This window comes from Zonotrichia leucophrys, chromosome 4, assembly GCF_028769735.1.
Source record: "Zonotrichia leucophrys gambelii isolate GWCS_2022_RI chromosome 4, RI_Zleu_2.0, whole genome shotgun sequence".
Classification (NCBI taxonomy): domain Eukaryota; kingdom Metazoa; phylum Chordata; class Aves; order Passeriformes; family Passerellidae; genus Zonotrichia; species Zonotrichia leucophrys.
Window position 1 is genome coordinate 50404222 of NC_088173.1, and position 121614 is coordinate 50525835.

At 41.6% G+C, this 121614-nt stretch overlaps 2 protein-coding genes across 6 annotated transcripts; both read left to right on the top strand.

The window, feature by feature from the left end:
• The first annotated feature begins 43822 nt into the window (after positions 1-43822).
• QRFPR (pyroglutamylated RFamide peptide receptor) lies at positions 43823-57249 on the top strand. 2 transcript variants are annotated; one of them, XM_064711628.1, is made up of 6 exons: positions 43823-44318; positions 51947-52105; positions 52674-52735; positions 53472-53707; positions 54046-54143; positions 55076-57249. In XM_064711628.1, exons 1-6 carry the CDS (start codon positions 43979-43981, stop codon positions 55477-55479), a joined length of 1299 nt encoding a protein of 432 aa, XP_064567698.1. In that variant the 5' UTR covers positions 43823-43978; the 3' UTR covers positions 55480-57249. The 2 variants fall into 2 exon arrangements, with proteins under 2 accessions (XP_064567698.1, XP_064567699.1); XM_064711629.1 differs by having other exon boundaries at positions 54099-54143; positions 55076-55216.
• A 5545-nt stretch (positions 57250-62794) lies between these two features.
• TNIP3 (TNFAIP3 interacting protein 3) lies at positions 62795-112836 on the top strand. 4 transcript variants are annotated; one of them, XM_064712382.1, is made up of 16 exons: positions 62795-62868; positions 63340-63552; positions 64865-65006; positions 73358-73425; positions 80018-80103; positions 86789-86921; positions 92662-92748; positions 94204-94293; positions 94851-94916; positions 95797-95928; positions 98014-98142; positions 100371-100487; positions 102874-102999; positions 104403-104561; positions 107072-107132; positions 112005-112836. In XM_064712382.1, the coding sequence occupies exons 4-16, from the start codon at positions 73396-73398 to the stop codon at positions 112034-112036; spliced, it is 1248 nt and encodes a 415-aa protein (XP_064568452.1). In that variant the 5' UTR covers positions 62795-62868; positions 63340-63552; positions 64865-65006; positions 73358-73395; the 3' UTR covers positions 112037-112836. The 4 variants fall into 4 exon arrangements, with proteins under 4 accessions (XP_064568452.1, XP_064568454.1, XP_064568453.1 ...); XM_064712384.1 differs by lacking the exon at positions 73358-73425; XM_064712383.1 differs by lacking the exons at positions 62795-62868; positions 63340-63552 and adding an exon at positions 63904-64035.
• Positions 112837-121614: the final 8778 nt, after the last annotated feature.

A 121614-nucleotide genomic window follows, 5' to 3' on the forward strand; every position in this document is an offset into this window, starting at 1 on the left:
TATGAGCCACAGAAGGAAGGGGTAGATCTGGCTGGTTCATAATAGTGGCTTGGGCATCTCATTGTGCTGAAGGCAGTGTAGAGGGTGAAACTCTGTGCTGTGGAGCCTGCACCAAGCTTTTCAGGCTCGCATAGGGTGGCTCCCGTGGCTTTGACTGTCATTCAATTTCAATGTGCATTTCACAGTGCAGCTCCTCTTTGCCATCTCTGGCTGTAAAGCCTGAGAGAGGAGGAGCCGAGGGGGGAAACGTGTTCACAGACTGTTGGCTCTCCCTGGCTGCTGTAACAGCACTTGCTGTTACAAATAACAGTCCATGTGATTTGGCACATGGACCTAATGTAAAGTGGGCTGCAATCTTTTAGTAATTGCCTAAAATGAATTAAAAGAAACAAGCCCAAAATAACTAAAATGTTCCTGTGGAAGCCATAGAAAGCCCTTCTTTAGTGTTGCTGTTAGATTTTGATAATGGATTGACCAGGGCTGTTTGTCTGGAGAGTTTGCCCAGCCCCCCAAAGGATGCACCAGGAGCCTTATTTGCAAATGAGGAGATGAGGTGCTTTCTGCATGGATTTCCCTCCAGGCTGGAGGCTGACCTGGAGCTCTGCCACAGAGCTTTGCTGTAAGAGAGAATCTCTGGCTGAGGGTGAGTTTGGCTGAGCCCCAGCACTTTTCCTGTCCCCTCAGGTAGGTGACTGAGAGTTTTCTGAAAGTAGGATGGACTGCATTTGCCTTGGTCAGTGCTAGTGAGACTGGCAAAAAGCAGACCCTTAAGGCCTTGAAGGTTATGGACAGCTGCTAAAGCCAAGCCCGGGATGGGAGAGGGAAGTGGGACACCTCTGCGTGAAGTTCAGACTGCAGAGCAATCTCCTGTGTAGGTGAAGCCTGAATATGAAATGCAAAATACTTGTGACACCCATTCATCTCTGCAGGCTTAGCCCTCCTCCACTGATGTGCCCAATACAACATGGGAAAGAGACGGGCTTCCTGATGAGCATTTCCCTAAGAACTGTCTGTTTCACAGGATTTTATTTGGTACAGTGAGTTTGGAAATGGCTGCATCTTCCTAAAAAAGCCAACTGGTTCTAGTGTTGTGCATTAGGCTGCGTACGAAACCAAAATGTGACAGGGCTGCTTCTGACTTGGGATCTTGTTATGGGTCATTAGCAATTCTTCCTGCGAGTGCTTGTAGGGGAAGCAAGAGCTTGCTGAGAATAGGGAGAGAATTTCAAGTAGGGAAAATGTAAGCATCAAGTTTTTGATTGAGAATGGTGTGCTCTGGAAAGAAGTGAGGTGGGGGGAGTTTTAGGAGTGCAGGTGGTTGAAATATTTATATAAATAATGCATCATTCATGTGAAAAAACCCAAGTGGATGTTTTCTTTCAGTAGCTAAAATCCCTCAATGACCTCTCAAGTTGTGTTCCATGCTGCCTGTTGAGGCAGGGGGGCTGTTTAAGTGGCAGAGGAGGCAGTTTGAGGTGAAAATACAAGCAGTTGCAGAACAGCCTGGTTTTACAGTAAGACAAGAATAGATCTATTTTCCCTGTGAGATCTGGGTCCCTTTGCAAAGCTTTGGAACAAGGGGCAGGGGAGGAAAGTGAGCCTCCATAGGTGTTCTGTGAGTAAAGGTAGGAAGCTAATGAGCATTCATGAAGGGAGGCATGGGGTTAGATTTACCCTGTTTTTGAAACTGCTGTTTAGGTTTTGTTCTCTTTCATGTAAACTTGTGGGTTGCTGTGATTAATCGCAGGCATTTTGCTCTGCTCAGTGCCCTAATAAACATGTAAATTAGCTCATTCCCTAAATGCTCCTTCATTAGCAATGAGCTCAGTTAAATAAAAAGTAGCAAATACATGTTCACTTGAAGCCTCTATTACTCACTCTAGGACTGCTCAACTTTCATCGTGGGAACTGCTCACCATCTGCCTGATGTGACTGATACACAGCAGGATCTGCTCCAGAGCTGCAATTTATCAATTTCTTACTTTTTTGAACCATTGGAGACATGGATGTGCCCCATCTCTTAGAGGAGCAAGAGTTAAGCTTTCCAGGTGGCAGAAGCAGGGTTGGTGAGGGCACAGCCTGAGTGCCCTGCTGGGAGCTGGGGAACCGTGCAGCCCGAATGCTGTGCCTCCCAGAGCTGAAATGACAAAAAACCAGTCTCATGTTGTGTACTTTGCAACTCCCTTCCTCATTGCCCAGTTAGTCATCCCTCTGTACTTCATGTACTGACTGACGCTTGTGCAGCGTGGCTGTAAACTATCGCAGCTCTTTATGCTCTGTAGTCATACAGTTGAAAATAATTACACAGGGTACAGACAAGTGGAGAGCTGGGATGAAATGTGTGCCATTCCTCCCACTGTGCTGGTGCTGCCAGGTTAGGTAGATAAACCTGAAGTAAAAGGTTCTTTTGAAGGTGAATGTGGGAACAAGACCTTTCAACTCTCTGATTGTGACTTTGATGCTTGTAGTCTTCCTCTGAATTTAATTGCTATACTTCTGCCTCATGTTTCATTAGTTTTGTCCTGCATTTACAGTGAAACATGATGGGAAAAGAAATCAGTGGAGCAGACTCTATGCCAACTCTTTCTGTTGTAAAAACAGGCAAAATATTTTTTGAAATCTGTCAGTTGTAGAAGTAGTTTAATACCTGGCTCCATCTAAATTAGGTTAAAATAGCCTTGTTCTGCTTTGTTTCATTCTATGTTATCTTAAATAGTTCTCAATGACTTTGTATCCACTGCTATACACCAATGTTTCTCATTAGTAACATAAAATCCACTTACAGTTCTGAATTGGAATGATAGTTCTGTACTTCTGAAAAAAGATTGAGTCATTTCTTTTGAGGTGGAGATTTCTGTTGGACTGCTGTCTTTGACATTTTCGTTCAGAACAGAAAAAAAAATCACTATTGGCATTTCCCATATGTAGAAGGTCCATCTTTTGAAACAGCTGAAGTACTTATTTAGCCTTTTAATTGAGACTCTCAGAATATTGTAGTTATCAATTGTAAAGCTTAGTGCTGGCGGTCTATGTTTTTAAAATGGGTAATGTGGGTCTTGCCAATTACATTTGAGTTGAAGTTAATCTGGAAACACCTACACAAAGGGCATGGTGAGATACCCTTCCCAAGGCTGCCATTTGCTCACAGCCAAACACAGGTTAGCAGGTGCTTTGGCAGGGAGCAGCAGTGAAAGCCACTGTTAGGTGAATAATGTTGAGGATGGCAGAACAGGGCTTGCTCTTCCATGTCCCTATATTTCTTGCTGTTAGCAATCTTGATTATTTTTTTTTACAGAGCTTTTTTTTTCTCCCATTATTCTATTCTGAGTAGAATATCTTATTCCAAGTAGAACATTGTATTTGGAAAAGCCATAGCCAAACAGGAGGGCTGTGGACTCTGACCGATGACGACTTCATCATTTTGAATTGTGCAATTATTGATATTTTCAAAAAGAGGCAGTAGAATGATGCCTAATACATATGTAGTGGGCTGCATAATTTTGGCATAAATAAGTGATGTGCAAGGAATATAAAAATCCAGCTTCTGTTTACCACCTAAATGCTTTCCTGTATGTGGTGCTTTCTCTTCATAGCATGTTAAACCTTTGTCTTCAGAACCACGCAAGTATTTAATTTTAAAAAGCACAATTTAACAGGGATGGGCTAGAATGCCTTTTATAACCAGAGCTCTAATATTAATTATCAATTAATGAATGATTAATTATTATGAAATACTTTATTAAAAGCTACTTGTTAGTATTTAACTGGATGTATAATGGCTGAGGTCAATATGACTGTTCTCAGTACTAATTTTTCTAGTGATCTGTAAGATGAGTCCCTGAGTGTGTGACCTGTTAGTCCATGTTCCTCTGCCTGCTCTTCATAACTGCACCTCAGAACCAGCTGCTTGGAAATGCTGCTGGTCCCACTCAGGAATTGGCATGACAGTTTTTCGTTTGCTATTTACATTTTGTCAGCCCCCAGGTCTCACCTTGTCCTCTCTGGCATAATTCTGTCACTAACATGTTCAGGAATCTGATTTTAATGTCTTTATTTCCTTGGTATGCCCCGTGGGCAGCTGGTTTAGTCTCAATCTACATTTTGCATAATTAACTCTGAGAGCACTGAGCAGTTCACTGATGTGGCAGGTGCCACTTTTCCGAAGATGTGCGCTTGGCTGGCACAGAGCTCATGTTTTGCTTACCTGGGAGTTCAGCAGCCCCAGTCCCAGCACTGCCAGAAGTTAGGATTTGTGTTGAGATGTGTAAATGTTGGTGTGTGATGAGGAGGCTGTTGCTGGTAGGGCAGAGGGATCAGTGGCTGGTGCCTGACCAGACAGAAGCCAGGCAGCCCACAAGGCACAGGGGCACAGTTTGGTGCTAGAGGAGCTACAGGATTTGGGAGCTACCAGGATCCCAGCTGCGTGTTTCAAGGCTTGCTGAATTCTGGAAAGCAAAGCAAGCCCAGTACAAGTGTGCTGCAGGGTTATGCGTAAATGTAGAGATACATGTGGGAGTGCTGTTGGAGGCTGTGGAACAGAGGCTATATAGTCCCAAGATTTTATTCTGTATTGTTATCTGTCTCCTGGCAGTTCAAATAAAAGTGATGCCTGTCCTTAAAAATAATTTCCTGTTTGGGATCAAGGAATACATGAAAATACAGAAATGAATTTGGAGGCTTCAGAGTGCTTTACAAGTGCAATTATTTGTATGTTGTTTGCAATTGTTTGGGCTAAAATCTATTCCTAGGGACTTAAACTATGTCTACTCTGCTGTGAGCATTCAAAAGATTTTTTTTTTGTCCAGCTTTAAGTAAGAAAGCTCATGTATAAATCTGGTTAGAAACTATTCTAGGTTGCTGTTATTAATTTAGTAACCTGTGGTAAGTGTGAGCATCTCCAGCTACTGTTTACTGACAGCCTTGTATTTATTAGCTCATGGCAACTGTGAAAATAACAGGCTTTGTCTTTTCATTTCTGAGTTGGTAAGGAATAAAAGATTTACCTTTCCAAAGAACTAAGGAGTGGATGCTGAAACATGCTTTATGTCATTTCCTCTGATCTCTCAGGATGAAGTGATGCATCTGTTGAATTAGCAAGGTCTGGTCACCATGTTCTTGCTTTCTAAAAGTTAATGTTGAAGGATGGAAGCATTATGTAAGGAGTGAATGCAAACAAGGCTTTCAGGATCACGAAAAGCCAGCGTTGCTCCTTAGAGAGAGAGTGAAGAGCAAGGCAAAATGACAGCATGGAGACATAAAGTGAGATGAACTACAAATTTCAGTGCAATCAAATCTTGTTCTCCAGACATATTTGAACATTTGCAAGAAGATAAGACAAAATCTCAATTTTGAGTTATGCAAGAGATTCAGAAGCAGTAGTTCAGATGCAGCACATTTCAAGGACCTGATTTCCAGCCAGACAATTTGTTACGGTAAAACATAGACACAGGATAGATTTCTGTGACTTCTTGCATTGATTTTGTATAGCTTTGGTTTGGGTTTTTTTAATAGTAAACCAAAGGCACTTCTATGAGATTGAAGTGTTGTGCTGTGCAGAGTCTGAAGGGAACATCCAGCAACTGATTTTGTCAAAGCTCAAAAAAGCCTTGAATTCTATAGGAGTTCAGATAGTCCAGTAACTTGTTGAAAGACGAGATGAGAATTAAACTAGCCTTGTGACAGGAGCATGGTGTTACTGTCTCTGTGATCCCATAGATGTGCCTAAGTAGTTGCCATGGATATGCTGTGGCTCAGCTTGTGCCTGGGGAAGGGACTGGACCTAAACAGGGGCTGTCACTCTGAGGAGTGTAAATACATAAAACTGCAGGTTTTGTCTGCACTTTGAAAGTTGCTTTCAGTACTCCTTAAGTGCAGTTGGCCTTGTCTCACTTCAACTTTCGGTTGAAAAATCTGTTACATATGGAATATGGTAATATTTTTTCAAGCAAAGAGAATTAAATTAGGAAATAGAGCATTAAGAGTTGCTTTTTGTCCAGGAAGGCTAATAAATATGCCTACTGTCTTCTGTGCATAGCTGGTAGAAATTCCATGCATTTGAATCTTACCAGTGACATCATCTTGTTCTGTGACACTGGGAATTTGGCATTCTACTCCCAGATGTTCACTGTGGGAGCAGTGGCTCTGGCTGCTGTCAGGGCTGGCATCTCCAATTCCAGTCAAGGGGAGCTGTTCTTGTCCCTCACTATGACAGTGTGGCTTTGTTGTTTCCTGTCTGACACTTAATGCTATTTATTGCTAAAACACAGCAAAGCAGAAGAGGCAGAGGAACTCATGAAAAGTGAATTAAGACTGTCACATAGATATCAATGGGAATAAATTGCTTGTTATTCTGATGCAGCTAATTGGTGTTTCTGTGAGGTATTTCTGCACTGACTGAAATGTTGAAAGTGAAACATTAGAACTGAGATAACTCTGCCTTTATTTGCCCAATCACTCATGGCTTTGCAGCCTGCTACAGGAATGCTGTTCTCCCATGCCTGGAGTTTGCATTGTAGTAGTACCTGTCTATGTAGTTTAATTTGTGTCTTACCTGAACAGGAGGGAAAAACATTTCTTCCTTCTCTTATGTCTGTGTTCAAGGTCATGGGATTAAAAATATCTCCTGCATGACCAAGGCCCATGCCTTGCTGTCATAGCCCCCATATCCTACAATGTTCTTTGTAAATCTATTTATTCCATCTTTATAAATGGCTTACTTGTCTTCACTTCCTTTTGTCCTGACTGTCCCAGGACATCATTGTTCTACTGATCCTCCTAATTTTCAGTTTAAAATCAGCCATTGTATTCCACTTCTTGGGCATTGTCTTTCATCTTGAGCAGCACTTACTCCTCACAGGATTTCATGTGTTTGTGGAAAGCAGTCATGTCCTGCCTTGCAGTCCCTAATTTACCAGGCTGATTGCACAAGGGCAATCTTTGACTCTCCTCTTGGTGAGGACAGTTAAAGCAGCTGCTCTGCTTTCCACCCCGTTCCCCATTTTAGCTTGGATTCCTTTTTATTTTTTTGGTATGGATGACCAGAATTGGAGAGTGCCAGCACTGTTCTAAAGAAGATTGCAATTCAAATTGCCTTTCATTTCTAAAATTTTTGGAATGCGCTGTGTCTTCCAAAGCTCTTACTAATATTGCCAGAGATTTGTAAGCTGCTGAAGAGAAATATGTATGTCGTGGGAACTAGGTGCATGGCTTGTTGTGAAGATGGGAGATAGTATTTCCTTTATGCATTAAGGGGGGAACAGAAAATGCTGTCCTGGGTAAATGTGAAATATATCTGTATCATCAGCAAGCTTTCAAATTACAATTTTAACCACTGAAGCAGATAAGTTTTACTTAAGATGGAATTGAATGCATGGTTTTATCTCTTGCTCACCAGATCAAGTTGAGTACCTGATTCCCTGGAATTCCTGTTTTCAGAAATATTATCTGGCTTCTCAGCTGTGCTCTTTGCAAGAAGAGAGGTGTTGGAGGAAAGGCTGATCTGGTTGTGCCATGATGCTCAAGGGGCCGCTGGAGCTCACTCATCAGCCAAATCATATTACAGAAACACTTTCCCCCCCTCTCTTCATACACTTCAGTTTCTTGTGCTTCTGAGATTCAAGATAAGCTTATCTTATTTCTGCAGCAGTGTTTTCTTCTACACTTTGACTTACAAATTAAAAAAAAACTAAAACACTTAGCCCTGCTAGGCCTTGGAAAAAAGGTTTGGTTTTTTAAAGAGAAGTCTCTGCTTTTTCAACAGTACTGCAGTTCTTCTCAGAGCCCAGGCTAGGCCCAGGTTACAGGAAGAAATTATTTGTGAATAAGCAAGTACTGAAGCTGTCTCTGAAAGCAATCTCAACAGTACAAAAACCTCCACCAAATCCCCAATATGGCCCACTCAGCAAAGAAAACCAAAAAAATTTCCCCCCAAATTTCCCCCTTGATAGGATGAATGCACAACTAGACAAATGACAACTAGGACATTTCCCCAAGTAGATAATTTAGCTGCATTTCATAAAGAAAGTTTTCAGTAACTTCATGCATTTTGCCTGACTTCGTACCTGGCTTACTGCAAAAACATTACTGAAATGAAGAGGGACTGTGACTGAGCAAATACTCTCTCTTCAGGCTGTGTAGCTTCACTCTGCCCTGTGATTTTCTATATAGCAACATCAGGATGAGTCACAAGAAGTAAAACAGATAAACCTGAATTGAACCCCGTCACAAAGACAAATTCGACTCCTTTTATAGCAATAGAAAAGAATCCCTCTGTGATAGAAAGGATTAATATAGCTTAAATACAGCCCTAGTACTTTTTCTTTAGCAATTACTTTCTGTAATTCCCTAACATTTGAAATGTATGATGAAAAAAAATAGATGAAATTGTGATAAGTGGTGATTATCTGCACTCCAGTTATCTCTGAGCAAAAATGTCTCAAATGGTTATTAAAAAGTACAAAGATTTATCAGCTGACAATCCCAAGCTGGTAAAGTACTAAAATAATTGTTCTGACAACAATGTTCAGAAATAAGGCATATGTTTTGTGGTGGATCATGTTAGGGGGTTTTGTAATTTTTTTTTCTTGTTTTAGTTTTTACTTTTTAAAAAATTGAACCTTTAAGATTGAATTCTTAAAATCCTCATTTAGTTCTTTGCTTTTTTTAGTGGTTTTGGGCTGATTTTCCATGATTTTAATGTGGGCTGAAATAGCCTGGAATAATGGGATGGAGTGAACTGTTTGTTCTTTGAAAACTGCTTTTGGTGGCTGCATTTCTGTGAGCAGCCATTCTCTTCACAGGGTTCATTTTGATGTTGCCCCAGACAGTTAAATGCAGCATTAGTAGTTGTACTTTTTCTCACAAACTTACAGAATCTGATCATCCTTGTGCCAATTTTTGGATAAATTTCAGTGAAATTAATTCTAATTGATACATTGCTCTGTCATCTACTTGATGCTTTTCTCAAATGGCATTGAGGAATTTAAGGCATTTGTTATCTGAGCTGGGTAATCTCTGCATTGTGATTGATTTCTTCTTAATTATTTTTATCACATCAGCTCAGCTACAGAGCATGCATTAATGTCATAAACTTTTAAAAAATGTTTTTTGAGCTTCTTCATTAACTAGTGATATAAATCATTTATGCATTTTCTGATGTTCTTGGAATGATTTGTACAAGTAGTAATTGTATGTTCCTGAGAACAGAGGAGGCAGTCTCCAGTAGGATTAAGCTCTGTTCTGGGTGGGATTTGGAAATATAGCTAAGGAACCATCTTTCAGAAGTTACTTTTAATTTGTATTTTGTTTGAACTTCATACTCTCAAGAGCCCTGCTTCTGGCAACTGGTAAGCTTTCAAAAAGATCATTTTCAGAATGTTTTTCAACAGAATAATTTTCATTAATTGTTTACAATAAATCTGCTGACTCAATGTCAGTTTTTAAGTGTGGGGGCCCCAGCTTTACAAGCAGACTTGTGGGAGCTGTGGAACAGCAGCTGTAGATGGTTCCCACTGATAAAAACCCAGGAACAGAGGTCTGGCACATGGGAACACTTAGTCACCCTTAGTTACTCTTGAAATTTTTCCTTGCTTTTCTTTTTACTAGAAAATGTAATATGAATTCCCATCAGTGCAAGGGCTTCCACATGTCTTGCACAAAGATGAAGGCCAGTTTCATTCTTGCTCTAGAATGAATTTTGGTTAACTTGAGGAGCAATATGTAAAAGGCAGGTAAGATTTATCCTGTTTTCTAATTCACTTTCTATATTTTACAGTGGATTAGTTTTCTTTAGTTATTGGATGGATGGAAAGTTACTTATATCTGTAAAATTTAGGTCCATGTGCATAATAAAGCAGGAAAAAAAAACTGCTCAGAGAAACAGAAAAATTGAGCAAGATAAATGCTGATAAATCACTGAAAAACTATTTTTTCATGTAATTATGTGCAAAAAACCACTTGAAAATTAATATATAGCCAGTCTACTACTGTTCTGCTATAGTGGTTTCAATTACAAGAATTTCTCATTCACAACATTTTACAATTAAAAACGTCCCAAAATCACAGAATTTGCTTCCTGTAGTGAGGAATATGATACAAAGCTGCATGGCCATTACCCTTAACTGTGAGTTTCTGTGCCTCTTACAACGTGAAATTTGGGAGAGTAATGTGTTTTTAGGCAGAGAGACCATTATGGGAGCCTATTTTATCAATACAGTGAAATGCTGTTGTGAGCCCCATGAAAGGCAAAGTCAGCTAAATCCACAGAGAATTTTGTTCCTGAAATGTTGGAGAGTGTGCAATAAAATGGGCATCTCTATCAAGAAAAATATCTGAGGAAGTAAAATCAATGAAAGATAGTGCTGAGGCTTTCCAATACTGGAAGGTACTTAATGTTGTAAGGCCCAAAACTTTTCTTTCAGATGGATTTGATAATGAACTAGATCTTGGTTTGCTATGGTCAGAAAAACAATGATGGCTGAAGCAGCAGCCAAATTAGAGTAAGAGCTGCAGTGATGCGAATACTTGTATCTCCCTTTCCTGGGGTTAGTTTAGTTGGTACAGCCTTAATGTTTCCTGTGGTGCCATGTGGACCTGGCCATGGAATGCAGCTGTTTCCCATTGATTCCTTTATTTCTGCCCCAGGAGATTGTACCCCTCAGCACAGCCAGCAGGCACAGATTGTTCCTTGTACATCCCATGGTCACGTTTAGCATCTCAGTGCTCAGTTTCAATCACCTTTGTTGGAATCCATAAAGTCAGAGGGTTTTTAGGAAATGGTTAAAAAAGAGTATGTAGGCCTCAGGCCCGAAGTTCTGTTACAGCAGAAAAGTTTCCCAAGCAAGCAGAAAAATTTCCCAAGCAGTGGACGTGACAAATAACAATATGACTTTGTAGATTTGGCTTTAGGATGGCAACAAGTTTATTTAATGTATATCTTTAGACGGCTAGCATGAATAAAACTCTGTTCTTTGTTTCTTATGAAATAGTCTTTGTTTTAACTACCATTACGTATGTTTTATAAGGTTGGATGGAAAGCTTGTCAATATGTTTTGTTTTTGTGTGATTGGCTGAAATCTAAACTGAGATCATTTTATGTCATTCCGTTTTACCCCACCTTCTGTGGCACTTCCCGGTAGGCCAGCGAGCTGTAAACATCTAATTCCATTGTAACAATGTTCTGAGACTGATGTGCTAATAATAAAAAAAAGGCTGGTCTGGATTTGCCCAGTGTTGTCCATATTTGGACTTTTTGCCTCGGCAAGTGGGTTCCTCTCTTAAGATGTGGGTTCCTGACACCAGTGGATCTATAGCTACCCTGTTGCCCGATAACCTTGACAACTGAACATGCTGCAACTCAGGGCACTGCTGGATGTCACACTGTACCTGCCTGCCCAGCACTTGCTGGAGCTGAAATGGGTCAGGGCAACAAGGGAAGTAAAGCTGATAAGCTTTGCCGTTGTCCTGAAGGGATGTGCAGTTCAGGCAACTGTTTGGTAGGGGATGCTGATGTGGTGAATGCCTGGTGCAGTTCAGATTCCCCTGGAGATCCACATTCTGCACCAGCAAGAGACACATTGGATCCCAACAGATTTCTTCATTTTGTACTTGAGCTAAACAAAAATAGCTTTTTATGTGGCATAGCATTAGCAGCTTTGGTGAATGGTTGGGGTGGGAGGGAGAGGGGTAGGAGCAGCAAATAAAAGCACAGCATGAGTGTGGGCTCCCGGCTTATTTTGCAAAGCAAATTGGCATTTGTCTTTATAGATAACAGGCACGACTGTGGGAAGGTAGCATAACTAGGAGAAACAAGCAGAATTATAGAGGAAGTGACTATAGGAATGACAGAATTTTCCAAGTGAAGACAGGTAAGACTTGTATGGCTTGGAGTTATCACCCAGTATGGAATCTTAGGTTGGCAGAATAAATGGCTGAAAACCCAAAGACAAGGGGTGAAAACAGCAACAGGGCACATAGAAGTACTGAAATCCTATTCGGAGTGAGCCATGTCAATAGAGTTTGTGAAGATTTCAAACACCTGTGGTCTGAAAAGTCAGACTGGAACATTCAGGGAAACAAATTTTCAGACAAATGTAATAACTTGGGGTTTTTTCCTTTGGCAATACTGTAATCAGCCTCTCTCACCCCAAGCAGTTTTCTGCTCCTGGGAGAATGAAGGAACTCCAGATGAGCAGCATACTGAAAGGACTGCAGCTTCACCACTTAAAAGGTAAAGCACCTTGAACCGGTAAGAACAAAGTCTGTTGAGAGATGACACTGAGGACTGTGATTACATGGAGAGAAAAAAGGAAAGGAGGAAAAATAATGCTAAATAAGCTGCACCAGAGGAAACATTTCAGATGATGGATTCCTATGCTATTCTTTTGCAAGCATCAGCTGTGTTCTGTTATGATTAGTGTTAGCTGAATCAACTCCTAAACAGATGAAAACTGCAGCTATCCCAAGTTCAAGAGTGTGCTTTAGAATTTTAGAGTGCAGCCCTGCACAAGGGCATGCCTTTTGAAGTTACAATTAAAATAGATGGTCTTTCTTTCAAAATGAGCCAGAAATCCAGAAACTACTGTAGCAGCTTGCTGGCTCCTCAGCAGATGCTGAAGCCTCTTTGCATGAGCAGGCAGTGTGGCTCTGCCAGCACCTTGCTCCGTGCAGGTTAATCTGTTTGGCCAGATTATTGCAGCAGTCAATCTGCTGCTGGTTACCAGGCTGAAGGCAGCTCAGAGACCTTGATACCTGGACACAGACTGCAATATTGCTGTTGGTTTCCAAGAACTCTTTATGAACCCGTTATAGTTAGTAGAGCTGTGACATTGGCCTGGGAGCATTTTCCTCAGCTACACCATCAGCCAAATTCTGCACTTTGTTGTTTTGTAAGTCTGTGTGAAAGTTCAGAAGGAAGGAAAAAAAAAAAATCAAGTTTTTTCACTCTTTAGCTTCACGTTTATGGTGTCTTGGTGGAAAAAGTATCATGTCATGAAAACAGAGCATCTAAAGTGAAGCTGCTTGGATTAAGTTGTTTGAGAATCCAACTGCATTTGTGGTGTGAGATGTGGCATGTCACTTCAAAACTTCATTCTAATGATAAGTGGGTCAACTGATCCAAAAAGACACTGTAGGGTGTTTGACTGTGAGGAGTAATGATCTGTACTGAGCTTTGCTTTAGTTTCTTTCAAAATGTTGGAGACAGAGCAGTACAAAGGACCCTTGGGTGTTGAGACAGCAGCAGGAGGGCTCAGTGGTGGCACATGGCTGGCCACTGATTCCAGCACGTCCTTGGGTTTGGCACTGTTTCCCTAATGAAGGGAGCCTCTGCAGCTCTGGTCCCAGCCCCAGGAAAGCAAATGCCAGTTTGCTGGTGACTTGCCGAGTCTGCTGTGTCTCCAGATGGAGGAAAACCAAAATCTGTATGATAAATAAATGTGGTTATGCAAATGAGAGAGGGCTGAATGAAACTGTAAGTGACCAGTGCTCTGTGTGCCCAAAGGAGCAAGAGAAATCACCTCAATGTAATACAGCCTGGAAAATATAAAAAGCAGCTGTAAAGCTGAGCTGCAGCTTCTGGGGGTTCCTGACTTGTCAGCCATCAGAAACGTTGGCTCCTCTATTGACTCCAAGTCTTTTACATTTGCTTACCCTGGAGTTGTACAGTCCTGTTTCTCATCATGACATATGGTTTAGGGGGATAAATATGGGGCAGGACAAGTTATTAGAGAGAAGTCACAGCAGGCAAATGTGCTGACAGCTATGAAAAAATGGGTCCTGTTTTAGACCTTTGAGTTTTTATTAGCAGTCTGTCAATGACTGCACAGCTCAAATGAAAGTAAGCCAGGATTACAGAACTGGTTTTCCAAACAATTTACTTTGTTTTTGCTTGTTTTGGCTACATCCCAAGGAAGTTTTCCTGTTGCAGTGGCCGTGAAAGTTGATTTGTGGACAGCAGAGAAACAAATATATTTTAGTGTGCAGCTTTGTTAAATCAATAATAGGTATTTAGTAGCCAAAACCTATTTGTGTATTTTAATGATTTGAAACAGCTTCTGAATAGTTGGTGACTCTTACCTTGATAGGAAGTAAAGGCATTTGAATAACAGTTAACTTTATTTGTAAGATTGTATTTAGTTTGTGAAAAGGTGCCAATAAAAGGTGAGATTTTACCAAATGTTCCCTTCAAGCAGAAACTGCCTGGGAATGGCTGATCCCTGTGACTCAGCCTCTACAGCATTCACTGACATTGACTCAATTGTGCAGACCAGCAGCCAAATCATATTCAGAGGAAAAAAAAAATTATCCAAGGCATGCTGGTTTAATTTAGTTGCTTTTCTTCACCTGTGTGCGCTTCAATTTTAGGGGCAAAAGGTCTTCTGAACTGAAGTTGTTAGTCTATGAGAGAAAAGGAAGGAAAGCCAGCAGTACATAGCAAGCTGGATGTTTTAATTCCTTCCCTTCATCTTTACTGGGTTTTTCTGGGTATAAAGTTAGTTCACAAATTGTTACAGTCGGGTAGTCTTCTTCCTGATGTCCCGGTCAGCCCAAAATCTGTGCTCCACAGTCATTTCCTCCACCTGTTCTGAGCACTTTCAGGGACCTTTCTCTTTGTGTCTCACATGACTGGCACTACACTACTCTGCGAGGTTGAGTGGGATCTAGGCAAATAAGAGGCCTCTGACCTCCAGGGGTTTTTTTCCAGTCTCCATACGTTTACATATATCTATTTATCTGTCTGTCTCTTACTTTAAATGACCATATCTCTCCCCTTTGAGAAAAAATTTATCGGTGCTATGTTTAATGTTAGCTCCCTTATTGTGTTTTAAGCTGTCCATTACAATCCTCTTCATTGGGTGACAGCCCCCTTGGTAGCCTTGGCAAAGTCCACTTTGATGGAGTGTGTTGAGAGCTTTATTTAACACAGCATACAGCCTGCATTAGGGTACAGTTCTCAGGGCACCTAACAGACTTGAGACTCTAAATCTGACTCATGTTTATTTGGGCTTCACAGTTTCTCAGACATCTTGCAGTGAGATTAGAGCCTTGGTACTTTGCTTTCAGACCTTTTCTGTCCTTAACCTTATAGGTTGTTAAGGTATGTTTGGCATCTGTCACAGACATATGTTATGAAAAATCCTTCTGCTAGCATTTTTCTCCTGAGAAGCTGAGAGGCCTCAAAAACAAAATGTAAACAAAGATTATCTGCTGCTGTGGAATGCAACAGGTGCATCTTTGGTCTTGTGATTGTTTTTAATTAATGGCCAATCACAGTCCAGCTGTCTTGGACTCTCTGGTCAGTCACAAGATTTAATTATCTTTCCTTGCTAGCCTTCTGATGAGATCCTTTCTTCTATTCTTTTAGTATAGCTTTAATACAATATATATCATAAAATAATAAATCAAGCCTTTTGAAACATGGAGTCAAGACTTGTCTCTTCCCTCATCCTGAGACCCCTGTGAACACCACCACAGCATCTGTGGTAGAAATGTGATTTTTCCATGCACCCCAACTTTTCCTCTCCCAGTAGAATCACTTTAACTATAAAGACTTGCTTTGGTTTTCCTCCTGAGAAGCTTGTGCAGGGGCTCCCTTTCTGCACAGCTGACAGCTGGGCCCATGCTTCACTTGGCCCTTGGGCTGCCTGGGGCGTCTCTCCAGCAGCAGCTCGTTGGCCTGGCTTGTGATTCCCTGTTCAGCCACAAAGGGCTGGCAACAGCCTTCTGTCTGGTTGGTTGATGTGTGTGTTACAGCTGCCTTCTTGTTCCCAGTCAGATGGGAAATTGTACTGCCTGTCCACTGCTGGACAGTGCTGCCAAATGGTGCTTTAGACAGCTGCTGCTCCTCACTGCAGAAGCAGAGGGCTGAGAGATAAAATGTGGATGTATCTGACCTGATTTGGGACTTGCTGAAGGGCTTTTATCATTGCCTTGGTGATACCAATGCCCTAAAAGGTTGGAAGTGGTTCTCTGAGACCCCACCGTTCACGGGTGGGCTTCCCAGGTGGTGTGGGGCTCGCACAGCCATGTCAACCCTTTTCCCCAGTGCCACTGGCAGGAGAGCAGCCAGGCTGTCACATCCAGGAAATGCTCTCCTCTGTCTCAAGCTCCTGAGAGAAGCTTGCTATTCCTTCACTTGTTTTGCAGGATTATCAAGGCTGAATAAAACTCAGTCCTTGTGAGTGCTTAAATTATTCTGAGCCATGCCTGCCCCTGCTTCTGGCTGTGCACAGAGATTATGAGAGCTAACTAGCACTTAAAAATCACCTCAAGGAGCAAAAGGTTTCTCTACTTTGTTCCTGTTACTTTCAATTAATTTCTGAACATCTGTGATATAACCTTGAGGGAGTCTTAGAGGAATATAAAGATTCCTGACAAACAGTTCTTAGGTGAAATAAAGTTTTCTCAGAAATGAGAAGCGTTTTCATGACATGTTTTTCTTACTCTTAAACAATGGCCTTCACTGTCAGTGAGAAACTAGTTTCTCAAAATAAATGTGTTTATCTTTCAGCAATTATTACTGTAACTGCCTTGTACCAGTGATGCATTTTTTCAAGTAGGGAATTAAACAATAAGGCAGTAGCTCAGTAAATGGAATAAAAAAGAGTACAAAAGCTGAAACTAAAATGTTAGAGAAATGTTGGTGTGTTCTGGAGGAGCTAAAATCTCACTGTTGAGTAATAATGTACATGCCAAATTTCCTATCTGATTATGCATAGGGGTGTTTGAATCTTTATGTTCCCTGGTATCACACATCTGACTTTTATTCATGATGAGGACAAGGACCTGGAGATGGAATTGTTCAAATCCTTTGAGCACACTATGTGGGGTAGGTGCCACAAGCATGTGAGAGAATAAAGAACTCAGCATATGTTTGGAATAATATTTTCAAACAGGTGGAGTAGTTTCAAAAGAATAAAAACTCATCAACAAGTACAAATTCCAGCACAGTTCTTAGGAATAGCAATGGCATGGGGAGAGCTGGCTGTGGAGTGTTTGTACAGAAATGGATGGCAGTTTCCAGGGAGCACTGCAAAAAGAAAAAAGCTGTTGAGGCATGAGCATGAGATTTTTAGCCAGGGTGGGAGATGAGTGAGTTGTCCTGCTCAATTAGGGCTTGTCCTAGGGGATCAGGTACCAAATCCTGGAGCATTTGGGTATTAAAATCCAAGCAAGCTGTGCAACAATTGAGGGCTGTGTAGATGGAGGAAGAGCGTTGTTGACAGTGTGAAAACATGCCCTGTGACAAAGATGAATTGAATGGATGTTCTTCAGCTTGAAGAAGAGAGGATTTAGAGGTTCCATCCTTTGCACCTGATTACAGACTGTTGCAGTGTGGAAGGGACTGGCTTGTTCTGCCTAGCTGCTCTTGGTAAAGCAGGAACATGCTTAAATTGAGGGGAATTAGAGGGTGCTTCCTCAGACTTTTCAAAGGTAAAGATAGAGAAACATTAGCAAAGCACATCACATTTGAAAGACTGAAATCTGTCAGGGTCTGAAGGCTTTAAGAACAGGGTGCAGAAATATATGTCAGGAATAATATGTACAGCTGATCATAGCCCTGGGCACAGAAAATGAATCCTTCCCAAGCTCACAGTTTGGCCATGAACTCTGGGGATCTTACTGGCTGTGCAGCTTCCATGTGTTAGGCAGCAGTGGTGAACAGGAACATGAGCAGACTGGGTGATGCTGCATGTGTGTGGTAGAATTTATCAGCTCTTGAGAGACAATAACTCGGCTGTAGTCACTTATACACAACTTTGGCCCCCTCCCCAAAATCTCTTGCTTTGTCTACCTCCTTGCATTTGGCAGTTTTATTTCCTTACAAATGCAGAATCTACAATTGCTCAGTTGCTTGTGATGTCAGCAACCACACAACTCAAATGGCCTTTCTCCTTCATCTCACAGACAGAAAGGAGATGGAGGTAGTGAGTTATTGAAAACTTATTTGTGAAGTTAAATCTAACCAGGCTGTGCTGGAGTTTGCATCCTGCCTGCCCTGTGCTAGTGTGAGCTTGCAAGTCTGCTGCAGGCATGAAGGCTGTGTGCTCCCAGGGAGCTGAAGCTTAAATCAAGTGTAGAGGCAACTGCTGGTTTTCAATTTTTATGCTTTCCAAAAATGCTGGCTATTTCCTCAATACCTATCTACCTATTAGCCAAGCTGGATTTGCTCTTTTGTGGGATAAGCAACTTTTGAAAGGGTCTTTCAGGCACTAAGATAAACTCAACAGGAATATTTCCTGGAATAAATAAATGTTAGGCTGTTTTTTCCATTTAATGAATAAGGTGTCTAGTTCTTCAGGCTTTTAGTATTAAGAGATTTTCTTTTCTTGTCTTTTTATATTAACTGAACAATACTTGTAATTTTTCTGTGAAGACTCTGAGCTTTTTGAGGTCTCTTTAAGGTAAGATTGACTTGTCAATCAGATTTTATACTGAAAACTTATTATGAAATGGGTAGGTGCCTATGAAATGCCTAAAAGTCATTGTTGGATGAGCTGTTCACTGAAATACTTGAATGAGTTGCTAATGTTTCACTCTTTTGATCTATTTTATGTGGTAAAGAAGACAGTATTTTTCATCTTTTAATAACTGCATTCTAAATTAATAAAAGGACAAAGAAACAGGATTTTGAAAGCAGAGCCACAGCAATGTGGGCTTCAAGGCTCAGTGGGAGGGATATGGCAAATTCAGGCTGCCTTTGACTCTGCAGCTGGCCCAAAGATAAGGAGTAGTTCTGTAATTGCTAATGTGGAGTACACTACTTCACATTAACTGGTTTTTTCATGCTATGTTAGTTCGGAGCAGGAATCCTCTATAGTTAAATAAAAATGGTTTAGAGTAGGTGAGGAGGTCAGCTACACAGGGATAGGAATAAGCTGAAGATGAAAAGATTCACTTTGTCTTTCCTCTGCAGATCAGTGATAAAATTGCTCCAAGTTCTTGACTTGCCAAAACCACCCTCAATTGCCCTGAAATAAAGCCTTAATCTTTAAATACCTGATGAAATGACAGCAGAAGGTGAGTTGAATCTCCACGTGTGAGGACACCTTCCATATCCACTCTGATGCTTTGCCTTACCTTGGTTAGCTGTGTTTCCTTAGATTTTTGTGAAGTTCATTCTCCTGGCAATGCACAGAATGTCATTCTGTCCCTGTGCTCTGCAGAATGCCTTCATGTGTTCTTCCATGGTTCCACACAGAGAATGACTAACATCCCCTTTTTTGTACTCATTTAAAATCTGTTTCGTCATAGAACGATGTTGCTTTTACCAAGGAAATTGTTTCAGACTTTTTTCAGGAATTGTTCAGGAAGAGTGTGAGACTCTAGCTTGAGATACAAACTAGCTGCCTTTAAAAATTAGTCTCTCACTCCAGGCACAACTTAAAATTTTTACTCATTTTTAGAATGAAATTCAGTTGAGATTTCTTCTGAAGTTGTACAACCTGCAGAAAATTGCTTTCTCTGTCTATCCATCTGCTGTAATCAAAGCTGGACAAAGTGTATGGAGTGCAGTATTATGAAGGACTCTGTGTCCAGATACTCTTGGAACAGAAGTGAAATGCTCTGAAATCCTGAATATGAAGCTGTCAAGAAGCCTCTAGTCAAATATTATGAACTGAGGTGAGTGATTTCAAACAAGCACCTGTGCTTGTCAGCAGTCATTTTTCTGCATACTTTTTTTTTTTTTTTTTGAGATGGGACATTGAATTGGTTTCTGATTTTCCCCAGAAGATTTGGAACAAGTTTTATTATACCTTTTTAAAAAGGTTAGGGTTCAAAACATTCCAAAAATTCAAATGACCTTTACCTCTTGCCCTGGTTGGAGTTACAAATTTGTTGACTTTGCACATTTTTTCTGGAAAGCATTTTCATCTTCTCAGTGGGTTTTTACTGCCATTTATGCTTTCAGGCTGGTCACTGTATCTTCTCCAACAATTTTCCATTTGATGTTGAAACTCAGTATTATGCACGCAAATCTGAGGAAGAAAGAATTACTAGTAAGATGATTTTCTATGCTGAAACACAGTTTTCTCTCTAGTTGAACTATAGGTTTAGCCCACACATATTTTTCTAGCCACAGTACTGATATAGAAATACCTATGGCTCAATAGCAGTACAAATGTACTGACAGTACTGAACAAATTAGGATAAATATAGCAATTTTATAACTGTATTGGAATGTCCTATTTCATAATCAGCAAGAGCTAAACTAATGCATTTCTGTAGCTTCTATCATCATGGAAAACATCCTGACTCTTCTAATTGTTATTTTAATCTGTACTCTTATTCCTTACTCATTGTTTTGTTGATTCATTATTAAAAAAACAGCTAAACCAATTGCAGCCATCCCAAAAAATAGACTGGTATTTACAGGATGTACTCAGTGTCTTGTTTCTCCTTTTCTCTCTTGGTAAAATTGATCTTTTGGGTTTTTTTTTTCATTCTGAGTGTATTCAGAATCACAACTAAGTTGTGACATGGTATGGATGAAGTTCCCCATCCCACCCTGCCCTCCCATTTTTTTTTGTAAACCTTAGGTTTTGGTTGTATGAGTGTGATTGAATCAGTCAAAAACCAGAGGATGATGAGTCATCACTGGCCAAATAGTTTGAAATTTGCCTTTCTTCCCCGTTAGACTGAAAAAGTGGCTAAACCTCTTCTGGCTATTTCTTTTCATTACCTTGGAGAAGGGAGCAACAGGAGGCTCTTGGGAGGGTTATTCCTGTTCCTCTTGGCAAAGCAGTCAGCGATGGGGCTGGAAGGGGAGTATCACTGGCTGGTTTGAAATATGTAAAAGCCATTCAGGGCTCTGAAGAAGCTAAAGTTTAAGCAAAAACATCTTTAAAGTCAGCAAAAGGAACTGTTACATGTTTTTATTCTTCTCTTGTCTTCAACCTTCATATTCCCCTGAACTAGCAAAAGCTTGAAAATCTAACCAAATAACTTCCTGAACATAACTTTTTGATCATGTAATAGGATTAGCAAAGCTAGAAATGCACAGCTGTTAAGAAATGAGCTAATAATTCATTTAAGGTGTCTTTAACCTATGCAGAGGAGGTGAAGCACAGGATGAGGAACAGCGAGTGTTAACACCTTTATGGTATTTTTTTAGTGGTCACAGCTGTGCTTTGCATCACAATTTTGGAGTCAAGCTTTGTGAACTCCAGCACTTTTTTTGTTTGTTTCAAGACTACAAGGCTTTTATGCTGGTGGGGTTACTGAGAAACACTACCCCGTGTTTAAAAGGGCAATTTCTGTTGTGTGTATTTATGTATTTACTGAAAGAAAAAAGTGTGCCTTGTAGAGTAGCAAACACATTTTAAATTGCTTTTTGAAGCATTTTTGGCTTGCTTTTAATTCCTTGTCAGGAGTTTTGAATGGAATTATTTATTATTCTTGACAGTTGTATCTGTGGGACTACGTAGATGTTACTGAGAACACGGCTTGAGGAAAATGAACAAAGCTGTCCTGTTGAGATAAAACTTCACAAATCAATTAGTGTTTCCTTGTCGGCAGTGCTGGAGAGGGAAAGCCCCATCTGACCACTTGGCAGCTCTGAGAGCTGTTACCTGGAAATGGTGTGATGATGACTGCTGATTTGCACAGTCCTACTGCCTGAAGAACTATATAGCAAGGGACTGGAGGGAAGAGGGAGCTGAAGGCTGTGCCTTTTCTCCTTGAAAGCATGCATGTCACAAATTGTTATGAACAGGTCCCTGCTAGTGAGTTTTTTATTTAGTTTTAGTATTAAGCAAAACACCTGTGCACAAGCCCCTAGAGCCACTTTGGCAGTAATTAGATTTGCAATTGCTGCCTAGCAGCGCAAAGACAAATGTACCAATAAATAAATTCTGCCAGCCAGCACCAGTGAAAACACTGATTATGTAGTGATAAAGCAGATGAAAATAGGAGAATTTCACCCAAGCCTTGAGTTTCCACAGTTGCCCGGAAACAGGCATTGAGCCTTTCTGGAGGGCTCTGGCCAGAGGCTGGCATGATGTGTGTAGCTGTCACCTTTGCTGAAGCCAAGCAAGCCATGGGCATCGTGGGTTGTTATGGCCCTTATCCATCACCCAGTGGAAAGGGATGCTGCTTTCGAGGCCTGGGAGCTGATTGTTTTCTACCAACAGGATGTTCTTCTACACAGAGTGGAGGGCGACTTTCTTTATGTAGATTCCAAAGGCAAAGAAGTTTTAGAAATCGTAGCTGTGTCAGTATTTGCTTTCTTGCTATAAAGATTTTTTAGCAGGAAAGAAACATCATTTATGTTCTTAAAATTAATGGTATGAGGAAATTCATCCTAGTGAAAATGAGAAATACACACTTTCAAGTTAAAAATAATTTCATTTTATACTGTTTTTTTTTTTTTGTTCCTGTTAGTTTCTCTGAGAATTCAGTGGAATCCCTAGTTTATATGCAAGGGTTGTTCATATGAGCTGGAGTATGGATGGAGGTCTGTCCCAAGTATGGGAAGCTTAAAAATATATAAACCAGTTTTTAGAATGCAAGACATCATGGAGATATTTTCTTAGTACTAGAGATCTTGCACTCTGGATGTAAATTGAGAGAGCCGAGGGGGTGTGTTACACACTGCATTTGCTCATGGCTAAACCTGAGGTAACCAAATTAGCTCCCAGTAGAGGGAGAGGAGATAATCTGGGTGACCTTGTTGTAGCTGAAGGCTGGGAGTGAGTGTACACCAAGTCTGTGCTCATTTAGAAGCAAGAGCAAGGAAGGAAATTGGAAGAAGAGGTTGCCAGGAAATGGTGTAAGCAGCCTCCTGTACAGAGCAAGCCTGTGTGGGCCCAGGAAAAGGCAGTGGTTCTGAGTGTGACAAAGAAAATAGAAAATGATATTTTGAGGGACTTGTGTGTGCTTGTGATGCACCTGAGGAACCCTGCAGCAGTCATACGGTAGTGCTGGTTAAATTGATAAATATCACATGCTAAGTTACTATGATTTAATAGGAATTGGCATGTAACCTACACTTTTGAAACAAAGTATCATGTGATCAGGCAGTAAATAAGTATTGAGTTCCACAGCTGCTATTTTAACACGTGTACCTTTAAAGCTGCCCTTCTGTTTTGAGAACAGCAGCACCGGTTTCAATAGAGTGTCTATGCTCCTGTTTTATTTGCAAATTCCAATGGTTTCTGAGAAAATTGGAAACAACGAATTGCTAAAAAATGCAGAGGCAAACTGAAACTGGAATTCATTATTTGACTCAAGCTCTAATGTTCAGCAATGTAAAATTGCAATTACACAAGGTAATTGGAGTTGCTTCCCCTGCTTTCCCTTTAGTCACTGTGGGACTGTATTAAGACAAATCCTTGTGGTGGCTCTCCTGTCATGGCCAGGAACACTTCATTCCTCAGCTGTGAGTGGTACAGAATCTGCTTTCCTGCTTTCCTCTGGCACACTGGGGCTGAACTTAGCTGGAGATGAGGCATGAGACTCCAATGCGGCAGAGACACAAAGGATTCTTTGAGTTGTCACAAAGGATTCCTTTTCTGGTCTTTCCCTGACATTTTTGCTTCCATGTATATGCTCAGCTTTGAACATCTTGTTTGAGATGAGCTGGAAATCAATTTGCCCCACAGGGATCTGTCAGATTTCCACCTTTCTCTGAAGCCTGGGGAGCGGATCTTTAGCTGGAAGCATTAGGACTTCTGTCACTCAATCACTTCTCTGCTACTACTGCCACCTGAGGAATAATTGTCTTGTCCCTGTCAACAGGAAACAGGAGCCTCCTGATAGCTGCAGAGCTTTAGATGAAGTTCTCTGGGCTTTGTGAGTCGGAGGGAAACCAGAGGGGAGCTGATTTTCTTCCATTAGTTTTTGTGAGAGGAAACAATGAAATGGACACACCATTATTTTCCAAAGGTGATTTGTGCCCTCATTCTGAACAAAGGCAACCTATGCCATTATCTCTCTCCAGGGACACTTTTTCATAGTCTGGAGCCCACCTAGGGAGCCTCCATCCCCCTGTGGTCTCTGCAGAGGGCGGTGGTGCTGCTGAACTGCCTGGGAGCTGTCCCCACCGCAGTGTGGTGGCTGAGCACTCAAAGCTGATTGCCCTGCAATATAATCCCTGTGAAGGGAGCAATCCACACCTCAGCTGGAGCTGCCTCAGCTTTGGCGCTCTGCTCACTCAGTGGCACCCCATGAGGTGACAGAAATGCCACTGGCTAATGAGTGTGAGCCGTTAATGCAGGAAAGCAATGAAGAATCATTAAGCTTTTCTGAAGCTGCATTTGATGTTGGATCTAATTATTTCTAGCAGATGATAATTCATTTGTCTAGGTCGAAAATTCTGTACCTCTCCTTTATGGGTAATATGAATAGCTGCAGTTGAATTTTTAGAAGAAACAAGGCAGTATGTGGGCTGTATTGAGCACCCATCAGTAAAATGTAATTCCAAGCTGTGAGTAATGACCTCCAAGAGCAGATCTAACATTGCCTCTTAAAAAACTTTTAAATTAAGTTAAATTCTTATCTTTCAATTTAAGGAACAAATGATTTTTCCTCCTTTAATGGGCACTTTGATTTTTGTGTGACAGAGATGAATGACTCAGAGTAACTATGTCTTTCCCCTTTCCTTCTCTTTTGGTTCTTTTCTCCACGTCCAAAGGAGAGCTGGAGATGGTGATGACTCTGAAGAGCAGTTGAGCAAACTGCGGGTGTTCAACCTGGAGAAGAAGAGGCTTGGGGGGGACCTTATTGCTCTCCACAACTGCCTAAAAGGAACCTGTTGCCAGGTGGAGGTCAGTCCCTTCTTCCAGGTAACAAGTGACAACAGACAAGGGGAAGTGGCCTCCGGTTGTGTCAGGGGAAGTTCAGGTTGGATATTAGAAAAGATTTCTTCACCCAAAGGGCTGTCCAGGAGAGTGGTGAAGTCACCATCCCTGGAGGTGTTGAAAAGATGTGTAGATGCAGCATGTAGGGACACGTTTTAGTGCTGGCTTAGTGGTTGGACTCAATTTAAGGGTCTCTTCTGGGAATGAAAATGCCATTCATGGCCTTGAAACTAACTGAAAAGCACTATCTGAGCAGCAGGCAATGCTCCAGTATTTTTCTTTGTGATTGCTGTCAAGAGACAAAGCAGGGGCATTATGATCTGCAGCATGTGTGGAAGCAGTGTCCTTCTGTGTTTTTTGGAAACTTGTATTTGGAACTAAAAGTACTGGTTAACCCCTGCCTTACTAATGAGACAAGATGGACTCTAAGTCACATCTGTTAAACACCCTTGTGGTGCTTAATGAAAAACATCCAAGAGAAGGTAAAATTGTGGATATTGCAGATTCTCTGAGCTGGAAGGGGCGTGTTCTCCCCAGGCAGCTTTCCTATCTGTGCCTTGGTGCTGCTGTGAAGTCCCTAAACCAAGAAAGTACTCAGTTGTACCAAACAGGGTGCAGCAAAAGTGGTTTCCAAAACCTGAAGGAGTAGAATGCTTTCACAGGTTATTGCCATTCAGCTTTTCTCACTCCTTTCTGGAAGAAAATAACACCTGCCATTGCAGATGAAGTTGTTGAAGGCCAAGATAATACCCTAGTGCACCTGTTGGGAAAGGGATCATTCTTTTTATAGGTTGGTTTGAGTTGTGGCTAACAGCACTAAGTTAGCATCAAAGCTGCTCCTGCTGGAGGGTTGTTGCCCAACAGACTTTTGTAGAAGTGCTCAGTAACAAGAACATTTGCAAAAAACAAATTAGTATTTCCAGCAATTTAAAGTATTTCCTAATGCTTTATTGATTATTAACTTCAAGTATGCAGAGGTGGCTATAAATGTAAAGCAGAAGAACCTTATTACTGTTGGGTTTTTGGCGGGTTTTGGGGGTTTTTCTGGGGTTTTTTGGTTGCCTTTTTTTTTTTATTTTAAGAAAAAGAGATGCTAGGTTGTGATGGGAATATATGCTTTTAACAAACCAGAAATGGTTATGCCTTTCTGTGACTGAAATTTCAAGAAGTATCTGATGAAGAGGTTGTCAGCAGCTACAAAATCTCAGGCAGAAATAAAAGCAATGATTCTTCAACTCAGCAGTGGGGAGGATGGCACTTAGGTTAAAATGAATGGAGCCCAGTGTTAAAATAAGTGTCTTTCAGAGAAAAGGAGTCTTTGCTGAAAGCAGTGAGCTAATGAAAGGAAGTGAGTGTTACTGCAGGAGTCAGCAGCTCCCCAGTTTGTTACAGGTCTGTGACAGCAATCAGTGTTTGCTCTGCTGTCCCTCACCCCGTGTTTACTGGGCCAGAGCATTGGAATAGCAGCAGTGCCCCCTTCATGGACAGGACTGGGATCAGAAATAAATGTTGTCACAAGTGTAGATGGTCACATTTCTATCTGGGAACACTTCTCACTCCCTGATGTGTTGGAGGGCAGGTGTCTGAGCTCAGCAACCTTTCTGTACCATCACTGCCTCGGGTGACTGAGATCACTGTGATCTCACCAACAGCTTCAAGAGGACTTTGCAACCTGCCACTGCAAAGACTTTAAGGAGGAAATGAAGGGAAGAGGGAATCACTTTGTAGCCATTCAAGATGGGCCTGGCTATAAAGTCCTGTGACATTTCAGGTCTAGGAAAAACCCTGTTTGTAAATGCAAGTGTTAGTGCATTGCAAGAGCGGTGTTTCTCTGGGGGATAAGTATGAAAGATAAACTGCTTAAGTCCAGTCTAATAGTTCGGAACTTGTTTTACTCATTAAACTAGGAGAAAACTGGCAACTTTGATTACAGTTATGCAAACATAATGCTGTAAGGGTTATCCTTGCTCCTCTGTGACTGATTGTGTTGGCAAGTGAAAATGTGTGGAGTTAATGCTTTCAAAATGGATGGTAACGGTAAGCATGGTACTGTTCTCTCTCCCTTCTCTATTCTCAGACTTCATCTCTCCTGGTGGTACTAACTTCTCTCATGGTCTGAAAAACATTGAGGATATCTTATTTCTCATGTTCTTTTCTGTCTGCCTGACAATCTGTGTTTATACTAGTTTTTATGTGCAGATTTCTCAGGTGCCACTCAGGTGGCAGCATGGGAGGACACTGCTCTCGAGTTATTTAAGCAGCCCAAAACCAGCCCTTCACTGGGCTGAGAGATAAAAGATTGAGTCATGGTCAGTCATTTCCTCTTGTATCTTTTCTGTTGCCAAATATATCCAGTTTTAAGGGGAACAAGTTTAGATAAGGTACATCTGTAAAATTGTAAGGGCACTGTGGAAAAGGAATCTTCCAGTGAAGAGCAGGGTAGTAATTATTAGTGGTTCCAGCAGCCAGTTGCCCTTCAAGCCATACAAGTAAGTGATGTTTTCTGGGGAAATAATTTGAGCTGAAAACAGACCTAGGATTGCCTGCAGAAATCACTGTTATTGATTTTGTTATTGTTGTTAGCCGGTTTTGAAAATTTGAAAAGTTCGAGAAGGAAGGAAGGAATATTGCCTGAAGGAGTTGATTCTTGCTGTGGCTCTTGGGATTGGTGACATCTCCTGGGCCAGGCCTATGTGAAGCCTTTAAGGCATTGCTAAACACCTGCTTTTTTCATTAAGTTGCTGCCACTGGCAAAGTGAGAGTGATTATCTCTTGAAATTAATCCTCTGTTGATGTCTTCTCTGTAATTTATTCTGAGCTGCCATTTCTTAGAAAAAATAATAATTTAAACTTTGGAAGGAAACTAGTCATAGGAATAAAAAGATCTCATGACCAAAACCAAGTTTTCCCTATTTCCTGGCAGAAGTGGCATCTGCATGTATACAGATATGGAGGTGAGGAGCAGTTGTCAAATTCAAATTCTTGGCCTTTTTTCTCATTTCCCAGTGTGACAGAAGCATTGCTGTTTGTAATTGGAAGAGTCATGGAATTCCTCTTGAATTTATTGCTAGCCACAGGTGATCAAAAAGCCTGATCCTTCTGCTTTGTCCAAGTCCTCTTTGTTTGGACCTAGCAGTGGTCATCCATACACTGGTCACCTCCAGTTGTGTTATTGGATGTCTTCAGGAAAATGGCACCTCTTGTCCATAGGAACCAAATAGAATGGTCTGACTCCTTCAAAATTCATTCTCCAAGAATGTATTGCTGAGTCCTGTGGGATGTCCTGGCTAACTTCCAAGGCCAGTTTAAGATCTTGGTCCTAAACTTAAAAAATTTTTTCATAATTTGGTAAGGTAATGGCATCAGCCATGAAGGTATATTCCTGTAATAATTTAAATCCTAATTTAATTCTCTGTGCTTTGGTGTGCTGCCTCAGTGGTAGGGTGGAAATCCATGAATCCACAAGACAACTGTGCAGCCAGGCACAGGAGGCAAAATCAAGAGCTTGTTAGGCCAGGTTTGCTACCAAAGCAATCGATTCCTGAATTGCATCTGAAATTTGAAAGCAAAGTTGCTTTGAATTGCATGTCAACAATTGTTGCCAAATCTTTGAGATATGAAATGAAAATGCTGTGGGTTGTTTTTAAACTTGAGTGCCTTTGAAGCCTCATCTCTCCAAACCCCCAGTTAAAGGATGGTAGTTTGGAGTTTTGAGAAGCATTGGAAACTGGTGTATCCATTTGTTCCTGGTGGTTTTTGCTGGAAAAGGCCTTGAAAGAAAAGACAGTAGTTAGATGGCACTTGAAAGTAGGGTGCTTGGAGCATTCCTACTTGAGTTATAGCTTACAGTTGCACTGCTAATTCCATTCAAAACTGGATCCCAAGTGGTTTTAGGCTTTTTTCATTTAAAAAACTCACCATAAACCTCTAAGAGAAATTGGATGACATTTCCAGCTCTGGTTGGGAAGTACTGTTGAAATTAATTAGCCCTCTCACTGTGTGTTAGCTAGAGCTGTATATAAAAACCTGAAGAGAGAAGGCAATCAGTCCTGTATCAGAAATTAGTAATGAACTATAAGAGGAAGAGAGCATTTTCAGTCTTGGGAAGGTTATTTCTTGTTAGCTAGAGCTGTCAAACTATTTACTTAAAATACACCAGCCACGAGTACAGACTGTGTACACTAGGCAATGGTACCAGATCCTAATCATTATTCTGGGATAACAAACATGACTGAAATAACTTCACTAATTTAGTGAAAAACTGCTGCCACACATCCTTGAAACAAACCATATTTTTGAGCTGCAATTTTTGACACACAGAAATCCATGAAAAGAGCCAGTTAGATAATGTAGGTTGACCAAATGAAATCCCATTTTGGCCTACAGTCACATGGGCTTGCTAAAGGGAAACTAGAGAATTATTTTCCAAGGGCAGGGCAGGCATTGTGTATAAGGTTAACACACACACATAAAAAAAGCTGATTTGGTTCTCCTCTTTTTTTTTTTTTATCAGAGTAATGCATAAACTTGAGTCAAAATTAGTAAATATGCATTTGATGGGTATAATGAAAATTTTACTGCCCCAGAATTCAATTTCCTTAGTAAATGGTGGCATTTGTATTTACCACATGATAGATTTCAAAATGTAAAGATATTTACTGTAGTCCTGATGTCACAATCTAAGTATTTTAATAAGGGCTAGCAGTTGGATGGTGGGAAGGAATTTCCTTTACCTAGCTATACAGCATGGGCCTATTTTCCAAGTTATACTACCTTGTTTCACAACAGAGAGAAGAACCCAGTGGCTCTTACTGCAACTTTGAATTTAGGCTCAGACAGAAGCAGCATTCTTTGAAAATGTTTTAAATAGAATTTTTTTTAAGGCTTTAATAAATTCAGCACTTGGAAAGGGCATTTGTGGAATGGAGCTACCTAAAGAGAAAGTATAAAGTCATTCCCACATGCCACATTTTTGACACTACTACACTCAGCCTTTGACAGCATGAAGGAACCTTGGTTCAGAGGTGTTTGCCTTGTCTATCACCACAATATTATGCTTTTAATTACCTGACTGTGTTTCTCAGGAGCTCATTCACCTTTCAGGTATCCTTTCTTGTGCCACTGTGCCAGCCTTCACTTGGGGCAGCCCCTGTGGCAGAGAAGGCTCAGCCTGGCTACTGTGGGCTACCTCTGAGAGGTCTGAGGGGAAGGGAACAGCAGTAACAGCTGCTTATTTGTGCCAGATCCCAAAGGACTGTGGTTCTGGAAAATGGCCGGGGCTTTCTCATTCCCAGAGGATTGAGAGCTGCACTGTGGTCAGAAGAAAGCAAAACTTTGGGGATTTAAGTGACAGGAACAGAGGACAAAAAGGGATACCAGGCCAACCTAGCGCTTGCTGTCTGACATGCTGTTTATTTATGCTGTATACCTCAGCACAATGAGTCATGCCTTTAAATAAGAACAAAATAGAACTGACAAATGACACGTGAGGTTGCCTCGAGAGAGTTCTTTTTTCCAGTAAATAGCCAACAAAACAGTGTCTGAGGGAGAAGCTGACAGCTCTTTCCGAGCACACTAAGAACACTTGAGAGGATGAGCAGCTACTTGAAGCTGGGAAAAAACTAACATGGCTCAGGAGCAGGTGAAAGAGGGACCACCTTCTCCTGAAACATTTCTTAGGTATCTGTTTGCCTGTGTTTCAGGCTTTCAGCTTGTGTCTGTAAGAATATTTTCAGTGAAACATATTAAGATGGAAAAGAATTCCAGTCTAGGGCTCTGTGAGATCTTGAGAGATGGCAAGAAAAAATGTGTTGTAAATTTTCTGCTGTGCTCTTCTGTAGAAGCTTCAGGTGATGAGGCAGGGTAATCTCTGGAGCTAGCAGAGTTTTATAAAGCTGGGAAAATAGGGATCTGCCCTTCTCAAATGAAATCATGATATCTAGCAGATGGTTCTCTGAAGGTCTCTATTTTTATCAAATATTAAATGCCAAGTGCCTGATTGCCATGGTACTTATTTTGCCTCTGAATTTAAAAAAATCCATAAAATATCTTTGGTAAAACACATCTTTGTTTTCACATGGAAATTATAAGAAAAGAACCTCAGAGATAGTTTTCTGCAATGGCAAATAATAAGAATAATAAATAATGAGCACTGATATAAAGCAATGTGATTTAAAGCAACAGGAGGTAATCATGTTTTCATACCCAAATCTCCTTTCCTTTAGAGTTCTTACTTAACTGGTTTGGAAAGAGCAGCTGAGCTGCACTGAGTGATAACTTTTGTGGTGAGCTGATTTGCAGGGAAGCCAAGTCTACAATACCAATTCATAACAGTTCACTTGGACAGCCATCAAAAAACTCCATTTCCAATTCCTCAGGCTGTGGTTTTCCTCATCCAGTGCTTTTCATTGTTCACAATGTTGGTGCTTTATAACCAATTCTAAAAATTCTAGGTCATGTTTAAGAATGTCATTATTTCAAATTATTTTAGGTAGAAAATATATTTAGGCAAGACTCTCTAAGCTGCAAATGTCTTATTCAAAAGAAATAACTTCACAAGTCTTTTGTGCACTGCGATAGCTTGACTGTCATAAACTTGAGGATGTGGAAGACAGAGAAATTAGAAAAAAATAGTTTTTTCCCTGAACACAGGTAAAGGTCAGCTGTGTCATTTAAAATCAGTAGGAAGTAAAAATGCCATTTCCATGTCCAGTAACCACTTCCTGCTCCCTCTCTGCCATGGTTCTTCATCTGTGTCCCACCAGCACAAGGTGAAGGAGGTTCCTGCCACTTGTGAGTGCAACTCACTAACTGGCCCTTGGGCAGAGGACTCGGGTTTCCAGACAGGAAGTCAGCTGGAGCCTGCTGAGGGAAAAGATTCCTGCAGCCATCCTGCTTTTCCTTCAGTCTTCCTCAAGCCTCAGTCTATCTGGTTACTGTGTCTTCCTGATCTGTTTTCCCCAGCAGGTCAGAAGCCATTTCACAGCACTGGCCCCAGCTCAGCTGTCACCCATCACACAGCCCTGGCTCCATTTCTCATGCCAGGGCTCGGCCTGAAGCAGCAGCTGATGTCAGGTAGGCAGGGCCAGTGACACACAAGGGACACTTCACAGCTGGATTTACCTGTGTCTTAAAAATTTTTCTTTTTCACATTTAATGACTCTTGTAGGTTTGGGATGATTTTCACTTTTCTCTGGATAAAAGTCAAGGAAGGGCAATTTCCAAAGCTTGTCAAGCGTCATCAACCCAGAACCTGAAGTTAGCAATGGATGAAAACCCAAGTCATGGAGATTTGGCAGCTTGCTGGACCAAATAATGACAAGGTATGATATTTATTAATGAGCATCTCTAGTTTTTGGTCTGGGTCAAGTAATCATTTTTTTTTCTTCCATGGCATTTAGTATTTCAACATAATGGACTTAACAAGGATCTGCAAACTAAACACTATTTGGCTTCTCAGAATTGTAGGTTTAATATTTTATGCTTGTAGTCTGCTTGAGAAGAGAAAACAACCAGGGAAATTAATTTGGTTTTGGCTTTTTTTTGTTTGTTTGTATTAAGAAATAGACATGCTTGCATCACCAGCTTCTGCCACTCAGTGTTATTCTTAGACTTCTATTCCCTCTTCCCTTTAGTTGTGCATTTCCAAGCTGAAGAGTTCTGGACATGGGAGAACTTGGTCCTATTAACCATCATTCTTCACACCTTTTCCAGCTTGGCTTGATTGTCTTTACACTGAGAGAAATCAGAACTGCATTTCACATTCAACATATTGGTATTTCATAGGCTGATGCATTGGTAAGGTTTTGCAAAAAAATTTGCAAAAATGTTGACTTGTCCTGACTCTTAAACTAAAATTATTCCACGCATGTGTTTGTCCCAGATGAGTTTTCCAGCTTCCCAGGATGGGATATGGGACATGATGTTAGGAAAAGGAGCTCCTTAGATGAGAAGACTCTTCCCCCATGCCAAGGTGGACACTGTCTAGTGGCACACACTTTATCTTAGGCAGGAGCTGACAGAAGGAAGAGCAAACCTAAGCAATCAATTTCTCATGATGGGGGAGTTGTAGTCTAGTGGAAAAAGCATTGTTCTAATGCCCAAGTGCCAATCCTGGTTTTGTTGATGGAATAACCTTTAGGAACTCCTCTCTCTCTGTATTTCAGCTTCCCCCTTAAGTGCATTTACTGCTCTCCTTGTCAAGCATTTGAAGGCCAATCGATGCCAGAGTCTGTGGGCCTGCCAGGTTGCATTCCAGAGGCATCACAAGCACTTGCCAGCAACTCTTGTCATCATTCTGTCCTTTCTAACTGAAAGAAGAGTTCCTTGATAAAACCTTTGTTCACCAATGTTACACCTGGGACTGCAGCTGACAGTTTGTTCTGGATATGAAACAGGAAAGCTCACAGCTTAGGAAAGCTTTTATAGGAATTGACTGAAGGGGAGTTAAGCACATCTGTGGCCCCTCTCAAACACAAAAGCTTGTCCAAGGCTTATTTGTTCAAACAAATCTGTGTTTTGGAAAACTCCCTGCACTACTAGGAAAACATGGATGACGTTCTTAATACACAAATGTATTAAGAAATATATTAAGAAATGCATCCACTTTTGAGGATTTGGGAAACCTCTTACTTGTGTACTAGCATAAGACTTTCTGATTTACTGGATTTTTTTTGCTAAATGTCTTTGCCTATTTCAACTAAAGAATTCATTTACCCAGTAAATGACTAGAACCATTTGTGAAGCCATGGTCAAAATATTGCTTAAAAAAAGGCAGAGCTGCCATTGAATCCTTAATAGGCTGAATATTTTCTGAACTTTTTTTCCATATAAAATTATCTAGAAGTTCATGCTGAGCAGTGTACAATATAACAACAGCTATGAAATATTAAATGGCAAAGATTTGATTCATAGCTCTATTTTTCTTGTCTCTGTTACATTCCGGAGAAAATTCCTCAGATTTATTTCCTGGTGTTCACTTTGTAAACCACTCACATTGGTACAAAACAGGGACCACAGTGGCCCCGAATACATTTCTGTAATGTGAAAAGTAATTTGTGCAAAAATGCTTATTGATACTGACACCATTTAAAGATTAGATTGTTTCATTGCACAGCAGTTCATTTAAGATTCTCTGGATTTTTTACACAATTTAATCCTTAGTGCTTTTTCTTACTTCCTTGACTTTTTGTATACTTGGAACACTCTGAGCAAGTTGCTACCTTTGCAAATAACTCTTTTATGGACAGTTTAGGTACCTATAAAAGCTTCCTGTTGTTTAATACCACCCCAGTGCATAAAATTGTCCAAAATTCTGGTCCTTGGTGTTTGCATTTACCTCAGAACTTTTTGCTGTTTCAGCCTTAGACAGAAATTCTGTGATGGGCAATGGGAATCCTACATGTATTTTTGTAGTTGATTATGACATTTGCTTATTCAATACTCGAATATTTTGCATTCTTCTGTAACTAGATTCACTTCTAACCTGTAATCCAGAAGCAAGGTGTAACCCAGTGCTGCTTGAAGGAGGAGATAAACCCTTGTTTTGCCCACAGGGACTGTGGCAGTGAGATCCCATCTCTTCCCACTCTGTTCTTTCCCCTCAGTGTTCGGCTTGCCAGTGCTTTTGCCAGCCCAGTGACTACCTCATTCATCTGCTGTGACTGTGTGACAAATTGTACCTTTTCCTACTGTTAACCTTTTGTCGTGTTATGTGACAATTTGATTCATGGAGATGTGTTAACTGAAAATAAATTAGCCAGCCTGTCCCCAGAGTCATCACCATCATCTTCAGCCAAGTGGAAAATAACCCCCAAACCCTTAGAAGCCCAAAAGTCAATTGCTTCTGTATGCTGTTAATCCTGGCATTTTTAATATGCTTTCAGTTAAATGTCCTAAAACAATTTATTTATAACTACACCCTGGAATCTGCCTGTACTTTGAAATCTGTGTGTTTGCACATACATCCTCTTGTTGAAATTTTATTTTTGGGACAGCAGGTGGTAAGAGCACTACAAGCAGCAGGAATGTGCCAGCACGAGCCTCTTGCTGAGCAGCACATGATAGCACCCTGTCTAGCAAATGTTATGCAAAACATGAGAAAGGAAGAAGAATGATTTAATATTCTAATTGAAAGAAAGAAATTGCTCATTCAGAGCAAGATGACCTGATTTAGAATAATAAGGGTTATATGAAATTAATCACATCTAACTAAACCATGGTGCAATAGCATTGCAGCAAGGTCACCAGTCACAACAGTATTAAAGAATGCTTGAATGATACCCAGCTTACAGCCCAAGAGCCTCAGTAGCTCTCATGTGAGTCCCACATTGCTGGCTCTGGGATTTATCCTTGAATGCCATGTGGATTGTTTGAAATAGAGTGGTGCACAGGGTATTTCATGAACTGATTTTGTTTTAATCCTTTCTGAAATATTGTGATTATCTTTTAATTAGGAAGGTGCTGCCAATCCAACCAAACGTGTGGGTGATGGAATGTTCTTGGATGTAAGAAAATCCCCTGGAGTTTAGAGGGACAAATTCAGCTGCTGCTCAAAGCATGACAAAGCAGCCGACTCCCACATCAAAAAGGGTAGGAGTAGCCATTTGCTAAGAGCTTCCTAAATGGTGCTGCCTTTCACTGAGACTTGTACTTGTTAAGCCATCAGATGGTTTTTGAAAATCTTGTACAGAAGTGGGATTGTTTTAATTACCTTCTCAGAGAAAGTGCAGATGAATCACAGTAGGAAGACTCTTATGTGAAAACAAGTCTGAGAGTGTAATTCTGATTTCATCAGAAAGGATAAGAGATATTTTATCTCCCTGTGGGCCACCTTCTTTTCACTCTATTTACTCTGAAAGCTCTTTTGTTAAAGGGAAACAATACTACCAAATTTTGCTAATACTTTAACGTTGATCTTTGCTAGTTATTTCTGTTGTGCTCTGTATTTCCAAGGTTTCTTACTCTATTCATCAGCTTTTTCCCCAAGTAATTTCTCAACAACGCTCTCTTGCATATGAAATAGTTATTTTTCCTTTATAAATGCACTGTAACTTGTAAAAGGATTTTTAAAAGGTTGCAAATATTAATCTAACATATAAAAGAAATCATTACATGGAAGTGAATATGGCATCTTGTTTACCTGCTACTGATGGCATTTGGCCCAACAGGAGTTGTGATTTTCAAGTGTTTATGAAAGACAAGGGCAAACAGGGAGTCAGACAATTGCTTTGCTCCAGAGCATTGGGATATGCAGCCTTTAAAGCTTGTAAAACATACATTAACGACTTACCAGTATCTGTTCAGAAAGCAAAAGCCATTCCTGGAGATGCAGCAGCTATAAAGCACAAAATCCACTATCCCAAAGCAAAATATGGATCACTGCCATGAAATTATCCATGCAAGGAGCCCCTAGCCAGGGAATAATGTGCTCTGACTCTGATTCAGAAGGCTCAACAATTGCTTTATAAGCTATATTATATTAAAACTATACTAAAGAGATACTAAAGAAAAACCTGTGACTGTCTGGAGGCAGTCTCAACACAGCTTTGACCTAACTGGCCAATCAATCCAAACAACCATCACCAGAATCCAAATATAAATCACTCTTGGTAAACAATCTCCATAACACATTGCACATGTGCCAAGCTACAGGAGCAGCAAGTAGAGAAAAGAATTGTTTCTCAGGAAAAATCCTGGGAGAGAGAATTATGTCTCTCTCTGTCCAGAGAATGTGTATTCCACACAAAATTGCCAGCAGTAAACAGTCCTGAGCTCCTCTGCAGATCTCAAGCTCTTCTGGTGAACTTTTCAAAAGATTATTGGTGAATCCATGTTTTCACTTGGCCAGAAGGTAAAAATTCTGCTATCTTGCTTACAGAAGTTTAATGAGCTCATTTCACCTTTTTAAGTGTATTTGCTAACAGGGATTTCTCTTTCAGAAATAGTTGAGGGTCATTTGTGTCACTGAATACCTGACTTAGAGAACTGCAGCATTATATTCTTTAGAAAAGAACCTACCCCAAGGTGTATTTGATATGTGAAAATGAGAGACTGAAATTCTGTCACACAGCCATAATAGGTGAAAATAGCTGAACTCTCTACTTGACAACGTGAAATTCATGATTAGAAATAGAAACATTTAAAATTGAGAGCATTACAGTATGATAATCGTCATATCACAGTATTTTAATAATAATACACCAAATCCTAATGGTAACCTAAGTTTAAAATTCTGATAACAGTTCTCATAAGTGCAGCTTCTCTTTTCAATCCCTCTAACACCATATTTTGCATGTCCCTGTGGAGGCTTAGAGCCAAAGGCTCCCTCAATTTTAAGCTGACATGTAGAACTGAATCAGTTTGTTTATGCTAAGTAGGTCTCTACTTGAGAAGGAAAAGATCCATGTCACTGCAGTACAGATATTTAACACCATATTTTGCAAACGACAAAGCTTGGTATTAGCATCAATAGAAAGGAAGAAAATGAGACTTGGACTAGCAGAAAAGGAAATTACTGTTATATTTTATTTCTTGAATGAAAATTTGGAAATGACTGAGTCTGCTCTTGGATGGAAAATTAATTCCAGCGCAAGAAAAATAGAATGGCAACAGCTAAAAGCTGTGCCAGGTAATTGGCCTTTTACAATTAGGTAAGGCTTTGTGTGACAGTCAACCCAAGTCTTAGAATTGCTACAAAAATGGTTACCTGAAGTGACAGAACAAGCAAGGGGTATTCAGACTTGCTAATATATTTGGAGATGGAAGATTTTACATGAAAGGAGTTGCTCTTGCAGACCTTTTGCTTTAAGTGCAAATGAGATTTATAGGAGGATTAGAACTGATTTTTGGCCACAAGTCACCTGGAAATCATTGAAGGAAATGAAAATGACATGAGGGCTACAAGGAGTGAGGATATTTGCAACATGGTGCTATTGCCATTGTCTCCTGATGCTCTGAGAACAGCAGAAATAGATTTGTGGCTGGCCAGGGAGAACACTGCTTGCTGTGGGACTTGTGATTATTCCTACCAAAAGGGACTGGGCCAGGTGCAGGCTTAGTATTAAATCAGGAGATGAGGAAATTTAATTTCATATCTAGGCAAACTGTGGCAGCTGATAACTGGTGGCAAAAATAGCTGGTGGATAAAAGAGAATACCAATTGGAATTGTCTATGGAAATAAAAAAGTTTAGTGAATTGAGGACGGATGAACTGACGCTCAGTGCAAGGAAGGAACTTAAAAATCCAATCAATGTACAACTTAGTATTTTGGCATGTGTATCAAATGCTACTTGCACATCATGACTAGATATTTTTTTAAAATTAAACTCACTCTTCAAAAAAAACCAAACCCTCACAAGTTAAATATTTTATGTCATTTTTTTAAAGTTGTAAAAATATTGACTGTTTTCTTGTTTTGCTTCATCTGCATGAGGAAAGGGAATAGGGGAGAAAAGGAAGGAAAATTGAAAAAGCAACTACATAAATTACTTCCTTTGAGCATTGTGCTTGCTGCAGCTTATTTTTGATTCCACAAATTCACTAAACATTGTTGAGATGACAAATAGCAGGAATCAAAGTGTCTAAAAGAATAAGTCCTAGTCCAGCACAGACTCTGTTGAAAAAAGTATTCTTTGCAGTAGGAAGAAAACCCAAGGAACAAGCCCAAGAGAAGGCTGTCAGAAGGTGGGGTCAAAGTAAGTGGAGGTAAGTGTCACATGCACCAGGAGCTATGAGAAATGTGCTCCTTTTGAGGGAAGGGAACAGTTTCTCAAGGTGATTTAAGAAGGCTCTTGCTCAATGAACCAATGTCCATGCCAGCTATACAATTTGGGATAGAAACTGTAAATCAAATAATGTCAGAACAGCCTGAGCAGCAAAGTCTTGGTTTGGGTGAGTAAGAGCCTGCACTGGACTAAGGGGCTACTTTTTCTCTAAGCCATCAAATGAGTCTCTGTGTTAGTTCTTCGCAGGTGTCACAGTGGCAGGCTCCCACAGGGAATTGTTGGAGTACCTGCAGCCTGGTGAGGCTGGGCTTCCCAGGCTGAAACAGAGACCAGTGGATGTACACAGCTCTCTGGTGTTTCATTGCTGCATGACCAGCAAGCTCTGTAAGGTTTGTGTCCTCCACCCCGCCATGCACACACTGTGCATTAATATCAGACAGAAGGGGCTGGGTGATAAAGCTCGGTGGGGATCCCTAAATCTAGAGGTGCAGAGACACGAGGCTTCACAAGAAGAAATATTAGCAGCCAGCAGTGTTTATCAGCACAGCCACACAGTGGGAGACAAAACATTAGGAGTTACGCTGATGTGCTCAAGTTAACAGAATTTATTTGCTGTTCAGCCACTCCAACATACTTTGCAACTGTGTGCTCCTCTGCTTTAGGGATTGATGCTTCTCTTCATAAATACTGCTTTGTGGAAGCTGCCTGTCTCCACAAGTGATGGAAAGTAAACCATGCATGAAGATGAGGCAATAGCCAAAATTAGATATACACTGGTAAGAGCAACTTTGAGCTGTATCCTTAGATACCAAGTAAGATTCTGTCGAGTTTTCTCTTTTCCAAGTTAATTTACAGTTTGGTTAAGTGTATAAAAGCATATAAATCTAAAGCTGAAGTTTTAGCCTCAGTGCTCTCTCCAAACATGTATGCTCAAGAACAGCAAATGCTTTATCTAAATCTGTGTTTCAGAGGCTGCTTTGACAATTTTAAGAGGCACTGTAGTTCTGACTTAGTCTAAAATTACCTAATGATGATGGTAAGCTGTTCCATTGCTTTAGAGACTCATCCTGGAGGCTGTGGTACTGATCTGGATTAGAGGGGAGTTCATCCCCAAGGTGTCTGCCAAAGGATCCAAGGCCAGGAAGGGTTACTAATCATTAGTTGCAGTGGCTGTTTAGAAGTTGGTACCATGGATCTGAATTGCTTCTTCCAAAGTATTTTCATGTGTCAAGAGAAGGAAAGAGGAGGAGAAAAGGGCTTCTTTTTTAATTCTGCCATCTCTTTTGCCTGAACTAGACAGCATGAGTAGAGATTTGGTAGGGGAGAAAATGTGTTTTAAAATTTCTGGTTTAGGAACATGCAGTAAGTATGTGCTTTATCAGAGTTCCAAATGTCTGCTGTTCACAGTTTCTACAAAATTCATGCTCAGTTGTCAAAACTTATGCAAAACTGTGAAGGCACATTCGTGGTTGTCACCCTTTTTTCACAGCTGCCAGACATGGATCTCTCTGTGTGCTGTTGGAAGGGAAACAGAGTGCAAGTACAGCTTCCTTCCTCTCTGTCAGAGAAAAGGTTCCTCACTGACTAACAGATTTCTCAGTGTGTAGAAAATCCACAGCGTCTTTTGAATGAGAAATGTCATGCAGATAAATCACCTAGGCAAAAAACAAATTAGCACTTGGTGGCACAAAGCAATCAACGAGTGGTTCTGACAGAAGTGCAGTCTGGTACAACACACATTTCACACCTTTCTGTGCTTATCAGACTGTCAGTTTGTGACCAAAGAATATGCAAAGGAGAATTATCCAAGATTTGATCTGTGTTAAAATTGCAAGTTTTTTCCACTGGGATTCTAGGCGCAGAAGTAAAATATTTCTAGTTAGTTAATTAGTAGGAGGCTTATTTTTTTTGTTCAGCTAAGAACAATGAGAAATGCATAGTTTCCATATAATCAATTATTTACCAGAAGATTTTGGGATTTTTCAAACCCAGTTTTATATTTATAAATGCATCAGTTTAATAAATAATTGTCAAAGGAACAGAACAGTGCTTGTAATTTATTATTATCATGTACAGGCTACTAAAAATTTAGAGCAGAGATTAATTTGTTATTGCAGATTATGTAAGGGTATGACCTGTGTCCTGTTGTTACAAATATCAGCACTCCATAGACTTCAGTGGTACCAGAAGTGCATTTGGAGGTTGCTGATAAGAATTTGGAAATATCATCATTAAAATCTGAAAGCAGTCATGCAGGACAAATCAAGGTATGTGGACATATTTTGATGAGCAAGGAAGCAGGGAAGTTGCTCAAATCTTTGACTTAGGAGTGTCAGTTAGGGAAAACAAACCCCTTTTGTTTGACAAAGCATTTTTATCCATTTTTGGTTAAGAAGACTTACACAGCCTCTCTTTCCAGTTCTGGACAAAACCAGTTTTACACAGCTGGTGGTTTCACCATGTGGGGAGTCAGGGCAGCCCCACACGGCTCTGCTTTGTGGCTGCATCAAAAGCTGGAGCAGTGGGTGCAGGATAAGGCAGAACACGAGGTGCTGCCCTGAAGAGTAAACACTTTTCACAACCTGCCAATTATTTGTGGCCCAGGGAAGCAGAGAAGTCATTTCAGTAATTTCAACAGGTTTGAGATGAGGTCACCTTTTGTAACTCAACCCTTTTAACTCCAAATACAATTTAATTCAAGTCAAGGAGTGGGGAAATGCAGTTACCAGTGATTTGCCCTACAACCTGTGTCATGTCTCTGCTCTTATTGTTTCAGCTAAGAGGATGGATAATGCTCAAAGAAAATGAAAGTTTCTGTAAATCCTACTTTTATCTTCTCCATGTAGGTAAGTACTAACAAGAAAAGTTATCTGTAAAATGATCTGCTTTGTGCCTTTGTTTGCCTGCAAAAAATCCAGCTAAACCTGCACTAGATGCAATGGCACCCTTCCATTGCCTACAGCTTCAAAATTTGTTTATGTTCTGTGGAATAACCGTTCAGATGTTGTTTATTTTAATGCTGTTTGATTACTTGTAATGAGCAATCGTAGCAATAAAACAAGGATATATGAAAAAACTAATGTCCATGCTAACCATAAAGTCAGGCTATATCTGCACTATTTAGGTGAGAGCTTATTCCCATTTATTTGTTCCAGACACACTTGGATGCTTTTTACAATGAACAGCACTGCAGTCCAGGATGACAGACTGGCCTCCAGGTTTGGCCCTTTTCTCTGACAGGAATGAAATCTGCAGGAACACATCTGCCTTGTGCTAATAGAAGAGCTCCCAAATGAGGGTGCTGTCACCAGCACAAAGTGGAGGGGGAAGAGGGAAAAGAAAGCAACACAGGGAAGGATTTGTGAACAGAGGACATGAAGGTGGCTTCAGGCTGTACCTGGTGTAGTTAAGGGAAAGTGCTGGGAAAATTGATTTCAAGAGAAGACTGTCTGTGTGATACAGAGCATAAGCCCAGCAGGATCATGATGGGAATAAAAGACCAACTTTTCCAGCCAAGAAGGCAGGCCTAAGGAAATGTGAAAGAGGCTGTCAGTATCTGAGTCAGACTAATGAGCACTTGCTTTCCAGAACAAGACTTAGAAGGTCTGTCAGAGACAGACCCCAATGGCATTAATCTCAAGAGGAAAACAGCAACGCTGCACCCAAGGAAACTGACATTTCCTCTCAGCATGGGATAATAAAGTCAGTCTGCCATGGACCTACACCCAGAGAGAGTGAGGGATGTCAGCACGTGGAGGACTGAAGAAGCACAGGTTAGTGCAGGCATTGGAACTTCTCTCCATTGATTTCCACTTGACAGAATTTCTTTTTTTTTTTTTTTTCAAAGATGACACAAAATACCTTTGGTATTGTTGAGCATATTTATTTTGCTGAAAATGAATTGGTGGTGAAGTTTTTCTTCTCCAATTTTCCTTTGCAACCCAGAAACTCTATAAATAACAGCTTTGGCTAGACTTTTCTTCATTCTTTTCTAGAGGTTCACTTGTACAGGAAAATTATGTACCCAGGCCATGGAACATCCGTTTAATACAAAATGTAATTTTGCATCATTCTCCTTGGTGATGTGACTTCCCTATGAAACATCTATTTCTGTGAGGGTGGGAAGTGTTGCCAGACAGGCTCTCATATTGTTATTGCCTTCTCTGAGTACTTTTTGGTAATTTCTTACGTGACTGATTAAAGCAAATTGTTACTATTCAATGTACTATCTTACAAAGGGGATATTTCCTGTGATAGTGAGAAAGCTGTACTGGGCAATTTAAATTAGGCTGGAAGAGAAATCAATGCCTATTTTCAACTTGGTCCCTCTGTTAGACATTAGCCATTATTATTATTCATATTTAAACTGCAGAGGCCTTTAATTTTTTTTTTAAGTCACAGCTGAATGCACCTTACTAGCCTTTATGATCTTACCTGCATTGCTTTGCCAGCCAGGTTGTGTGGGATGGAATCCGGTCACATCTCCCTTGGCGAGAGTGGTTGTACTGCTGGGAAAGGCGTCTTCAGGAGCCTCCTGTCCTCTCAGTGAAGTGTAGAGAACTTTTCCGTTTGAGATTTGGGGAGTTGTTTCAGTGTTTTGGGAGTGGCGTTGGCACAAAGGGGGCTGGCAGGGCAGATAAAATCCCTACGCTTGTCTTGTTTGGGATGGGCATGAATCAGCACCAGCGGGACCCGCTGTGGGTGGCATGAGCCTCCCCTCACACAAGAGGCCATGTTCCCCACACCATCATCTCTTTCCTTTCTCGCTCAGCCTGATCCGAGCGAGAGGAGAGGCTGATATGGTAGTGCCAGCACCCACCTTGAGCATTGTGAGCCTGGGCTGGGGAGACACCAGTGAACGGGATGCAATGCTGTGACGGGGTCCCAGCGCTGTGAGGGGAGGTTGTGAAGGAGTCCCAGCGCTGTGAGGGCTTGTGAGAGAGCGATGCTGTTGTGAAGGCAGTCCCAGCGCTGTGAGGGCTTGTGAGAGAGCGATGCTGTTGTGAAGGCAGTCCCAGCGCTGTGAGGGTTTATGAGAGAGCGGCGCTGCTGTGAGGGCTTGTGAGAGAGCGGCGCTGCTGTGAGGGCAGTCCCAGCGCTGTGAGGGTTTATGAGAGAGCGGCGCTGCTGTGAGGGGCGGCGATCTGAGGGCCTCCCCGCGCGCTCCCCGCTCACAGCGGCCGCCTCGCGCCCGTGCCGCTCCACAGCTCGGGGGCCGGGGCGAGCGCGCACCCCGCACTGATTGGCTGCCGCTCCCGCCGCGGCCGCGGGCGGCGCCGCCGCTCCAAGTTTGTGTCCGGGCGGAGCCGCCGCCGCCCGCGGGCTGCTCCCGGTGCGCTCCCGGCCCTGCGCGCTCCCTTCGCCGCCGCCACAGGGGCAGTGGTCCGGCCATGGCGGGGCCCGGACGGCGGCGCTGAGACGGCGGAGGGTGGGGTGTCGGTCCCAGAGCGGGCGCCATGCGGTCCCTGAACATCACCCCGGAGCAGTTCGCGCAGCTCCTGCGGGACAACAATGTGACGCGGGAACAGTTCATTGCTCTCTACGGGCTGCAGCCGCTGGTGTACATCCCGGAGCTGCCGGGGCGCACCAAGATAGCCTTCGTCCTCATCTGCGTTCTCATCTTCGCCCTGGCGCTCTTCGGCAACTGCTTGGTGCTCTACGTGGTGACCCGCAGCAAAGCCATGAGGACCGTCACCAACATCTTCATCTGCTCCCTGGCGCTCAGCGACCTCTTCATCGCCTTCTTCTGCGTGCCCTTCACCATGCTGCAGAACATCTCCTCCAACTGGCTGGGCGGTGAGTGCCGGGGCCGGGCCGGCCGCTCCCGGGCTGGGCTGCGGGGCGGGAGCCGAGACCGGCGTTCCCCGTTCCCCCGTCTCTGAGGGACCCTTCCTTGCTGCCCTCAGCGAGGGACCCTTCCTGCCCTCAGTGAGGACTGAGGGACCCTTCCTTCCTGCCCTCAGTGAGGACTGAGGGACCCTTCCTTCCTGCCCTCAGTGAGGACTGAGGGACCCTTCCTTGCTGCCCTCAGTGAGGAGTGAGGGACCCTTCCCCTTCCCGCTCCTTGTGAGGGGTGCCCTCTCCATCCCTCCCTCAGGTTATGTTCAAATAACCCAGTGCCCTTTCCACCTTGTATTCCTTCAAAGTTGCGGTGTGCGTGTGGGAAGCGGTTCGTTGTGTGGAGTCTTGCCGTACTGCTTTCTCTCCTTTTTTTTTCCCCTTCATTTTATGGCTAAGTAATGAAATCTGTCTGGCAAGTGAGGTGTCAATCTTTATGCATCTTAAGTTCCTCTGACAGCTGTCAGCTCGGAGACAGTCCTCCTTAACATTTTGTGAGGAAAAAGAATGTCCTTGAAGGAACAAGTGACTGGGAGAACGTGTAGAATTTATGCAGAAATAATGCACCTTTAAATTTTTTTTAATTTTTTTTTTATTCTTGGGAGCTCTGTTGTATCCTGTTGATGTGAAGAACCTTTTGGCAAAGCTTCCCTGATACCTGGAAAGAAGGAATTTTTTTTTTTTCTATGGATCCCAGTTCCAAAGCAGTAAAGAGCAAGCAGAGAAAGGTGCAGTAGAATTGTATACGGTATTTATTTTTTTTTCTTTAAACAATGTTTGACAATTATAAGTGGAAAAATAAAAGGGGTGCTTTTGCAGCAAGTAGCAGACAGTATCTTGTACAACCACAAACTGAAATATTTTTTTCACAATATTTTGGAGTGATCACTAAAGATGTTGATCAAGTGACACGTTGATGCTTCAATTTCCAAGGCTTACTGTGTTTCTGTTGTTTGGAGACAACAGTGAAGATTGTCATAACATGGAGATTTAATTCCAGAACTTCCCACAGACTAGAGTGCTGGGTGGGAATTGACAGGTCAGAGAATACTTGGAGCACATGTGAGAAATGGGCTTTATTACAGAAACTTCAATGAGAAGTGATGAATCCAAAGCTCCTGGGATTACTGATAGTAAGAAGAACTGTGCTTTTTTTTTTATGAGCTGTTTTGGGGAAGATAAGCTTTGTGATTGTTCTCTCTCCTAAGGAAAGGTCTGATTTGTCAGCTTGACCAAATATCTGATCAGAATCAACCGAAGCCTCTGTGTGGGGTGAATTAGAGGAGATAGGGCATGGGTAGGTGGAACAGGTGGAAAAATATGTATCCCTTTATTTACACTCTGTTACTGAGGGTGCCTGACCAAAATCTGGAAGCAATGAATGTGAAAGCTCTAGCATGATTACAGCAAATCTCTTCAGATATTCAGTATTTGGGCAGCTAAAGCCCACTGTTCTCTGGGGATTACTGTGTTTTTTGCCTGCTCTCTTTGCTGTGCTAGAGCATTTTCAGTGAACGCATAGGTCTTTTAATCTGGTGAAATCATTGCCTTGAATTGACACAGTGTTGGGAGGACAGAATAAGTAATAGCATGGATTGGTGATGGGGGGGTGTGAAGTAAAATTGAGGAAAACAAATACATGAACTGATGGTATCCCAAGGGTATCTGGTTCCTGATGCTGACATGAAGTGTGAGTGGTGATTAAAGTTGTACTGTGAATCAGAGCCTGCCAGTTCTGGAGGAGTCTTTTCCTTGCTGGCTTAACTGGTTTCATGTGCCTTTTGCCTTTCATTTTGGAGTCAGAAAAAATCTTGTTCTCATCCACTGTAGTGCAACATCACTGAGTAGTGCAAGATCCAAGTCTGTTATGAAAAAGGTGATTTCACTTGTGATGTATCCTTGGTGGATGAAGTGGTGCATCCTGAGACACTTGATGCTAGAAACTGATCCGGGAATCTGAGCCTTCAGTCACTTTCTGTCTTGATTTACTTGCATCACTAAAACAAGTGTCTGTACTAGGTGACGGGAACCGGGATGTGAATGTGTTGTACTTGTGCTCAGTTTAGAACAGGTTCTTTATTTCCATGCTTGCATATGTTTGTTGCTTCCCCTGCTGAAACCCACAGAAGCATGGGAGAGGGGAGGAGAGGACTGCAAACGCTGTAATGCAAACAAAAGAACTGCCACAGTTTCAGAGTAGCTGAAGCTGTGGCTTTTTCCATAGTATTTTCACTTAAAAATGTCAGTGTGCCTCACTTTGCCTGGTGATCAAGCAGCATTAGCACAGACCCTTTAACTCTTTTGGGTAACCATTGGAAGCAGCACCATATTGACTAAAAACAGATTTGAACTGGTCCTGCTTTTGATTCTCTGATGCCTCTAAGAATCTGTGTAGCTGTGTGAGTGTAATAGTGACAGCATATGATTTCATTTCCCAGTTTAAACTTTGCAGCTGAAATAGCTGTCATTTCATGGGAAGCTTTGAATGAAAATCCAGCATACTTTCTTATTAATTGTCATATGTCCAGCACTGTGTTACCTCAGAACTTCCCGTACGTGTGAGAACACTTAAAATTCCTTGCTGAGGGATGAGAACTAAATCTTGCATCTATACCAAGAGCTGATGTAAAACAATGCATTGCTCAGGTATGCAACCCCCTTAGGGGTATCATCTATGTGATGCTGACTGCCCCAAGTTACAAAAGGTGAGAAAAACCAATTTACTCTGCTTCAGGTGAGGTAGAGAGAGCTCATTACAAGCTGTGGCAGAAATTCTAGTGCAAGGGCAAGATCAACAGCATTTTACCAGAGGAAGGAGCAATTTAACATTTATCAGAGAATGCTTTCAGGCTTTTACTTTTGTAACCCTGATAGAAGAAGTGATATTTGAAATGACTAAATCACAGTTCCAGGCACAGTGTCCATAATGAAGGCATGAAACGCTTACAGGAGAGTCATTTACATTTGCAGTCTCTGAATGTGTTATTGTTGGGAAAACTATTCACTGCTTGAATAATCAATGCACTTTTTAGCAAGCAGTGCATAAGGATTACTTTTAGCCTCTTGAAAAAGAGAAGCAATTAGTTATTTTCATTCCCAATGTTCTGTTACAAATGATTTTCTTTCCCAGTTGAAGGTGGCCAGTTCTGGGTGCTGAAGTGCTGACTTGACTAGCAGTCCCTTGAAGTGTTCTCTGAAAGCCTTACAGCGTGGGAATTTAATTATGAAAATAAATTTAAAATAAAAAATAATTTAATTTTAATACATATTTAAGGTATTAATTGAAGTGTTATCATTATTTAAATTACTCAGAAGAGTTAACACTTTTTTGTACTGCCACCAGTGCAGAAATGAACACAGTTCCAGTGATTTTGAGGTGATCCCAGCACTTTAGCCTTTAACCCAGCACTGGGAAAACTTCTGGAGTGAAATTTCAATAACCTTGACTGAACCTCACTGAAGTGGACTTTTATTCTTTGTGTTTGTCTGTTAGTCATATAGTCTGCAAACCATGTTCCAAACAGCCACATGTTTACCAGCTGGATTTTAACCAAGATTTAAGCTAGTAAAATCTTCTCTTACTCTGTGTTAAGTCTGAACATGAATGTGAAAAATTGCTTGAAATGGTTTTAATGTATGTGTTTGACACAGCTGGGTTTTTGCCTATCTCAGTCTTATTTTCATTTCACTGTGTTTACTATGATGTAATAGCATAATTAAATTTTTTTCCTCAAATCTTACCATGTCTTTATTATAGTAAAATTTGCCACTTTTTTCTCAGTTTTTTTCCATAGTAGACTTTCAACTAACAGACACTTGAGAATGGGACTGTATCAATTTATTCTTGCTTCAGGTGAAGCCTGTTTTACACAAATGGATCAAATATTAAGTGAAATGTGCATGCATTGTTCTGAAATAATTACCTTATTTCACAGTAAATTTCATTTTCCGTCTGTAAAGGCCTGTTAATGTTTGTAATTTGAAATGAAAAAAAAAGTAATATAATTTCAAGTATTGAAAGATCTGGAGAAAGTCTCCAGTAATTATCTAAGCAGTTGGGAATGGCTGCTATAGATTTATAAATAAAACTGTGGCTTGAAAAGCCAAGAAGAGGCTTGATGTGAAGAACAGTCACTATTTTGCCAAATACAAGGACTCAGGATTAAATCCCATTCAAACACAGTAAGGATGGTGGATGGATCTCAGGTGTGTTGATGTCAGAATTCCATTGAATTCTCCCAGGTGGCCCTGACATCCTGAACAGTTGATTTTTTTCTCTTTTACCCCTAAGCAAATCTGTTTTAAATACTTCTGTGAAGGAGGGGTGGCTTCCTTGCTCAACAGTCTTAAGATGGAGGTTTGAATTTCAAGGCACTTGAAGGTCTCCTGATTTCAGATAATGGGAAGCCTTTGTGTAGTGAGTTCCAATTCAGGGCCAGCACCAGAGCCCTGAAGGGATATTTTATTTTTAATAACAGTGACCCTGTGCATGGTGGCAATAGAAGCTTCAGGGAAGCTCCAGTTCTGTTCTGGTTTTACTTTTGATACATAGATGTTTTTTGACTAGCTTTTACCTGTTATTCATTTGGAAAACCGTGGTTCTCGTTTATAAAAAAACTTTGTGGCTGTTTTGCTGTGGCCTCCAAGTCCCCAAAATGTGTGCTGTGTGCCTCAGAGCAGGTGTTTGTATTCCAGCTCATGAAAAATATCCTTTTGCTTCCCATTTCTGGAAGTGCTGATGGCACTTGTCCAGCTCAGTAGGCTCAACCTGCAGGCATTATGTAGACTTTTACTTTTAGCTACTTTTGTATAGTTAAAGTGCTTACTTTTTGTGTGTTGGTCTTCAAAAAGATAAATTAGAGGGTTTTTTTGCAGCCTTTTCTCCTGGGAGTTCAGCTCAAGGCATAGTGAGTGGTAGTCTGTGCTCTTGGACAGTGTGGTTGCTGGGAAGAAAATGAGAAGACATCTGTAAAAACAAACAATGGGCATCTGGGAATTGGAGAGTTCTCTCCCAGTTTGGGGTGTTCCCTTTGTTCTGTAGTAGCTGGGTAGCAACCAGCTGGAAATTCCACCAGACTGATGCTGAAAGTTATTTTCATTTTGTTACTTGAGTAATAGTGATGCTGCTGTGCTTCCTAAGAGTGCCCTGGGATGTTGGGACTTGAGTGGAGGAGCGGTGCAATACAGGGCAATCCTGTAAGGCAGGTTCAGTTCAAGTGGGTTTGAGTCTGGCTATTACAGTGGCTTTAGATGGTCACTGGGGTGAGAGAAGGATGAGAATCTTGTTTCTTGATCAGAAGGCTTGATTATTCATATAAGATATATAATACATTATAACTATACTAAAAAGAATAAGAAGAGAAGTTGCAGAGGCTGCTAAGCTAAGAATAGAATAGAAAGAATGAATAACAAAGTTCTGTGTGCAGGGAATCTGTCCCTGAGTTGCTCCTGTGATTGGCCTTTAATGGTACACAAGGAAGATGAGCCAATCACAGGGGCACCTGCTACATTTCACAGCAGCTGATAACAATTGTTTGCATTCTTCTTCTGGGGCTCTGCTTCCCAGAAGATAGACAAATGTGAAAGAAAGGATTTCTATGAAAAAATGTCTGCGACATCTGGCCTTTTTCAAACTGTAAGAAATAGCCTATGGTCAAAGTTTGAGTTGTTTTTTTAGCTTGGTTTTGTGTTTGTTTGCCTTTTTTTTCAGTTTTCCTCCAGCTTCAGCACTCAGACCTGAACTTATTTCCTTAGTGAAACAGAAATTTAAACATTTCATTAACAAGTTTGGCTCTTCTGTTTATTTGTAGCAGGAGTCCCTTCTAACTTAGTGATGCAGAAATGGAAAACGAGCTCTTTGGTCACATTGCCCATTTGCTGTGTGCAGAGCAGGTAGGATTTGAGCTTGCTTTTGGTTTGATCTCACAACAGAAGTTGGAGCCCACTGGGTGAAGGATGTGAATTTGACAGAGGGGGTCTGGTGCTGTGTGTGCAGCACATTCTGTACTGGGTGTAGTGAGAAGCTGATGAGGTGCTGAGTTAGTAAAATATTGTCTGTTTCATGAGACTTCTCCTTAGGCATTACTGATGCCCAGGAAGGAGCAGGGGCAATTTTATTTTATGAATTGCAGTTGATAGAAGATGTGAGGATGTCTTGTCTTGCTCTCCCTGATGCTCTGGAAAAATACATATTGGGTATATGTATTTATGCAGCCCAATGCATCCTCAGCCATGCAGTTGCTACTGGCTAAATGCTAAGATTTCATGCAAGGAACTCGAAAGGGCTGCATGATGTGTTTTTATTCTGGTTTAAGCCAGATCTGTGTGCACATCCATCATGCTGCTGATGTTGAATATGTGCTTGATTTCCACCCATTGCTGTTTGTCCTCTCCTTCCCTTCATGGAGCCACAGAAAAAGGGATTTTGGGGCAACTAGGATTGGCAAGACCAATAGCAAACCAGTTCCTTCTTGTAAGCTGGAGTGGATTTTAGCCTGGCCCATCAAGCAGAAGTTGGCTTGTTCCCTTCATGGAAGGTAGGATTAAGTTTTCAGAGTTTTCTGTTTGTTTTCTCTTTTTTTGTGCTGTTACTGCTTAAGGTGTCTGTAGCATCTTAAAGCCTGACTGAAAATTGGATCAGATACTTCTTAGGCTGTTTTGGGTTTATGGATTATATCTGAGTAAGGTGTAAATAATAGTCTGGTAAGGACAAATAACCCTGAAAAGAATAGCTAATACTGAACTGTAAGAGAGTGTAAGGAAACTCTGGAAGTACAGAGAAAATTATCTCAGGGTCAAAAAATGGGTAAAGGAGAAGTAGATTGGGAAGGGCATTAAAGTAAGATTTTTTAACAGAATTATTTATATGACTTTCTAAGATGGTTAGGACTTGAGAATGGGTAATGGAGAATGACTAACACATTAAAAATTGAATATGGACTTTGGAAAGCTGTGTCAGCAATAAAAGTTGAAGTTGCATAAACACTATAGGAACCTGTAGAACTTAGAAAATACAGGCAGGAAATTGCATTTGGATTGGAAAGTGGCACTAACATAAATTGGTAATCAGCAGAGAGGGAGACTTGGAGAACAGAAGGATGATGAAGGGGTTAAATTTTTCCTCTTACGCCTCCTCCTCTATAAATCTCATTTGACAGGATGATGCATTAAATGCTCAAGTGTACAGATAGAGTGATATGTAAATGAGCTTAGGGAATGTGTTTGCTACAGCAGAAAAGGTAAACTTTTAAACAGGTTACACTCAGACCTTCATAGTCTGCCAAAATGAAAAAATAATAAATGGCTCTGTAACTGGAGGTGTTTGAAAACAGATGATGGAAGACTTGGTCAAAAGTGAAATAGGGGTAAGTGTCAGACTGGTGACACTTAGAAGTGAATATGTCCTTAGAAATCTTGGCTTTGCAGGTGTCTACAACAAAGAATGGCTATGGAGAGCTGCATTTGACAAATGGCTTAAATAGGTGACTCAGCAGTTGAGATGTTACAATAAATTTAACAATCTTGGTCTGTTGTTTTTAGTAATGGAGTTAACAGCTGTTGCATGCCTTACTTTCTGATTATTGCAGGTGCCTTTGCTTGCAAGATGGTTCCGTTTGTCCAGTCCACTGCTATTGTAACTGAGATCCTTACCATGACCTGCATTGCTGTGGAAAGACACCAGGGAATTGTGCATCCACTGAAAATGAAGTGGCAGTACACCAATAAAAGAGCTTTCACCATGCTTGGTAAGATTTTAGGCATCTCCAGTAATTGTGTGTGAGAAATGATCTTCAGTGTGGATCCACAGATGGCAGTGATATGACCAGTGATTCAGAGGCAGAGTTAATTGACCTTTATAAAATAGCTCAAGGATAGCGCCTACAAGTCAAGTATTCACCAGCCAAAGCTCTCACAAGGGACTTAGCATGTGAAGTCCAAAATGTACTTAACGAAGATGAACCTTTAGCCCCCTTTTTTTTTTTTTTAAGAAAAGTTCAAAATGTGCAAGCTCTGATTAAAAAGTGTCCCAGGGAAATGACCCTTCCATTGTTACAGAAAGAGGTTTATTTAATGCTCCTTGTGCAGATTGAGTGCGTTTCCCTGTGGAATATCAATACATGGAGGTGGTTTGAGAGACAGACAGCTGCTGTCAAAAGAGCATGCTCTTATTGATGTGTTGACTGATGAATGCCTCATAGAAAACTTTATTATTTGCTACAGTTTTCTACCTTGCCTGACTTTTCAAAGCTGTTGAACTGTTCATAGCACATCCTGCTTGTTGCACAAAGTATGAAAAAATGTCTTTGTTTACAGGCATAGTGTGGGTGCTGGCTCTCCTTGTGGGGTCGCCCATGTGGTACGTGCAGCGCCTTGAGGTGAGTTAGGTCATTGGGGGTTTGCTTATTGAACTCAGTCCTTGCTGCATCTTCCTCCACCTTTAGGTGAAATTGAATCAACTCCTGTGAAATTAGAGGGGGATAAGGGAGGGAGGTGGAGCTTTGGTTCTGTATGCCAGCCTGGGAAAGGCTGAGGATTAGAGCTTGCATGTACTAGTCATGGCTGTTCTCCCTAATTACATCAAAGAAGAGTTAATTACATCTGTGACTTCCACTGTGGATTTCTTTTGCACTGGCACACAGGAATAGAGGGCTTAGATTGTTGTTTCAGGATGACACAATGCTCCCCAACATCTGGAAGAGCTGTGCTTAGTTTAGAATTAATTAGCTGCTCATTATAGTTGATGAGTTACCACACACGTTTGGAGGTTAGGCAGAAGACTTAGCAGAATCTGCTGCTTGTGAATCTGAATGTTGATAATTTTCTTGTTTTTTCAAGTGGCTAATGTGAGGTTTCCATACATCCATCTTTACTTGCAAAATGTGTAGCCAAGATCTCCTTTGAAGTACAAATCAGAGCATCTCCCTGCCTTTTTTTGTCAGTTTGGATTGAACCAAGTATTTGATTGGACAAGTGCTTGAAAGACTTGTGTCACTCTGAAAAATCTGTTGAATTTCGGTTGTTTCATTAAGAGCAAGGAATATCTGAATGTGCTTGGGTTTTACACTTGGGATAAAACACTTTATTGACTCATCTTCTTTGCATTTGCTACAGGTTAAATATGACTTTTTATATGAAAAAGTGCATGTTTGTTGCTTGGAAGAATGGGCCAGTCCCATTTATCAGAAGATCTATACGACCTTTATTCTTGTTATACTCTTCCTTCTGCCTCTGATGCTGATGCTCTTTCTGTACACTAAAATTGGCTATGAACTCTGGATTAAGAAACGAGTGGGAGACGCTTCAGTTCTTCAAACCATTCATGGGAGTGAAATGTCTAAAATATCAAGGTTTGTAAGCAAAATGCACTTGGAACTTTGACTTCTAGAAAGCTTTATTCCTGACTTTTTTATTATTCCTTCTGAATAGAGTTGAAAATGCCTTGCAAGACATGCTGCTGTCATGCTGCAAAGTGCTCTGCTGTCCCAAAAAAGAGAAATCAAGTGCTAGATTTATACCATGATGCATTTTTTCTTTCCAAGGGGATTGTGTACTTCTGAGCTTTCCTTGAGGGTTTTATTTGAATCTGCAGCCATCAGAACACAGTCCCAGATGTAACTTGAAGAGAGATGTGTAACTGCCAGCCAGTTCCCAGTGATTCAGTGTGGAATTCTTGGTGCAATTTCAGGAAGAAGAAGCGAGCAATTGTTATGATGGTGACAGTGGTGTTTCTCTTTGCAGTCTGTTGGGCCCCTTTCCATGTGATTCACATGATGATGGAGTACAGTGAGTACCTGCCATATCTCATAGAATAAAGTCTGGAGTTTTGGGGTTTTTATTAGTTAATGGGACTTCAGATGGTGAGAAGCTAATGATGCTACAGCATTCAGCTCTGAAATACCTTCAGCTAGCAAAGGTTGATGTTCTGCTTTAAGGAAAACCAGGAGTGTTAGAGGGGTGAGCCTGTCTGTGTAGATTTTTTTTCTTACCATGTCTTATGTTGCCCTCATTTGCTGAAAGGCCAAAAGGGCTTGGCTGGAAGGTAAAAGTTATTTCTGAGCATAAAACATCTTGAAGTTTTTAATTATATTTAATTTAACTTAACTGTTTTGAGTTACACTTACAATGAAATATTTATCCCTTTTATTGTGGTAGGCATATTGGAAATATAAATACTGGACATCACAGTGATGATATCCAATCAATCAGCTGGAGCTTTTCAGTGCTCTTTGCTGAAAACTGGCTTGGAAAGGCCCTCAATGCTTTTGTGTTGGCTTTTTTGCTATTTGCCTTATTCTCTGGGGTCTTGCACTGTTCATCTCCCACCTCCTCCATGGATACTGGAGCAACCTATGAGCAGGAACAAGAGGAATTTTTCAGTAGTTGTACTCTACTTGCTAAAGGCAGGTAGAGTTCCTTTGTCTTCTGTCACAAAAAAGATTGTAGCAGATAAATCAATAGTTCAGCCAGTCAGCTTTTTTGGCTCATAAATTTCCTTTCTTTTGATTCTGTTACTGTCTACACACAAAGCAGGACTGTGTGATAGATCTTGATTTTATCTTGTTGAGAAAACTCAATTGCTAATGTTAAGAGCTCCCAGCATGGGTTTTTGTTGATTTTAAACAAAAACATCTAATGCCAAACTGGATATAAACAGACTAAGTAGTAAGCATTTATGACCTTCTGTACTTAGAACATATTTCTCTTCTTCTCTGCAGGTAATTTTGAGAAGGAGTATGATGATGTGACAATCAAAATGATTTTTGCAATTGTCCAGATAATAGGATTCTTCAATTCTATTTGTAACCCTATTGTGTATGCTTTCATGAATGAGAACTTCAAGAAAAATTTTCTGTCTGCCCTCTGCTTCTGCGTGATGAAAGACAACACATCCCCAAGCAGGCAGCTTGGGAACTCAGGAATTACCATGAGGAGGAAAAAGCCAAGTGCATCTCAGAAAGATCCCACGGATTCGGACGAAGGCAGGAGGGAGGCATTCAGTGATGGCAACATCGAGGTCAAGTTCTGTGATCAGCCAGCTTCCAAAAGGAATTTGAAAAGGCACCTGGTCCTGTTCAGCTCTGAGCTTACTGTGCACTCTGCAGTGGGAAATGGACAGTAGCATCACAAGGGGGTTGGCAATGGAGAGTTGTTCTCTTTATGTTCATCTCAATAAGCCATTAAAAGAGTTTGCTGCTTTGCATGCTGAAATGAGGGGGGAAGATGATGTGTGGACTCTAATAATGTTGGGATAGTGACTGAGAAAATGTAATATTTATTTTATAATTACGAGGAGTAAGATTTTGGAAATGAGCATTACTGTGTGATTTCCAGGAGAAAAAAATTGCTTCCTGACCTAATTTAGGGCTTGTTTGCCCTCTGCTGCAGATAAACCAAACAACTGCTGCTTGCTCCATTTATTGTGTGTCTGGACTGTGCACAGCTGAATGCATGGAGACAGGAACTATGGAGAGCGTGTGCACCTTTTTGGGACAGCTGACATGGGGATGACATTGTCAGATCTACTTTCTGCATCTTTGAGGACAGAGCAGCTTCACAGCTGAGTTCAGGAAAGATGGAGACTGAAATGCAGTTCCATTTTAGAAAAAAAAATAGGGAATATGAAAGAGTTATCCAGAACATGACTCTGAAGAGGTTTAAGGTTTAAACATTACATGCATGTTCAGATTTAACAGGAAGCATATTAGTCAATGCATGCATAATTCCTGTGCTGTTTACAGGTTCATTCCTGGGTACAAATTCCAATGCTATTTTGCTGCCCTGCAAACTGCATTGTTCTGCTGGAAAATGGAGAGGCTGGAAAAGTGCTGTACAAGAGAGTGCAGATGCAGGAGGTGTGGACTGTAGAGTAAAACTGCTCTGAACTTCTAGTCATGCTTGGGCATGTGACTCTCAGGTTGAAAGGGTGTTGTTGCCATTTTCTGGAGGGTTACAGGGGCCTGATCCAGAGCCTGTCATGGAAGACTTTCAATGGAATACCATGATCTTTTGACCAGACACTTCTCTTGTCTGTCCATCATCTTCAAAGGGGATTGATTGCTGTCTGACAGCTGGGCCAGTGCTTTGTTATTTTAGGCTTCATACTAAGTGAGGTTGATATTCTTATAAATTCTAAATGTTTTTGCTCTCAGTGGGCCCAACTGCAAAATTGCCAAGGTGTGTTTGCAAGTGTGGGACTGGGGGAGGTAAGTGTGATCTGAACTGGTACACTGAGATTCCATAAATGAGGCCTTGAAATTCAGAATTTGCCACTCCAGCTGAGATTAGGTTGGATCCTTTAGCAGCCTGTAAAATGTCAGTGCTCTCTTCTGTCACCCCTTACCTCACCTATGGGACATTGGTGCTGCCTTGGCAGTCAATTTAAGATTCTTTTACATTGCTACTTTACACTTCATTGTAAATAAAAACCTAGAGTAAAATATCCTTGTATAATTTGGATGTCATCTCATCCTTCTGTAGTGTCTACAGATTGCAATGGGTTTGTGACACGCTTTGTTCACATATGTATATTTTATATTCTGTTTGATACACTCCTGTGCAATGACTGAAAGCTCCTGACTTGTCCTGAGGGCCAGGAATTAAGAGTTTATCGGGTTATCATCATGGTTTTCCTCAGATATAAAGTTCAGCTGTCTGATGCTGACAACTATGTGTTTGGATAGAATCTGTGACTGAAAACTGATTTATTTTAAGCTATTTATTTATTTATTTGTACTGCTAATTTCAGTGGCAGATTTTAACAAGCATTTAACCAGAACTTCCAAGTATCTTCTGTTTTTGTTTTGTCTTCCCTGCTTCTGTTGTCTCATAAAACGTTGTGTCAATGAATAACTGCTGTAGTATTAATTTTATTTTCATTAAAGTTCCTTTATGGCTTTGTTGGTGCCGTTTTGCACTAGGGGTATCTGCTGTAAACTTCACTTTGAGTCTCTCTTTGTTTGAAGATTGATGTGAGCTTATCTGTGCCTCCTCTAATAAGGAATAAGTAGAGGAAAGGAAAAAAAATAATAATAAGGAATAAGTAGAGGAAAGGAAAAAAAATAATAATAAGGAATAAGTAGAGGAAAGGAAAAAAAAAAAATAAGGAATAAGTAGAGGAAAGGAAAAAAATATAATAAGAATAAGTAGAGGAAAGAAAAAAATAATAATAAGGAATAAGTAGAGAAAGGAAAAAGTATGACAAAAATAAGTAGAGAGGAAAAAGAAAAAAAAAAATAATAAGGAATAAGTAGAGGAAAGGAAAAAAAATAATAATAAGGAATAAGTAGAGGAAAGGAAAAAAAATAATAATAAGGAATAAGTAGAGGAAAGGAAAAAAAATAATAATAAGGAATAAGTAGAGGAAAGGAAAAAAAATAATAATAAGTAGAGGAAAGGAAAAAAAATAATAGTAAGGAATAAGTAGAGGAAAGGAAAAAAAATAATAATAAGGAATAAGTAGAGGAAAGGAAAAAAATAATAATAAGGAATAAGTAGAGGAAAGGAAAAAAAATAATAATAAGGAATAAGTAGAGGAAAGGAAAAAAAATAATAATAAGGAATAAGTAGAGGAAAGGAAAAAAAATAATAATAAGGAATAAGTAGAGGAAAGGAAAAAAAATAATAATAAGGAATAAGTAGAGGAAAGGAAAAAAAAAAATAACAAGGATAAGTAGAGAAGGAAAAAAAATAATAACAAGATAAGGAGGAAAGGAAAAAAAATAATAACAAGGAATAAGTAGAGGAAAGGAAAAAAAATAATAATAAGGAATAAGTAGAGGAAAGGAAAAAAAATAATAACAAGGAATAAGTAGAGGAAAGGAAAAAAAATAATAATAAGGAATAAGTAGAGGAAGAAAAATAAAAAGGAATAAGTAGAAAGAAATAAATAATACAAGGAATAAGTAGAGGAAAGGAAAAAAAATAATAATAAGGAATAAGTAGAGGAAAGGAAAAAAAATAATAATAAGGAATAAGTAGAGGAAAGGAAAAAAAATAATAATAAGGAATAAGTAGAGGAAAGGAAAAAAATAATAAAAGGAATAAGTAGAGGAAAGGAAAAAAAATAATAACAAGGAATAGTAGAGGAAAGGAAAAAAAATAATAACAAGGAATAAGTAAGGAAGGAAAAAAATAATAACAAGGAATAAGTAGAGGAAAGGAAAAAAAATATAACAAGAATAAGTAGGAAGGAAAAAAACTATAAAAGATAATAGGGAAAGGATTTAGTAGAGCTGTTGACTTGGAGAGATGGGAGAGGAAGATAATCACGGCAAGCTATATTTTTATATTTTATATATCAATGTTTTTATATCTATTAGAGTTGATCTGAGTGTTAGAAAAGTTGGGAGAGTTTAGGCATTGTATTCAGAGAGCAGCTCGGTGAACAGAGCAGCATCTCATTGCACAGGGCAAAGGGCTGGGAAGAGTGGAACCTGCCCTCTTGGTGCTGCTCCAGGTGGGAGCAGTGGAAGGGACCAGGAGCTTCACCAGCCTGAGGAGGAGACGGGTAAATGTGCATTTAATACACACTAAAGGGCTTAGATTTTGTATATCCCTTCAGAAACGCTGACATGACAGTCTCTGTATTTCTGTCTGTACCCCAAGTCCTGCTTCACCCCTCAGATCTGGCTTCCAGGAGTGCTGCTGCGTGTTCAAGCCATCCTGAGCTTCCTCTGTTGGTGCTCCAGTGAAGCTGATGAATTGTGAAGTTATTTTAAATGCTCTGGTGTGGTTTGAGATGAAGGCTCACATGCTGGTTTATTATCAGGGTGAAATCTCCCCCCAGCTCCTCATGCACATCAGTACAACAAAACCTGCTCAGTCAAAAGCAGTAAAACCTGGTTCCTTTCATTCCAGAAAATACAGACTCACAGCCCTACAAGTTAAGCTCACACAATGTTTGTTTTGCTACAAAAGTGCTGTCCTCCAAGCCAGGGTTATTTTTGAGAAGGTGTGTTTGTATATACTTGATGCATTCATGAAAGAAGAGATCTTGTAGAGACACAAACTTCTACAAATTGCATCTCTGCCCTGTAGGGTGCTTAAAACACCAACCAAGACTTGAAAAGATGTTGGCTGAAAAAGGTTGAATTTTGTTTCTCAACCTCCTGTGGGGGAATACAAAGCTTTCTATGAAAAGCTCTTATTTCCTTGCATTTTCCTTTTTTTTTTCCACAAAGCAGAAGCTTCTGCTTATTCTTTGGTGAAATAATCATAAAACCTTTCCCCCAAACATATTGTGGAATATATTCAGTTTATGATAGGGACACTGTCCCAAAATTGTATGTGCTTGCATTGAAAAGCTTTTTTCCATTAGCACTTCTTAGATGAAAATGTCTTTATTTTTTTAACCTTCTGTTGAAATCTCTTGCCAGCATTCTAACTTTTATTTGCTCTTTCCAATGCCATCACTAATTTTTTCTAAGTTAATTTCACCAGGGTTTCTCACTCACTTTCCTCAGGTGAATTTACTGTTCCCTTGAACATGGTCCTTTTTTTCTCTATCTCTAATCTTTTTCATGCTTTATTAAATTGTATGGTATTACACCATCTTTCCCCATGCTCCTGGGCAAAGCCTTAATTAATTGATTTAAAATTTATGGCACAGTCTCCATAAATCTCTTGTTGCATCTTGGAAATTCATAAGAAAGCTTTCAGGCTTTTTCAGTGCTCTGGGATCTGATTTGTAAATCCATTTCATTTTCCCATCTGAAATAGGCATCTTTGCTATTTGCATTAATGCCACCTTGATAAATATTCTAATGTAAGGACATGGAACTGCTGCAGGATCAGGGATAGTTCTCCTGTGGTATACAGGTGCAATATTTTAATTTCATTTTCTGCCTCAACAGTTTGCTCAAGCAAAAATTAGTCAGGGTTGAACTGTTAACAAATAAATTCTTCACTGACTTAATAAAGCAGAACTGCATTTACTTACAGATCCATCACACTGGAGGGGAAAAGATTTCAAATCTTTTAGAAAAAAAACCATCCTAAGTAATCTTTCTATTGGAAAGGGAAAAGCATGTTTGGGATTTTTAAGCCATTTTCTCCCTGATTACTTTTTATCTCATTGATTTGTTTTACTTTTTCACTTTTTCCTTTTTTTCCCCCCTCCTTTTGCTTTCCCTGAAGCAACTCCTTGTGACCTTATCTCTTTTACACAGATTGGAATAACCAGGTAATGAATTTTGAGACCAAAGTGAAGCAGCCCTGTGGTTCAGAATTTTTATTCCATCAAGTCTGATTATCAGATTACAAACTGCATTTCCAGTCCTTATTTCAGGCACCCTTGGAAAGACCTTGCCCGCTCTACTGGTTACATTAGGCTTGCATGTGTATATTTTTTATATTTTTCTGAACTGACTTTATACATTGACATTTTATTTCTCATGCTGCTTATTGACATATTTCCATATTAATATTTCTTTCTTTGACTTTACAAGTTTCTAATTCCTAGGAAGTGGAGCTTCTCAGTAATGTGCCAGCTGCACTGGGAGAGTTGGGGTTTTTTGCTTTAAATAACAAGCATAGATGTCAGTCTTTATTGTACAAATGACAACTAAACTATGGCTTACAAAAAGGTCCAGGAACTTTCTTCTGTTATCTCACAACTCTGTGCAGTGTCTTTTGTGTGTGTGTGACAACAGAAATATCATGTTCGGCTTCTTGCCTCTAACACATGGTTTCCATAGAAACATCAGCTAAACACCCAATTTAGCTATTAGTGAGTTCAGTCCACAACTGAAGAATTTTAAAAACCTAAAAATAAGCAGCTAGAAAATATTTAATGTCTCTATGGGTGAAGCATAAAGGATGTCCTATTAAATGTCGTATTGAAGTTTCATCCTCAAGCAGAGCTGAGTTGGGGAGGAGCAGATTTCTGGCGGTGGGGTGGCCGTGGCCAAGCTCGGGCTGTAGGTGGCGCTGTCGCTGCACAGGAAAAGCTGAGCTCTTCCAGCCCCTCCCTAGGGAATTGTTATCCCTGAAGCGTTTGGAAGCATGCATTCCATGGTAGGACTTGCTAAGGGTTTGGTAGAGTTCTTCTTTCCCGAGGATTAGAGAGAAACATGGAGAGAGGTGTTGGATTTTTTCTCCTTTGTGAAATAGTGCTTTGAAAAGCAGTTGGAGCTCATGAATGAACGAGGAGCAATGATATAAACAACCCAGTCAAAATTGGGTTTATTGTATCTCAGGTGTTGAAATTTTCCTCTAGAAGTCATCCCTTCTGCTAACTTGTTTGCCAAAACAAATAAATACCACTCTTAGGTTCTATTGTTTCTTAAGCTGAGCATTTGAAATCCAAATTAATGAATGGATCTATGAAAAAATAATAGAGATGAAGGCTCTCTGAAATCCTTCAGACAAGTCGTTTCCAGATTTCCCTGAGTGTACTAACAGCCTGTAGCTGTAGGCACCCCCCTTCCCAAATCTGGGGATATAGTGGAGGGAAGCCAAAGGGGAAATGGAAAGGGGAAAAATGTGTTATTTATTAGCAATCAGGAGAAATCTGAGTTCCTAAATGGTGAACTGAAAAATATAAATCATCTCAAAAAGTGATTTGTTTTTCTTAGTCTGCACACATACTTGCTTAAACATTTTATGCACACTAAAAAAAAACACCCTCTAAATTCTCAAAGGGAGTGGAAGAACTTTGCTGTTAAAGTCTAAAAAAGGCAAAAAATACCCTTGTGCAGGGAAACAAATTTAGCAGCCTGTCAAGATCAGCTGTAAAACACAAGTCTTGCCATAATGATTTAAGGCTCCACAAATACTAGGACAAATGAAGATATTATTATTTGCACTTAAGAATGTAAATGGAGGATAGAACTTGTGGCTATCCAAGGTAACACAAGCCATGAAAAAAAGTGGATAGTCTTTTCATAATTTGCTCGTGGAATGCTAATATTTTTCAGTGAGGTATTGATGTGTGTTCATGAAGTCTGAAGTAGAATAAACCCACTTTACTGATGGGAAGGAGGAGCAGAGAAGGACATAGGCACAAAAGTGATTTGTTTGCAAAGTAACCTGAACAGGCAAAGGAACTTTCTGAATTTACAGAAATCAGCTCTTTGGAATGGAAATATTCTATAAGCTTGTGAAAAACAGGGCAAACACTGGCTTGCTTTTTTTTGGGGGGGGAGGAGGGGAACATACTCATTTTAGTTTTCTTAGCATGTGGTATTTTTCTCTCCAATGTAAACTTACAGAGTAGCCATGTTATACCTTCCTGTTTTTTTAAAATATATTTTGGAGATCCCAAGTTCTCCTGGAACTTTGTTCCTGGGAGATGTGCTGCAGCTGTGTGTCTGCCAGGCAATAGGCAAGGTAAGTCCTTACACCTGGTGTACTTGGGGCAGCCTCTCTTCACCTGTGAGTCATTATGTCATCTTCTAAACCTCCAAATCCTACTGATTTTTAAGAGATAATGAGAAGTTAGACACTGCAATGTAATTTCTGAGAGCTGCATCAGAGATAGTTTTCAAATGTTAAGCGACCCTTCTCTCAAGTGAGATCTGAGGGGGTTTTTTTTTTCAAGAAATGGAAATACAGGGGGGTGGTAGAAGGGGGAATATGGTGGGTATATTCTTTTAAAATCCAGCACAGTAGTTTTGAATTCATGCTGTATTCACTCAGTGTTCAGTAGAAAGGGCCTTAATGATAACTGTAAATGAGGAGCAAGCACATAATTATATCTGATAGCAAATTTTTGCAAGACATCTGTGCAATATTCAGGGTTAGGTGTGAAAGATGGGCATGGAACTGTGAATGATCAAAACAAAATGAGGCAAACCATCTTTTGTAGCATTACCATGGAACTGAGGCACAGCTGATGATTGCTTTTATTTTTTTTCCTGTATTAGGGTGGATTTTTTGAGGTAGTTCATTAAAAGCCGATGCCTGAAGTTGTTTGCATTTCCCATTGATCTGTGTGTGCTCGGTTCATTTACTGTTCAAATCATCGCCTTGCTGCTTTCAGCTGAAAGGCCCCGCTGCACCAGGACGCTCCTGCTCAGGCATTAACTCCTCCTGATCCCGTTCCAAAGCTGCCTGACGTGTTGCCAAGGCAGGGGGAGCGAGGATGGGGAAGCGCCCTCGAGGAGTATTTTGGCTGATGCATCTCTAGTGACACCTTGTGGGATGTTTCACAGAACCGCCTACAGCTTTTTTTGGGGAAGGAAGAACCTGCAAGGTTTGTTGTGCAAAAAGCTGCCCAAATAGTGGGGTACACTTAAACCTCTAAACTCGCCTATAATTAAAAATTAAACTATACAGATAAACTTTCTCATGTTGAAGTTGTCCTTCCTTAGTCCATTCAGGTGTTAAACCATTGTGGATATGTATGGAGATAGATATGTATATATAATCTATATCTAGATAATATTATCTAGAAATAAATTTTAAGTTTTAAAAATAAACATATTAAGATTCTCTTTAGAGTGAACCAATGAGATAGGGGAATGTTGCAAATGAGCTGCAGCTGGTGTGATTTAGGTGTACTCAGTACACAGCTCGTTGTCCTGGTAAAGGTTTGATGTTCTGAGGAAAAACTGGCCAGGAAAAATAGCCCAAACAATTGAAATTATGTTCAAAAATGAATATGTAGAGAACTTTAATCGGCATTTTATTATCCAATAATTCACTTTTAGAACCTTCTGGTGATTTTCAGCTATTGGTAAGATCTTTTTTTCCTATTGAGTGGTACTGGATAACTGTTTTGGTTAGATGTGCTGAAAGATTTGTTTCCTGTTGCTTGCTCTTGTTTTGAGGAGATGGCCAAGTCTGGGGGTGACCAAAATCTCCTGTAGAGAATATAAAAAATTTTATCTCATTATGTTCTTTAAGTTCTGTGCTGGTTGATGCTTCACCCATCTGACATTTCAAAATGCCTTGCACTGGTCAGAAGATGAATCCCAGCTAACCATGGGGGAAGAGAGCAGGGGTTTTTGTTTGTTTGTTGTTTTTTTTTTTTTTTTTTTTGAGACAGACCAGTTTTTTAGAAAATTTTGAACCAAATTGAAATAGTTTGAACCAAATAAAAATTTGTATGTTTATTGCTGGGCCTGTGGGTGTGGAGATTGTAGCAGGGGAGATGGGAGATTTAGAAAGATAAATTGCTACATGAGGATAATTTGGGAAAGAGGACTGAAAAGAAATTTGAAGATGATTTATTGTTTCTTACTTGCTCAGAAGAATATTTCTTCTTTCTGTGCATAAGTATAATGAATGAAGATTTAGCTTGATCCTTTAGTGACTGAGAAGGAGGAATTGGTTACTTCTGGAAAATGCTGTGCGTTGTCTTCCAGCACAGCCCAGCTGAACTGGGATTTGTTTGTTTGTTTTGTCTAAATACTCAGCCTTTCCTTTCTTTGCCTGCATGGTTCCTCTGGCTTTCTCCCCCTCCCTTAACCGTTGCAGGCTTCTGTGGAGTTGTGTGATTAGTTTTTCAATTGATGCCCCTGATTCCATTGGGAATGTTCTTTGTTTCCATGTCTTTTCCCTAGGTGGAAGCACTGGGCCAGCTGAGCCTGAGAAAGGCAAAAGGGCTCTCCAGCACCTGAATCCATGAGTCAGTCCAGAGGCCCTCTTCTATTCAGAGACCTTCCACAAAACTCTGCTGTGATAAAATAACAGCTTTACAAAGGGGTGAGTTTGAGCTCTAATTTATATAGTAATTAATAATACACAAATGAGCTGGGGGAGGCTTTGGCCAGGTCTTCTTCTGCAGCTCCTGTGCAAAGATGATGCTGTTTTACACACCTTATATATATTGCTTTCCTTTTAATTCATGTGTACTGATACTTCCTGCTTGCTTCTTGCTTTCCATGCCTGGCACTTGAAAGTGAGGTATTTGAATTGTTGCTCAGTTGTGTGGTGTTTTGTTTGCATGCAGATAGCACAGGTAGAGGGCAGAGGCAGAAGACAGGTTGGCCTGCTGGTGTTAGCTCCAGTTTCCATGTCTCTGTAGTGAAGAGTTAGAACTTGTGTAGCCAAACTTAGTACAAAGCTGATACCTAAAGCACCTCTTGTTGGGGGCTGAGTGCAGGAGGGCCATGAAGCTGGGCAGGTTTCATTCTCTCCTGGACTGAAACAACAGAAGTTGTGACTTGGTGAGGTAGCACTGTGGTCCAGTGGCAGAACAGGCCCTGCATTCAGGCTCTGCCTGCTGATCTTTCCCCAAAAACCTGATGCCACTGCAAACTTCCTCCTGTGCCAGAGCTCTGAAAGCCTCACCCACTGGGCAAACACTCAGTTACTAAAAATCCTGATAGCTGGCATCTGTATTCAAGGCAGGAGGCAGCTCCTTCCTATGAACAGCCTACGTAGGAAACAGCCCACGTAGTTTGCTGCCACTCTCCTGCCTTCACTGTGCAGGGGAGTTTATCTTTACTAGAAACAGTAACTTAAAAGTGACCTTCATACTTACTGAAAGCACAGTGTGCTTGGCTGTGACTCATGGAAGCAGCCCAGGTATTGGGGAATGTCAGCATTTCCCTCTCCTGCCTGGTCCAGCAGTCAAACCAAGCCTCGTTCTGTGTCAGGTTCCATATTGAAGGTGATGTGTATGATGGCTCTGTCCCTGCCAGATTCCAGAATAAATCAAAAGCTCCAAAACCACTGCTGGCTGCTCAAAACAGCTCTGTGCTGGCTCGGCTGGGTTTCACAGTGAAGCCCCATGCTCTGGTGTGTCTCATTTCAGTTTTAGAATAATAAATCCAGTTTGGGTCGTGAGCCTCCAGCTGAAATAAAAGCCATTTTTTTCTGTAGCTGTATTGCCTCCCTGAGGAATCCTTGGTCTCCCTCTTTACTGTGATCTTTGATGATTTTTGCCTCCTGTGCTGTTCATTGGTGCTTTACTTTAGCAGGAAATCCCCTTTTTTTTTTAAAAAAAAAGCCTTGTGATGAGTCACTGCTGCTGTTTGCTTCAAACTGAAGGGGGTTCCAACTATGAAATTGTATTATTGCTAAAATAGAATCCTGTTCCATTGCGTAGGTAGCAGTTGAAAGCAGAGAAAGGTCTGGGGGAGTTGTAGGGTGAGCAAGCAGTGTTGCTGCTCATTTGTTTACTAGGGGCCTAATGGCAATTCCAGTAACCAGTAAGCAGCCTAGGAGTCCAGTAGAGCAAAACTCATCTCTAGCTGAAAAGCAGTTCTGTATCTCTGAAGCTGAGCATAAAGAAGCACAAAAACAGCCCCCAAACCATAATAGTTAGTGTGTTTCTAGCAAAAGATATTAAGATCCATTCAGTAAGAAGCATAGTTTGGTTTGGGGTTTTTGTGTGTCTGTGTATGTTCATTAGGGATTCAAAATTGAATTGCTTTAAGAATGGTTCTTTTAGACGTGGAAGATTGCTTTCAATTTAGTTCCTTCATTGGAAACCTGGCTATCCTCATCTCTGTGTTACTGTTGGTTTAGCCCTGCTGCTTTAAGCTGCAGTGTTCTGAAACCATAGGCTATCACTTTGTTTTATCTGAAGTAACTGCTGCAGAACTCTGTCATGCTGGAGTTTTGACCAATTTCCAAATCCCTGTGTGTGTATACAGGAGATGGAGATTGTCATTTGAGGTAGGCTTTAGTCCTGTCAGGGATGCAGGTAATCCAGGTCTATCCTCTGGATGCTGACTTTTCACCCTCTTTCAGCTCTGGATTTCCTTCCTTATTTCAGAGTTCACCTGACAGCTTCTGCAAGATACAGCAAAACAACCCCCCAGATTACAAAAGGCACCATTTAAAGGCGTGTTTTATCAATGTGTTCAATATTAAGATTTTGAAGGCTGTAGTTAGTGGGCATTGAAAAGGACCATGGGCTGCTGATAGCACCACACTAACACTTGAGTTTGAAGAGAGTCTCACTACTGGTTTTACAGCATATTGCTGGAAAGGAAATAAGTTAATAAAAGCCACAAAGATGTACAATTTCCCATAGCCTTTGACTAATGCTGTAAGACAGAGAGCAGTTAAAAAACCACTCTGAGCTGAAGGTGGGGGGATTTCCTTGGGAAGAATACTTGGAAAGGGCCTTGCTCTGAACCAGACCGGGAGGGAGACAGTTCTAACTTCTGACAGGAGTGCCTGTGCTGAATGGGAGGATAGCTCCATCCCTCAACCCCCAAAATGCTTTTGGATTAGCATCTCTTCAAAGGTATTTCATGCTGAAGACTCAGAATCCCATAGCAATGCTCTATGATGTCTGATTTGCTTGGCTGCAGTCCTCTCAGGTAACAGGACCAAAGGCTGAATATGCTTTTTTAGGAGTTTGGGTTGAACTAACCTTGAATGCTTGCCAACATTTAGAAGACTTACAAGTAGTAATGTATGAGACTCACAGGCACTCTGCTATGGTTTGAGGCTTCCTACAAAATAGGATGCACAGGGAACTGCAGAAGCTTAGAGTAAGGTCACAATTAATAGGTGGATAAATATCCCTACATTATAAAACAATCCTCAGTGTTTAATGGTTTTCCTAGGTTATAATTGCTGGGGAAGTACATAAGGGAAGTAGAACTTTGTTTATTATAACATTACAGTGCTCCAAGAACTTTTTTCTTTTTTTTAATTCTTAAAGGAAAAGAGAAAAGAAAAAGAACCCCACCTTATCTCCACTCCAGCAAATGGCTTTTCCTTACATCATTTATAAAAATTAATCATTTTAACAACTTTTTTCTTTGCTGTTCAAAGAAGTTTTATATTTTTCTTGATTGTTCCCCAATGCCTGTACACTGCCTCTGTCTATGTTTTATGAGTAAAATCTAAATAACACAAGGGTACAGTTTCCATAAATTTAAGGTCATATGAGGTGGAAATAGCAGCCTAAGATCAGGAGTTCCTTCATTTTTATAGTCCTTTTGGTTGGTAACAGGAAACAGCTCTAAGGCAGTTTGCTTGTAGGATATATAGGAGTGTTTGCCTTTATAGATTTGTGTGTGTGTGTCTACAGGCTTATGTGATGGAGAGCTGCCTTAGGAATATTTGGATCTGGCTTCTAACAGCCAGAGAGCTCTCTCTTGTGTGGTTATTAACTTTACCACACACTTGGAGAACAATATTGCAGAGTTGTAAGCAGATATTACTCTTGATTTCACAAAAAGGGAAAATTACATTCATATGCTTCATGGGGAAGGTGGGGCAGGCAACTTCTGCTTCAGTGCTCTGGGGACTGCTGGTGCTTGTAGAAAGGTCACCAGATCCTCCAGAGAGGCTGGGAAAGAGTACAGTTCTCATCTGAAATGGACACGTGTCACATCTCCCCACCTCGTCTCCTCCCAAGTGCCTTTCCTCCTGTCCACCAGCAGCCAGGACACCGCCTCTGAGAGAGCCTCACTTCTCCTTGCCCTTGGTCAGCTGCAAACCCAGCTGCAGGCATCTTGCTCTGTTCAGCCATCTGTACTGAGGGCAAGCAGCACCATCGCTCACTGGGTGCATCAGAGTGTTTTCCTTTCTTCCTTTTCTTCCTTTGCTCCTTTTTTCCTTTCATTTTTAACCCAGACTCACGTTGTTGTCCATCACCTTATTTCATTCTCAGCCCTTTCTGTGGAGGTATCTGGGTGAAGATAGTATCTCATTGCACTCCTTGCTGCTGAGATAAAAATCAGAGACCAGAAAAACTTCGTTTTGTGATAGATCAGGTTGTTGAGAGAATTCTGAGTCCTCTGGGATCTGTGTCTGATTTTCTTTTTGCAGCTCAGCCAAGAAATAGCACAAGGCAGGAAAGTGTCTGCAGCTTGCAGGTTTTGGCAGTCCCTGAATCTGGGGGAAAATGCTTTGCTTCCTGCAAAAATACCATGTCTCCATAAAGTAAAGGTCACTTTTCTGTCAAACCACTAAAAGTTGCTTTAAGATGTCATTGACGTAGAGAGTAGTAAATTTAGAATAGCTCCAGGGCTGACTTTTCTCTCTTGGTAACTGGCAAGCAGGTGAAAGTGTGTATGGATAGGGAAGAAATCTCTCAGGAGTTGGTGCAGAAAGAGAAAATGCTTTCTTGGAGGATTTAGACACTACTTAAAATTAGGTTTAATTCCAATTTGGACCAGAATTTAAACTCTGCAGTACCTCAGTAAAAAACGTAGTAGTAGAGGCCAGTGGGTGGCAAACCAGCTCAAGGTGTCTTTATTGCCAAGAAAAAAGTGTTGTAGTCAAACCTTCCTGTGACACTAATCTGCATGCTTTAAGTTTGTGAGATTGACAAATGTGATGGAAGGGATGTTCCCACAAACACAAAATGGGATATTCCCATGATCCCACAACCTTTGTTCCTGCTGGAGCCTGCTGCTGGCCTGATGTGAAGCCTGTTTTCATGCTTGATGTTGTATCAACTTCATGAGCATCTTCATGAAAATCCAGTGAAATAGCATAATATATTTGAGTAAAAGCAAAGAATTTGTAGAATCACCATCTAAGACCTCATAAAGGAGCTGTGGCATTTCCAATTTTTCCATAAGGAAGTGAGATTTTGTTGTGGGTGGTCTTCTGTTCACAGCTAAGCAGTAAAACCACACAATGAGCAGGAACAAAATGGGTGGCAAGTGCCTTGACTTTTAATACATCTCAGGCAAAAGCTGGTTTAGTCCAAACTAAAATCAAAGCAGTTCACTAAAATTTAGAGTAGAGCTGGGCAGCAGCATCTCCCTCCCTCATAAAGCCACTCCTGTGAGCACAAAAATATATTTTAATAGTGTTTGAAGAGTGGATAAGAGGTAACCTCACCTTTAAGTGTTTGTTTCACCTCAAAAACCTGACAGCTGGGACTGGCTGTCTCACTGCTACTTCTTGATCTGGGGCATATGAACCTGTTCAAGCCATAGGTAACTAAAAGAGAGCAGCCAACCTGCTTGTGAGTGCAGCAGAAGAGAGAATTTCAGCTTGAGAGAGCCCTGGGTGCGTGGGAGCAGCTCTGATTTGGGCACCAGTGAGAGAGAAGGACAGCTGCAGCCAGCCAGGGAGTAGGGAAGGATTCTGTGGAGGACAGCAGGCTGCCTGCTTTCAGAGCAACCAGCAGAACAATCTCCTAATGCCCTGAGTGTGCTATCTAAGTGTCAGGTTCATGCTAAATCTCAGAACATTTCTGGGCAGCAAATCTGTCTCAAGTTGCCTCTCCAGAAAGTTGGAGTCCCAAAGTGTTTTGAGCACTATTGAAATTGCTTTTTTTCCATCCCCAGTCTTCTTTCTTCTTTGTAGTGCTCTTTTCTCCCCTGAATAATACTTACATGTCAATTAAGCCCTTTACAAGTCACCAAGGATCTGGTATTTTAAGCTGTTGTCTTGGCATTATATTAAATTTTCTCTAACTCATTTCCTTATTTTTCCCCTATGGGAAGCCCCTAAACAAGCAGTTCTTCAATGGACAATAAAATAATTTGAATGGCAGCCATCCAACCTGGCCTTTTTCTAGATAAGTGGTTTGGGTATGCTTAAGAACCAATGAAATTTTTAATATTCAGTTTTGTGTGGTGTAGCCAAAGGGGTTTTCTTCTTCTGAATGGGGGCAGTGGGAAAGTCAGGTAAAAAGGTGATTTCTGCTGTACCCCCACAGTTTTCCACTGGAGGTTAAAAGAAAGGGTTCCCCCCCTTCAAATTTTCCATTGACTGCTTTTCTCTGCCTCCACCAAACACTTTGTTGTGCCTGCCTTGCTGTGCTGAAAATGTCAATACTTTCATATCACCGATGTTTACAGGAGGTAAAAAAGAAAACCCTCTAATTGTTTGAGTCAGGAGGGCTGTGAAGCTGCTGTAAACAGGAAAGGAAGGGCCCACATGATCATCTGCTCTTCTCTGGAAGCAGGAAGGATGCTGTGCCCTGTTCACATCTGTGGCACAGAGGGAGCATCCCCTCCCTGCCTGTGCCTGCTTTGGGCATGGCTGGTGCTTGGAGTAGCCCAGCAGAACAGGAAATGTCCAGGCTCAGAAGGACTCCAGTTCAAACATTTGTGGTTTGCATTTTATTCAGGGAATGTTTTCCAGAATCAATTCTCATCTTTGGTCACTTCTCTTAGCTCGTGGCACCTGACCTTAAAGCCTTAACAGTCCTGGCTTTGCCTTGTCATGCATGAGGAGGAAAGTGGCTGTTCGTGGTGTCCCTGGCAGAAACCACAGCGGTTCTGGTGAACAGGTGATGGATAATAAACCCAGGAGCTGCACACATGCAAAGATTTAGTTTAGCCCCATCACGGTTGAGCTGACAGGTGCTGACAAAATCACAGCCATGCCCTGAGCTATTTGCAGTCCCATTGCAATTAAGCATGTTGGTCAGTCCAAAGGTGAAAGCTGTGTTGGAGTGCAGTGAAAGCCAAAACCACAGAAGGCTAAATTCACTGTATTCTGTGTGAATGCACTGCTGAGTAATATTTAATGTTTTTCCCTTCTTATTCAGTCATCCAGTGGGAAAAGCATTTTTCTTCAGAGGATTGCTTCTTGGCTTTGACTTCTTTTGCTGCTTGCATTTGAGTATGTGTCACTCACCTCCCAGCACTTTGCTACTGAGCCTTTGCTGGGTTTCAAACATCCCCTGTTGAGAGTGTTCAGCTTTTTATAAATACTTATGTAAAATTAAGCAAGAGTTCAGGGTAAGAACAAGTGACTGATGTGGAGCCGAGTGTATAGGATGCTGTTCTGAGAAGTGGAAGATGTTGATGCTGTTGCATTTTTAAAAAATTTGTTTTAAGCAGGCAGCCAGTAAATCTGAGCTCTTGTTGGTAAATATGTGAACCATCTAACTAAAGTCATGAGTATTTTGTCTGAGAAAGTGACAGTAAATGCTTCATATGGAGAGGAACACTACTGCAAAAGACTGGAGAAATCAACCTGCATCTCCAGGACTTACACAGGAGGTGTAAAGGGAATTAAACTCCCTTCAGGAAAAGGCAGGGGAAAGGATTGGACCCGGGTTTCCCACATCCTGATGCTGACCCTGGCCTGTTGTTTCCTCTGTTATAATTGCAAATGCCTGCAGAACAGTTGTGTTTGAACAAACCTGCAGTGAATTGAACGTGAATTTGCAAATGACTGCTCTCTGCGTGCATGAGAGGAGCTGAGTAAGTGCTTTGACAGAAAAGCTCCACCCTGCTCTCCTGAGCAGCTGAGATATTTCTGCTAGGAGGATGGGAATGCTCTCAAGGCAGTTAGATCACAAGTATTACAGCAGGAATCTCCTAAAAATCTCAGCAGGGTTTTTAGTCCTCAGTGTAGAACTGCACAGGTTTGGTTGTCACCAAAACCGAAAGTGATACACCAATCAGACTTAGAGATGAGTGTTTTTCGGAGCTTACCTATCGTGAATCTTTCACTTCTAGGTGACAGCACGATAATTTTTATCATCTGTGAAACTTGATTAATCAGCTCCTGTGTGCAGTGGGCTATAGCCTGGAATGAATAGTAGATTCTTGAAAATGCTGCATCACTTCTTTTCTGGTGAAGGGGAGACATTTCTGCAGCCTTCACCTCTACAAGCACTCTTCCTCAGAATGAAAATCAGATATGATAGGGAGGTGTTTCTGGTCAGGGCCAGAGCTGATGTCACTGCTGATGAGGAGACTCTAGCTCGTCAAACTGAGCAGTTATTCTGTAAGAGAAACCTTTAGAATAAATTCTAAATAAAAATCCATTCCTAGAAACGGCTCCTTGACCTATTTGCCCCTTACAGTAAATTATTCTGCTTCTAGATTGGTATTTGTGTTCTGTTCACTTGGAGTTGATGCAGCTTTTCCACCATGGCAGACCAGCCCTGTTCCCACAGCGCCGCTCTCGCTGGTGCGTGGGCGCAGCGTTGTGTCACCGTTCTGTGCTGGTCTGGAGAATGAGAGGGAATCCTCTGTGGTCTCTTACAAGCAGTGCTTTCAAGTAGATCTGTGTGGGCTGTGTTTGAGAGAGATGAATGTGCACTCAATGCTAGAATGACTTTAGGAAAGGGGTTTCCCTTAAGCCTGGGGTGTAGGTTAAACCTTGAGATATATATACACAGATAGACTTTTGCCTCCAAACCTCTTGGTTCTCATTTGATTCAGGGAGCCTTTATTTGAGCCTGGGATGTCCTAACCTGGCAATGCAGAGACAGACACCTTCCCTAAATATGGTGAGTAACATCTGCATTCCTTGGAAATCTTGGTAGGTCTCTCCCTAGCCTCAGAATGAAGTCATGTGCTTCTTTTCCCTTCTCATCTACCTAAAGGACCTCAAATCCAAAACCTGATATTTTAAAGGTTTATTTTGTTCCTAAGTGGCTTTGTAATTTCTTCCTACTCTTTATATAGAATGACTATAGAAATGTTCTTTTGTTTACTTTTCCTGAATAAAGTTGGACAATGAAGAGTACAGTAAAGGATGTATTGCCATATATATTACTGGCTATATTTAATAGTTATTATTTATCCCAATTATTTTGGGGTAAATTTAGTGGTACAAAGATTCAGTGCACTTATACTGGGTTTGACCAAAATCCCTCTTTTTGGATAACGTTTCTGCTGAGAACTTGGCAAGTTTCATCTGTTTTGTGGAGTTGGGGATGTTCCCTGAGGTCCTGACTGCCTGGAGCAGGCACAGGATTCCCTTAGGCAGTTCTATCGTTAGGACATCTACTACAAATTATTTTCTATAATCCCCATAGCATTAGAGAATGGGCTAGGTGATATTTTGCTTGCCTTGTGGCTGTAAATTGGTATTGAAGCTGCACCTCCGAAGTTTGGATGCATCCTAACCTTGAGTAAGGAATACTTGGAGATGCAGTATTAAAACCTCTTTTTCCAGGCCCGTGCTGTTGGCTGCCAGAGGGCACATTGCTGTTTGTGCTGTGGCAGCTCTAGGAACTCTGGACTGTTCTACCTCCATCCCAAAATGAACCAAAAGTTCTTATCTTCCCTTGGCTCGATTCTGGATCCTCAGGACATGGTGATATGCTGCTGGCACAGTCCAAAATTCTGGCAGCAGCAGCACCACATGTCTAGGAGTGTGTGAGTGCTGGAATGTGTGGAAAGCAGCATATGATTCTGAGTTGTTTAGGACTGGCCAAGAAATGCCAATGATTTTTTGCTGCTGGCTGCCTGGAATGTTCCTACCTTTTTGTGAGCGCTTCTTTCTCCTTTGGTGTTTTTTGTTTGTTTGTTTGTTTGTTTTGTTTTGATTTTTTTTTTTTTGCCCCTAGGATTTGTCCCTAGGATTTTGAAGCTTGTTTGGAGGGCATGAATCTTACATAGAACAGAGCTGCATTCCTCTTCTTGATCAACTCTTCTTGCTGTTAAACTTCCCTTCTTTTTGGTGCATTGCTTTTTGTAGCTAGGGTTGCCTCAGCCTTTTTTTACAGACACGTGGCTCCTGTACTTGGAGCAATCTCCTTTCTGTTACCTTTTTCTATTCTACCTCCTTATACTGCAGAGATTTGATTCCAAAATCATGGATTTGATACTTCCTAACTTTAATCTCTTCCTTTGTATTGTACAAGAAAGTTTTGTCCTTTCCTGTCAGGACATCAGTTTCACTGCAGTGATGTCTCTATTAAAAATTCTTCAGCAAAAGCCCAACCTTTTGTGTGCTATCAATGAATATCAATTAGTTATTAATCTTACTTTTATCCTGCAGCATTTTTCCTTTTCACATCTGTATTTTATTTTTCTGAAAGCTTCCTATCCATGCTTTGGTAGTGAATAAAAAGCCCATTTTTTTACTGCATTGTTTACAGTTGACATTTAACAAATAAGTACTTACTTTCTGTCTTGCCCACTTCCAAATAATTTGTTGAACACATTAAAATTGGACACAGATAATAGCATTGAAAAGATATTAATTGTTGAGTGTTTTACTTTTTAAACATATTATATAGTTTTTAAGAAATTAATTTTTATTCCATGAACAATTTGCTTCCACAGGAATTGTGTACAGCAAGTGTGCTCAGAGTATCATGGACTTTGTACCTAGACCTCTGTGCACTACTTGGCTTTAGCTGAACTGAACATTTGCCATGAAGACAAAACTTCTTATAAATATTTTAAAAATGAGGAGTCTCATTTTTAACAGGAGAAGTAATGAGGGTGTTTTGAGGTAGGTTGTGTGTGACTTTGATGGCTTGGTGAGATGATATTTGCAACTTCCTCTGGTCACTTCTTATGTGACTCTTTTGCATGTTGGGAGTGTGGTCATGATATTTTCGGCACTGAGCTTGTGTTTTGTGGCCTTTCAAATGAGTCTGTGTGCTTTAAACTCACTTGTGCAGGTGCCTGTGTGGATGACTGACATGGTAAGCCAAATGTAAATGTGTAAAATGTGTGTCACCCGAGGCTGAGCACAGCTGTGGTGGCTTTTTGGTGGCATTTGTGCAACTGATTTAACTTGAAGGGATGTATACTCACTGGGGAGTAATCTTCTGACTTTTAGTTCTTCTCGAGATCTTCAGTCCAAAGATGTTTACAAATTTGCTGATTGGCAAAGGGAAAAACATGCCTGCAAATTGGTTGTGTCTCGGTTCCAGTTCAAGAAACAAGTGTTGTATTGATTTTGAATGAGGTCCTGTTGTTTAAAGCAGTGTTTTGCACTCACCACTGACACGAATTCATGTGTCAAGAGGAGCATTTTCACAAAGCCAGTATGGGGGAGCACAGCCCACACTGTTTATCAAGTTGTGGATATCACAGCTCCATGGGAGGGCTTCTGGGAATTAAGTTCTTTGCAAGGATTGCTGCTTAAAATCTACAGTTACCTTAATAAAGGAGAATTGTGCTTAATATGGAGATCAGCTTCAGGTATTCAGCAATAAATCTTCCTGCATCACACAGGGCAGGTACCAGTTTCATTTTGTCCAAATTAAATTAGGCAAGACAGCTATCTACTCTACTATTTATCTACTCTAGGAAAGTATCTGCTCTTTATTTTTGGTGAAAATCAAGCTTTGGGTTTAAAATTTTAGTTAGAAACTGTCTTACACTGAAGTTTCAGCACTTTATCAGGAAGTAACGGGGGGAGGAGACATCGGGCAGATCTGGCTGTGTTTGTGGCTTTTTCTAGGCAGCATTTGTGTGTGTGAAGCTGCATTTTCAGCAAAGGGCAGACAGACATGCAGGGTAATGGATGGATCAAGTGCTACTGCGAGAACAAAACCTGAGAATAGGTAGGGGGGGATGGCAGACATGTTCTGTGCTTGGTTTCTTCATCAAAAAAGTATTGAAGGCTGTATTCCTCTTTTAGTTTAGTTTCAGTGAGTGTTGCTTAGGCTCTCTTGCATGAAATGCTCTTTTATTTCTCTGGGTGTTCTTCCATTTTGATCATATTTACTGTAACAATGCATTTCTGCCTCCCACTCCTCCTACACGACAACCACACACAAATAATGTGTAACCTGCTGGCCTGTTTATCAACAGCACTGGTGATGGTGTTTGTTCCACTTTGTTTTGGAGCTATTTTGCAATCTGGGTAATGCTTAAATGAGGTAAATTTACTCAGCCTGGCTGTGACAGGCCCTGCAGCTTTCACAACAGAAAAATGTGTATTACTGGAAAGGTAACTTATGAGTGGGTTTATTCCTTTTGTGAATTTTGTCTGCAGGTACTTTAATTTATTTGGCATATTGTTTCTTTTCTGGTCTTTCTACTGAGACAATGTCTGGTGATGGTGGTGACCTGTAAAACTGAACCATGGGGTTGATCTAGGCAGGAAAACCAAACCAAACATCTCCTTTCCCCTTTTTGTGCTTTTAGTCTGGCTCATCTCTGGCATTCATTTTAAATTGCATTCCTACAAAATATTGCTTTGATACAAATTAAAGGAAAATGAATTACTGAGCAAGTTTGGGTGAAACGAGCAAGGGTTTGGAAACATCAGATGCTCTTAAGCTAGAACTAGATTAGGGGAAAGAAAAAGAGAATGGAGCAAGATCAGTGCAGGATTTAACATTTACAATAAGGATGTTTGTGAAAAGCACTTTGGAAAATATTTTGAAACACCAGTGTGATGAGTGCCTCTCTGGTTGTAATCAATTTTACAGTTAAGATTTCATTAGAATTAGTGAGTCTCATTGTCTTCCTTGAACAATGTAATTTTTTTCGTCTTCAAATGTATTTTTTCTATGTGGGAAACTTGTTTTTAATGCAAATTAATACTCCAGCCAAACAAGTGCCTTTTTGACCTATTGTGGGTGTATCTACAAAATACTTAGGGCTTGGAACCGTGATAAATTTGGGGGGGGGAGCACCAAGGAAATTCTGCACCCTTTTTAACAAACATTTCCAATTATTACAAAACCCCATAAATCTGTGAGCAGGACTGATTCTGTTTTACTTCAGGGTGTTCCTGTTCTTAAAAGCCTTGACAGAAAGCAGAAAATTTATGTAATTTTGGGCAATCCTTTACATGACCATTACAACCCTCTCTTTTACAGAGCCTTAATTCTTTGAAGTAGCTGAATTTTATCCATCTAGGCTTCAGTCTGCCAGATCTAATAAAAACCTACAGCATTACACTGCATATTATGATTGTAAAAACTTCTGGTTGTCCTAATAACAAACACTTGCACAGGGCACAGGGACTGGGTTGCATCTCTTTGGTTCAGGTTCTCAAGCGGAGATCTGGATTTTAGCTACAAAATCTGCATATGACTAAGAGTCAGGAGACCTGCACAGCCTCCCCCACCCCAGCAGTGTGAGCAGCAGGGCTTCTGCAGAAATGCAGGTTTGTGCAGCTGGGCCACGCAGGGATGTGGGACCTGGCAGCTTGCTCTGTGTTTCCCTGGCTCAGTGGAGCAGGGACACAGGAAACCCAGAGTGCTCCCAGCAGGGCCCCCAAATCTGGCTCACCCTGCACAACCAGGAGAGAACACTGAATAAATAGATTTTTGTTCATTCACCACTGCTTCGCTCCTTTCCAGTTTTTCAGTGTGTTGCTTGCTTCTTACAGGATTCGTACCAACGTGGGTGTCATATTTTCAGTAACATTTCACCTGCATCCTTTTAATGTGGGCTGCAATACTGTGCCCAGCTTGGCAAATACACCTGAAACTGGAGAAATGTCAAAGCTCAGTGTACAAATTAGGGCTGGAGTGGCAGTCTGAATTCTGTGGAGTTCTCGGTCAGTTTGGGGTTTTTTTTCATTCTCCTTCCTTTTAGTCATTTCGCTTTTTTGTTGTTGTTGTTGTTTCAGTGACAGTGGAGTGTTCATTCCAGGTCAATGCTTTTCAAATTTTATATTTTTTTAGTCAGACACATGCAAGCCAAGTTCAGGCACTCCAAAATAAGGCTTAATCCTCACTAGTCCCCCGTGTCTGCTGCTCCAATTGAAATCAATCAAATGCAGCTTTCCATACTTCAATGTGATTGTGTTATGATTAAACAGACACTCATAAAACTCAGACAAGCTGGAATCAAGTTTCACATGAAACTGAATTGACATTTTTTTCCTTAATGGGATCCTTGTAATTAGTGATTACCAGATGCATTTAGAACCTGTGAAATGCCTGCAGGAATTGGAATTTAGAAAGTGGGGGGATGCCAAACACCTCAGATCTTCTGCTGGCAACCTTTCATTTTAAATTTCTGCCCTGCACATAGATGAAGCAGCATGGTTTCTATAAAATGTTCAGCTGTGGTTTCACATTAACCTGATGTTACCAATAAGGAGAGTAACTTGTAGTTGAAAACTGATTTGCTTATAAATAGCAGGTTTAGCTCTGAATGCCTCCCCTCTTCATTTCAGTGGTCACCTTGCTGTCCTTAAGATGGGTCCTATGAAACCTGTCAATTTTCAGTTCTAGCAATTGCCATGATGGTGATGTTTGATCTAAAGAGAAGAGGAAGGCTTCTGGGCTCCTTTTCTGATGAACTGGAGGTGTCTGAGGAAACATCCCCAGGGCTGTCGCCAGCCTGCAGCACAGGAGCAGAATGATTGCTCTGGATGAGGTGGTGTTGGCTCACTCTTTGTACCATGTCTTCTTCCACTTGAGACAGACAGGTGGTGCTTGCTTTCTTCATGTTTGGAGTTCTAATTCAAAATCTCCAGTTTCAAGAGATTATCTTAATGTGGACTGCTTACTGTAGCAGCCCTTTTCTCTGGGAGCTTGGTCTGGGATTTTTTTTTTTTGTCTCCCTTCTCTTTGGAAATGCAGTGCTGGAGAGTAACTTGCCTGACCAGAGGGGATCTTGTAGAGTGCTGGAACAACACACTCATGCTCAATAACTTCCATGGGGCTCCTTTTCTCTCCAAGTGATTTAGATCAGAGTCATTACTCAAATTCTCTTAATTTTGGGGCAGTAGTTTTATTGGGCGCTTCCATGAAGTGTAGGAATTTTTTGGACAATGTGAGGACACGCTTGAATTCAAGAGTATGAAAAATAATTGATTCTTTTAGGATGATTAATAAAAGCCTTTTTTGCAACCCTTCCAGTGTTCCTGCAACTGCTGGCAGCTTTGTTCCTTGGGTAGATTTTTGTCACAGCAGCCAGTTCTGCCCTTGCAGAACTGTTCCTGACACAGTGGTGGACTTCATAGAGGATGGTGCTGGGAAGGAGGAAGTAGATTCCTGGCTTGCTTGTCAACCATTTGTAATTTATGAAAAATAAAATAGAAATACAGGAAAGACACTGTTCTCTGTTCTCACTGTAATTGGTCACTTAACTTTTTCTTCTTAGATTGTTGGGGGTTTTTTTACTTCTCCTTAAAAACTCTTGTTTTTTCTTCCCTGCTCCTAATAGATTCACTGTGAGGAGCTCAAAATGAAGAAGAAAGATGCAGAGGATTGCATGGAGCTGTGCCCCCATCAGTGTGTTGAGATGGAAAGGTACTGTGTTTATGTTACATGGAAAAACTTCTTTGTTAAAAATTTTTGGGCGCCTGCAGTTTCACAAGGTGGTATTTGTCCTACTGATGACACTGAGAGGATTAAGTATGATGCAGTGAGTCCTCTGCCTTTCAGCTGGGGCTGCCTGGCAGCCACCACAGGCAAGGAGCTGACCTGACTTCAAGAGCTGGTTGTCCCCTGTCAGCTACTGTATGTTACATTTCCTGGCTGCGTTTCCAAATGGTTCTCATCTGTCTGTCCTGCTCGTGCTGTCAGTAGATCACTGCAAATCCCTCAGCTCTGTGTGGTGGAAACAGACTCCAATGAATCGTGGGCTTGTGTTCCTCCAAAGGCTCAGCCCAGCTCAACAGGGTGTTGGTGCAGCATCCCCATCCTGGCCCAGGCTGCAGCAGGAGGCACAATGGGCTGCTTGTGGTGGTGCCTGATTTGAAAAGAGAGCAGTGGTGTCAAGTACCAGTTAAAAATGTCAGCTCTGTGCAGTTGCACTGCATCAGAGCCACAGCTTCCCAGAGGAACAAGCACGTGGATGATGTGAGCAGACTTGTGGGGCTGCAGCTGAATGTGCAGGGCAAGCAGCCAGTCCAGAAGGGGCCATGGGAGGGACACCATTCCAAAAAGGCACGTACTGAAGCCAGCAAAGTGCCCTGACAGGGGCACAAGCTTTTCTAGGCGTTGATCTCCACAGAAAAAGAGTGAGTGCTTGAAAAACATCTCTGTTGCCTCCCTTTGTGTCGTTTTAGCTTTCAGTTCTTTCAACACGTTCCTGCCACCTCCCCACAGCTTTCTGCATGTGTGCCTTTCAGTGGGGGAGTTCATCGGCTCCGGCAGCATGTGCTGCTTGGCCAAGCTTGCCACTTGATTGATTTCCATGGCAGAAATCAATTCCCTTTCCACTGGTGAGGCACACTCAGCTACGTGAGGCCTGGGGGCTGAGTCTGGGTGACAGTGCCCCACTTGCTGCCTCTCCCAAGGCTCATTTGAAGCCTGAGAAAGTTGGTGGAAATAATTGAATTGGCTTTCCTGAGGTTTGAATGCAGCCCTAATGCTGTCCATTAGGAAGACAGTCAATGTCTTGGTAGTAAAATAAACTGGAAGATCCAAGTGAAAGGAGGGTGATGCTCTTTTCCTGATGTACAAGCTGTATAGAGTACAGGGGTGAGACAGCAGCATGGAAACTTCCCAAGGACAGGAATATCCAGGCAAAGAGGGAACAGCACCATGTGATAAGTAACATCATGTAATGCAAACCAACAGCCATGGTCTTGTTGCATGTTGCAATTTTCCTGAGGGGAGTAGTCAAACACTGAGAGACACTGAGTGCCTGTATACCATCAGTAGCTTTCCTTCTCCTCACTGAGCTGGGATGGGTTATAGGTGCTGCTTCACTTAATCACTGGGCCCCCCCTTTTGGGTTGTTTTTTTTCTTTTTTTGGCTTTTTTATTTTCAGAGGAAACCAGATGTGTTTCCATTAAGAACATGCCCCCCGCTTTTGTTGTCATTTGTGTAATTCTTAAAATTAAGCAAAAGTATTAAGGAATAATTGTTTCTGCTCACATTAACAGCACACAGCTTCTCCAGATGTGGCATTTGACAGCCCAACAGCTGCTGGCTATTAACAGTGCCTTAAAAGGCTCATTCCTTTGTCATAAAGGGAACAGAAGTGTAGGGACGTTTATGGGGTGAGAGGCAGATGTTTTGGCTGCATCAGATTTGAGGGAAAGTTTTAGGTGGTTTCTCTGCTATGGTCACAGTGCTTGTTTTAACCCCTATCATTCACTTCATGGAGCTCTCTTCTTGGCACTGGGGTGAGATTATTCCTAATCCCACACTGACCTGTGGGACTCTGAAGACAGAGCAGTTCTAGCAGGTAGATCTCAGTTGATGTTTGGCTAGCTTCCCATCTATGCTCTTGAAACAGTAGATAAATTTTTGGGGGTGAAACTCAAGTTAAAATATTAAGCGAAAAACAATTTCAAATAATATGCTGCTGCTTTTTTTTCCCCCTAAACTCTCTTTTTAAGTATCTACTCATAATCATCAAAGGCAGGTGTTCTTTTTGTGTTTGTCCCAGCACAGTATGTTTTATGCCCAATAAACTTTTTTTTATGGTGGTACATGTGAGGTGGAACATGGAATGAGTGGAGCTCAATTTCAAAAGTTCTGGCTCAAATTCCCAAGCCCAAACTTTGAGTGGAGTGTTGAGTACTGGAATAGCACCACTGGTCCTTAGGGAGCTGCACCACTTTTTAACTATTCCCTATCAGCTCAGAGTCTGCTAAACTTCTAAGAGCTTACAAGGCTGCAAAATTTTTTTCAGTAACAAAAGTGTTTTTGTCTTCTCAGCAAATTTTTCTTCTTCCTATTGCTTATTTGACTGGAAATTCTTTGCTACTTTTCAGTCTTAACTGAAAATTTCAATATAAAAATCTCAATGTATTTGCATGAAGAAAAAAAATCGAAGAGTTCTACAAAACTGAATTAAAAGAGAGCAAAAGTTCTGCAAAATTACATGGAACATAAGAGAATAGCCCTGTCCTAGAGATAAACTGTCATTTTAAAAAATTATATCCCTATTTCTATTCCTATTTTAAGTCTATTTCTACGGAAAGTTAGATTAAATATTCTGTAATTCAATCTGATTCTCCCCCTCATTCTACAGGCCTTTTTCTGACATGAAGTCTATTATCACAAATAAGGGAAATATTAGCCGAAACAATTTGGCACATTTTAAATTGATCTGACTAGTTCTTTCTCCATAATTCAAATGCAGAAATTTCTTTTTATCCATGAATTTACTTCCAAAGGCTTAGCCAAACAAGAATCCTATATCCCAAATGCCCACCCAAGGGGAGGAAGCACATGTTTTACCATTAAGCTCTGGAATTCATTTCCCATCAAAATATGGCTCCATGGTGTTGGCGTCTGGCTGTAAATCCTGCCTTAAAGCCTTTTTTCACAATTGTTTATGGTGTGTATTTGTGTTTTCACCACCACAAGAGAAGGACCCCAGCACACCAGCCTTGAAATTGATAGTTAAAATAGAATTATATGGCTTTGGTATGAGTGTTGTGTAATAAATGCATCAAGACATCTTGTAGGTATGTCCATTGTGGCCATGTAAGTGCTATGAGTAAGGAATAATGCCAGTTTCCAGTAAAAAACAGGAAAAAGTCAAGAGATGCAAAACTGGCACTCCTATGGAGCCTCTACCTTCTTATTTGAGGAACTTTTGGTTGTCAGCCTTCAATCTGTGCTGCTCAAGCCTGAAGCATGGGGCTGATCATGTTCTGGCTCTCCGCTTAAAACTGGAATTGCTGTAAAAACTATGCAGCCATTTATAAACAAACAATCATTATTAGTTAGAGAATTATGCTATTATAAATAGTACCAAAAATTATAAATAGGCCAGTGTAGCTTAAAACTGAAGTGGTGCAAAGATGTACTATGGGGCAAGAAGTGAAAACCATTTTAAATGCAGCAAGTTGAACACGTGGGAGAAATGAAAATAGCTTTAGTGGAGTGAAAAGTGAAGTTCTGCATGGATATGACAACTTGAAAACCCAAGAGAACATGCCTAATTTTTATTCTTGGTGGACATGGCTTTTCAGATCTGACATGGAAATTGTGAGGAAGGTTGGGCTGTCTGCTTTCCCTGCAAGCTGCTAAAACTTGGACTGGGAGGCCAGCTTCCTTCATTACATCTGGACCTTCTGCTTCTGTGTCAAATATCTTAATTTTTCAAAAAAGAAAATTTTACAACTAACTCAAAGTCTCAAAAAAAGAGTTAACATTCTAATCTTTGATTGTCTTCTGCAGTAATCACAGCTTGCTATGTGTAGTTTTTATATCTATACTTTAGAAAGCTTTAGCACATGGGAGGATTATACTTTATCTTGTATGACCACAGAAAAATGCTTTTAATATTTTAATATTTTCTCAAAAGTTTTAATGGTGCAGAGGTTTCCTGTGAACTCCAGGAAACCAAAAGCAGTTTTGCAAACTGTTCTGTGCAGAATCTGAATGCTGTGTGCCCTCTAGAGCTCTCTGGGGGAAGCTCTGGTAGTCTCGGTCTGGGGTAGCTCCTAATCAGGAGTCCCTTGATGTATTTGAGCACTCAGAGCATCTGTGTGCTCTGAAAGTCCAGATTCTAAATCAGATCTCCACAGCAGATCTGAATAATGGTCTAGTTCACCATAAGTGTATCCTTCTGATTGTCAGAGTGGCTGATAATAAAATGCAGATAAATGCAGTCATAGTTTCTCAGTCTAAAAATGAAGTAACTTTGAATTTTGTGATAGTCTTCAAACGCAGAGCAGAAATTGGTTTGTAGAGATCTGAGCCTTTTGTAGTTCTCTTTGTTTTACCCAGGCACAGCTGTGTCCTGCTTTTGCCCAGGTAAATCCGGAAAGAAGAGTGTAGGGACAGGCAAGGGTAGGAGCAGCCAGAGGTGATTATCATTTACAGCTACAACATCAAACTGCGGTGAGCAGAGCAATGAACACTTCCTGACTGAAAAAAACATATCAAAAGCCAGCCCCCCATGTTTATGGGTTACTCTCAGCCTGGTTCATGCTCTGACCTCAGGAGGTTGTGGTCACACATCTCCCCTTGCAGCGGCTGAACCAGAAGCAGAGCTGAGTGCAGCCTGCCTAAGCATTTGCTGCTGCACTCCTGCCAGATTGCTGCTCATCCTTTACAGTCCCCAGGGCTGCACCCAGCCATTGCTCCTTTATTCTGAGTATTTTTTTCTTACGCTTTGCTGCTTCATTTGGCTTGAAAGAGTTTGGAAGCACTGGCTGCTGTGCCCGAGCTGGGCGAGTGGGCTGTGCTGGCAGCTGGGGGTGGTGAATTGCAGCAGCGAGCGGCTGCTTCCGTGCTGTGGCTTTTCAGCTCTTGTGAGCAGCCTCGGAAGCGGCGAGGGCTGTGCCCGGGGCATGTGCACCTCTGCTGCACCAAGCTGCCTCAGACAGCATCAGGAGCCGCAGTCCCAATGGTGCTGTTCTCCAGGGAAGTGCCCTTGGGAGTGCCGCCTGAGGTGTGGGAGCCTCAGCACAGAATGGCTCGGAACAAGCGCCCCTTGCCCTGGCTTATCCAGGATTTTGCCACATTTAGCCAGCCAGAGGAGGGCTGGATTTCTGCCTCGAGGTTCGTTGTTTCCTCCCGCCGTTTTCTCCGTGCTGCTGCTGCGGCTCACCTGCCACCCACGCCCGGCTGAGCCTGCAGAACCCTGCCCCGGCCCTCAGAGCAGCCGCAGCCTCCTCCAGCACCGTGGGGCTCATGGCAATGTGCCTGGGGAAGGGCTTGCTTTTAGTCCTCATGGCTATCAAAGTACAGCTTGTCTAACTACCAGCAGCAAGTCAAAAAAAAAAACAACCCAAACAACCCAGCTCTAGAATTTTACTAGCCCTTATTTGCTACTCTTGGTATTTTATTTCCTCTTGGAAATGATTTTTTTTTTTCCGTGCTTAGTGAAAATACGTTTCTGCTACAGTCTCTGTGTTTTAAATATGGAGCATTAAATGAATCGTTCTGTGCTATCAGCATGAAATTCACCACACTTCTTTACTCTTTGATGAAGATAAATGGGTTTGTTTGTTGGGCAATTTTATCAATTTCGCTTCAAGAGTTTCCTCAGAACCTGCTGCTCACTCCCTGATGATTGCCTGTCTAAACTTCAGGAAGTATAATTGACAAACTCTTACAGCTTTCAGTTTTTCTGGTGGTTCAAGTAAAAAATTGTGTATTTTCTGTTGAAATCAAGAAGTAATCTTGCTATAATAGGTCGGTGATTTTTTTTTTGAGCCTTGCAGTTTGCTTTCTGGTCATGCATTAATTATATTTAAAATTGGTTTAAATTGATTAGGCAATGAAGTCTAAGTTTGCAAAAGAGATCAATCTTGATAACTTGGGTTGACCTAGGAGATTTAGGGGCTTGTGCTAATTGTATCTCAGTTAATTATCTGGAAGTCACATTCCACCATGACAGTGTATCAAGTGAATCAGCCTTAGTTGCAAGTTTGTTCTGTGAATCTGGAACAAGCCCTTTAGTGCGCCTAAGTCCTGTATGTCCTTAGCAGTGAGACTGAAAGAAAAGAATTTTCCTGCAAAAAAAAAAAAAAAAAAAAGTGTTCTCAACAGACCAATTTTTTTACAAGATAGGAATGTTTTTAAAAGGAATTTTTAAGGGAAAAAAATTTTGAAAATGCATGTCAGGTGTCTGCTACAAAGCGTTAGAGAAAACAAAAGGTGCCATTAAAAGACTGTGAATATGACATTTTTGAACTCAAAAGACTTAGAGCACCTAGTTTTGCAGTTCTAAACCTATTCAACTATTCTGATACCATTTTTGCTGAAGCTGAATTTAAAACTCTTGAAACTCTGAGTGAGGTTTAGGGCATGTGGCAGTCTTAATATAATTCCCAAAAGTGTCGATTTGGATTTTGTAGGTGAAAAGTGGTAAAATTCATAAAGGCTTCTTGTGTAAGTATTTTAAATCGATTTCTGCCACATGAAGATTGTGTGTCACTGCCCTGGTGCTCTCTGCTTGTGTTACCAGGAAGGAAGGGAGCTGGAGCCTGGTGCAGGACCAGCTCTGTTCTCACATTCACAAGAAAGTCTCAAATTCTGGTGTAAATTGTAACATTGCTTTTTCTTCCTGAGCAGGTGTGAAAGTAAAGAGCTGGATGTTGAAATAAGGAACCTGATAGGGAAGAGCAACGCTTTGGAGTCGTGTGAGGACCCCAGACCTCTTGCCCAAGAGAGGCTGAGCCCTCAGAGAACTTCGTGTTCCCTTAAGGTAATCACAGTGTGCTTTTGCAATGTTTATCTGCCAGGAAAGAACGTTCAGGGGATGTTCTCTGCGGGGCTTGACTATGCATGAAACTTTAGGATTTCTGAAATGATGCAATGAACTTGCTGCACATTTTTTTTCCCTGACATAGCTACTTTTTGGTATGAGGAAGAGTGACTGAGAAGGTGCATTTTATAGTGCTTTAAAAGGTCAGCTAAACCCACTGGTTATTATCCTAAGTGTCAAACCCTATAGCCAGATGTACCTTTTGGATAACACAGCTCCTTGGAACTGTGTAACCCCCAAAACACTGTCATTTTTGATGCATTTGGAAGTTCTAATTTAGCTGGGAATGAGCAGAGGTGTGGGAGACACAGACCTGTGGAAGTGTCAGAAAGGCTTTCAGATGAATAGGAAGAGAGGAGAGGGAAAATGATGATGATTCAAACCCACACTTCTGTGGTATTGCAAACAGAAAATCGTAAGCCACCTGCTAAGGCAATTGTCTTTGCCTGCAGTGAAGCCGTGGTTAACAAGCCTGACAGAAACTTGTTCTGGGTTTCCCTCTCAGTTTCGCTCCTCTCCCCTGAAATAGCGAGAATAGAAGGAATTTCCCCGTTTTCCACAAACTAGGAACAGGAGGAGGGAGGGCTGCAGAGGAGACGAGTGACTAAACCGTGAATGATCCACCTGCAAGGGATGGCGCTCTTACCTGTGCCACTGCAGCACGGGATGGGGAAAGGAGCGCTCCGAAGGCTGCACGCCGAGGCACGGTGCAGGAAATCGGTGAGGAGCTAAAAGGGAGATGACTCTCTTCTACGAAATCCGAAATTACACCCGGCTCCTTTCACATGCAAACCGCCATCTCCAGAATGACTCATGACCTCGGGGCACGGAGCTGAGGCAGCCTGAGGAGACACCGCAGGGTCAGACCAGTGGGATTAGAAACCAGCGGGGGACAGGGAACCGCAGGGAGGATGGGGATTCCCGGAGGCGGGGGAGAAGCACAAGTCAGGGCAGAATTGTGAAATTACAAGCCACAAACGATCCATGGAAATCCACATGTTAGCCTCTCTCCAGCAGAAGGAGACATAGGAAAGGATTTGGGGGATATGGGGATATGGGCAATGTGAGGAGGAAAGAGAAAGGATGTGCTCACCCTTTCTGAGGAGCGCTGCAGTGCTCCACACAGGAGACAGTGGCAGTATTTAATCTGTGGTGCTTTTACACTCTTTGCATTTATGGCACTTCTTACCTTTAAAATGGATGTGTGAGGTGTTCAGAGCTTAAAGTGGGATACTTCATAATATTGCTGCACTAGACACATGCTGGCTGGTTTTTACTTATATTTCTAAGTCACAGCTTGTCACTTGGCTGGTTATTGAGCTGGGATTCAAGTGAGTGACAGCTTGACAGTCTTGCTGAGCTTCAACAACCTCAGTGTAAGGTGCTAGGAGTACCTGTCTTGGATTGTGTTTTGGGAAAGGAGGGCAAATTTTTAACACCTAGTAGAATTTGTGAAGATTATGAAATAATACTAAAAGAACCTCACACCAGAAAATAGCAGTTTGGGAGGTGAGGCTGATTGGCACTTGAAATGAGGGACAAATGAAATACTCAAGAGTTAAGAAAAAGTTAATAATGAAACAAAAGTGTACCCTTCCCTAAGTGTCAGTCATTCGTCAGGAAGTTATTTGTCAGAGACAGCAGGTCATTTTCATTCTGTAACATTTTTTCTGGAGTGAAGAGTACAAATTGCACTCTGCAGAATGGCATTTCCATCTGACCTTAAATCACTTTCAAGACAAATCTATAAGTATCTTAAACAAATTCCCCTTTTTGCCAGGATTTTTTTCCATAAGAATTTATGAACTTCTCAGCACGTCCTTCGGTCTATGATTCCTTCAGTTGCAGCTTGTCCTGATGCTGCATTCTCCATTCCAGGAAAAGGAATAGATTTGCATTTTTGAGATTGGCAAATTGTCATCCAATTCTTTTCACGTGGAACTTGGATTTTCATCAGCAGGCCTGAGTTTGCAAATGCTTAGGTACTTGAGAGGCCTTGCCCTTATGGTTAGCGGATAAAGGAGATCCTGAAGCAGGAGCCTGTGCTCAAATATTTTGATTTACTCTGAAACCATGTCTTGCTCTAATTTTATCTGCTTCCCACATATTAAGACACAAATTTGCATCTGTGCCTCTTTTTCTGTCAGAGGGAAGATGTAACTGAGCAGCACAAAAGGCTGAGGCTGGCACGCTTACTGAAGGGAAAATCCCATTTTAGCACACCTCTGGTGAGCCACAGGGGCCAGGTTGGGGCAGGAGGAGGCAGATTCTTCTTCTGGTTCAAGAGCCAATTTTATTCTTCAGCTAAAATCTCTCATTTTTTACCACTTTGCACATGCCTCAGAATGGGAAAATGGATATTGTGGCAAACACTGCTGGCATAACAGCTTCAGTAATAAAGCCAAAAACAGAGCTCAGCTGAAACATAAGCAAAGTGAAGGCTCCTGAAAAGCCACCAAATTTTAACCCAAGTCATCTCAGAGTTAATCTAGCTCTAGCTTCTACTAGTCTTTAACAGAACAATAAATTAAAAAAAATAATAATCAAAGAAAATCCCCAACAAACCACACAGCAGATGCATGACCAGCTAGGAAAAAAATTACTTTGTCATTTTGTATGATTTTATCATCATCAAGGAAAGCCTCCCATTTGATTGCATCAGGCCTTTTAGTGAGTCTTGGTTTCACTGCAGTTACTGAACAGACAGAATTTTCAGAAGTGAGAAATGGTTTTCATTATGTGAGTTTGAGTGATATTTTGTAATACTGTGACACAAGTTGTTCCCAGAATTAAGATCCAGTGCTCTGAAAATGAGAACTTTTATCATCTTCTGGTGCTGAGGTTTGTGAGAGGGTTCAGTGCTGGCCACAGCTACAAGGCTCTGATTTTTCTCCCACTGCAAGCTTCCCAAAGATGCCTAAAAGGCCTTTATGCTCAGGAAGCTCAGGTCATCCTAGAATACAAACTAAAATACTTTTCATTTTTTAGCAGGACGTGAAAAGAAAACAAAACAACAATCTCAAAGCTTCTACTAATAGGAATTACAGATTATTCTGGAAATAAAATAGAAATTAATAAGAGGCTTCTAAGTTGTTGTAAGATGCCACTTGGGAGTGAACTTAGGAAGTGTGAGAGGCAGCAAATTTTCCTATTTACTTTCTGAGCAGCTTTTTCCATACCTGACAGATTTTTTAGATTTGTAACTGCATTTACAGTCTGATTGTCAACTGGAATTTTCCAAGCAATTTAAAACCGACAGTTTTGTTCAATAGCTTTAAACCAAGTATCAATGCTTTTAAAGATTTATGGGGCTTTTTGAATTCTGAAACCTGATAGGTCTCCAAGTGTCCTTCTTTCAAGGATTTCTGTATATCTCAGGTGTCTGCAGTGCTGTTGTACAACCAGGTTTTTCTTCATAGCAGTAAACATAAAGAAATGTGGTGTCTTTATCACTGCAATATCAATGAAAATGAATGCTGCCATCTTCTTCTCTTTCTTTTTGGTGCTATTTGCTGTTTTCACAGAGACAGGCAATGATTTTGCTTCAGCCTCCCAGTTTTTGCTGGAAGAGTACCACCACCTCTGAAGAGCTTGAGTTTTTCTTCCCTACTTTTTGCCATTTCTTCTATTCATACAGATCTCAGGCATACTCTTCTCTCTCCAATCTGTTTTTACATGGCAAACAATTATACCTATGAATGCTGAGCTGGACGAGACAGGCACTGACAAGTACTTGAGTCTTCTGTTCTGTCCAGTTTTATGTAAAATCATTAATTTTATTGTGATTATGATGTAAATCATCTGCATTATTGCAGTCATGAAGGAATCACTAACAAGAACTTAGTGTTCTAATGGCCAGGTAGCTTTCCAGGAAACGACTCAGCTCTCCAGGAAACTGTTGTGACCTAAGTTACAAAATCAACCAAGGTCTCAGCCTCAACCTCTCTCCAAAGTAATTTGAGCATTAATATCTTTCAAGTGGGAGCTGTGATTGATGAGTGGGGCTGAGCCCTGGGTTTGCCCCTCTGTCCCCGCTGTGGGGATGCTCAGCGCCTCACCCACCACATCCCAGCCTGCTCGTGTGGGGAAACCAGAAACAGGGGCTGCCTCCCCTTGCAGCCAGACCATAAAATGCAGCTGTTCAGCCTGAGCTTTCTCCAAAAGTGAGCTTGCTGCTGGAGAGGGGATGAGACTGGTGAGAGTGGGAGCTTGGGGGAGGGACAGCATCATCATCCTCAAGAGCAGTGTGGAATGTTTGGGATTTTAATTTTATTAAGCAGATGCCCAGTGTTGGTACTGTTCTGCACCAGTTAATAGTCTTCAGTGCTGCACCTGATATGCTCAATGTCTAGTTTTGATATAGGTACAGATGAAATTCTTCCAATTTCTTCACTAAAATAACCTTTGGTTTTGAATTTTTCTCTTCATTCACCACAAGTTTTCTGTCTGCTCCATAAACCAGGGAAAAATGGAAAGAACCTCAGGGTAACAGGACATATTTCATATGCAAATATTATAATATAGTATCTTTCTTCCAAATTGGGGTTTGTATCTGGCAAAAGAGGAGTTGCTTAGTCACACATTGTGAACCAGAGATCTGGAATGTGGCTGCAAAATTTCAGCATGTCACAGGATTGCTTTACTTTCTCTAAATCTGTTTTTGGAAATTGAAAGAGGGGTTTCTATTATTTTATGTCAAATTTCACAGGCAAATTTTCATTTCATTCCTTCAAAAGGAAATGAGCAACCTCTGCTGCTGTTGCAGAAGCCATAAACCCAGAGATCTTTCCACAATAGGAAGCAGAATTTTTCTTTTATGCTTCCCTCTGAAAGCCATTATTATTCATAAATCCAAGACTGAAGACGAGAACATTTTGCACTTTTCTGTTTCATTCTGACTTTGATAGCAAGTCTGTGGAAGCCTTTTCTTTGTTAATCTTTTCTGTGAGTTTAACTTGGTAAGGCTAACATCTTCCTCCCAGTGGGAACCTGAGGCACAGGTTTGGGGTGTTGGCTACCTTTCAGTACCCAAGTCTGGAGTGTCTTTAAGCTGGATCCGTGCTCAGGTAAAGCAAGTGGCTGAAGTGCAAATAAAACATCTGCCATTCTTCATCTGTGTGCAGCTTTTCTTTGGGGAAACAAATCAATTTTCCAGTGTTGGTTTTCCCCTAAACATCTTGGGGTTTTTGTATGGGGGTGCTTTTCCCTGTAGCTGTTAACAGACTTTGCTATTGCTCCTTTAGAAGCATGACTCACTCATTTTTCTCTTCTGATAGTTCACTCTTCGTGTCAATAATTGCTGTAATTACTGAAGTCCTTTTTTATAACTGGAAGCAGGGATAGAAAGGCCTGTCCTCTTATTTACTGAAAAAGCAAATACCCTTCCTTCCCTTAGATGCAACTTCCTCTCTGGGGGGAACTGGCCAGGCAATTGTGATTTCCATGCACACAAAGCTGAGAGCTGCCTTGCCTGGCACATTAGTCATAGGCATTGTGCTTCATCCATTCTGGGAAGCCCCAGCCAGGAAGGAGGAAAAGGTTAAAATCAGAATTCCACCACTACTTTCTGGACCGTGGCTGCTCCCACAGGCAGCCCTCCTGGATCTTCTGGGTCTCAAAGAAATTCTCTTGCTCTTTTAGCCAGCATAAAATCTGTTTCATTGCTCTTCTTCCTCCCAAGAGCTGCAGTGAAGGAAGCACTCCGGACCAGCTTGGATGCACCTGGGCAGGTGGGAGTCACATGGAAGCTCCAGCAGAACCATTGCAGGTAAGTGGCTGTGCTGGCTGTTCTCTGAAGTGTTTTCTGACTAACAGGAGCTGGTGCAGGTCACTTTGTAGGTTGACAATTATGGTCTAATCTTTGTGCTCTACTAGATTTTTCTGAGTTATTTAAACTGTGTAAGAGTGGATGGCAATGTTAGAATTATTTTTGCAAATAGCATTCTTAGAAGAAGCCCTTTCCTAATGGGTTTTTTTTTGCCCTCTAGAAGTTGCACAAAGAGTGCAAAGTGGTTCATTTGAGTGACCCCATAACTCCTGTGAGCAGTATTTGGGCTAGTTGGTGCCTAGTGTATGTGTAGTTGTTAGGTTTGTGAGTTGTCCTATTCACTTTATTGCTATTCTTAAACATGCTCTTCAATATATGCCTAAGGCCCAGATGCTGAAAGCAATTCAGCATGGGAATAACTCCATTAGCTGCCAGGTATTTCTTCAGATACTCTAAATTAAACATGTCAGTGAGCTACAGGGAGAGGGATTAAGTGTTTTCTGGCTTGGAAGTCAAGGGCTCCACATCAAGAGTTCAGCAGCACTGGCCATGGGGCAAATATGTGGTTGGGATTTTTGCCTTTGAAAAGACACAGCAACACTGTCCTTTGATCTTCATTGGTATTCAGCATTAAATTCTCTATCTACAGAAAATTTATTCCAGACCTCAGAAGGGCTCACACCATTATTCTTGTTTTTCATACAGTGGTTGAGAATTTAGGGAGGGAAACAAAAATCCCGGAGCATGTATCTGACCAAAGCATGTTCTGTTTTTATGAGGTTGTCTCTTTTTTTCCAGTACAGCTCTCTCTCTCTCTCTCTTGCTAATAGATCACATGTTTGTTTTCATGATAATCCATAGAAACTTCTTGGAAATTATGATATAGAACACTGCCATTTTAAAAATGAGGGTCTAGCTTCTGCTGTCCTGCATGGGTAAAACTCCACACTTTAAAAAAATGGAACAATTGCAGACTGATCTACTAAATTTCTCCAAATGGCCTATTTGTTTTCTGTGTTGCTTGCAAGCACTTACCAGGGGCAATCCTACTAATTATTCTAGTTCTTGTAAATGAGGGGAATTACTTACACCCTCTCCAAGTCATGCTCAACTTTTGTGGCTTGTACTACTTGTTTGTATCACCATCTGCAAGATAATTAAAATCCTCTTCTGTGTTCTGTGTCTCAGATGGTACAAACAGATACAATTTCAGTTACTTCAGTGGCTATTTGCATAATGCTTCAATTAAAACACAACCTGAGTGGATTTAAAGCAGATGTATGCTCCAGGATCAGCTGCCAGCAGGTGTGAAGGAATTTAGATACAAATTTGGTCTAAGAAAATGTTTGTATCAGTTTCTTTATGTGCACCTGTCAGGGTGGATGGGAACCTTACATGAGAATCTTGAAGAGAACAGGCCAGAAGCATTAATTTTTGAACACTGCTTTTCTCCAGTCAAGGCACACGTTACTGAGCAAAAAGAAGCCTTTATCATCCAATTCTCCAGAGCAACAGATCCTCACACTGGAAAGACAGAGACGAGAGGTAATCCTAAATATTCCCTAAAGCACATGGTGACTGATTGTACCATGCCTATAGATCTGGAAGGGCAGAGGTTTATTTAGTACAAAGGGCAAATTTTATTAATGACCCCTATTGCTAAAGGCCAAGGAACAACAAGCAGGGTTTGCACTCAGTAGGAGTCTTCCATTCATTTGTTTGAAGTCAAAGACCTTTTAATGGGAAATATGTTCATGGAACCTGTAGAAAACTACCAGGAAAGCCCTTGGCCATTTAGGATTTGAAGCTTGGGATTTGTGCAGTGTTGCAAATGATCCACCTGCAGCTTGTTGTGTATTTGCATGTTTCCTGAGTGCTGCTTCCTGAATGTTCGTGTGCTTTAACCGAAATACCAAAGCACTGGCAGATGGGCTGCAAGGCTTGCCAAACCTTCAACTTGCTTCTTCTGAAATAAATGAACTGGCCAGATGATGAGGAGGTTGGGAACACTCACTGACAGAGGATTAGAATGCCAGTCTGTTTTTGATTTACTGAAAATGTTGAAATAAGTGTTATTTACTGTGCCTTCCTGGTAATTACAGCTTTTGGAGGTGAACAAGCAATGGGATCATCAATTTAGAAGTATGAAACAGCTTTATGAAAAGCAGGTAACAATGCTGACAACTTCTGTTGCAATGTGTGCCACCTGCTGACATTTAAGTCTGTGTTTAAATACCAGCCAACGATAGCCATGGTAAATATCTTACTTTGTCTTGATCTCACAAACTGAAAAAGCTTCATCACATAAAAGTGAAGCCAAAGTGTGTCAGTCTTCAGTAGGACAAACTAACCAGAGAAACAAAATGTCCCTGAAATTTAGGGTCAGTGTGCACATGACAGCAGAGATCTTCATGCCCTCCACACTGTACTGAAAATTGCACATAACTGAGAGCACAATTAACTGAAAATCAGCCTGGTGTGCTCAGCCCCTGATCCACATCGTCACACTTAGGCTGGTTCTTGTCCCATCTCTTGTGAAATCTGGATAAATTCTCCATGAAAGTTGTCCTCTGTAAGCAGAGACTCTCAAAATGAATTGTAAAGAAATATTTTCATTTCTGTTTTTTTTCCATCCAAGATCCAATTGACATAGCTGTTATTCCTTGCTTGTGGCTGTGTGGCGTCATTGCTGCAGACATTATCATCAGCTGCCTAGTGAAGTTCAGTGCTTACAATTTTATCTGGTATTCCAGAACCCAAGTTGGTTCATTGACTGACACTTCTCATCTACTGTTTCCTGCTATGAACAGGAAGTTTATAGAGTGAATTCATGTGCTTATCAGGAAAATTTTCTCTCTAATATTTTCCAGAAAGCTTTGCTGAGATCTGAATAATTCCTTTCCTTTTTCCCCCAAAGAGAAGAGCAATCCAAATGGCTCTTCCTCATTTCATCTGGAACTGTTTTATGCCTCTGGCTCAACACCCTGGAGGTGCTGTGCCTTGCAGAGTGCCCAGTGAGCCCAGCATGGTGTGTCACTTGCTTTCCAGCTGGCAGAGATGAAGGCAAGGCTGGAGGTGTCAGAGAGGAGAGTAAGCGAGCTGGAGCAGGAGAGGCACTGGCAGCGTCCGGAGGAGGAGAGGTGGCAAGTGCTGGGCAGGGAGAGGCTGCTGCAGGAAAAGGTAGGAGGGTGCCCTGTGGCACCCCTGGTGTGCTCTGTGCTGAGCTCTCTCTTGCCTTTGGCCTTTGTCCCCTTGTGTGGGTTGTGCACAGCCCAGATGTGAGACTGTGGCTCCTCAATAGCCTGCCCAAGGCTGCTGAGCTGCCTCATCACAGAACCGTTTGTAGAGAAAGAGTCATTTCCATGTGAGTGGCAGACAGCACAACATGTGTGGGGGGAGTCAAGGGCAGGTTGATTTCTACAGCACAGATTTCCCTCCTCACAGTTCAGTTCAGGGTGAATTTCTGTGTGAAGGAAAATGCTGCAGGTATTTCAAATGGAAGAGGAACAGCAGTGCAGATGTTCCACAAAGTGCTTGGCAAGAAATACTCAAGGTGTGAATGCAGCTCCAGCCCCCAGGTTTTGGTATTGAGTACAGGCTCTCATACATGTGCAGCTGTCTCAGCTCCCTGCAGATATCACTGACACTGGCAGTGCAGTTGTCTGGGCTGATCAGCTGCTCCAGAGCTGTGTTCACCTCACCCTCAGAGTGCTTGGGCTGCTCTCCCAGGACTCCTTGTGGGCTTTTGCTTCTCAATTTAGATCCCTGAGCTGGATTCCCACCTCAGTAATACCACCAGCCTGAATGATGAGCACCTACATAAAACTTTGTGCTCCATTTTAGAAACCCCACAGAGTGGTGCTTCCTGTGCTCATTCTGCTTCATGGTGTCATGTACTCCATGACCTCTGGTGAGAGCTGCTGGATGGTGACCATGGCTGAAGTTGGGCTTCTCTATTCACATGGTGACCTGAAACAAGTGGCAGTTGCATCACTTCCAGCTCAGATGAGATGTGAGTTAGCTGCTGCAGGAAAAGAAATGCAACCCCCTTAGCTTACATCTGCAAAGGCAGAACATCCATCTTACTTGCTTATCAATTAGTCCCAGCTAAACACACTTGATTCCAAATCCACAGAACAATTTACATGTTTTAAGACAAACTATGTTATGTACTTGCTGAATCACTGCCTGTATTTGCTGAGTGTTGATTCAGTGTGAGGCAGTCCATATTTTTGTTCATGTTACTGCCTGACTTTTAATGGAAAAGCTACCATTTTATAAAAATAAGGATCAGTAGTACACTCTCTGAGATTTTTTACTGCATACATGAATAATGAACTAAATGACAATATAGTCCATATATTTTTTTTTTATTTTTTTTTTTTTTTGTGGGGACAGGTTAACCAGCATTGAACTTTGGTCTTAAATCTGCAATTTCTGGAAAGTTTCACATTCAGGCAGTAAGTGCTTGTCAGCTTGAGCTAGCTGCTGGATGAGTTTCTACACTTATTGCAGAGATACCCTGCTAATCTTGCCTGGTTTTTGGAGAAAGTGAAATGTCCTAGCTAACTTAGAGCACAGCAGAGTCAAACTTCCTCATATGTAAGCAAGTTACTCAGGGATGTTTTTCCCTGGCTCAATTAGCACACAGTGATGAACTTCTGATGAGCCCAAACTGTGACTGGCTGCACAGAGATGAGCCTTTTACACAGGAAAAAAAAAACCCACATTTTTGTGGTGTGCTGTGCCTGTGATTGTTGGATCTCACATTTTTATTCACATAAAGCAGCTGCAGAAAATATTTGAAATACTTTTTTTTTTTCTGTTTTCATCTTCAAATTTGTATGGCACTGGGAATGGCTGGGCCCCCACCAGCATTTAGCCATGGTCTTATTCTCTCAGTAGAGAGAATAATTCTCTCATTTTCTCATAAGAGAAATGCAGGTTTGGGGTAACTGTGGGTGTGATTTTGATCTGCTTGGCCTGCCAGCATTCCCGTGCCTTCGTGCAACTGCCGAGAGCAGGGATTTATTCTGGTATGTTGTCTCTGCCTCATCATATGGTGAGTGGTCAAAACAATTTCTACAGACTTTATCATATCAGGGTGTGCTAATGATCTGCCTTCCTGCTGCCTCGTTTCCCAGCTGTGTTTGGGACAACAAAAATGCGGCACATCTGTCAGACAGAAGATTATTTGGAAAATTGTTCTTGAAAAATGCTTCCATCTGCATTTCTGCAGCATCTCTCTGTATCTTTGCATCCCAGAAAGACACAGAGGTCCTTAGTGAAGCTCTCCATGAAATGAAGGAAGAGAACAGGCTCCTGAAGCAGAAGAATGCCTCAATGACCAGGAGGAAGGAATACTATGAGAGTGAAATAAGTCGTCTCAACAAGGTAGGAGCAGGAGTGAGCTCTTGATTCCTCTAATTGTGGCATCTCTGTTGTCCCTGGCCTACCAGGTAGCAGCTTTTCAGTTCTGGGTGAACAGCCTGGTGGCAAACACATGATCACCATTTGGGAGCTGGGGAATGAGCAAGAACTCACTTCAGCTCAGACCTGTGCATGCAGGGCCTCCTTCCTTGGCTGCTAGCAGGGTTGCATTGCAAGGAGAAAAATTCACAGAGTGTTTGGCTTCTCGTATGAAACCTCTCTGCATGTCATGTCTAAGCCCTTCCTACACCCTCCCTCCTCAGAGCAGAGGAAATGGCACAAAGATGCTCCTGTATGCACCTAGTGAAAGACTCTGGTTGAAAAGAAAGGTCACACAGCTTAAAAACTCATTTTACATGTGTTCTGTGTTTGAGAATGATGGCTTCTCTTCAGAAGACATAGTCCTGTCCTAGTGCTTAAATCCATATGTATGCACATTCATACCTAGAATATTATGTGTATATATGTCTCACTGAGGAAATTGTCTTTAAATAGCTACATGGAATTATTTTTTTTAACTGAGGGAAAGTAATAAATGTAATTTTGTTTAATCAAAAGATCACATAAAGCAGTGGGTGTTTTCTAACAATTTTGTATTTAATGGTGAACCACAAACACTTCCTGAGGAAATGCATTGCAGTAACCATTGCTGTGTAACTTGAATAAGTGTTTTAATAACCTAAAGGGCCATGATGTGCAAAAGTCAAGCCAAAAACATAATGCTGCTGTAAGAAAAAATCTGACAAAACCCACGATCCATAGCTCTTTTTGAAATGCATTGACAGGACTTGCTCAAAGCCCCAGTCTAACTTTAATTCAGTGCCTTGTTTGTTAAACAACTTATTTAAATGTTTTATTTTGCTGTGTTATGATGTGACTATAATAAGACAGATGGGGTGTATAGACCATTCTTTTAAATGAAGCATCAATTTCTTATACACTTTTCCAACAGTAATTTACTGTTTTTCAGTGCATTTGCATCCTTAAAATCTCATGTCATGAATGTAGATTAGACGGGAAGGCACCCTCTGTGCCCTTTTAACTTTACTCCCCTGCTATCTCAGGTTCAGCCACTTGAAATTCTTACAAATTCTCTGCAATCAAACAACTTTTTCTTCTTTTTGTGTGAGTGGATAAAGCAGGGTCTCACAGTATTGTGTCCAAATGCAGTTTAGGAATAATCTTCACCTTACCATTAACTTTCTGAAGATTGATTTTCCAGATTTTTCCTTTTTTTCCCCGCCATAATTCTGAGTTGTAGAACCTCCTCAAAAAGGTGTTAAAAGGAGATTCAGAGGGGTAGAAGAAGGGTTAATCAGTATTTTCACCCTCCCAGTTTTAGGTTCATCCTTCTGAATGTATTGGAATGGAACAAAAGCTTTGCCACTATTATAACCAGTTTCACTTCTGCACAATTCTTAGGGACAGCACCTCATCAGATAAAAAGCTTTCCTTTTCTGTGCTTCCATGGAAAGTGCTTGATTTTCCTTGGGCCTTGGATAATTATTTCCAACCCTTGGATTACTTTGGATACTGGTTCTCCTGCTTGGCCAGTTCTTCCCCGTTTGCCTCCTCCCCCTCCAAATATCTTCCATCCTTCCTGCTTGAGTCTGAGAGCAAGGGAGGGCTGAGGATCATCAGCATGAATTCAGCTTCTAAAAGGGTAAATTTGTGAAAGGGATAAAGTCAGGGATTTGTATTTTATGTGAGAGAATGAAAAGAACTGCATAGTATTTGTGCTTGAGTAAATAAAATAATATATAATTATAATGTGTGGTTATAGACAGAGAGATGTAGGAGTGATTTAATTATTCCAGTTAAAGGGAGAGCTGTGTAGTACTGTGAAAATAAAGTCTGAGAAGGACCGTGGCAGAATTTCAGTGTGGAACAGGTAAGAGTGGTACCAGTGTTGTGTGTATTCGCAACTCCCTCTAGTGACAAGCTATGGAGACGACACATCTTCCTCTCAAGCTGGAGGTTTTACTTTGTTCCATGTGTAGGAATCCCTGCTTTTAGTGAAAAGAAACCTTTTCAGTCAGACTTTACTATAGTAAAGTGAGTTTATATCCAGTGTGTATAATTGAAGCAACTACAAGTGAAAGGGAAACCTCTTCCTAATAATTTTAAAGGATATTCTTTTCTTTTTCATGTAGTGAATCTCTGTTTAGTAATTTTGCTGTTTGATGTTGCAGGCCCTTCTGGATACGTTGAAAAAGCAGCACCCACCTGTTGTTGGGACTCCTCCAGGGAAGGGTGACAGGAACAGCATCGAGGAGATGAGAACCCAACTTGAAGTTCTTAAACAGCAGGTAAGAACAGCTCAAGTGAGCCTGGATGGATTTCACACAGCATCATTTTCCCTTCTCTCCTGGGATTGTGCTTGGTAGACTTGCTGTGTGGAGCTTCTGAAAGGAAGAGCCAGTTTAGCCACAGCCCTTTGGAACGATGTTTCCTCAGATGCTGTCATCACAGCAGAGTCCACAAAGTGAAACTGAGTCCTGGCAGAGGACTGGAGCAAGGGCTTGTGGAGGACTCAAAGCAGCAAAATGGCTCTCCTGACTCCTGGAGGTGTCCAGCTCTCTGTTAGAGTCTGAATGTCATCCACAGGGAATGCTAATTGTCATTAATTCCTGATTGTGTTTTCTGATCCTTTTATCTTAGAAGTTGCCACTGTGGAGAATTATCCAAAGATCCTAGTCTTGGAAGACTAGAGCATTGGCACTGCAGTTTTTCTAAGTGTGAAGCAAACCATTTGCATTCATAACCTGCATCCCAAGGACTATAGATTTGTATCTATTTATTTTTTAATCTTTGCTCTGAGGAGCTCAAATGCTTTGTGCACTGTTTTTCTTTCCATATGAAAGAATCTGTTTAAAAACAATATAGTTTTCAGATGATTTTAACACTTCAGGTCTGTTGTCCTGGATAGTGTCAGGGTTAACATTATTGACACACAAATGGATGTGATCAGAATGGGAATTTTATTCAATGGGAATAAAATACTTGTTTCTGTCACGTTTGACAACAGAGCCAGATTTTGCTCTCTAATGTAATGCTTGCCACATGCTGGAGAATAAAATCCTGCACTTGATTGTACAGTAATGAGTTATTTCATTCTACACAATAAAATAGAGTAAACCAGGTTTTTTTTTTTTTCCAAAATTCTCATGGGGGATCCATTTTATGAATGTGTTTTTCTAGTTGTATAAATCAGTACAGTGAGTCCAGACTTCCTTCTACATGAAATGGAGCAGAAGGCTCCAACTGGATGGAGGAGGGACTCCTGGGACCAAGAGTGACGTGACAGAGTCCCACAGGAGCTTGGCTGTCATCAGCCCATGCCTGGTCACAGCAGAGGGAATGAAGGCATTCATTCCTTGGGAGGTGTCCCCTCTTTCTCAGGGCAACAGGATAAATGGCAAAACTGTGCCAAAGAGGTTCCCTTGCAGCTCCAGCAGATTGTGCAGCTGGGGAGTGGGAGGGAGGTGGGACAGTAGAGAAGGGATTGGGAGAAAAGAAGTGAAGAAACACTGAGAAGTGTGTAGATGGACAAGGAATGCAAGGATACAAAGATTTCTGCAAGGGACAGTTTTGTCTCTGCTTCAGAGGGTCAGGAAAAGAATTTTTTCTTCATATAAAGCCCTGTGCTGACCTTTTTCTTCCCCTGAGGTATGAACATTTTTCTAGTCCTTCTGTGAAGTCATAGCACTGCTTCCAGCACAAAGAAAACTAGATCTGTCCAAGGGGCAGGGCATGAGCCACAGCAAGCAAGTTTTTTGGGAAGAGACTGTCAGCAGGCTCTAGTGAGCAACCAAGGGGACATGAAAGGGCTTCTGAAAGTTCTGGTGGTGGTTCCCACCCAACCATGCCTTTGCTGTTGTTTGTCAGTAGAAGTGCCACCAACCTCCAGCTTCTCACCAGGTGGATGCCTGCCCATTAGCTGAAGAATTAAGTCAGTCATCTTAACACCAAATAATTTATGGATTTGTGTTTTGTTTCCAAATCTGTGTGCTCACTGCCTGTGCCTGGGGTGGTCAGATATTTTTTTAATGGGATGAAGCTCTGTGATTCCTGACCACATAAAAAAGAGCTAAGCCACTGCATCCTTCAGCATTTGCAAGGCAGCTTATTTTCTAGGAACAGGGTCAAACATCTGTATTTCCACTGGGAATTGTGTACATTCCATTCCATTTGGAATTGTGTACATTATGCTCCCCTCTGCCTCTGCACTGAGCTGGGGAAGTTCTTCTCTAACTCCTTGCACCTGAGATATACAGGAAGGAGTTAAAAGTGCCCATAAGTGAAGAGGAAACTGGAAAAATGTTGGTGAAATGTTTGTCCTCCACCTGCTAATCCCTTAAAAAGATGGATACTAGTATTTGCTATCTCATTTATAATATTTGAGACTGTTATTTGCCAGTCAGCTTTTTGAGTGCAAGGTTGTACAAAAACTGGCACTGGGGACTGTTTCAGTTTTCAATTTCTGTTTCAATTGGTGAGTGCCACTAGAGCATGGCCATTGCTTGTCACTTTGTACCAGCCACAAAAAAAAAGACCAGGGAAACTTTTGTTTGGAGGATTGTAGGGAGCAGGGATCCCCTTGGAATTCACCCTTCTGCTTGGGCAGGGTTTAGAAAGCAACCAAACCACAAAGTGGCCCTGCTGAAGCTCACACACTGTTCATGATGATTGCAGGTCCAAATATACGAGGAGGACTTCAGGAAGGAGAGATCTGACCGAGAGAGGCTTAATGAGGAGAAAGAAGCACTGCAGAAAATTAATGAGAGATTGCAATCTCAACTGAGTAAACTCAGCTCTCAGGTATGAGTCAAAAGAAAGCTCCCATTGCCAGCACATGTGTATTTTATTTTTTTTTTCTCACTTTCCGCACAACTCAAGGTTTTCTGGCTTCCATTAATTGACATTGGATTTTATATGAGGTCACCACCTGGGATGAAATCATTCTGAAGTAATGCAGTAAGAAGATGAGAAACGATTAGAGAAGACTTCCAAAATAAGTAGATGAAGGGAGTACTTATTGCAAAAACTTTTCAAACATATCTGAAAATGGAGGAGGGGGAGGGTAGCCACAACCAAAAACAAGTCCAGAGGACTTTGATTTTTTCACTGGCACTTGATATAAGAGCTCTAACATCAAACCAACTTTTGAAATAAGGAGCTTCTGTAGTTAATCCTGACCTCTGCAATTGAATTACAGAGTGATGTTAATATCACTGAGGAAAAAAATGCTCTCCATACAAATTAGCTGAGCAGCCTCTGCAATAATTTTTTTTCTTGCAACATCCTTTTTATCTCTTCAAAGTAGTGTCAGTAGGAAGCCCTAGTAAAATCATGGCATGCAAAACTCTGAGCTTTCACAATCCCCATTTAAGAATGACGAAATTCCGAGGTTTCCTGTCTTGACAAAATTGTGCAATGCATTAAAAGAACGGCTGATTACCAAAATGCTCTGTGGTGATTTATTGTCCTCCCCAACGTTGTTGTGGCACAGAAACTTCAGGATTGCCTTATTCTCAGCCAAGCCATGCATCAGAGGTGGTAGGGTCTTGCTCAAGTGTCAGAGGCCAGGTGCTGCCCAGTGCATCAGCAGTTCACACTGGAGATCTTCCAGTTTGCCTCTTCCTGCCTCGGGATTTGATTAAACTGAGCTTGTGGAGGATTTTAAAGATGAGAGCAAGCATATAAAATATTTATTAGTTTGTTTTCTGAAGTCAAATTATTTAGTTGTGACTCACAGAATCACAGAATATTAATCATCTTTTACCCCTCCTTACTGAGTCCTTAGGCAAATTGCTGTTGACTCTACTGGAATGCAGAGGGCCTTAGAAAAGGCAGGCCCAAATCTGAGGCACACAACTTTGGTCCTAAACCAAAATTATTTACTTATCTTATCATTCCAGTGACTGTCCATGTAGTTCTGCGTCAAACTATTGAAAGCAACTATGTGTAATGAAAATACAGAATTGTTTTTGAATAGAAAAGACACAGTAATGTGCTTGCCATATCTTGGGGTCAATATTTTCCTCACATAAAAAGTGTCAAGACTGTGTTGTGGCACAAGTCAGCTGTCTTAAATAACTTTTTTAATGATAAGTAGTATGAAGGGTCTCAACAAGCAGCGTTGCAACCCACTTGTACCTGAATGATGTGTTGATTTTATTCTGCTGCTAATGCATTTATTCTTCTTGTTCTTTTCTTGACAGACAAAAGACCTCCCAACACAGCCTGGGAGGCCCAGTTACCCAGCCCCACTGTTCCTCTCCCCGTGTGTCAGTTATGGGGGCTGTGGGATGGTTCTGCACTGTCCGGATCCGCGGGCACACCCGGCCCCTCGCAGGGCCCAGCAGCAGCAGCAGGGCTGGGTAAGGCTGCCACCATCCCCTGGGGGACAGGGACACTGATTTCCTCACAGGTGCCATCACCTGCCAGCTCAGCAGCAGCTCAATCTGTGCTTTCCTAGTGTGGTGTTTCGTCCAGATCAAGATGGAATTCACTTTGAAAATACTCTTTATCTGTAACACAACTAAGAAGAACAACAGAGTTCCTTTATATTTGTTTGTTAATTTAAAAAATAAGGTTGTTTGATTGGAGTCTTGCTGATTTCTTAGATTAATTTATTCCCATGACAGACATTCAGAGCTCTTTCTAGCTGTATAATTACCCCACTTCAGAGGTAGGGATCTGCTCTGAGCCTTCAACATAAGGTAATAAAAACCAAATCAGGAGAAGTGGAAGTTTTGTCTGAGTGTGGCTAACACAATGGGAAATGTGCCTTTTTTCCTGAAACACAACAGGGGCCTGTCTTCCTCAGCATGAAGAAGAATAGCTTTGCACTGGAGCAGGTTCTGTGAGTGGGAGTTATTTATTCCAAGGAAAATACTGCTTCAAAGAATATTTTTGATGTGCATTGCGTTATCTAAGTGACCTGGCTTGTTCCAATCTACTGAGAATGCATTTAAACATGGTGAATGTCATTTTAAATACAAAATATCTGATTCTGGCTATAAAGCTGTCACATATGGAAAGATGCTCATTATTTGAAAAATTATAGCTGAATTTTTGCAAAATGCATGTAAGGCTTTCAGGCCGTAGAAATCCAATGGAAAAGCTGTGGTCAGACAAGCAATTTCTGTGCTTCAGGAGTGTGCTTATCTGCCTATTTATCAAAGTTGGAAGTATTGCAGAATGTTTTTCCCTGCAATTTGGCCACTGGCCCAGATTATTTTGGCTCTTCTCCCTGAACTTTCATCATCTGGGTTTCTAATTCTGTGAGGGATCACTGGGTTTACAACTTTGTCATTCCTGCCGGAGCGCCGGTGTCAGTCTGACTGGTTGCTTTGTAACTCCCAGTTTCATTCTGACCCTTTTTTTTCAATTCTTTGCCTGTGTGAGTTGCTGCTCTGAGCTTTGGGTACCTCCCTGAGCAATTTGTTAGCAATGAAGAAAGGTGTTAGAATTTAATGGGTGTCCTGATACGTAATCCTGCATGTTTAGGCTGTGCTTTTGCCTTCTTTTTCTGTTCTTGCACTTTTTCTTTCCTTTTTAAACTCTAGTAGAAACATTTTGGTTAGTCTGATGTAAAATGCACATCTTGTTCTTGAAATTAATTCAGATTTGCAGGGTACAGGTACATAAAAAGAGAATTGATCAGAGAACATAAAATTCACCAGAAACTCAAAAAAGCAATGCAAATGAGTGTAATTTGAGCCATTGTTGAAAAACTACCTGTGCTTAAAGCTTTGTATCAAGGTCTACTTTGTTTGCACACAAGCACAGAATTAGTTGATAATTCCTGTGACTGGAACAATTTAAATTGAAATACAATAGCTCCTTTTTTTTCCTGACAGTGTATGAGGGTGATTACTGCTGTATAAGCATGAGTGACAGCAAAACATAAAAGTTAAATCTGTTTTCTCTATCTACAGCTTCATCTTGCCGTCTTAATTCAGGCAAAACTTCTGTAGGAGTATATGAAATTTGTTCCCTGCAAATTGAAATCTGCTAGATTCCCCTTGGGGCTACTCAGTGATTTTGTCAGAGTAATTTCTGCAAAACAAGAATCATTTTTCCAGTGTAACTAATTTGAAGCAGCAATTACCTAGACTTTGACAAGCTTGCATGGACTACTTATTCCAGACAGACAGCCTAACACAGCTCCAGCTGAAATGGCTGGTCCCAAAGTTGTTTTCTCTAGTGGTAATTTGCTGCTCATTTGCCACAGTGGGTGGTGTAAACTATAATGCACTATTTCTTCCAAGATTTCCCTGGACAAAACTGTGTCTGCATGGACATAACCTTCCCAGTACTTCCTCTTATGAGAAAGATGGGAATTTTCCCTATCCCACGGTGTTTTCAGGAAGTTATTTGATAATAGCTAATGCTATAAAAACAGCAGTTCTAACCTGTGAGCAAAGGGGAGAGGGGAGAGAACTTTATTCCATGGTTCATTCCTGTCACCCTGGAGCATTTTACAGCTGCTACAGATGCATTCAAACTGGAGCAGCTTCACCTGTTAGGTGGGCCAGGTTTCTCTGGGGTTCTTTGGTGGAGGGAGATGCCTGCTGGTATCTTCTGCTGCACTGGATTCCTCAGCCCTTTTTAAGTCTGGTTTGGTCCTCTTAATATGTCCTTGTGATTTGTGGGATCTAGAAAGGTTTTACACCAATTTTTCTGATGCCATAGGGAAGGAAGTAAGCTGGAAGACTGGGATCGGTGGAAACAAACCCAAATACAAGATTTTGTTTTGAACTGCTTTTGTATGGCTAATGAGAGGCTTCGCAGCACAATTATGTTTTTATCATGTCACTGCTCTTTTGTTTGAAGTGCCTGTGAAGTCCATATTGCTGCAATAATGTTTTATTGTTCTGTGCAGCCAGACTATCAGTGGTGTGTTCCTGACCAGCTTCCGCCAGATGTGCAGCACAAGGCAAATGGTAAGACAACAGCTGTACAGAGCATGTATTAAATGGACTTTTTTTTTTTCAAATGGAGGCCTTTGAGGGATGTAGAGTAAACTTTCCTGTCTATCTGTTGAGTGCTGATGTGACAGCTTTGCCTTGGAGAGTCAAGGTTGGCGTGTGTGCACCACAGGTGAGGTTTCTGATGTAATACCCTCTATGTTACAGCTTTGTTGCAATTCATAAAATGTCTCTGTTACACATTACAGGATCACACATTTGCCTCATTAAACACCTAGTAATAGTCCTAAAGAAAAGATACCCTCAGAATTCTCCTTAGAGCTTCTGTTGCTCCAGCAAAGACCAAATTTAGTGATGTGCCAAAACAAGGGGCCAGCATGGGGCAAGTTTAGGAGTCCTTGGTAACAAAGTGCAGGCTTTAGGATGTTGTTTCCCCTTAAAGACAGAATGCCCATTGCTGTTCCTGGTCTGTTCTGGTAGTTCAGGTGGTCTGAAAATAGAGCCATGGAAGTGAGCAGAGTTAAATACTTGCAAAGGGTCAGTACAAACTGTTTTTTGGAAACAGGGAGGAGTAATATTTGTATCTGGCTTTGAAATAACTCCTGGGTGTTTTGAAGTACTTGTTTCAGACCACTCCAAACATGGACACCACCAGGAATCTCTTGTGGGTGGGAATCTGGTGCCAGTGGGTACCCCATGGGGGTGGCAGGGACTGCTGAGTCCAGAAGTTGTTGTATTACACCTGGAAGAAGAAGAAGATGGCTACAGAGGAACTGTTCCATTATTTGCTGTCATCCATGCTTGCCCAGAAGAGAGGGAAGAGTGGGAATGTAGCTCACCAAAATGGCTGATGGGCATCCCATAATGACAGAGCAGCTCTTGGAAGAGTTCTGATGTGGTCACAGGGAAAGTAGTGCTGTGCCTGCACTGCAGAACAGGAGATTAATTTTGCCATTCCTCCCACTCAAACTGCGAGTGATTTACTGCACCAGAGGATACAGGGAGGATGTTTCTGACGGGGAATGAAACCAGTCCTGCCACCAACTGCAGCTGTGGTCCAGGGCAGTGCCCTGGGGGGATCTGAAGGAGGAGAGCTCTTCTTCCACCCTGCTGGACTACATGACTTCCCACTCCCTGAGAAAAACTTCTCGAAAATCTGTGCTCTGTGTGTTTCTGTTCCTTGCCCAGAACATCCAAACACCACCTTCTCAACGGGACAGGGATTAGGATACTTGAGACTTTTCCCTTCCCTTTTTGCTCCACCCCCTTTAAAGAGGATTTCTTAATAGTGCAGTGTAGGATGTCTGCTTTAACACCTTCTGGGCTCTTATTCTCTTTATCCTGGCTGCTGAAACAGATGATTTTGATCATTTATCCACGGATCACACAGAGGTCAAACTTCCACTCTTGAGTCACTAGCTTGGCTTTATGTATTACATATAATTGTCTGTATTAAATCTGTAAGTATTTTGGGAAAGGTTTCCAAGATAGAAGCTCCAAGAATATGCGATGAGCAAGAGTTCTTGATGTGCCCATTTCTTTGCTCCATTTTGTACGAGTGCTGATTACCCTGGTGGGTCTAAGTGGGCCAGCATGTGCAGCAGCATTCCTGGTTCTCAGTCCTCATCCTTCATTTTCGCAGTAGATTATAAATGGACAGATAAATCTCCTCTCTGCTCAGCTAGGTCTTCATTATAGGAAACAAATCAGCAGTGAAGCAACTTTTAGGCATGAAAGAGTTTCCTTTAGGAATGCTATTTCAGTAGATGTTTCTAGGAAAAACCTTTAAATTTCCCTTAACAAATTTTCCTTTGATGCTGGGCATTTTTTCTTAAGTAATAATTATGAAACACGGGTCACAGGTTGTAACTTCAGAGCTGAGCACAGTGAAATGAGTTGGGAAACCAATATTTTTGATAATATTTCATTTTATAAGCCTGGCTTAGAGATATCTGAAATCTGTGAGAGTCTCATAATGTAATTGGGACTTTAAAGGTGTATGTAACTAAAGAGGGCTTACTAATTTTTTTTGTAGCTTTGTATAGAGGCACCTCCATTGTGTTTTCCTCCCTCTCCTGTGAAGGAGGAAGGTGTTTGCACTTGGGTACTTTGGCATTTGACTTGGGTTCTGCAGGGGTGCTTCTGTAACCAGCTGGAATCTCATGTTTTCTGTTTCTCCTGTAACCATATCTGTGCTTCTGACTGACACCATTCTCCACAGCTGCTGCCATGGTAAGAGGAGGCTGTCTCAAAGGACTGCTACCCTTGTTAAGCCCAGTTTGTCTTTCTATTTTGTCTAAAAAACATTTTTTGTCATCATCTATAGATATAGGATTACCTCTGAAGAATTTTTAAATTAAAAAAAAACCCCAACCCTTTGCTACAGAAATTTGATGAACACTATTTGATGCGATTTTCTAAAGTTTGCTCTCCAGACTGTTATTTTCCCCAGAGATGTGTTTTGGTAGTTGGCAGAGGATCACTTATGCAATATTGTGTCCAGCACTGAGCTCTTGTGGTTGTGTGGTGGTTTGGATCTGGCACTTTGAGATTTGAGCCCTTTCTAATAAACTGGGAAGAAATTCATCAGAAACAGGAAAGGATGAGGGAAATAGGGTGGGCAAAATGAGAGGAAATAAAAACCCCAACCCTCAAAAAGCTGCTTAGAACTTCAGATAACTCATAGCTAAGTTCAGCTTGGCTTCCAAAAAAGCAAAGGTGTTCCCATAAAAGGTCCCAGTATATTTCCAAGAATAACTCTTCTTTCTCACCTCTGAACTGATCCCTCCCCAGGTACCTTGCTGTGCAGGAAATCTTAGTCCTAAAATGTGCTGAAGTTCTCCCAGCCTTGTCTTGTTGGACCAGCAGTGCCGCCTTAGAGGAAATTTAGCTCCTAAGTCTCTCTGTGCTCTGTTGCACTCCTGATGTCAGAATCTGACCTTTTTGTTCTTGGTTATGTCATTCTGCTTGGTTTTTGTAGTTGATTTGGGTGATTATTTTTAATTTTTTAAGGAGCAAGGCAAGAAGATTTCCAGCAAATGTACTTAATGTCATTTTACTTGGCAAGCAGTATTGACTTCCTTCCTTATTCAACTGTGCAAAATTGAAAAGACAGTTGTAAAAAAGAGCTTGATCTTGGAGATTTTCCCTGGACCCAGATCTTTAATGCAAAAATCTCTGGAAAAAAGGTTTATTGCTCAAAAGCCTACTCGGGGCAAGAACCCTTTTGCGTGCTGCAACTGCTGGCATGTCTTGGCTTTTTCCTTTGCAAGATTAATCTACTGCATTTTTTCCCTTGGCACAAATGTTCCCAGTATATGCATTTAAGGACCCCAGTTAGCCCTTCAGAACATCAGCTACAACCAGTGGGTTTTTCCAGCCTGAGCTGGGTGTTTTTATCTTGGATCCAGTGATGCCAGGCACAAGGAGAAGCCCAAATGGAGCCTTTGGTTTCCCTCTCCAGGGGTAGCTCTGGAGGCTTGTGGCAGCAGCTGGTCACCTCCTCATCCTGGCAGGCTCAGGGAAAGCAGAGCTCAACCTGCACAGCCCTCAGGGTGCCCAGATGAGCCCATGGATGTGCCTGCTTACTTCCATTAGAATCTCATCTCCCCTTCCTTTCCACAGTCTGCTGCTTCCCAGATTTTTGCCCTGGAGGCGCCTAATTTGCTGCTAATGTTGTTATAATTACAGCTAATTGGAAGAAGAGGAGGGAGAAGTGTGGGGTTTGCCACTGAAAATAATGACATCTGTAGGGAGAGGGGGGAAAATATGAAAAACAGAAAAAAAAATGGATTTGTGGAGGTCTTCAGTAAAAACCAGACAGAAAAAAAAGTCAATTAATTGACATCTTAATTTTCCTGGAAAAAATCCCAGACCCCTAACATTTTTGTTATTAGCATCTCCTCAGTGCATATATTACATGAGAAATTATCAGTGCTTCCAAGTAGTCAAGACAGATTTAATTAGCAGCTTGCCATCCCCATTGGGAATGAAAATGTGATTATTTTCAGCATTTTTACTGATCCAGCTTGATTTCTGCTACCGCAAAAAGGCCATTAGCACACTTCTGATTCCTAACTCCAGAGCATGTGAAGTTAAAGTGCTTTTAAAAGTCAGCTTGAGCTGAAGATCACTGAATGTGTTGTAGTTCTTGAGAGTACCAGGCAGAAAAGTCTCTTGGGAAGAGGAACAGGATATGTGATTTAAACATCTGCAGGATTTGATCATTTTATTTCTATAAGCCAAGAGATCAGGATTCATTACTCCTGATGTTTTCTCTTTAAGTGAAATAGTGACTGCATTTGTGCTTGTGCTACTAGAGATGTATCAGAGCATTTTTCCAAAACGTTTTGAAGCTTCAGGAAGCATGTGTTGCACTAGCAATAGCATTTTTCCTTTCTCCAATTTTGTTTTATTTTCTTAGCTTGAGTGACTCACTATCAAACGCGTTTTTGGATCACAGACACCTGCTTAGCCTTGGGTACTAATTACTCCCTCTGTGAGATTTAGCTGCTCTCTTGGGTGCACCTAATGCCAATGTACACCTCTGGGCACTGCTGAATGTCAGCTGATCTTTTAAAATGTCTGGAAAGATTTTACATGGGGGCTTTAAACCATGAGACCCTCCTGTTTGCTCTGTGTCAGCCACCACCAGGATCAGAGGAAGGCTGAGGAGGAGAATCCTGGAGCACTCTTTGCTAGCCCCACTCTCTTTTGCTGCTTCACTCCTACTGCCACTTGTATGGGTTGGATTACAGCCTTGTAATGAAGTACAGTGTTGGATTTGGGGGTGTGTGTGTGAAAGTGTTACAAAATGGAGGAAAATGACTCCTGAGTGAGTTGTGTTTCTCAATGTCACAGTAATTCCCATTGATTTTGCTTTTGCAGATTCCTCCCTGGAGAAGGGAGCCCATCGCTGACAGACCCTGGCCTGGAGAAGTGTAAACCAAAGGCTGCAAGGGACTCTTGCAACTTTATTATTCTGTGTTCTTCTGGGTTTTTTGCTCCTTAGCTCCTTATCTCTTCAGTGCCTGTGATTTATGTCTGGTAAAATCCCTGTGAGGACAATAGAAAAGCAGCTCGCGCAGGCTGGTGATCCTCAGGATCCAGTTAAACTCTGCTGGGAAGCGTTGCTGCCCTTTGTTCTGAAGATGCTGTTTGTGCTGCCTTGTGAGAAGCTCTTTAAACGCCTGATGAGAAGAGATGCAGTTCTTGCTGGGGATTCAGACTGTCACATCTGGTTTGAATTGAATTCAAGAGCTTACAAGCCCAATGGTGGTGTGATTTTTTTTGGTGGTGGTTGTTGTTTGGGAATGATGAGGGGTTTTATTTGATTCCAGGGGATGGTTTGTTGATTGATCACCTTGAATTCTGTCCTCTCCTCCTTGGTTGGTAAAAGGGAAATCTGCTTCACTGTTTAAACCCCTTTGTGTAATTATGATCAGGGTACCACCCATGCCAGGCCAGCTAAAACGTGCCCATTTCCCCTTTTGAGTCCAGGTCGATCTCCTTTTGTATTGGCTCTCAAATTACATGTAAAACATAATCACATGGGTTTTTTCTGTGTGCACTTATTTGTATTGCAAGGATTTTAGTAGTAATATTGAATGGGTCCAACTTCTCAGTGAATATGGCTTTATATTTCCAAATTGTTCTTGTAATGAATCTGAACATTGTCATGTAACCTCTAACCAAGAATAAAACCAGGCTTTTAAAGTGAAATTGTATTTAGACAATAATTTTTTTCAGAAAATTTTGGTGGATGGGTGTCCAGCAAACATTACTTGATAATCTACATGCAAGATTGTCTCTTCCCTTCAGGCTTTTAAGAAGGCTACTTTTGAGAACAGGTATCCAAACCTGCTGGGACCTCACCTGAAAGAAGAAACAGATTTTTGCAGGACAGGAGATGTCATGGTAGCTCAGGAGTATTTCATGTGGATTTAAATTCTGACACAAAGAGTTTTTTGAGCTATGCAAAGACAGTCATCAGCTACAGGACAGCCTGCATGTGTCATTTCTTCTTCTGGAACAGGTTATTTCCATTCCTTTCAATATTCAAATGCCTGTGCATAGAAATAATAACCTTACAGCATTAAACATGTCCAGCATTTGATTTTGGGCTCAATGGGGAACGGTCCATGGGAAAGGATTCTTCTGCTTTTACATTGTAGAGCAATGCTGCTTCTGCCAACAGGGATGAAAGAGCTGGCATTCCTGACTTACAGGACAGACTCGGGAAGAGCAGGAGCAAAGCACTGAGAGAGGTTGTTTTTGGTGAGCTATTGAAAATTAGAGTTTGACTGCAACCTTAGCTCCACAATGGACTCCCGAGTCTCTGCTATGGAGAGGGGAGTTTTTATCTCTGCACGAATTTGGGGCTGGCTCGCAGACACTGCAGCAGCAGATAAAGTAACAGAGCACAATGTGCCCCGCTCCTCCTGATCAGCCATTTGGCTAATAAGGGTGAGATCATGGAAAATGCTAATGCACTGCCTTCGGAAAATCCAATTAGGATGTGAGCTCCCTCAATGGGAGCTCCCAGCAGGTGACCAGCGCTGCGGGCAGCGCAGCCCGCTCCGAGCGCCGGGGATGCGGAACAGACGCGCTCTGTGTGCCCGCAGCGGGGGCAGCGCCCGCTCCATTCAGCGCCGCTGCTCTCCCCAGCCCTCCGCCGAGCATTTGTGGGCTCCGCTCAGCGTCTGACAGCGTTAGCTGCCCCCAAAGGGCGGCTGAACGCGAGCTATTCACAGGGAGAAAATGCTCTTTGCAGGGCTATCTTTATAGTCACAGGCTTTTAATGTTTGTCAGGCTTGGGCACAGGACTGTCAACTTTGGCTCACGCAAATCCTAATATTCCTGGTGTTGTATCTTTTAAATATTCCTGTTTGTATCTTTTAAAATGCACATAAAATGCCTGGAAGTTGCTTTTCTGCTGGATTTTCTTGGAATGATGTATGTTCCCCCAATGCAGGTGCTGTCATCTGTCTGAATTAGCATTGCCAGGCTCAAACACCCCCAGAGGAAATGATTTCTGCAGTGACCCAGACAACTCTGAGAGGGTGAGTTATTTCAGTTAAAGTCAACCATACTGTTCTTAACAGGGATTTTTCCTTTCTTCAGCTGTGCCAAAACTGGATATCAACACTCCCAGTTCTCCCTTAAAAACCTGGGGTCTTCGGGGAGTTTTTGTCCCTTTTCTTTTTCCTGTGGAGAAACATGTTTTGTTTTTCTACATAGTCTCATGAATTATAGCAAGAACACACCATCCATGAAAATATTTTCTTCTCAGCTGAAATGAGTTGTTTCAAAAGCAGAGCTAGAAATGCGTGGTGAACACTTTGGGTGAAATAATGATCTTTTACCCTTTGGCTCTGAGTCCCCACACCCAAAGACTTGCACTTCATTATCTTCACATCATCCTCCTACCAGGATGGATGGATTGCTTGGCCATGACAGCAGTTCCTGGGTAATCAGGATTATGGGGTGCCCAGCATTTCTGGTCTTCATCCTCTCTCTCTCTTTCAGTAGTCCAGAATGGAATGAGAAAAAGCAGGTGGTGTATGACCATGCAATTTGGTCAAACAGTCTCAGCTTCCCACTATCATGGATGGGGAATATACTCTGGAAATTCTACCTAGCCCATAGCACCCTGTGCTGAGCTGAGAGGGTAATTCTAATGAGAATCAAGTTATCTCTCTTTTTAAAAAAAAACTAATCCTGAAGTCTACAAATGGTTTCCGTGCTTTAACTGTTGTGAGAATGATAGAAGAATTTCTCTGACTCGTGCAGATGCAAGTTTAAAGGTCTGCAAGGCACCACAGGGTGGAAAGCATTTTTCTGGCTAATAGAACACTTTCCCCCCAGGAGCCAGGATGCTGGATACTGCTGTGTTTTCACTTAGAGCAGCAACAGCCCTGCTTCCACCTGCCCTATAAAAGGGCAGCACCCAGGTGCTTCCTGTCCAGGGCTGCTTTGGTGAGAGCCCAAGGCCCAGGCTGGCCATGGGCAGGGCTGGGGCAGCCAGCAAGGGCACCTGGTGGGCTCCTTGTGGTCTTTGATCAGTTCAGACCTCACAGCAGTGAGGCTGGAGATGGCAGATTTGGTCTAATGGGAGATAGCAGCCCAAGGAATGGTCTGAGGCTCTTCCCAGGGCCAAGGGAAAGGGTTTGGAGAAGGGAAGTCTTGTGGAGCAGAGCAGGATGTGTGCTGCTGGTGTTTGTAGCACATGACCTGCCTGAGAGAGAAGTGACAGCTCTGGCAAATGGCAAACCTCCTTCATTGGCCTTTTTGTCACCTGGGTGGTTCCTTTCGTGTGGTTTCTTGGTTTAGCTGGGAGAAGAGAGGGAGATGTTTTAATTTTCTTGGAGGGAGCTTTCCTGTTGAGCCTTGCTGTGTTCAGGCATCCCGTGTGTCAGCTGTTGGTCATGTTAATCCCACGTTAATCCATTTAAACAAGGACATTACCCTGCAGGGCTGGCACATGCAGACACTCTTTGCAAGTCATTCACCAAACCAGCTCTAGCTTTGATTATATATAGCAGTCACTTAAAACTCTCAGTTAAGGTTAGGCACCAGTCAGAATATTTCCCTGTGCTAAAAGTTAGGGAAAACTGTGCTGTCCTGAAGGTTAAAATGAGAGCTGCTCTTTTTGCAATCCTATTCTTTTTTCCTCTTTCTCCTCAGTGCCAGATTTGCAGCCTGTCTTTTATAGTCATGGCCCAGCATGGAATCTGTAGAAATAATGTCAGGAGAAACAATCCTAATTATGGAATGGAGGGGATTAGCAATGATAGCAGAAAAACACAGTCATCAACACCAGGATATTTCAAAGAAAATTCTTTCTGTGTAAGTGACCTGTTCAGACACTAAAGCAGCTTTGGAGGGGCAGTCAATCTCCCCATATTTCCAGCTTTCTTTTAGGAAAGAATAGCTTAACAAGAGAAAAGCTGATCTCTCCTGAACTGGAATAACAGTTCTCTCTTATGTTTGCAGTAGCAAGAGAGGGATTAGTTAATTCCCTGTTAAAATTCCCCTGTGGTCAAGAATTAAGTGAGGGTGCGGATGCCAAAGAGGGGACTTGGAGCCTCCAGTGATGTACTTGCTCCAGAAGGGAAGGGAACTCACTAAAATCAGGTTTGAGGCATGAATATTGCATTACAGTTAATTAAAAGCAGGCTTGACTCTGGCTTAGTAATGCCAGCTAAATTGGTTGCTCACAGGGTTCCTAATCCTTAATAGTGATAATTAAAATTCAGAGTGTGTGTGATGTTGTTATCTCACTGCCCATGGCTTCTGAAGAGACATCTGACTTCCCTGAGGATTTGGGTGTGGTTGGGTCAGAGCACTGGAGCTGCATTTCTATTCCTGGGTGACAAATTAATAACACAGGACTTGGAAACACAGCTCAGAAAGAGCTGCAAAACCAAAAAACCTCCCCACCAAATCAAACCCACTGCATTACAAGATACCTGCTGGGCAACTGAAAAAAAAAAAATTAAAATCCTCAGGGAAAAAAAAGGGCAATTAATTTCAATGTGCTGTTAATTTAATAGTATTCCCATGGGGAGTCTTAGTGCTACTGTCACAAGCTGGCCATAACTTCCTGCTGTTCCACAGATGCTCGTGACAGGTTCTGCTTTTCATGCTCATTTCTTTGCAGCCCTTCACTTTGGAGTCACAGCAGACCATCTATTTCTGATTTGTTTTGGGTTTTTTTTTTAGTCAAATGAGATTTGCAGAAAGTCAAGTTCCCATTGGAAAGGAACTTAGGTGCTGCTGTGCTGCCAGGAACTGTTTTCCAAATAATTGAATTCTTATTAATAGGCATTTTCACTTTGATGAATGCAAACAGTCAAGCTATGGCATGCTGTGTGGCTTTCTGTATCTGAAAGCAAAGATAAGAGATGTGGGAAATGCAAACAAAAAACCTGAGTAGTACCAGGAAGGGGGAGGATATTAATAAGGAATATCCCCTATGAGTTCCTTATTTGGTTTGTTCATATTCACCTGCCCAAATTTGTTTAGTTTCTGTATGGAAACACCACTACGGTTTATAAGCAGTGTTTCATTTTGGTTTGGAGCAACTTCAGCTTATGACAAGTGTCAGCCTTCCTTCTTCTGAGAAGAAAACGATGCAAGCATTGCCCCTTGATTTGTGTGTGCTGGCAGGGTGTGACACTGGCAGGGTGTTTCAGGACTCCTGAGCAGATGCCATTCATCTCACTCAACTACTCTCAAAAATACTACATTGCAGTTGCAGGCATCTAAATCCCCATTAAATTCTTCAGGCTGCTTTAAGCTTTGACGTATTAGCCCCTGAAATTGTGCAGACATTCTGCCTCTGAAGTCCCCAGAGGGAGGGCTCTGCAGAGCCCAGAGCGAGTCTGGCTTTGCTGAGCTGCATGGATTTTCCTTGCTCTGTAGGAAAAACCTGTGTGGAAAACTCAGGCTCTTCCAGGTGGTCCGGGGCCTGATGTTTGTGCACAGCCTGTGCTCCTGTGTGCACTTGCATATTTCTATTATATACATAGAAAACTAAGTGTTCATTTCTGAAGGTTTGAGTGTAAGAGTTAAATATGTCCCTACACGTGCTCTTCCCTCCAGGAGAGGAGTGTCCTAGAGGTTTAGCAAGGTTGCTAAAACTTTTAACCTGGCCACATAACAAGAGTCAGTGTCCCCAGGGTAAAGTGTTGAAGTGAGAGAAAATGAGGGTTTCTCTTCAGCCTGGAGTTGAGACTTCACCAGGGTCTGATTTTTCAAGTCTTCCCAGGCTGAGCAGCTTTGCTTGTGGAATTTGTTGGAGTTGCTGCACTCAGGGCTGGCAGAGCCCTCTCCCTGCTGCCCTGCTTGCTTTCTCAGTGCAGCCTTTATGTTTATCCTCTGCTGAAGGAGAAGTTGTGTTTCCACTGGGCTTTATTTACTCTTTTATAAGACTACTCCCAGTTGACTGCTAGAATTTAATTGGGTTCCAAAGCAGTCTCTCCTGCTCACAAAACTGTGCTGGTGCTCTGCTCCTGGTTTTGCTTTGGTGACGAGGGGCCTCTGGAGCTAAACCACTGTCTCTTCCCTGCCTGCAGGCTGTGAAAAGGCTCCTGGTGCATCTCTGGAATGGGCATGGACACCTTTCCTCTCCTCAGCCTCCTTCACTAGGACGGGGAAGGTCAGTGCTCACAGCTGAGAGTAAGGATTTGTCCAAAATGACATGATTTTAGACCAGTCTGAAAACCCATTCCTAGCTATTTAAACACTTCTCTTTTGCAGAGAGAAAGTACAGCACAAAACCTGCCTTCCCAAAAGGTTCCCCAGGCCATTTCCTCACCTCACAGAGCTGGTTTCCTTCTGCAGGGCACAAACTCTTCATGCCAGGGAACAGAAAACTTGCAGGAGCTCTGGGGAAGGGACCCCGGTAGGGCAGGTCTGTGCTTTTGGCCTGGTTTCCCACAGAGCAATGTTTATGGAGCTGGGCTGGCTCTGTGCTGGCCACGGGTCTGCCAGGCCTGCCCAGTGACTTTGCATCACCTCTGAAATATCCAATTTGATACAAAACCAGCAGGTTCCAAGGGTGTTGTCTTCCTAGAGGTGGGCAGGTGGAAGGCAGGGAACCTTTTAGCTCAAGGCAATCTCAGAGTGTCCTCTGGGCTTGGTGGACATCAGAGAATGCAGAGACAGGACCTCAGCCAGGTGGGACCTGTCCCCAAGAGTCCCAGCTTCAGTGAGCCAGGGCCACTTGTTTGATCTCCATCCCTGCCTCTGCAGGGTGCAGGCTGGGGAGGTGTTTCTGAGGGGGAGAACGGGCCATAACACCTGAATGTGGGATGTGTGTTACACACTGACTGTCAGTGACACCACGTGCACCTTTGTGTGTGTATCAGTAAAAATCTGGGTGTGTTCAGAAGATGTAATGCAACCTGGCCATTTTCATCAGTCGCAACTTTGTGTGAGTAAGGGTGTCAGAATAGAGTCACTGCTGTACAGACTCACCTCTGCCTTGGGGACCTTCAAGTTCTTCAAACAACTGCATGTGAGGCTTTGCACTGGGCAGGATCTGCTTTGGCTCTAGAGGGAGCAAGCACCTAAATTGTGGGACATTTGTAATCCAGACCCAGGCCAATCCAGGGGAAACCTGCAAAGCTGTCAATAAAGCAGGAGAACATTAGGAATTAGTGCATGAAAAATGAGCTGATGGGCTGGCAGCTGATCACATCAATACATTGAAATGTCATTGCTGGTGCCAGGCTGAAGTGTTTTGATGCTGGTCTTCCCATGATTTGGGAACAGGATTTTTGTGGACATGGCCATGATCATCATCTTCATGGCTAAACAGAGGAACCACTCTAGCTTCCCTGAAAAAGTGGGATGAATTAAGGAAGCACCTGGCGCTAAAGCCATCTCTCTCCCTAGTGCTCCATCTTTGTTTGTTAAGAGGAGTAAAACTGCCATTGGAAAACAAATGTGCTGCATCTAACCCTGCTTTCAAACATCCTGATGGTGATGGGGAAAATCAGTGGCTTCTAAGAGGTGTGTTTCCTGCTTGGCTTTTGCCTGGTTTTAAAATTCTACTTCCTTTCCTTTTCTCCTTGCTGAGCCAGCCCTGGCAAATCTTAGAAAGGAGCCCTGGAAGACCCATTTTCTCAGCAACACTAGGGATATTGCCAGGTAGGGGATGGCCTTATTTTCTGGGACTTGTCCTTGGGGTAGGTGTAACAGATTGTTGGGGTATTTACAGGCAATAAATGTGTGTGGAGAAGTGGGAGAAGAAACTGGGGCTGGAATATATTTCATTGGCTTGTGCAATGAAGGCTGCTACAACTGAGGCTTGTACAATTAAGGCTGGTACTGAGAAAGATAATTATCTTCAAGCAAACAATTCCATTTGGAATAGTAACACCCCAAAAGCATTTCCAGCCTTAGTTCGGGGGTGCTTTTTCCATGCTGTCTGATTCACTTGATTCCCTGTGTTCCTCCAGCTGGAGTTGTAAAAATGACAGCAAAGATTAATTAAATGCATCCCATCGATTCCTCCTTGGCCCTTTGGTAGTCTGCTCTTCTGTACAGATTTCTTGATGTCTTGATGCAAGCTGTCCCATGGGCTTTCTTGGGGACCACACACAGACCCTCAGCTTCTTCTGGCATTTTTTCCTGCTAATTGCCCACCTTCTAACAAGCAGCTTCTCCAGAGTGGCAAACAACTTCCTTTGAATAGCTCGGATGCGTTCGGCTACTGGGGAATGGCAAATCAATAGAAGCGTGTCTGTTGTGCCTTTTGCTCCTCACAACGTGTGAGTGCTGTGGAAAAACAGACACACCAGAGGGGCTGGTGGCCTCCACATGCATGTCTGAAGTTGTATCCATATGGATCCTGCTCCCCTGCCCACTTTGGGGAGGCTCAGACCAGGAGCGCTTCCGAAGGCAAACGGGGTACGTGCGTTCCCACACGCTGTGTTCTTGAGGCAGACACAAATCCCTGCAGTTACATAAGATGTTGGGCCTGAAGCTTTGCATAATTGTGTTCTCTATCATTTCAATCTTGTGTGTTTTTAAATTTTGCTTTCCTGACCAATGCAATTTATTACAATAAACTTGTAATCTGCTGCATTGGGCTTTATCATCTCCTCACTTGAGACGGGAAGCAATTATAGATCTCTGGAGGAGATGTCCTACTTAGGCACAGCAAAATGTCTTTCACAGGACACCGTGTTTTGTAAGAGAGGATTTAAAACTGTGATAACATCCTGGAGTGCAGACTTGGGAAGTTTGTCCTTCCTGAGCTGTGCTGTCTCCCATCGATGAAGCTCTGTGCTGTCCCTGCTTGCCTTGTGTCACACCTGGCTCACTTTGCCGTCTGAAAACAGTCACCCAGTGCCATCTGAGATGCCACTGGGTAGCCAAAACATCTGCAGACATGTTTTTGGCAATGGGAGGCTTTGCCCTTCACTACAGGGAGCTGTGGCTGAACAGGACCCCCAGGGAAGTCTCAAAGGGTGTTGGGTGCTTTTTTCAGGAGACTGAAGCAGCTTTATTTTCCGAAGCAAGACCAGCCCTGCGGCAAAGGGCTGATGCTGGATGGTCGGTCCTCTGAGTTCCTTGGAACTGTTTGCACCTCTGGGTTTAACCCCGAGGACGGAATCAATCCCCTGAAGCAAGTAATGGCTGGAATTCCCATCATGGGCGCGTGTATTTGGCCCCGTGGAGGGCTGGATGGATGCTCCGACTTTTTGGGAAAGCCCAGCAGATGGAGCTCGTGTTTGAGGGATCAAGCTCCAGCGAGGAGCTTGGAAAATAGGACATAGACCTGTTTTTTATTGGATTGTTTCAGTAACAGGGGTGAGTTGAGCAAGCCTGGCTTCCTAAGCTCTTGCTTGTAACAGGAAATGTTCAGTGCTAACGATGTGGAAAAAGGAAATGTTTTTGCAGCTAGAAGTGCTTGGAGCTTTCACTGATGTTTTAATTTTCTTGTCACTGTCTTATTTTGCAGAACTGTTTTAGCGCTCATTCC

Bases quoted from the DNA above. Each gene is read 5' to 3' on its own strand.
- TNIP3 (XM_064712382.1), top strand. From the start codon at position 73,396: ATGCAGAGACAGACACCTTCCCTAAATATG. The intron at 73,426-80,017 runs GTGAGTAACATC...TGCTCCTAATAG, and splicing joins AGACACCTTCCCTAAATATG to ATTCACTGTGAGGAGCTCAA. The intron at 95,929-98,013 runs GTAGGAGGGTGC...TTTGCATCCCAG, and splicing joins AGAGGCTGCTGCAGGAAAAG to AAAGACACAGAGGTCCTTAG.
- QRFPR (XM_064711628.1), top strand. From the start codon at position 43,979: ATGCGGTCCCTGAACATCACCCCGGAGCAGTTCGCGCAGCTCCTGCGG. The intron at 44,319-51,946 runs GTGAGTGCCGGG...TGATTATTGCAG, and splicing joins CTCCTCCAACTGGCTGGGCG to GTGCCTTTGCTTGCAAGATG. The intron at 52,736-53,471 runs GTGAGTTAGGTC...CATTTGCTACAG, and splicing joins GGTACGTGCAGCGCCTTGAG to GTTAAATATGACTTTTTATA.